The sequence below is a fragment of the Rhodamnia argentea genome, chromosome 11 (assembly GCF_020921035.1).
Source record: "Rhodamnia argentea isolate NSW1041297 chromosome 11, ASM2092103v1, whole genome shotgun sequence".
Taxonomy (NCBI): Eukaryota; Viridiplantae; Streptophyta; class Magnoliopsida; order Myrtales; family Myrtaceae; genus Rhodamnia; species Rhodamnia argentea.
This window is the reverse complement of record NC_063160.1, coordinates 19,244,968-19,384,980: the sequence shown is the minus strand read 5'-3', so window position 1 is coordinate 19,384,980 and position 140,013 is coordinate 19,244,968. Positions and strand designations below refer to the sequence as shown.

Here is a 140,013-nt window from a genome sequence, read left to right as displayed (position 1 = left end):
AAAGCTGTGTATTTGCAGCAAGCAGAACGTATGGAAAGGAAAAAGCGCTTCTCTTCATTCGAAAAACTGAAAAATACTTAAGTACTGGACTAAAACTTTGTTTGTTGCCCACTAAACACACGTTACCCACTAAGCAACAGATTACTTGATCCATAAAAATCTGCAACAAACTAACAAAATAAATCCGCAACAAACTAATAGAATAAATCCGCAACAAACTAACGGAATAGATAACATGCAACTAAGGGTGCGTATGGTAACGCTCCAGAAAAAGTGTTTTTGTTCCCAAAGTGTTCCCAGAATACTTTGGGAACGAAAACGCGTATGGTAAAAAAGTGTTCTCAAAGTGTTCCGGGAACACTTTTCAGAAACGGGAACACTTTTGGAGCGAAAACGAGAAACAAAAAATACTTGTTTCTTTGTTCCCGGAACACTTTTTATCAAAGCTTTTGAACACATTTTATAACGCAAGAGGAACACTTTTTGCAACCCTCTGTTCCTGGACTATTCCTTCACACTCTCAAAGACGACGACTTTTTATCAAAGCTTTTGAACACATTTTTTTTTTTTTAGTTACCAAACGCGTTTACGTTCCCAAAAATCGTGGCCGGGAACAGAAATAGAAAAAAGTGTTTCTGTTCCAAAAGTTGTTCCGGGAACGTAAACGTTACCATACGCACCCTAAACAACCCTACAAAATAGGACTCTAACAAACCGACTCAACAGAAAATAGATCGTGCAGCCTTGATGCATCAACACTCTTCCTCACGCAGATCCACGCTCGAGCTCGAGCGCCTACCTCCATGACGACCCCATGTTCCTCGCCAAGATCCTCCGCTTTGTTGCTCTATCGCCCTCCGGCGACTTGCGGTACGTGCACCACCCGTTCGACCAAATTCCTCAACCAAACATATCCTTCCACAACCCCCTCATTCGCGGGTACTCCGGTAGCTCGCCGCCTCATGTCTCCATGGACATCTTCAATCAGATGAGGCGAAACGGGGTCCACCCAGATGAGAGTGTTCTCGTCTGGTGCAGCGTATAATCTTAACCGGCATCCCTTTGTGCAATCGGTGGCTTGCCAAGTTTCTGTGAAAAACTGTCAGTTTTGAGGATTGTTCGTATTAGAGTTGGAGGCTAGAAAAGTCGCAAAATCGAGATCCTGGCAAACCTTCTGTTATTTAAGATTTAACACACTGTATTTGTTCGTCAAGAATGCTTTGATATCCACATGTACGCGATGAGAGAGATATGCAACATGATGAGGTTGATGACGTTTTTCTCGGTTTAAGACCAGAGTTTGAAGATCCTAGTTTTCCTTAAGTTCATCCACACTAAACTAAACAACGGTCTGTCACGTAGGATGACCGGCGATTGCCTAGATGGACCATATTAGATTTTCATGCTAAGGTTTCCGACTACTTTGGTAAATGTAAAAAATTTAAAACTCAATTAAAATCCGTGCAATTGGTTAAGGAATGAATTGATAATTTTTCCTCCCCCATTTTTTGGGTTATTTTGATACTTGAAGATTATATTTTTAAGTTTTAAAATTCATAATTTCACTACATCAGATATAAATATGCTCAACAAACAATTTCACTACACCAAATCTAATACGAACAATATGTTCAACTACAAACTTGGTACTTTCAAGGCAAAAAAAAAAAAAAATCGATCGTCATAAGTAATTTTAAATCCAAGGGAAGATTTTTGGATCCCAGGTTTCTTTTTCTATTATTCCTATAAAATGCTGAAATGTTAACAGAGCTAAAAGGAAATTACGAAATATAAACTTTATTGGCTTTCGAAGTAACAAAATTGCACCAAGGGAAATTACAGCAACTGCTGGACAGGGCTAGAAGGACTTTTACTGCTCTAGCGAGAGAAGAAAAACTTCCTCGCGAGCTTTTAGGATTCGAGTTTGCTAAATATGATTACTGATGCAACTAACTCCAAGGCAAGCGTAATCTTGAACTACATATGTTCGCAGAGCTCTCCCAAAATGAACCGATTACACCAAATGAATTACAAGAAGGTATTATTTGAAATAAATCTCTGCGACTTAGATTCCCCTTATTCGCCGAAAGCATCCTCGACACGGCCGACCCGACTAGATGGGGTAACGAGCCATGTACCGGTCGAACATGGCGAGCGTTTCCTTGTGCTTGTACTCTGGAGCTGTGTGACCAGCGCCCTGTTTCACATAAGCCATGAAGTATTTTCAGTTCGGTTTCTTTTTTTTCGTGTCTGGTGAACTATGAAGAAGCGAAATGAAATTCGATTTCCTTCTCTCACCTTCACGGTCACGTAGGTCAGACGGAAGTGATCGTTCATGAACTTCACTTGGTACCTAGAAAACAGCCGAGGATCGCATGATGTTAGGATTGGACATTTAGCTCACTTCAAACTTCAACCGCAGTTCGCGTTTTGGCAACTTACCCTGCGATTTGTCCATCAACGTACCATGCCCTCCATTCGTCGAAGACGGGCACTTCCAAGGATTTTATCCAGCTCAGGGTTCCAATCCATGGAACTGAGATGTCGTGGTCTCCGCTGCAAGGCACAACATACACCGATCATGAGCATGGGAGTTTGATTATGAGCCTATCTATCACAGGTGCAACCCATTGTTAACTATGGCATTTGTTGTTTCAGGACACATTAACACCCTACTGGTTTACTCGAAATTAATCGAATTCAGATATATATATATATATATATATAAAAGGCACCCGTGCGGGGAGTATTCTGAATCATTCGTCTCTGCCAACCCATGACCAAGCAAGGATTTGATCCAGGTGAGCACAACAATTAAGGCAACAGAAATTATGTCTAAAGCTGCATATATTCTGTATGATCACAGGATTGAAATTTTCATTTTCTTTATCGAAGTTTGTTGGGCAGTCGGCTAACTATACTGTTCTGGTTAACTGTTTTTTGATATGAAGAGTAACGTTACCTATATATGAGAGCACGGAGACCGGTCTCTGAGAGATTTTTCTGGTAGGCAATGGCACTGGTGACCTCCTCGGTGTAGGTTGAGAAGTTTTTCGGGCATCTTTTCCATCCATCTGGAGGGACACTTTCCTGATTGAAAGTTTTCCATAATGTTAATGAACCTATGCAGGAAGTCAAGGTAAATCACTCTTGTTTGCAATTCGTCGACATACCGGTCTGACATACAAAGCCTTTTGCACTCTTTCATCATTCAACCACTTGTAGGCCATCACATACGTAAAACCCTGCACAAACCATCAAACAAGCTTATCAAAATCTGACTGAGAATAAGGAAAAAGGTCGAGGAAGAGGAGGAGTCTGTTTACTCTGCACGGCAATTCGGGAAGTCTGTCGTTGGAGAGGATGTGATCTATAGTTTCTGCTTCTTGAACTCTCAAATCCCATTCCAACTCCCTCCGTCTCTTTGATGAGAAGGCGCATTGTGGTTCCAAGATTTGGCAAAGATTGATTTGTAAAAGGCACTGCATACATGACGCAAACGATGGATCAGTATTGGCATCCCGGCACAACGACATTAAGGCACAAAATGGAAAAGCCAACGTGGCTAGTATGCTCGCTCGGGATGAGCAGGACCTCTTTGATCAATTGCAGTGTTGCTACGCAGGCAGTATTGTTTGCATCCACGTCGACGTAATTGCCTCCGCAATATACTTCAGCATTCTGAGAGAAATCGGAATTGATAAGTTCAATGTATTTGGTAAGTGGAGAAATTGTCACAAGTGAAGTGAAAGTGAAGTGATATAAACAAGAAAAGGTTACTGAATGATATAATATGAAGCAGCTCTTATCAATTCCTATGCCAGACTAAGAGACTTGAGTTCCTTTTGGTAATGATTTCCTTTTGGTTATCATGAGCTCAACATTATTTCAGAAAACTATAAAGCAGAAAGACAGCCCTCAAGCAAAAACTGTACTATTTTAAGCAGAACCGCGCCTACATACGTTGCACCAGGAAGACATGCTGTGCTTTTCATGTCTTTCTAATCAACAATGCATTCATATGAGAGAGCATTATGAAAATTTTACCTCATAGTATTCATCTGATATAAGGTTCACACGATGAACATACGGAACCCGCGAATTTGGATCAATGAAGTCATCAGTCACTGGGTTCCCAAGCAAATACCCCTAATTAAAGTAGAATCGAGACAAATAGTTTGTTAGGTTTCACTCTGTGCGTAGATATGTCCACAACATACTCAAAAAGATAAATAAATTTGGTCAAGGCTAAGCCAAGAAGAAGAAAACATACTTGGAGTTCCATCTTAGGCCTTAGTCCTGCCTCTATGCCTGCAATCCCACAAAAATCAGCTTAAAATTTCTGTAGCGAAAGTCGGTAAGATCGGCATAAAAAGTACAGTCGATCTGATCTGTGTGAAAAGAAGCTACCTTCTAGTATAGTTGTCACCAAAATAGGCACAATTAGGCCTGAGTATGAGTCACCGCCAATGTACAGTTCATTTCCTAGGAATTTCGGGTGAGAAAGGAGCCACTGAAACATAAAGCAAGCTTCAGTTTTATCATCAGTGATATCATCAGATGATAAATCTAGGCAATAGTAGCTCAATCTTGTGTACTAGCAAATCATGTCAATCGACATCTATTAGTACCTTCCTCAGGAAAGTATAAGTATCGTGCACGGATTTCATGTCAGAGCTGTATTTACCCTCTTCAGTTGTCGCATACGAGAATCCAGCTCCCACGGGCGCGTCGATGAATATTATGCTGGCAGCCTAAAGTCGATTTATGATTAACAAGACGACATAAGAGTCGGGTTAATCTCAGAATTTACTGAGAATTTCCATGAGGAAAGAGGGGGATTTTTTTGCACCTGGGTCCATGAGTATTTGTTGATTAGAAGAGAAGGCAAGCTTCCATTGTAAGCTCCATAATTGAAGGTCAAAGGACCTGCACAGAAGTTTCAAATTCAAAATGATTGAAACTTCTTCTCTTCGTTTGATTCTGTTCATTCGGCTCGGTTTTCTTATGATACAATATTACTTCTTAAGGTTCATTCCTAATGCAAGAGGCCTCAGAATAAGAAGGATCAGTGCATGTATCGGGAACACGCTCTCGCCTGACAAATGATCTTATATGTGTTGGCTAACATAACACACAAGGATGAGGATCCACTGCCGGTACGAGAAAAAAAATTTCTTGAGGTAAGATCCTTATTAGGCCATAATCCAGAGCTGAGTGATCTGGTTTTGCAGTAGTACAGTGATTTTCGTCTACCTTAACTTAATTTCAAGATGGAAGATCAAGTACACTACGACATGTCAAAGAACCAATTTATATGGTCCACATGAGGCTTGACATGTCTGTTCTTATATTGCTCGAACATTGTTGTTAGAAGTATTTGAATTCCACACATCCCGATTTCTAATTGGCTCAAATCACTGTCACTTGAAGGAACTAAAATGCGCATGTTTCCACTCTTTCTTTAATCAGATTAAAGAAGCCATAACCAGAAGCTTTGGATCCATGAAAGAAAGGCAGATTTCCCCAATACTTCAACTGCAGAGAGTTAAAATGAGCATGCCCGCTGTTTCATTGTCTCAAGCACTACTGTTTGGCATAGTGGAACCTCTTCACCCTCCCCACCACCTCCTCCTTCTCTATTTACAATAGAACATCACATTCACATTTATGCAGGCCCATGACCGATCCATATCGATTGTCTGGCTGATTTAGCTAAACACCATCACATCCTGGACTCAAATTCTGTCCCCGCAACCGCAAAACAGAAGTAATGTTCATTTCACCGGTCTTTCGAATGCTAAAGTTCCAACCATATCCGTACTTTGCAACTTTTAGGGAACATAAGGGAAAGGGAAAAGGGAACGCCGAGAAACACTGACCGATTTCAAAGGCAAGGGCAGAAAAGCCAGAGCAGCCAGGGCCACCGGTGAGCCACAGCACAAGAGGATCAATGGCAGGGTCTCTCTCCGACTCAATGAAGTAGTAGAACAACTGGACATCATCCATTTCACCCACCCCTATGTACCTGCATTTTCCATCAACTACCACACTTTAGAATTTTCCCAAACACAAAGGAGGGAAAAATTCGGTAAAGAACCCAACAAGAGCATGAATACAAGAACCGACCCGGTTTCCAGCGTGAAGGGGAGTTTCCCAGGAAACCCAGGAAGAGTCTCTACTATGTGCTGAGACGTTGCAGCTCCAGCAAGAAGCAACACCAGCAACAAGCTCATCCATTTCTTGCCAATTTGGCTTCTTGAATGGAACCCCATTGGCTTTTGCTTTTGCCTTTCCACTTCCAAATGCTCTTTTCTTTTGTTTTCCTCACGTGGTGGTGCCTTTCTCCTGGAAGAAACTAAAAGAAATGACTAGGTCATGTATATGGTCTGAGCTCTGGGGACTCTCTGGTAACTTATGGCTCGTGCAACGTTTCAATGAGTTTGAATTTGATGTTTTAAGTGTCCATGTATGGAGCAAAGAACTTCAAATGGAGCACGTGGACTGGGGGTTTAAGAGGGGGAGGTTCGAATGAAAGTTAGGTGCAATCTGGAATCTGGTCTAGCTCACCTTCAACTATCGCCATGGCGGTCTAGGACACTCTTCTCCAGCTGCTTGTTCAAAGCGTACGACTTGGTTTATGTACCATTCTAAGTCTGTGACTGCATGATCCAACAAACCTTCTAAGTTCAGTAATTAGCGGGCGCGAGTGAACAATTCGATCGATTAGGTCATTCAACTTTTCTTGTGCGATCGAGTTTCGAGTCGGGTGACTTTTTTCCGGCACATTCAAATGTGGTATGACATCACGAATCAAAGCGCTGCCCTCGGATTCTCGATCGGCGAGATTGCTTGCCCGAGTAACTAGCAAGTGCAACAGTGGCCAATCTGGTTGGGTTTCATGCCCAGAAAAGAAGCGAACCGTTTCCTCGGGTTTGCACGTGGTATTCCTACCAGTCTTTGCATGGGTTCGGTACAATGGAATAGACGGCCCACGGAAATATTTTAATCTGAAGACACATTATGGAATCCATGAATGCTGATAATTCTGATCCTAAGTCAACTCTAGCAATGAAGTTCATCATGAAGACGAGCAGATTTGAATGGTGGTAGGCATGAAATTGGAGTTGACAAGACATTGAGGGGAGCTGAATCATAAGACGGGTTTAGATGCTGCGGCAAGATAATTACAAGAGTAATAATTAACTTCCTATGCGATTAAATTGATGGCAAGGCGACGTTTAACATCAATCAAAGTTTTTATCTCATAGGGCCAAGCGAAGACCCCAATTGTTGGACTAGATCAGAAGTGTCCTCATAATGATCAGCAAAATTAAGAGGCGGATGTCTGGTGCGAGTAAATGTATGAGTCGGGTCATACTTAAATTTATTGGATAGCATGAGTGGAATGTCCGAGTTTATAAGCTTTCCCCCTTCGATGTAATCAGACTATATGCGCAAAATCATGAGCTATGGGATGACATCTTATGTACACATTCGAGAAATTCTAATCCAACGCGCAAATTTCCCACCGATTCTCATCGTTTCGCCGGATGAATGTCCTTTTTCCATAGAGCTGACTGATGTCGCCGCCACGCGGGCAAAGGACCACGTGATGATTAAGGAACTAAGGGAAGACGTGATTAAAATAAGGAGCGAACCCTGCACGGTTGCACCAACCGAAGGGATCACGAGCACGACCGGGTCCTTCCTTTCAAAACCTTTGAAGCAAAGGTGAAGCTAACCCTTTTGAGCAGCCGGTTCAACAGCTGCGGATGACGGGACAAGATAAGAGTTCCCAATCTTTCATCTCCTAGAAAATCGATTGAAGTTGGGTCCACCTGCTAACTAAGGAGTGCTTGACTTGCCTTTGCTCAAGACAAATCCTGCGTGGGATTATTCCTATTCCAATCTCCCCCTTTCTAACTTACATTGGCAAAGCAGCGAGGTATCGGTGAACTTGGAATTGGTTCGAGCAGCTATTCACAATTCAAGTCAGAACGGAAGTAATAGTATCGAAGGCGTTTAATGTGAATATATTTAGAATTTCTAATCTTATGTGTCTGGGAAAAAGAGAAAAAAACTACTTAGGAAATACAATACGATGATGATATAATTTATCGGTTACGCCATGTCAATTGTGCAACCTATGCAGTAAATGATGTTTCTTCTCTTTAATCTTTTTGCATTTAAAAGGTCAGGTGGTGTCCGGATCGGCTTTCACGTAACTCGACTGATCCACCGCTTCGAACATGTTAATGGCGCACTCTCCCTTACCGGCCTGATATATTCAGAACTTTTCTCTCGAAATGCTCTCCACAGACTTAAACCCAGAACCCCAAGAAAAATAGCAAGTTCTTCAAAATGATAAGGGAAATAGCAAATTCCCTTATCATCTGAGGAGAGGGATTGAAGGGTTATCCAGCTGAGATAGGCCGGGGCACTTTAAGGCCACTGATTTTCTTTTTTCAATTTATTGTATATTTTGGTTATTTTTGGAAAGTTTTTAGGGGTGGTTGGGTCGGGAATGTGAGGCAGGAGAGGACCATCACATGAGCATGATTGAGAATAGACACATACAAAATTGGGGAGAGGAGAAGAGCAGCTGCGTTGGACTTTGAATGTGATGCCGAGTCTTGTCTTTCAAAGATTTATCCTATGTCATGTCCAACTAGCAAATCCAAGACTTTCTTTCTTTCTGGAAGGAAGGAAACAAGCATCAAGAATGCCACCCCAACCCCCAGCCCCCTCCCCCCCCCCACACAAAGAAGGTTTGGTACGAATGTCAGCCTCTAACCCATCACACAAAGCGGGGAGAAAGGCAAATGATCAATGAAATTATACCTTGTTATCGAGTCTTGGCGAGGATCCTGAATTGAAGCAACCTCAGATCAAGTGTGATCCTTTTCAAGGGTTCATGGAGGTAATGCGTAGCATAAACCGATCCTCGTCAATAATAGTTAGCTGATGGTAAATAGGAAAACGACACGATAATATTCCCTAGATTTTGGTCCGATGTATGATGTCATGCTCAAACTTTTAATTCGTTCGATGTGATCTTTGAACCATTCTTAATTGTTCAATATGCTCCCTCAAATTTTTGTAACAAAGTCGAATCGATCCTTTCCTAATATTCAGAAGTTTTCGTAGCGACATTATTGCCTAGATTATAGATGATCTTTTATTTTAGTCCATTTCCTAAATTGACAGAAAGATATGCTATCTTTTTATTTATCTTTCTACCTATTTGGTCTTACAAATGTAATTTTAGTTTCATTTGAGTATATTTTAAGTTATGATCTCTACAGTAGTAGAAATATGACATTATACAGAGTTTTATAGGATTCATATTCCTCTTATTTTTAAAATAAGTATTTTCATTATAATAGTTAGTATTGATATCAATAAATCAGTAGAGAATAACAGGAATATCAATCCGATATAACTCTAACTGAGATTCTACTTTTACTATTCTAGAGATGATATGCCGAAATATACTTAAATGGAAGCATAGTAATATTTAATTTTTCATGGAAAGTTGACGGACTAGATTGAACAAATTGAAAGTTCGGTATGAATAGTTCAAGAACCATATCAAACGAATTAAACATTCTAGAACGACATTACATATTGAGTAGATATTACATCTCGAAAGGATTGTATTCCAAAGTCAATCAGCAAGGTTGAGCCGTTGCTCATAAATCATGCAGGAAAAATTATCCAAAAAATCATAAACATATTGCATTTTTGTCAATTCAATTCTAAATCTTTTAATTTTGTTAATTGAGTCTTAAATTTTTTCATGTTTTGTCAATTGCGTCCATTAGACCAATTTTGACCGAAGATAGCCAACGTAGACGTTAGCCGTCCTACATGACATGCCAGCTAACATGGTAATTTTTAATAAGATTTTACTATTTTTTTAATGTTTTATTTTTTCTTTTCCTTCTCTACTTTTTCTTTTTTCTTTTTCCCTCCGTTGGCCACCGCCGGGCCTCGTTGATGAACGGCAGCGATCGTAGATTTGAATTGTGGATGGAGATTTGATTTCTTGATAATGAACTTCAAGGTTAAGTATTTAATTTTGCTTTTGAAGTTCACAAAAAAAGAAAAGAGGATATAACTGGCTTTTTGATAATGACTCATGATTTTCTATTATAGTTTATAGTGGGATATTTAAGTGTCCCACAACAACAACTAAGTTCAGAAATGAAAAGAAAATCAAACCGCAGACCACAGAGCGTGGCTCTCTTGGTTCTGTTGAGGAAGATTAGGAGAATATTAAGCACTATTTATTCCATGAAAAATGAACAATTAGAAAAATAAAATTTTAAAAGTAAACATTTAACGGTTGAAATATTTAGCTAATGAAAAATATTTTCATCATTGATAGCAATTCATATCTAAATATTATCGTGGGTGATGAAAATATTCTTTATTCATTCATTTTTGTGTGCGATGAAAGCAAACATTTTTAGGAAAAATATATTCTAGATCATTTATTTTTCACGAAACAAACGAAGCCTAATGCTTCATAAGTAAGAACTCCCAACATTAATATTGTATCTAACAGTAGCTTTAATCCGGTCATTCTGCGCCAAGTCGGTTAATTGGAAGTGTGCGAGTGATTAAGCGTCTAATTGCTTGCCGTATGAACATGTATATGGCTATTGCATTGGCATACATACGCCCATGTTGCAACCGGATGTCCCTGGAAACCATACTCAGTGGAAAGATTCGTGGAGCTATCTGCCAACCGGTTTGTATTCGCTGCTTGAAGAGTTTGTCTTGTGAAATAGTCTTTGGTTTTGTTAAAACCGCAGCGACAATTTCCCAAAGCAAGCGCTGCGGTGGCTGCACAAGGCGCTCAGCATTCGTTTAGTATGTGTGCAATGAGAATACACAGTGAGAAATTTCCGATGCTAACAATCTTTTTACATTTCGGCCAACAGTCTAGTTCATATTGCTTTTATTTGCGACAGTCGGGGCGACCGGATTGCTGACATGAAAGGAAACATGTTTATTCATAAAGAAGGGCTTGACAAATGCATTACTCATCCGTACACCGAAGGATTATGGTACGAATATGCACACCTCGTCCTCAATAGTTGAACGATACAGATTACCGGCTCTGATGATACTAGAGGAGAGAGCACATTCCGATACTGTCCATAATCCTAACTGACTACTAGAGAGGATAATAATGGACCCATCTCATAAACATTTCGTAGCATTCTCTTCTATAATACTCTGGAGCTGTGTGTCCAGCACCCTACAAAGGACGCAAAACCACCTTGCTTGAATTACTCCTTTCGCTTGCGCGAGTAAATGATAGACATATAAACAGCAAAATGAGAAAGCAACGTAAAAGATGCATACCTTGACTGTAGCATAAGTTAATCGATATCCATGTTCTGAGTATTTCTTCGTGTATCTGCAGTTCAGTGATCTAGGGCTTCAGCTCCAAACACGTTAAAAGCGGCAAAGACTACATTGAAAGAGAGAACTCACCCTGCAACTTGACCATCCACAAACCACGGTCGCCAGTCATTTACAACCGTCAAATTGAGACGTTTTATCCATTCAACCGTACCCACAAACGGAACAACCATGTCGCGATCACCACTGCATCCAAAGGAGTATAAAGTGGTGAGAAGCTACAGGTACCTCCTTGTCGAACAAAATGTTTGTTAAGCTGTAACCTATGCATTGTGATCAACAACGTTTTTGCTTCCACTTAGTCACGCCGATATTTGGGACAAAGGCCAATTTCCTCGGTACAAGATGAAAGTGATAAATGACGCCAGTATAATGGTCCTTGATGCTTAGCCAGCGTACCAGACAATATTTATCAGTAGATTGGGAACTCAAAAGGGATGCCGGTAATTACCACTCCACCAAGACCTCTAAACCCAGTGTGCTGAGGTTTTTATGAACTTCAACAACGCTCTGAATGTCTTTTGTGTATGCTAAGCTTTTGTTGCACCTCTTCCAGTCCATTACTGTCTCCTGTGTTCATTATCACAGAGATGTATCGATAATTTTGCAAGAATCAAATTGTCACTACCCTTAAAAGTAATCACCCAACCGACTATTTTGACTTACCGGTCGAACATGTAAAGCTTTCTGGACCCTAAGATCATTTGACCACGTATAGGACAAAGCATAGTTAAAGGTCTGCAAAAAGAATCATTGTTATAGCTAAGCGCACTCGTGATTTGCGAACAGAAAGAGAAAGTCATTTCCCGTAACATGCAATTAACTAATAAACAGAACGGCGATCTTACCCGGCACCAATATTCAGGAATTCTCGGGGGAGAAAGAAGAAACTCTGTCGTATCCTCTTGTACAGATCGACGACCAATGTCAGGGTTCATCTTAGGGGATGCGAAGACACACTTTGGTTCCAAAATGTCATTGCTCCAAATATCTTTAACACACTGCAATTCGAGAATACGATTCAGTCTGATGCCTGATTAACCTTGAGCATATTGAAGGTCTTGATTCGTCTTACCCTTTTAATTGCCCCAAGAGCAGTCCAGCAATCTGTGTTTGATGGATCCACATTAACATAGGTCTCATTACAACTTGTTTTTGCTGCCTGGAAAGCATAGAAAACAGAATAGCTTAGATAAGCTAACAGATGACTTCACTGTCAACAAGATAACTATAGTCCATACCGTGTGGCAAAGAAGGGAACATATGTGGGAATAAGACATCCTGGTAACTGAATTAATAAAAACCAAGCTACGATATGTAGCTTTTGAGAATGTTCATAGAAATTCGAACCAAAGAGTCACTTTAAGACTGCATCGATCTAGGAGAAAAAGAAAGCGACTTAAAGGAGAGAAGGTTAAATCACCTCATAGAGTTCATCAGAGATAAGTGCCAATCTGTGAGCAAATACAATCTTCGAGTTTTCATCAACAACTGAATCTGTTCTTGGACTTCCAACTAAATAACCCTGGAGATCAACATTCCATCAACAGCTTAAGACCTCAATGCCATATTGAAACTGGATCATGCAGAAGTGAACACTGGAACTCCAAAATTAAATTTTACCTTGAGATTCAGGCGCGGCACTACAAGATCCTTGTTAGCTGAAGTCCATAGAAAAAAGCCAAAAATATTTAGACTGAATCTTGCATGGACAAAGGAAGATATCAACTTAGGTGAAAGATATACCGTCCACCACATATTTGGTGACAAGGGGAACCATCATGCCAGAGTAAGAATCACCGCCAATGAATAGTTGAAGAGCGAGATATTGCGGGTGCTCGACCATCCACTTTGTGCATAAGCATTGCATTTCTTAAGTCAGTTGATGATTAGAGAGTAAATTTAACTCAATTCAATTTAATTTGACAGAAGCATTATATTGTTGCAGATCCTTTATTACCAACCTTTCTGAGAAACTCATATGCTTGCTCTGCTGAACTTGAGTCCGAAGAATACCAACCTTCATCTGTCGTTGAGTAAGAAAAACCAGTACCAACTGGCGAATCTACAAATATGATGCTAGCCGTCTGAAGTGAAAAAAAAAAATAGATTTATGGCATTGTTCACAAAAATGCAAGGGAAAACGAATAGCTTGTGTGAGTGACGAGACCTTTGTCCATGCATATTCATAAGGTCGCAATTTCGGCAATCCTCCTTTATAATTCTCGATATCAAACTCCATTGGACCTGCATTTATGGATAAGGTAATTAAGGCTATTTCCAGAGAGGAAGCCAGTGTAGTGCATATGCTGTTGTGCATCCATCATGAGAATGCAATGTCCTTGAAAACCTGTTTCATATCTAGCTGATTCTTCTTTGCAAATAGTTCGTAAAGAATCCAGTGAAAGCTAAATAATGTTTTTGTCCAATAAGTTCTTGAGCATAAAACGGACATTGGGCAGCCCACAATCCGTACTTTGCCAATACATTTTGCTAAAGATCTCACTCAAATGTTTGCAGATAATGAATGCTCAAGTGTGTCATTACCATGTTAGCAAGATACATGCTGCTTAAAAATCAGATTAGAACCACATCAGCCATGTCTCAGATCCAAACTGTTGAATTTTAGAAATTCGCTTCTTCCACAGAGTTTAGTACAAAAGCATAGTGAAGATCTGACAGCTTAGCTAATCCAATCATTGTATCCTAGCTAATATTTTCTAGGCCCTGTAGCACAAGAATAATCGAAATGGAGCTAAAACCTGCTTGATGATGTCTACGTGCTATTGAAACTTCTTAAAGACCACAAACATGATCTAGTCCATCTAACACCTCGATTGCTACTCTCTCTTTTTTCCCTTTAACTTCACTTTATTTTGTCACTAGTCAGGTATTTCACAAACAGTTGTATATTTGCTTCAGCAGTCTAAAGCTGTTACAAACCTTCTTGATATCATGTCAGGTTTCACACTTCTCACCATTCATGAAAAACAAAATACTAGATCAGCTTCAAGTATCAAGTCCGGACAACATCCCTTCTTATAGACTTGGTCATGGGCTCAGTAGCTTGCAGGCCATAGCTACGCCCTTGGAAAGTATTCTACATGTAAAAATCCAACCCAAAATCAACATCTTTCTTTTTTGTGATGGAGTGGGATTGTGTGACAAGTTTGGTCCTCAGTCAAGGCTACTTCACTGAGCTCTACAGACTAGATACAGCAATCACTACTGGCAATTAAAATCCCAAGAATGTATTTCCTAATTAGCGCTCTGTTACATTCTAAAGTGCGAATAAATTAAGGAACTGTGATATTCTGTCAACTATCTCATGATATATCCACACAAGCAAGGGGAATTGCAATTCATTTCTCTTCACTTGCTTCGATTATCTCTCTTACTCTATTTCCTTCATTTCCCTCCTAGTTTGGATGGTTAACTGTAGCTTCACTCAAAACTGCTTACTTACTCCAAGAAGTCTTATCGGAAAAACAAATAGATAGGTTGTTCTGTAATATAATGACCGAGAGAGCCAGTCCAAATTAAAAGTATAATGGCAGAGATGTCACTAGGAAATTGCGCTCATCTACAGCCGTCTTATTGTCCATAACCAAACATCGATCCTGAACCTAACTCAAGTTAAGGAAAAAAAAGAAAAGAAAATGTCTGAATTACAAATTTCGAGCGGAACTTCTCTCTAACTTACGAGGATTTAAATAGGTCAGTCTACCAACTAATCTTTGGGCAAGGATGAACGGTCTTCTTCTATGAATTGGAGTTTTTTCCAATTCTCAACATAAAGACAAAAGTATCTAGTATCCTGTGATCCGACCTCACCTAACTGCAAGTCCAACCATACTTAACATTCTTTACGCTCCTCCTAACTAGGAAGGTGCTACCTAAACTTAGACATGTGTGTATATATATGACGCCCATCTACTTTCAACTTCGAAACTGAACAGTCATCCAATCAGGCAAAATGGATCATTTCCATGAGAAAGTGGGTGTAAACGGAAAAGACAGATTAATTTGCAGAATGGATAGTGTTAACGAGTATTCGCACTCGCAAAGCACACTTAAAATTTGCAAGTTCCAAAAGATCTCACTGTACATGACACAAGAAAATGCGGCTTCCTCTGGAACCTGAAGGGCGCTCGTCAAAACGAAAAAGAAAAAAAGCGTTAACGATGAGGAAAGAGACGGAATATGAAGACGTGCCTATCTCGTAGATGAGGCCATTGAAGGAGGAGCAACCAGGGCCTCCAGTGAGCCACAGGAAAATAGGATCCTCTTCTGGGTTCCCTTGCGATTCTATGAAGTAGTAGAACATCTCCGAACTGCCCACAGTCACGTACCTGACAGATCACGACGGCACGATCACCAGCAATTCAAGAAAGGCAAAATGCTGACACGACGCACGGCTACAAAATTCAAGAACCCACCAGAAGGAAGCATCTAGTAGCTCAAGAATTTTACCCGGTTTCGAGCTTGAACGGAAGCTCTCCTCCTTCATACCCAGGAAGATACTTCACAATGGAACCAGAAAGGACCGAACTTGCACCCAACAGCAGCATCACAAGCGAAAGCAAGAGCACCCTCGAAAATGGCTTCGCGGAAAGCGATGATTTTGAGTTCACAGCCCTCGCCATGTTCGACATCACTGAGCAGAGCACGGGCTCTTTCTTCGCTTCTTCGGGTTTCTGCAAAGCTGGGAGGGAGTTTATATGGAGCTCAGTGGCGCTTCAGTTTAAACAAAATGATAGTTAAATTATTGCCGCACTGGAAAATTGGATTTAAATCCCCATATTTTAATTTATCAAATCAACTACTTTTACTTTTAAAAATTTTCTAATCAAGTCCCCTTGAGCACCAAATTTAACCAAAAATTAAACTGATCTGATCGTGGACGACTTTAAAACATGATGTCGATAGAACATACAAACGCTCGATTGGATATGTGTGGAAAAATTTAAACACCTTAAACAAGGTTACGTGACATCTACATTAGAAAAATTTATCGGCATCACATCATAATGTTAGCTAGCAATCTCGTCACATTACTTTGTGGAATTATCGTGAATCGAGTTAACGTATTATCTAATGTACTCTCTATAAAAAAAAAATTCATAACAGGGTTTTTACTTTGAAAAACTATTCTTATTTTGGTATCTTGCCTAAAGTGAAGATTAGTATTCGGAAAGCATGAGTAATTAATCAGTACAAAGCATCTAAGAGTACGTTTTAATCAACTCATGAACTTCAATTAATTATTTCATCAGCTAAAGTAATTCAAAGCTAAATAAATCTATTTTTGTAAGTTGAGAATTCTTATCACCGATCCAACATTATTCGTGGAAAGAAAGAAAGAGTTTTCATTAACCAGATGGCTTTAGTAAGAGCTCGAACAATTTTAGGGTGTGTTTGATCGGGCGGGTTATATGATAAACCAATCGAGGAAGCTATAATGCCGAGTAAATTAGTAAAGATCAAATAAAAACATGAGTAGAGAATGAGGATGACAGTCTTTGGTCCTCATGTTACCTCTTCTAGTTACATTCTCCCTCGGAAGAAAGAACAAAATTCAAATTCGTCTTCCCCACCTACCCCTAAAGAAGCAGGTACAGGAGCTTGGTAAGCAACCCTCGCATCATTCCCCACCTTATTCCAATTTATCCAATGAATGATAACCTTAATTACCTCGAAGGTGCATCTAACCATTTCTTGGGACGAAGGCCAAATGACTGATAATTATATATGTAGAACGGGCCCTCACCTTGCACTTGTTTATTTAAATTTAATCCTCAAAAGTTTTTCAAATCGTAATCGGAAAAAAAAAAAAGTCACCAACAATCCGAAACCTTATCATTCGTGACTATGACACTCTATCTTAAACTTTTATTTGTGACGTCAAATGCTTCAAACTATACTCGATGTAACACATTACTCCAAATTTTTTTCTCGTGACATCAAAAACTTCAAACTTGTACCATGTGTGAGTCAAAACGACGTCACCTCTATTTCACTTGAGCCACGCGGACGCTATGTCAACACCGTTTGCTTTCCGTCGTCAATGTAAACAGATTTTTAACAATGCCCATTGAGGAAAAAAAAAAATCTTGACAGAAGATAAATATATCATGCGGGTACAAGTTTAGGATTTTTCGTATCACGAAAAAGCTTTAGGCTAAATGTGTCACGATAGATATAATTTGAAGATTATGGTGGCCTTTTCTCCTTGTAAGTGTAACTGTGGGGTGCTTCAACAAGGGTGTCCAAAGGGGCGTCCCGTTAAAAGCGCGAGAGCGTATCCGAATGTCGACTTCGGTCTTTCTGTCTTCGTGGGCCGTACCGCCGGTCGTGTCCGGATCACGTTGGTAGGTTTTTTTCACGTGGTCGTTCCACCAGATCCTTTGGGGCTCATGCCATAACTGGTAGATACAGCGACGTTCTCGGGAATCGAAGCTTCGCTGGTCATCACGTGCTTGGACTTGGAGAGCTTGCGGTTTGGTAGGCGTTTAGTACACTGTATACATAAACGAATATAAAGAATGCATGATCAGAAATCACCGTCCACAAGCCGTCGCGTCAGAGTGACGTAACTGTCAACCGTTTACATCAGTCAAAATCGAATTTGGCATCCTGCTGGATTTTATTTTATTTTTTTACTTTAGTCCGGACAAATGAGTGGAAGAGGGTAGTGTACCTGTATAAAAATCTGTTCCTGCCATCACGTTTTTCGAAAAACTTTCACTTTGGTACTGATGGCTAAGTAAAGTGGAAGGAACCTTGGGATGCAACTGCCGATTCTGCAGAAGGAAAGATTCCACTCCTTCATGCAATTCAGCGCATTTTTGGCTGATCTGAGTCGATTAAGTGATAGGAAATGGACATGATCGAAACTTCTCTTTAATTCGACAGGCGCACATGCTAATTGGTCCGCGATAGACGTGATCGGTTCCAGGGTGAATCAAATTCTCACATTGAAACCGGCGTCCGAATCAAATAAAGTCGACTCCCAATTTGTGGATTTGGGAACCGGATGTATCCACCCCGAAACCGGACCAGACAGGATCGGCCAATCCCGGCCCAATTCTCGGGCTGTCATTGAAACTGGCTTTAAGATATATTTCATATGCCATTTATTTTATAAATGTTTTATTTTCTTTCTCCAAAAGTTCCTAAATATATCGAAAAGACTAAAAAATTAATATGCTGTGGGCCGGTTCTACCAATTCGGTCCGATCGGCCAGTTCTCAGAGAAATCGGGAACATGATGACGGAGGCACCCTAATTGTCAAGAAATGCAATGAGCCTGCACACGTACTATACTCAAGAATTGAGCAAGAACCAATTAGGGAAGCATCAAGATTTCAAGAGTTTACCCAGTCTCAAGCTTGGAAGGGAGTTCTCCATCATACCCCGGAAGTTACTTAGAAGGGACTGAACTTGCAGAAGAGAGCAGGGATCAAAAGCAAATGCGAGAACACCCACGGTAATAACCTCCTTGTGAATATATGATTTTGCCATGTTTGATGTCGTTCAGCTTGGAGACTGAATTTTTGGATTTTCAGAAAGCTGGAACCTTAGCATGATTCATATCTTGGCATCATTGAAAACAATGTCTTAACAGCTTTCCTTTTCTCCATGTCTCCATGTATTGTCGAAAATTACCAAAAAAATCATAAATTTATTGTGTTCGTATCAATTCAATCCTAAACATTTTCACACTTTACCAATATAATTCATCCGACAAATCTTTGGCTAAAAAGCGCTGGCGTGGAAAAAATTTACTAAGTTTTTTTTTTTATATTTTTGAATTTTTATATTTTAGTTTCTTTTTTCTGTTCTTTTCCCTTCTTCCCTTGCCAATCGCCGGGCTCGAGCAATGGTCGGTGACTAGCCACCGGCTACAATTAGAGAGGGCAACCCCCGCCAGGATTTGGCAAGAGGGATGACCGCATTAGAGGCTAGCCCTCACCGGCCTTCGGCGAGGGTGACCCTTGTTGGCCTTCGACAAGGCTCGCCCTTGCGAGCTCAAGGCGAGGGTTGGTCTTGTTGGCCTTCGGCTAGGATCACCCTTGCCGGTAGTTACCTTTGGCCAATCGCCAGCCACCGTTGAGGCTTGGCGACCGGCGGAGGAAGAAGGAAAATAAAATGAAATTATAAAAAACTTCGATAAAATATAAAAGGAAAATTAGTAAATTTTGTTCCGATTAGCCGTAGCCGTGCTACGTAGAATGTTTGGCGTACACGTCAGCAATTTCCGGCCACAATTAGCCGAATGGACTACATTATCAAGGTTTAGAATTAAATTGGCATAATTGAAATATTTATGACTAAATCGGCACAAATACAATAAATTCAAAGCTTTTTGGTCATTTTTCCCAACGTATCGTCCTTATAACATACAACTAGAATGTGAGACACGTGTCATGTAACCTGTCAGTCTAACTATACGGTTTGAAAATGCAATGGTTGGTCACATAGTTAACATTTTGGGAAATTTTCTTTTTTATGGGTACTTGTATTATGAATTCGCATGTGTCAACTTGTCCAAAAAATGTGGGGGGGAAAAACTTGGGAAGGAGGAACTAGTCTTGCATATCTCCATAGATCTTACCATGATATCTATGAAATCAACGAACGAACTTTGCACCATGCGAATCCACTAACGGCGAAAAGTGAGAGAATTGGCCTTTTCATGTCGACTATTGCATTGGCATGTAAGCCCATGTTGCAACCGGATGTCCCCTGCTTGAAGGGCTCGGCCTCCTAACAGCCTGGCCGCGCCCGAAAAGCAGATAGAGGAGATAACAATTTTAGCTCAAAACGAACGGGTTCCTAAACTCTCCCATTGACGGTGTTAAATGAAACCGGCGGAGCTGTCAAAACTGCGGTGACAACTTCGCGAAACAGTGCTGCGGCGGCTGCACAAGGCGCTCGTTATGTGTACAATGAGAAGACAGTCAGAAATTCCGGATGCTAACAGTCTTTTTAGATTTCGGCAGACTGTCGCGACGGTTGGAGCGACCGGATCACTAAAAATGAAAGGAAGCTTGTGTGCTCAATGACAAAGGGCTTCATAAAATGTGCTACTCGTTATTACAGCTCCTTAATGTTTGTCATTGCGATAGTTTAAACGATACAGATTGCTAGCTCTGATGAGACAAGGAGAGAGAGCACATTACGATAATGATACCGTCCAAAATCCCGACAGTCAACTAGAGAGGATAATAATGGATCCATCTCGTGAACATTTCGTAGCATTCTCTTCGACGGTATTCTGGAGCTACGTGTCCAGCACCCTACAAAGGACGCGAAAAACCACCTTGCTTCAAATTACTCCATTCGCTTGTGAAAGTAAATGACAGGCATCTGAACGGCAAAATGAGAAAGCAACATAAAATTTGCATACCTTGACTGTAGCATAAGTCAATCGATATCCATGTTCTGAGTATTTCTTCGTGTATCTGCAGTTCAGTGATCTAGGAATTCAGCTTCAAACACGTTAAGGCGGCAAAGACTACATTGACAGAGAGAACTCACCCGGCAACTTGGCCATCCACAAACCACGGCCGCCAGTCATTTACAACCGTCAAATTGAGACGTTTTATCCATTCAACCGTGCCCACAAACGGAACAACCATGTCCCGATCACCGCTGCATCAAAAGGGTGTATAAGGAGGTGAGAAGCCACAGGTACCTCCTTGTCAAGCCAAATGTTCGTTAAGCTGTAAACTATGCATTGTGACGAAGGCCGGTTTCCTCATTACACGACGAAAGTGATAGATAACTTCGGTATGGTATAGTGGTGCCTCGATACTTAGCAAGCGTACCAGACAAAATTTATCAGTAGATTGGCAACTCAAACGGATGCTAGTAATTACCACTCCACCAAGACCTCCAAACCAAGTGTGCTGAGGTTTCTATGAACTTCAACAACGCTCTGAACGTCTTTTGTGTATGCTAAGCTTTTGTTGCACCTCTTCCAGTCCATTACTGTCTCCTGTGCTCATTATTAGAGAGACGTGTTGATAATTTGCAAGAATCGCATTGTCAATACCCTTAAAGAGTAATCACCCAACGAATTATTTCAACTTACCGGTCGGACATGTAAAGCTTTCTGGACGGTAAGATCATTTGACCACGTATATGACAAAGCGTAGTTAAAGTTCTGCAAAAAGAATGAAAAGTAATAGATAAGGCACTCGTGATTTGTAAACAGAAAGAAAGAGTCGTTTCCCATAACATGTAGTTAACTAATAACGAAAAAAGGCCATCTTACGCGACACCAATATTCAGGAATTCTCGGGGGTGAAAGAATGAACTCTGTCGTATCCTCTTGTACTGATCGACGACCAATTTCTGGGTTCATTTTAGGGGATGCGTAGACACACTTTGGCTCCAAAACGTCGTTGGCGTATAGATCTTTAACACACTGCAATTTGAGAATATGATTCAGTCTGAGGCCTTATTAAACCTTGAGAAAGTCTCCATACTGAAGGTCTTGATTGGTATTACCCTTTTGATTGCCCCAAGAGCAGTCCAGCACTCTGTATTTGATGGATCCACATTAACATAGGTCTCATTACAACTTGTTTTTGCTGCCTGGAAAGCATACATAACCGAATAGTTTAGATCAGATAACAGGTGGCAAAGAAGGGGAGAACATATGTAGGAATAAGACATCCTGAGAACTGAATTAATAACTAAAAGCCAAGCTATGTTTTGAAGCTTTTGAGAATGCACATAGAAATTTTGAACCAAAGTGTCACTTCAAGACTGCATCAATCTAGGAGAAAATGAAAGCGACTTCAAGGAGAGAAGGTTAAATCACCTCATAGAGTTCATCAGAGATAAGTGCCATCCTGTGAGCGAATACAATCTTCGAGTTTTCATCAAGGACCGAATCTGTTCTTGGACTTCCAACTAGATAGCCCTGAAGATCAACATGCCATCAGCAGCTTAAGACCTCAATGCCACATTGAAGCTGGATCATGCAGATGTGAGCACTGGAGCTCCAAAATTAGGATTTTACCTTGAGATTCAGGCGTGGCACGACACCATCCTTGTTAGCTGAAAGTCCATAGGAAAAAAGCCAAACTTACTTAGACCGAATCTTGCATGGACACAAAAAAAGATATAAATTCAGGTGAAAGATATACCATCCGCTACATATTTGGTGACAACGGGAACCACCATGCCAGAGTAAGAATCGCCGCCAATGACTAGTTGAAGAGCGAGATATTGCGGGTGCTCGACCAGCCACTGTGCACGGGAGCATTGCATTTTTTAAGCGAGTTGATGATTCGAAGAGTTAATTCAACTCAATTCAATTCAATGTGACGGAATCCTTCATAAGAACAGATAACAAATTTTGTATTCACTTGGTCGGAAGCATCATATTGTTGCTGATCCTGTATCACTAACCTTCCTGAGAAACTCATATGCTTGCTCTGCTGAACTTGAGTCTGAAGTATACCATCCTTCTTCTGTCGTGGAATATGAAAAACCAGTACCAACCGGCGAATCCACAAATAGGACGCTGGCTGTCTGAAGAGCACAAAACTCGATTTATCACGTTATTCGGATAAAAATGCAAGCAGAAATTGACGGCATGCGTGAGTGATGAGACCTTCGTCCATGAGTACTCATAAGGTCGCAATTTCGGTAATCCTCCAACGTAATTGTCAATATCAAACTCCAATGGACCTGCATTGATGGATAAGGTAATTATGGTTATTTTCCAGGTAGGGAAGCCAGTGTACAAATAGTGCAGATCCTCTTGTGCATCCAGCGAGAGAACGCAATAACAGCCTTTGGAAACCAGTTCCGTACTATGCTGGTTTTTTCTTATGGACTTGGTCATGGGCTCAGCTCAGTAGCCTGCTGAGCATAGCTAGGCTCTCGGATGAATGGGCGGAGGGGCAAACCGGCAAAGTACTTTGGCGGTCACTTTGTTTTCCCAAAAAACAAATGAAATGTAATACATTTTCCTAAAAAAAAATCGCTTGTATCAGCCAAAATAACTAGTTAACAAAAAATATTTTCATTATCGATAACAATTTATGTGTAAACGTTTTCGTGAATGGTGAAAATATTTTTTATTTATCTATTTGTGTAAACGATACAAACGGTTGTTTTTAGGAAAATGTTTTTTTAAATTATTCATTTATTGCAAAATAACCCGAGTCGAAATTAACATTCGGCTTGGCCTTCAAGAACGCATTTCATTATTACCGCGCACTTATATACTAAATTGCAAACGAAATAAGTAAATGTTGTCAAACTATCAAAGTGGGTCGTTTCCACAAAAAAAAAAAAAAAAGTGGGTCAAAATGGAAAGAGCAATTTTTGTTTTATATAGTGGATCGTGTTAGCAAGTATTTACATTTGTGAAGCACACTTAAAACATTATAATTGACACGAGAAACATATTCCGTTTATAATATAGAAAGAGATAGAATGTGAAGACGTGCCTATCTCGTAGATGACGCCATTGAAGGAGGAGCAACCAGGGCCTCCAGTGAGCCACAGGAAAATAGGATCCTCTTCTGGGTTCCCTTGCGATTCTATGAAGTAGTAGAACAGCTCCAAACTGCCCACAGTCACGTACCTGACAGATCACGACGGCACGACCACCAGCAATTCAAGAAAGGCAAAAGGCCGACACGACGCACGGCTACAAATTCAAGAACCCACCAGAAGGAACCATCTAGTGGCTCAAGAATTTTACCCGGTTTCGAGCTTGAACGGAAGCTCTCCTCCTTCATAGCCAGGAAGATACTTCACAATGGAACCAGAAAGGACCGAACTTGCACCCAACAGCAGCATCACAAGCGAAAACAAGAGCACCCTCGAAAATGGCTTCGTGGAAAGCGATGATTTTGAGTGCACAGCCCTCGCCATGTTCGACATCACTGAGCAGAGCACGGGCTCTTTCGTCCCTTCTTTGCAAAGTTGGGGGGACTTGAAGTGAGTTCATATGGAGTGCAGAAGATCATGAAGAGAAGAGAAGAGAAGAGGGGGTTGACTGTTGAGTGGCCCCTCGAGTTTGCAAAAAAGCGTGGAGTTGCCTTGAACAGTCCGTAGGGGATTCGGGCCCAAGGGAACATCACTTCCTCCATTTTAAGTCAAATATCTACTTTTCCTCCGTGTGCTTCGACGGTGTTTCAATTAAAAGCCCCTATGTTTTGAGCGAATATTCACGGATGGCAAAGCTCCCCGCGACAATACACACACACAAATATATATAGAGGATGGCAAAGCTCCTCGCGACTCTACACACACACATATATATATACACGCGCGTGCACCTAAAGGTTTGAGTGTGCTCCAAAGATTAGATTTGGAGCCATGTCTGCGACCAACCACGACTCCTTTGGCACCAGCAGCGATGAATGACCAGTTCTGAAGAGCCAGCCAGCCCAAAAGATGCCTCTGTTGGAATATATAAATATTAAATCACGCCTTCTTCTATCGGCTTAAGCTTTTAGAGCAGTTGGCTGTGATTTCATAAAATCTTTCATGGTATCGGAGCGGGAAGTCATGAGTTCAAATCTTTACAGGCCTCTATTTGCCTTCCCAATGAATATTTCAACGCTTAGTTATAGGCAAAAAGACTAGATTAAGCGTGAGAGGGAGTGTTGGAATATATAAATATTAAACCATGTCGCACCGACGCCTTGAACAACAACCAGATCTTGAGAGAAAAGTGGGTGGAGGAGGATAAACTTAGAATTTCCCTTTTTATTCCAACACAACTGACACGTTTCGATTTGTTATTGGACATGAGGTAAAAAAATATTTAAAAAAAATGCGCTCCACAGCAGCGATTGACATGGCTCTTTTTAATATTGAACATTTTTTTCTTATCTATAATATTTTATTATACCGAAATAAATTTTTTTATTTTTGCAAATTTTCTAATTAAGTCTCCCGAACAACAAATTCGACCAAAATTTAAACTGGCGTGATCGTCAACAATCGAAAGTATGATGTTGGTAAAACATATAGTTGCCTAGCTGGATATATGTGGAAAAATTTAGACATACTAGACAAGTTCGGATTATCGTTTGATGTCTACATTAGAAAAAAAATTATCCATGTCACCCACAATTTCACGTTACGGCATTGTCAGCTAAATTTTTATCAAATTCAGTGTCAAAGGAGCTTGATTAGAGAATTTATAAAAGTAAAAGACTTGACTAGACAAATTGAAAGTACATGGAATTAATTAGAAAATGCGTGAAATTGTAACTACAAAAGGCAAAATTTTGCCTTTTCTGGAAGGATAAAAATTGCCAATGTATTGTAATGCAATTTCATTTTATTGTTATCTTTAACAGTGTCCCCCATGATTGCATATTTTTACAATATCTCTCCCCCCCCTCCCCCTCTTTACAAGAAAAGCTATATTATTTCAACTAAAGTATACTTTAACAAGTACTCCAAAAACATTGGTTAAGAGGATCTGTTTAGAGAGAGAATGTATATGAGAAAGATATATAATGGAGTTTTTATTTTGAAAAACTATTCTTATTATGGTATCTTCCCCGATGTAAAGACAACGTTCGGAAAGCAAAAGTAATGATTCGTATAACGTTGGGAAAATTCCCCCCCCCCCACCAAAAAAAAGGTTTTAAACCCATTGTGGCCAAAATCTATTGACGATTTACCAATTTAGTCATTCCAATCAATTTTGGGTGAAAATCAATACGTGAATGTCGGCAGTGCTACATAAGACTCTTGACGCCGATGTGAACACTTTTTATGAAGTATTTATTTTATTTATTGTCATTTTGTTTCTTTCTTTTTCATTTTTTATCTTCTAATTCCAATGAAGGCTGCGAAGCCCTATCTAGCAACGAGGAGGGTTGGTCAGGCGACCCTCATCGAGCTTACAAAAAAAGTAGAAGAAAAAAAGTTAGAAAGGCTTCAAAATTTGTCCAAAGAAATTGCAGACATTGTCTATGTAAGCGCTAACAATGCTACGTAGAACAGCTTTATGGTCAAAATTGGTATGAATAACTAAATAAGCAAATTACAAAAGATTTTAGGATTTTTTTAATAATTTCCCCCTATAATGTATCTAAGAGTACTTCTTGACCAAATATGTTGAATTTCAAGGATAAAACAGATAAAAAGTAATTATGTTACCGTCTCAAATGATTCAGAGCTACATTCATCTATTTCTATAAGTTGAGAATTCTTTGGAATTCTTTCACCAACTGGATATCATTTTGAGAGAAGAAATAGTTTTCACTGTTGAAATGATTTTAGTCAAGGGTGTCAATGGTTATCAATTTTTCAAAATAACGAATTGAACTGAACCTTTATGGAATATGCTTGAACTGAATCAAAACTCCCCTTGAGCTAACCGAGCTATTCAGTTTCGTTCAATTTGGTTTGGTTCGATTTTAAGATTTTTATTTTTATTTTTCTTTTTTTTTCTTTTGTTTGAGATCTCTGCTTCTTTGTTGTGCGTATATTGGTTCGAGTTCTCCAATAAAGAATGTTAGTGATGGTTAAGATGAAAGCCAGCCTTTCCTTCATCAGCCACCACGAGCCCAACCTCGGCGCTTTGTTCTGCCATTGCCACCTGACCCGTCGGCATCGCATCTCTCCAGCTCGACCGTCTCCTCCGCCCAATGCCTCACTTCTAGGTCTGCCGCTAAGGGACTGGATTTGGTCAGAACTCATCCATGGCCGAAGTTGGTCTCTTCTTCCACCACTCAACAGAATATCCATGGATTGAAAGTGTGGGGTTTTGCTGTGTCACGAGATGCGACCGAGACAGAAAACAATCATGTAGAAGACGAGAGAGAAGCAGAGATGAAAGGGGGGAGAGAGAAAGCCGTCTACTGCTATGATGACAGACAATACGATGAAGAGGAGGAGAGAGAAAATGAGGAGAAAATTCGTTTGCTGCTCTGATGAGAGATAGCACCAAGAGGAAAAGGGGGAGAGAAGAAAGAGCAAAGCAGGAGAGAGAGAGAGAGAATTCAGCAGAAAAAGAAAGACAGAGAGAGCACGAAGATAGGAGAAGAGAGAGAATAAGAGAGCGCGCATAGAAGTGAACAAGGAGAGAGGAGAGAAAGCACGCGGGAAGGAAATAGACAAATTTAAATCCATCGAACCGAAAACTGAACTTCATTGAAAATACACGAAAATTTCAATTCGGTTCAGCTCAATTCAATTCAAGATTCGGTTCAATTTTCAGTTTAGTTCTGACACCCCAAGTTTTAGTAATAGTCCGAACATTTTTAGGTATATTTAACCAAAAAGATTATATGATAAATCAATCTGGAAACAAGAACACGTTAGTTAGAAAAATATGATAAAATAATGAAGATAAAAGTCTTCGCCTTCACGTTACCTCTTCTGTTTATGTTCTCCCTTGAAAAAAAAGAGCAATTTCAAATCTAGAAATCAACTAATGTGATGATTAGAACTGAATTCTGACCGGTTTAATTATATATTCATGTTCCCCACCTAGCCCTATAGAAGCAGGTACAAAATTGTAGTAAGCAACACCCAAATCGTTCCGCACCCTATTCTAAAGTACTCAATAAGCGATAACCTTAATTCCCTCGTAGGTGTATCTAACTATTTTTTGGGCCGAATGTCAAATGGGTCAGATGTGATCGATTAGGGAGAAATTACTTAAAAAAAGTCTTAAACCTTTCAATTTGACTAATTTAATCTTAAAATTTTTAATAATTTCCTAATCTAGTCCTACACCTTTCGATTGAGCCAATTTAGTCTTAAATTTGTTAATTTGGCTAATTTAGTGTTAAATATCTTAATTAATTTTTAATTTAGCTATAAACTTTCAATTGTACCAATTAGCCATAAACCTTTTGACGATTTATCAATTTAGTAATTTCGGTTAATTTTGGGTATAAATTGATAACATGATAGCCTAGTTAGCATCTACCGTCGTCCTATATGGCAAAACCAGTGATCCGGACAAATTTGTAATTTTTTTAAATTTTTTTCTGAATTTTCATATTTATTTACTTTTTTCCTTGTTTTAGTTTCTTTTTTTCCAACCCCGACCAGGTGAGGTTGCCAAACGACCCACGTTAGCTACAGGCGAGAGCCAACAATCCTCGCTTGATTTGTGAGAAGGCGTCATGATCCTCACCCGGATCCAAGTGAGGGCTCGAAGGCCCTCTCCCGTGGCCAGCAAGGGCCTGATCCCCTCGTTGGCCCAAAGTTGGAAAAATGAAAAAGAAAAATGAAAAGAGTAAAGAACAAAAAATTCAAAATTTTATGTATAAAAACTATCAACGTCAGCTCTAATCGTATTACGTAACATTGTCGACGCTAACTAGATTGTCATGTCAACAATTTTTAGTACTTAAAATTTGCGAAATTGTAACTGTGAGCTGATTTGACGAGGTGTCATTCAAAGGGGCGTCATTAAGGATGGTATCAATTTACTCTCAATGAAATGATAAAATATTAAAAAAGGTGAAAAAGAGTTTTGAATGAATTTTTTTTTTTTTTGGTCCAAGTTTGTAATGAATTTAAATGGCCGTAATAAATAATAATGTCGAAATCAGTCCTTTGCGCCGTTTCGAACTGTCAAATCGGGGCCCTCCAAAAAACAAAGTGTCAACCTGGAGAAAATATTGGGTACCCACGGGGTGCCACCTCATTTTTACTCACATCCATTCAGCGAAGGACACGTGTCTAATGGGCCCACAATTCAGATTTTTCAGCATACTCTTCCCAACTCACTTTCCTTTTTCCATAAACACCCCTCCCTCTTTCTTCTTCCCTTCTTCCTCACCCACGGGCCACGACCCCCCTCTCCCCTCTTTCTTCTTCCTTGGTCTTGCTCGCCCACGACCCTGCCGACGAGCTGGTCCTCATCCATGCCGAGTAAGACAAGCTTCACGGCGAGATGCTCAATCTCCAGCACGTCGCCGCTTTGCTCCCCCGCACCAACATCTCCGCGTCCGTGGACCAATCCATCGCCGGCTCGTCGCTGAGGCCAAGATCCTGGAGTGAAGCAAACACCAACTTCCATCGCCCGTATAAACCCAAAATTGAATCGCGGCGGAAATATGAACAAGGGCAGCAACAATCAAAGAAAAGATCTCTGAATTAGCACAGTTTCTTCTTTCATGAACCATTTAGAAGCAAATAAAAGAAAAAATTGCTGGCCTCTCTTTGTCTCTCTCTATCTCTAAGGTGTATATGCGACAATGATCTTAAAAGACACTATTTCCCAGTTCTTTTAGGGCTTCTTCTTCGCCCTCGCTTGGTGATTCGCAGGAGGCGACGGCGGAGGGGCAGCGTGGTTCGCCGACGAGAGAGCAGGGCGGGGTCGCAGGCGACGGCCTTTCTCTTTCTGAAAGAAAGAGAAAGGGGTGTTTATGGAAAAAGGAAAGTGAGTTGGGGAGAGTGTGCTGAAAAAATCTGAGTTGTGGGCCATGAGACACGTGTCCTTCACTGAATGGATGGGGGTAAAAATGCGCTGGCACCCCGTGGGTACCCAATATTTTCTCGTCAACCTGGGTGTCTGTTCTTTCCAGGTCGTACCACGTCGGTAGGTTTTCACGTGGTTCGACCAACCAATTCCTGCGCTGCTTGTAGTTTGGTAAAAGAGCACCTCTGGTATGTATCACTCGTCCCGTAAATTGGTGAATGGAAGGACGAGTCGAGGACAAGGGGGAGGGCCCGGGGTGAACGAGGGAGAGGATGAGAGGGTGAAAAGCATTATTGCAGAAGAAGCGGTGAAAAGGTACAAGAGGAGAGAAGGAGGGAGAGAGAAAGAGGGCAGGCAATAAATGATTTGCCTGTGCTCAACTACATTTGAAATTGAAAAATTCGACTACATTTCACCATCAAATATTACATGAAGTCAATTGACGCAAATGCTTTCGGTAAATGTCTTTGTATCCGCTCCTTTTGTATCGAGCTCATCAATGAAAATATAGGAGCCAGTGTTCAACATGCTTACTGTATTCTCCCGCCCTATCCTCTCCCTCTTCTCTGCCTCCACCCCGTGGTTAAACCACTGCGAGGAACCCTCACTTCTTGCACGCCTCCCCTATCTCCGCCACGAGCACTTTTGACGGCGGCGGAGTCAGCGACCGCACCATCGGCTTGAGTGGCTGCAAGCTCGGGCCTGTGCTCGACGTCTTGTATGAAGGCCGGATCGACCTCTCTCATTTTCTTTTTGTTGATAAAGATCGTGAATGTGATCTTGGGTCAATGTGAGTAAGACTGATCAGGAAAACATTTGATCTTATCTTTTTCTTGTGCCGTGGGCGACATTGAAGCTGTTATAGGGGGAGCACAATTATATTGGAAATGGTGGCGGCTGATGCACGATTGAACCTGGACGCTACTGAGTGGATGATTCGGAGGTAACTAAGGAGTGACAAGGATGGTGTCAGGAGATATAAAAAATTATGCGGAGAAAGGCAAAATGAGGACATAGAGTTCGTGATTCTTGGCGTAAGAGCTTGCATTGGTTTGGGCGGCGGCCAGCGGTCGCAGTGGGCAGTGGTGGTGGAGGAGCGGCGGGCTGCGCGCAACGGCGGCGGAGGCAGGTGGGGAGGTTCCAAAACAAATATAAAAAATAAAAAAAATATAAAGTAATATAATTAAGGCTTGTTTACAAGTGATGCTTGGGAAGCTAGAAGCCATGAGTATAATATGGGTTGAGTTAAAAATCCATATTTAAAAAGGCTTTATAAGTCTAAACACATATTTGACTCATTTTTAAAACTACTCAATCTATATGCGACCCAAGTGAATAAAAGTGGGTCAAAGACCCATATTGACACCTCTAAGATTGAATTAACATAATTACAATAGGTTTAAGACCTTTTTTTAGTAGTAAATTAAATATTTACTCAAGCTTTTAATCGCCAAATCAGGTCATATCTGAAGAGTGAGTAGTATACAACCTTTCTTTTAGTAGGATAACTTCTGCTTTTAGTATACAAGAAATCACCTTTATCGTCTTCGAAGGAGCAACACTCATCTTTATCAACTCTTCCTATCACACCTACCCTAACGCTGTAACTCCTCATCCCCCTTGCATAATTAGATTGCATATAGTTTGCCCGCCGAATCTTGCTCGGGATTCCCGATTTCTCAGCTTCACTCCTCGAATCGGTCCTCGAAACCAATTGAGACGAACTCATACTTTGCGCGTCATGATCATTCATGGAAGAGTAGACATAGAAATTTGTGGGCAATAGAGTCGGCACTTGAGCAACCGGACCCCCGACAATTGTTCCCCTGTAATCAATCCCAGTCGCGCGATCCATCAAGCTGTTCATATAGAGATTTCTAGCCTCGCTTAAAACCCTAATGAGTGCTCCTATTACGTGCTTGAACTTGCTTTGCTTAGACGTCGCCATTTTTGCTCACCCAAGGGCACGCTGAATATGGAAATTATAATTTGGAGAGGGAATAACCTGAGCATAAGATGAGGGAATTTTTGGTTCAAGCTATGAGAGGTTGAAGAGAGAATCCAATATGATGATGGTACAAATCAAAGTGTGTTGGGTTTTTTGATCTATATAGCCTCATGATGTTAACATGAATGCAGCTCAGATAAAACAGCAAGGAATAGGAACATTTGACGGGGCCTATGCATGACTATTTCACAATTTGCAACGTATAAAACGTCAAATGCGATTTCAAGAATGCTATTGATAGAAGAATATAAAGCTGGCAGAAACGAAAAGAACACGAGAGATCGCACAAAAATGCTTTGGAATAGCATCAATTTTTGTCCAACTATGTCATTTTTTTCCTCACAAACGTTCACGAACTTTCAATAGTACCAAATCCGACCCAGAAAATTTTCGTCGAATGATACCGTTAAAAGTACGATGTAATCATTACAGGCACACATTACCTACACGTCGCTTGTTAACGTGATTTAAGGCACCAAACCACACCTCCTCTCACGTGCAAACCGATTTGGAGCAGCACGTAGAAATTGACTAATGGAGAGTGGGCCAACATACGCGGAAAGAAATAACACCTGGCTCGATACCATGTTAGAAAGTCCAATCCAAAAATTTAAGCTTAATGGAGGGAGACTACATGAATATAAAGACCATACATGACCCATTCACAATCGATGTTGGACAACAACAACAACTCCAACAACAGCGAAGCACAGAGACCGCATCTGCAGTGTGGAAGACAAATTGAGGTGTGAGAGAGGGGAAAACAATCTATAATGAGGCCTCGTTGAATCCGAGAAATGGATAGAAGACTCCTTTGGATCGTTCCTCTCTACAGCTGCACAGTTGATACCACTACGGTGATTCCTGCGTAATATGCTGTGCTTCGATCCTTTGATGGTACTGACTTTGATGGGCTGTCACTCATTGATCTGATAATCAAGATCAAAGCCTGTGGGTATGGCCGATCTGGGGCAGCGTTTGGCAATGAAGAAAAGTTCCAAATCTTTGTATCATGACGATGAGGCTACAGAAGATGCGCCCAGAGAGATGGCCCTAATTTCCTTAATTTCCCCTCGGTTCAAGAAGATCAAGATGACGTCGTTTCAGTGCCATAAATCCATAGCGACCTAGAGATTGTGTGCATTTGGAATGGTACGTTGGACTTATAATCGGGACCGAAACCTAATGAGGGCTATATTTGATTACCGACCGAAAGTTTGTGATTTCTTTCAAGACAAAAAAAATGATATTTGCGCTAGAATTGAGACCCGATAAAGAAAAATATAGTTCTTTTTTAAGAGGACCACGTCTAATGTATACATTTTTCCTGGATTTTATAAATTTATGAAGGTCAATACTATAGAAAGAATTTTGTTATTATTATAGAGAACTATTTTGGCCTTTAACTCATTTTTTATTTATTTATTAAAGATCGTTAAGAAAGAATGGCTGAATTAGCATAAATGTAAAAGATATAAGACTAAATTGGCTAAAAAAAGAGAATTAAGACTAAATTGATATGATTACAATATGTTCATCACTTTTCTGGCAATTTTTCCCATAATGAGGTTTGACTGATGATTACTTGGATGTGAGTGGGCCACATAAATCAAATCTATACCAGCAACTATTGAATCAGAACTTCTTTCGCATTTCAAATGTGAATGCTCAGAATTGACTCAATCAAAGATCGCTTTCGAGAAATATGAAAAACACAACATTGCTTTCATTCCTTATCATTATTGCTGTAGGACACTTATTTTGCTCAAAGAGAATTGGAAAAGATGGCCTTGTGTGTATGATTAGACTTGGAAAGCTCCTCAAGAGCTAACTCGGTTACACCTTTTAAACATGACTATTTGCCCTCCAACATCGGGAGATAAAAAGAGCTATCTCGAACGACCGTCACTGTTTTGCTAATCATATTCCAACCCACAAGAAGGTAAAAATAGATAGTATAGCGCAATCCCAATTCGCAATTACAAAATCGCTCGAGCTTTAAACCGCCAAATCGTGTCATATATATCATCGACACATTGTATGCATGTTGAGCCATGCATATGTGTATGTTAGTAGGACACAAACTTTCTCTTAGGAGCATAACTTCTGCATTTGGGGTACAAGACATCCCCCTTATCCTCTTCAAAAGAACAAGAGTTATCTTCATCAATCCTTCCTATCAAACCGACCGCAACACTGTAACTCCTCATTCCCATTGCACAATTAGATTGCATAGCATTTGCTGGCCGAACCTTGCTCGTGATTCTCGATTTCTCGACTTCCCTCCGTGGATTGGTCCTAGAAACCGATTGAGATAAACTCATGCATTGTAATTCATGATCATTCACCGAAGAGTCGACGCTAAAACTTTTGGGCGACCGAGTCGACACTGGAGGGATTGGACCTCCGACAACAGGTCCACTGCAATCAACCCTAGTTGTGCAATCCATCAAACTATTCATGTAGAGACTCCTAACCTTGTTTAAAACTCTAATGGGTGCTCCTATCACGTGCTTGAACTTACTTTGCTTAGACGCCGCCATTTCTGCTCGCTCGCACTCAAGCATAGAGAAACTATAACTTAGAGACGGAGTGAGATTGGAGCACGAGATTAGGGTTTTATTGTTCAAGCTATGAGAGCGTAGCTTGAAGAGAAAGTTCAATATGAAGGCGTTTTGGGTCTTGGAGTATATGGCCTCACAAGGTTAATATCAACGTAGATTAGACATAACGGCAATGATTTCCATGACTAGTGGAATAGGAACGTTGACGTGGCGTGTCTATGACTTTTTCAAAAGTTTCAACATATGAAATGTCAAATGAGACTTCAAGAACGCTGTTCACAGAATAACGTAAAGCTGGCAAAATTGAAAAAAAAACACAAGAAAACAAACAGAACCAATCAGCGGTCTTATCCGAAATGTTTACTATTAATTTGGCGCAACAGAAAACCACGACTATTATATACGTGTTTTTTCTAATATGGTCAAAGGAGAATGTTTTTCTGGAAGTATGACAAGATTGTCGATTATTTCTGACTATAAATTCACACATCATCATCGCGTATTTTGCATAAAGCACTAATTAATTGAAATATCGTGGGGTTAGAAATAATGACAGATCTGTCGGACTGTCAGGCTAGCGCCTTCCATGTTGAAATATTATGAAGATGAAAACTATAGAGAGAGCTTTTCTATTATGGTAGGAAATTATTCCGGCCTTTAACTCCTTTGGAAGTTCCGTAACTTTTCAGGACGGCCGGTTGTCTAGGTTATAGACTTTACGTCCTTTTGCATTGGCTTTGACCAAGAGACCAATAGAATCTAAAAATTAAACTGACTAATTAATGATTAATTAGCAGCCACCCGCCAAAGAAAACTGGTGACGAAGTAGCGGAGCACACGCTCAATTGCAGGTTCGTGATACGTACTTTGGAATTTGGAAATAGAAAACTCTCGAGAAGCAAGAAATTCCGAATGATTTCAATCGCTCATAAGCTTAAGACATAGCTGCAGTAATAACAAGATTATTACTGTTCTTAATTGTGTGGCCCTTTTTCTTATTTTATTCTAGATGACGACGACAATGGCCATGATGATGGGGCAATCCCCAATCGAAGATCGCCTATTCGATGCAGAGCAATTTCATATAGTTCGTCGGAGCTGTACGTGTAATCGAATCCGCAATTAGAAGAGAGCAAATTGCTAAACTTGCCAATCTATAGTGAATAGTCGGTTGTTCATACATTGGGTATGAATATTCTGCCAATTATCAAGAGAAAAGTATTTTCAAGATGGCAAATCTTCTCTCTCAATACTTGCCTTATACACACCAAGAAAACCCTTGAATGCCATTGCGGAAGCTTCAAGCTCATCGGATTTAACGTGCCGACATTGTCATTTAGAAAGAAAGGGCTTACTATAATTCACATCGATTGACCACAACAAGATCAATGACCAGAATTTATCTGTGCAAGAATGAACAGAGCTTGACGGAAACATGTTACCAAATATTCTCTGAATTATCATCAAATACATGTTTGATTATTTTTGTGCAGTATGATCCAAGACACCATCGATCGAGTAGCATTTATAGCTACAACTCTCGAACGACAACCATAAAAAAAAAAAAAAAAACAAAAAAAAAAAAAAAAAAAAAAAAGAGAAGACCTGAACTAAACAATCACCAATTTGATACAATCCAAGAAGGTACATAAGTCGAAATGGACACGCCCTCAAACTCTTATTATTTACATCTTGATCTTCCCCAATTCAAACATCTTATAATCCACCAAAGTTTCTTTGCCTTTAGCATTTAATAGAGCCCAACGTTTCTCCGGCCAACAGCATGGCTTCTGCTCCTTGGATACGCCGAATCGGCCTTCAGATTCAACCTATCTTCCTCAAACTCATCAGCAGGGATGTTCTCATCAATCCTCCCTATCTTCCCCAACCCCACGCTTTGGCTCCTCCCCACGCCGTAAACATTATTGGTACCGCTACTGGAACCGTACCCGTTCCGCGACTCGAAACCGGTCATGTCCAAGCCTCTCCTCTTAGAAACGGCCCGCACGAGCTCCCGGAAGTCCTCGTCCTCGTCCCTCTCCTTGGATGAGTTCACGCTGAAGCTCTTGGGCAGCGTCGTGACCTGAGCAGCGGCAGGGCCGCCAACTCCGCCGTTCTGGCCCACCCTGCCGGCGAAGTCCTCCATGTTCCTCATGTAGAAGTTCTTCGCCTTGCTCATGATCCTCAGGGGCGCCGACATCAAGTGCTTGATCTTGCTTTGCTTGCTGGCCACTTTGGTGTTCCTCATGGCTTCTTCAAATTGCACAATTGTGAGCAATTGTTGGAAAGAGTGGTATGTAAACAAGAAACAAGGAGGAGGAGGAGGAGGAGGAGGAGGAACTTTTCTTTTTCTTCGGAACACGTTATGGGTGTGAGTTTCTCAAGAAAGATTTGATAAGTATATAAAGGGGTGGCTGGATGGGGTTTATAAATTAGGGTTTTGGCTTGTGGGGTTTCTTTCCTGGAATCAGGGTTAGCATGAGCGGTTTGAACACGAACAAGTTGAGAAGGAAGACGTCATTGAAAGTGTAATGTAATGCATGGAACGTGTGGACTTTTTCAAAACCGGCATTAAAATTAAGACCAAATTGATGACTTCCACGAATACGTGAAGAGGATGAGAGAGCGACGTCAGGAGGCCAAATTTGAACGGAAGAAATCAGAAACCAAGTGTAATAAGAGAGAGACAGAGAAAGCGATTCCTGCTTGACCCCTTTAATCATATGCTGCTTTGAAATGTTCTTAATCTCCAGGCATACTTTTGCGTATGCAGCGGAGGTTCAACAGTTGACCTCCTCTTGTGCTGTATATATAAACATTATGAAGCTGGCCAAATGAAATATACACGTATACGATGGATAGATACGACATAGTCAAACCATAGAAAATGGCGGCCAAGCTCGAGCTCGTCGTATCTGGCGCTTATTAGTAGGAATTGGATATATAGAATAACTTTTGGCATAAACAGACCGAATGACTTGACTCTTGCCTGCTTTCCTCGGTGGACATGGAAAAACCAACGATGGGGATACAGAAATTTTGATATATACAATGAAGTATGTCTTAGAGATGAGGGTTTTTGCCTTACTTATCTTTCGAATACCTAGACATATATATAAAATCCGATAAAAATAATCAAATGAACCACTATTTAATCTTCATATGCTTCCGCAGCTTTCCTCTTGATTGTACAAATTTTGAGATGCATATTGCAAACAAGGTCAATGAAACGGAGGTGGATCATTGGGTGGGCTCGGGCTGTGGCCCCGAGCGGAGCGTAACTCATTGCCAAAACCCATCATTGACAAGAAAGAAGAAGAATACATCATGTTTTGGACTGGATGGGGCTTGCTCAGGTCAATTAGACTGGACCTAGCCTTACAAGTAAAGTGTTTACACGAGCGAAAGCCGAATTCAAAAAGACACGACACCAAGTATTCCAAAGATTAGTTGCCAAACAATCCTTCATGTCGTTTATGTTTCAGCCCTGATCATTCGTTCTTCAAGTTGATCGGTGGAAATTCATGCTCGCGAATTGTATAAGACGTGTTTCGCCGGAATTGCCACGGCGACGAAGTACCTTTGACCGTAATTCTAGCTGTGAACAAGCTGCAATCTCAGCTTCGGCCTTCACCAGTCCAGCCTCTCCAATTTTCAAGAGTAACTTTAGGCTGATAATCTAATCCTTGTCCCAATTCTCGCAAAAAATAAGGATGTCTGAACTTTGAATTGAGGATGTTAGCTTTGACACTGGCAATCTCAAAGTCATCGTTTTATGTATTATTTGCCGTACACTCGACCCTTCGCTTTCCGAACGACATCATGTATCGATTGTTCCTCGGCTTTCATTGCGAGCTCGGTTTGCTAATGTAATCTCTGTTCAGGCTATCCTTCAAAACCCGATGGAAAGAAATCGATGAATCTTCGAACTTTTCCAGATTGTTCTCGTGGTCTGACCCAAAATTGCCAATTTAGACCTCCATATATTTAAGAATGGGCCAATCTTTTAAAAGACTCCCAACTTTAGCTTCAATCCCAACTCTGCTCCGCAATTTTTTTTTTCTTTTTTGCCTCATAAAAAATCCTTTGACTTTCCCTCTAGTCCTAAATTTACCCACGCGTCCAAAAATCGCCATCAATTTCTTCAAAATTACCAATATCGGGATGTTGTTATTGTTTTGTACGAAAGTAAGGGTGTTCATGAAGAAGTAGGTTCCGATAATGAACCTCTAATGGAAAAATTATCAAAAAAAGTCATAAACTTATTACCTTGTTGTCAATTCAGTCATAAATCTTTCAATTTGGCCAATCAAATCTCAAACAACCTTTTGACAATTTGTCAATATAGTATATCCGACAAAGTTTGATAAAAAAAAAATCGTTGACATGGGCGTTGACCGTTCTACGTGGCATGGTCGGTGCCGACATGGAAATTTTTTTTTTTTTTTCATTATTTTTATTTTTAATATTTTTTTAATTTTTTTATTGTTAAGCAGCGGGGGATTGCCTGCCATCGGCCGAGGCCTGCTGCCGGCTATTAGGCAAGGGCCTGCAGGCAAGGGTGACGGGCCCTCGCCCAGCTCTAAGCTAGTGCCGCTTATTTTCTGTCACCAACGGAAGAGATGAGAAGAACAAGAAAGGGCGACGTGTCTTTTTTTATGGATCTTTAGTGGGCTGTGGGCTTCGTGTATGGGCTTGTCTTCATGGGCTGAAAGTATCCAATTTTCTTATTTTCTGCAAAGCAAGGCCGGAAATGTGTATATTCTCTTCTTGTCTGTATTCTTCTTGTTCTATTTAAAAAAAAAGTTATAAAAATGCTTATGCAATTTGTCGACGAAAATACAGGTGTCATAATACAGCCTATTATGTCATTTTAATGCCATCCGACCAATCTGTATGGTTCATCATCAAAATGCAAACCTCGGGAGAGATTGGAAAGAGCGCTCGTGATGTCGGAGAATCTCTCCCTTCCTTATACATAAATAGTTACACACACGAAATATTGTAAAAAAAAAAAGTCATAGATCTTTTACACTTTTTTTTCCAATTCAATCCTAAACATTTTCAACTTTTGTCAATTTGGTCCTATTGGCCATAGATCGCTAAGACGGCTTCCATTCATCGAAATCGCAATTATATGAAATGTTTTGAGGTTAGATGGACGTATGTATATCCAAATAGAAAAGGAGATGATGATATCAAGAATTCCACAAATTATTAGTCAAACATCCTCAATGTTGCTTTCTGTTGTTAATACTCACGAGTTGTATGAGCTTGCATTACCTCAGCTTCGGCCTTCACCAGTCCAGCCTCCAAATTTGAGGGATTAACGTTTGGATAATTAGTCCAATCAAATCCGTGGGCCAGTCGTCGCATGAAATAAGGATGTCTGAATTGAGGATGTTAGCTCGACACCAGCAACCTCAAAGTCGTCGTTTTCGGATTATATCTTTGCTCACGCCATCCTTCAAAATCCGGTGGAAAAAAGCGATGGATCTTCACATTTGATTGACTTTTCCAAATTATTTGCATCGTACTTTTCCACCAAGTCGACGCTAAATACCGATACTTTCACACTCTAAAAAAGATTTAAAAAAAAAGGGAAAAAAGGAAACTCTCACTATAACAAAAGTCTCCAATATTGGATCTTAGAAAAAAAAAACTCTTCAATTTTGCCCCAAATTTTCTTTTTTTTTTTTGGTTGGCCTAACAAAATCTCCAACTTTCGCTTTAGTCCCAGATTTGCTCACGCGATTTTACCATAAGCAAGAGGTTGCTATTGTTATGTACAAAAGTGAGGGTATTCTCGAAGACCCGGGTTCTGATGATGAACCTCTAATTGACCTTAGTGTTGATAATTTCATATAAACTAATGGTGATTTTTGGGCCTGTAGACGGATATGAAACTAAATTAAAAGTTGGAGATTATTATATGACGAGAGAAAAATTCTCGGCACAAAATTGGAACTGAACCAAAAGCCGGAGATATTCTAGGAAATTAAGGCCATTGAAGGGGTGGCCATGAATTTGCATCCAAATAGTTCCTTCCATGCATTCCCGAGTCGCGTGGAGCTCAGTCCCAACTCAATGTGAATCTGCAAAATCCGCCATTCTCAGGTCTCGACCATGGGGACAAACTTGAGAGGATCACACCAGAAAAAATCTCTCTTCCTCATCCTTTGGCTTCGCCTCAAGACCAGATCATTCCCCTCCCTGGGCTTTCGAAAAAGAGGGCAGATCTATGTCGAGCAAAGTCATTTTGGAAATCGGCCGTCCAACCCCAACATCATCATCATCATCATCTTGTGATCTCCAAGCACTGTGGAAATTAATAAACGACCCATCATCATCCCACATGAACTTGTTTAATCTGACCAAGAAGAAGAATACTTAATGCCATTGAATTGAATTCACTCCACCGTCCGCATTACTTTGACTACAAAGCCCAGCTCTCCTTTCTCATTCCCCAGGAGCTCTCTCGTCACGTTACATCCCTCGGCTCATGAAAAAAAAAAAAAAAACCTATTTCCTACATGCGACGGAACGAGAAGATGGATGCTAAAGACCAGTTTCGTACGTAGGCACGGTGTTGTAGTTAGTGTTCAAAACAAACTTCTTTCGTTTCCTCTTCCTTCTGATGAATTTGTTTCCATTGAGTTTTTGCTTTGAACGATATACAGCAGATTGCTTTATGGGACGATATGTTTCGATGGAACCCTTTTCTCTGTACAATCCGAACTTTTGGAAAAACCACGTCTTTCTCAAGCCACAGACCGGAACGGTTCCATTCCTATGTCGCCCTAAAACCTAATCAGAAACCCAGAAACGGGTGGTACAACAGACTCGAAAAACGACGATAGCAATACGAAAACCAAAGAAAAGAGGCCAACTTCAAACGGAGCACGAACACATCATCTTCATCTCCATCTTCATCGTCTCCCTTTACCTGACAGATCTCTCTTCGATTTCTTTTATTGAGAGATTGGGCGAGGTCTAGAAGTGGCTGCGCTTGCCGGGGCGATCGGCGAGCTTGAGCGTCTTGTCGATGAGGTTGCGGGCCTTTCGGCTACGGATCTCCACCTTCACGCTCGAGCTCTTGTCCATCTTCACGTACGGCTTCTTCGTCTTCTTCAGCGCTCGCACCTTCGACTTTATCGTCTCCACCAAGCCCTCCAGATGGTTCGCCATCGCCAGGTTAATCGGCGTCCGATCTTCTTCTCGCTGCGCGATTCAGCTGGGTTGGGGGGAGTGCAATTTGCGGGTTGTGATCTCGGAGTCGTCACTCTCACCTCACAAATACGTGGGGCTCTCTCGAGTTTGCGTCTGGAGTGTGGCGTTCTTATAGCGAGCCAAACGTGTGAATGTCGACACGTATTTGGGTAAATATAACGATTTTGCCACTTGCCTCGCTTTGCATATCAAGAAAATTTGGTATAAGACTAACGGCCTGTTTTGTGTAAAACTAGGAGCATGCTTCTTTCCTTTCCTTTTCTTTTCTTTTCTTTTTTTTTTTTTTTGGGAGGGTGGGGGGTTGGTGGTTGAAAAACTAAGAGTATGTTTCATAACTCAATAAAGTGCCAAAAACTAAAAATTCAGCGCTTAATGAAATCGGCTAAGCTGATCGTTCCACCAAGTCAGACGGTGGGACGGTCAACTATTTACATTGTTTGCTGAAACCAGATCACTTGTTAATCCGATTTCACTTCACATTCTTTTTTTTTTTTATGTGTTTTTATTGCAAGCTAAAATTAGAAGACAAAAATATAAGATGGCCCACACAATCAAAGTTCTAATGAAACATATCCAATTGACAAGCATATCACGCGAATATGTGGTGCGTACATGTTAGACGTGAATTTTTAGCCGACAAACATATCACGTGAATATGTGATGCATTTGTGTCAGACGTGGACTTTTGGATGACAAGCATATCATGCGGATATGTGATGCATACATGTCAGACATAGACTTTTAGCCGACAAGCATATCATCCGAATATTTGGTACGTTCATGTCAGACGTGAACTTTTGATTTACAAGAATATCACGCGGATATGTGGTGCGTATATGTCGGACGTAGACTTTTGGCCGACAAACATGTCACGTAGATACGTGGTGCATTCATACAGATAGAATGTGAAGTAAAAACACATAAAAGTAAAAAAAAAAAAAAAAAAAGATTTGGCATTAAGACTTCATTTGTTTCGCAACAAAACAAAAATTTTGGAAAATACATTTTCTAAAAAACGATCGCTTGTATCGTTCGAACGAACGAGAGAAAATTATAAACGAGTTGAGGAACAAGACAAACGGATAGAGGGACAATAAATGTGGCGACAATTGCATGGAAGACTTTAGAATGGTAAGTGCACTCGACTAATTTGCTTGTAATGGTGATTGGAATTAATTAAAAAAAAAACACGAATAGTTTAAGGACACATCGCAATCGAAAAAATTATACTTTGTGCAATCATCATGTCAATTCCTTTTGCCATTTTCCGATTGCTGCGTTTAACTGGATAGGTAAACAAGCCAGACTTACATACTTAGTAGTAAGAGTAAATGGTGCAAATGATACGGGCAGTGAAAGAACAATTTCCTATCCCTTGAATATGAACGCCCCCACATCCTGGAAATTAGAGATTAAGAAGAGGCTTACGTTAATTGGTCAAAGTGTCTATGTGTGGTAGCAGTACCATTCAACTTGCAACCGAGAGTGAACGGCAGCAATGACACTGGTTTGAACATATCCAAAGTCGCTCTCGACGGAAAACGAGGGATGATGCTGACCAAACGACCTTATCTACACCCGCTCGGTTCATCAAAACCACCGTCGACCAACATCATGCGCCAATATGAATGACCCTTGGACCGCATAATGCTGCTGCTCTCATAATTCTCCACAAAAAGCACCAACATTCACACTCTCCGCCTGCAAAACGTGAGTCAAACACTTTGAATTCCCCATCCCCAAACAATCCCCAAACAAAAGCAACATCGACGACAATACTGGCCTGAGCTTTGACCCGGGTTTTTGCTTCTTTTTGTTTTTTTATTTGTTGTTCTGGACTTCTAGTTCTAGATCAGTGCCCCATCAAATGGGCTTCCTTCTTCCAGAAAAAAAAGAAGAGAAAGAAAAAAAGAAGAGCTAATTATCTCTTATTAAACCGACAACGCTGTCTTTCTTTCGTGTCCACTGAACGGTAAGCTGAGTTCTAATCACCTCAGCAGTGCAGCTGCAGTTGGGATGCTGCATCTCCGAGTAAGTCTTCTTTTACACCAATTGCCAGTACAAGTTGAAAATGCGATTCGATAAGTGGAGCATTGCCTGCAACATGCACCCTCCGTGCTTACGTGATATAAGCACCAGGCTGGAGGAAGATGCTGCAAGTCACAAATAATTAATATGGTTAATTTATTAAAACAAGAGCAGCTGAATTTTAATGCAAATATTGCAATCTGCAGCAGGTACCCCGATATTTGGTTTCATAATGCTGTTCAAGTCAAGTCAACTTTTAATCAATTTCATAAGGAAGACCAAGAAGAGAAGTCGCATGTCAGTTCTCGAAACCAATAGGGCCGTGCTCGACCTTCCCCAGTAAAGTGCATCTTTCGATTCTAAAGCCCATTTCGGAGCATGTGTGAATCTGTCTCTCACGTGCAGACAAGCACAGATCTTGAAGGGAAAAAAGTCAAACTCAGAACATCAGCCTCATCTTGGTTATAATGATAAGAGAAGAGAAATGGGCATCTGTGCCCAGCGGTTATATTTGTTATATTAATCTATACATAACTCATTCTAATGTATGACCCACCCAATTTAACGTGAAGAGAAAATAAAAAACATATGCTATTAAGTTAATAATACCAATAAGATATATTTGCAATATATGATTTTAAAAATTAATGAGATTTCCTCACATGGGGGACGGTGCCCCTCGAGGATGAGCCCAGCCCTGCCTCGCCATGTGCCCATTCCCGAGAAAAGAATATATGGAGCACAATTGCTGATTATAATAGCATAAGCCAAAGCACTAAGACAACTTACCGGCCATGAAAAATCAATCAATTTTTGGTCACTTGATGATCAGACCATAACATGAGTGTTGCCAGAAGGGCAATTGTGGCAGTTTCTACCCGTAAGCGATGTGGCCCTAGGCCAACAGCAGTAGCACCTGCTTCCATCAGTATACTCACTTCTTTCTCAGTAAAATCTGACATACAACGAACAGAAGCATAAAAACATGTGATTGTTAGTCACAAGGGAAATGGAGATGAGCATTGCACGCTGAAGATGTTAGGAGAAACGGAATTAAATCAGAAGACAAGAATCTCGAAGAACAAAAGAAATGCCAGCCAAGACGGCAAGCAGCTGTACTTATTTGTGGAAAGTAGAACCATCCAAATTCACATTATTATCAAGTACTACCCGAGCCCTGTATAGCTTATCATCCAATATGACAAGTTAGATTTTGAAGAGTTCCATGGTTTCCCTTTTCTATTAGCTTAAAAATAGGGATGTGCACAAGAGGGTGGGGGTTGCCTTCCTAGAGGAAGGACGTACCATTAACCTGGATAAAAACTAAAGTGGCCACTCAAGTTCACCTGCACACTCTCCCACCAGTCCACACATCTGCACAAGTGCCAAACCCACCCACCCACCCTACCCCACAAACATAAAGGATCGGCATTTTCTCAATTATATGCCGGAAAATCAGCAATAGAAAACCAGGACTAACCTCCTTCAGGTCCAATAATCATAATCCCATCAGGTTCCATTCTGCATGAAGTCAATGCACTCATGAGAGAAGGAGCTTCTGCAACAGCGAGTAAAGATAGCTTTGACTTTCGAACCTATAAAATCCAATCACAATACCAAACATAAGCACATAATCGAGAATGAAAATGTGAAATTTTTCGAACGTGCTGGCTCGCAGTCAAGGAATATTAACTCACACAAGGTAGAATGTCACCGATCTTTTGTGGAGGATTAAGTACCATTTCATGAAGCCGCTGACCTGAAGAGCAATACAAGATGGTAAGTTGAAACAACTACTCAACCAAGTCAAAGGAACCTCCTATGTCATTTTATCTAGAAAAATACAAACTATATTAGTCCCATGAAAGGAAAAGAATAACTGTTATGAACGAAGACTTCTATGAATGAAGACTACTCATGCGGCGATGAACAACTGACATTGCTTTGATGCAGCTAAGATGAGCCGTTGCAGCCTGTCGAACCTATTTTCTGAGACTGAAGGAGATCGGTCCGTCAACAGAGGAGTTACACTGCTAGCCCCCAGCTCCTATGGGAATCAAAGAACGAATCAGTAGTAACAAGCATAGCACAAACAGACAATTCAATTATCAGATGTGGAAAGCAGAAGACATAATTGCATGGACACATACCGTACATTTCTCAACAAGCCAATCAGCTCGGCCACCCTTTAGAGTTCCTAAGCAAAGTTGGAAAAAAATTATGGGCTAAAAAAGGGATTATGTCCTGAGCCTTAAAGGACAAACTACTTGTGAATAATTGCTTAGATCTGTAATAACTCACCAAAAGCAGCAAATACATGCCACAGCGGCCTCTGAGGAGGGACCAATTTCGGGTCTTCCAGAGAGACAAAGTCCAATCCAGCACGGTCAACACTCTGAATGTTCCCCCTAACTAATCCTCCCTTCCCATTGAAGAGCTCTACCCTTGCAGGAATATTAAAACAAGTACATAAACGCCATTGTCAATCCAAGTGTGCAAAGCTAGACAACAAAATTACTTAGGGAGATTTTGTCGAACACTTGGTGTGCAAGTAATGTTTCGCAGGATACGTAGAGAGACCAAAAGTTCAGCAGATCATAGCCCAAGCAGGCAATGCAAGTAACTCATTTCGAACTGCTTAAAATCACCGCGAGTCCTCACACCCCAATTGCGAAGTCAACCGTACAAAGTACAACAAAATCAAGCAACGATACGTGAGAAAAGAGGAAGGTCGAAGATACCTGTCGTTTGTGCTCAACCTCAACACTTTGGTCATATGCCAGAATTCATCTCCCTGCACCCGAATAACCCCACCCTGGAGTTCCACAGTAAGTAGACGAGAGAAAACCCATTAACACCAGAAGACACGATACGAGCCGTCCACCACCCGCACGGGCAGGGCACATGGCGAGAGAGTTTAACCTTGGAAGGAGGGAGGACGTCGGAGAAGAACCGAGGGAGTCCACCGCGAGACTGGTTGGAGTAATCCGAAGAAGGTGAGGAGCTGCAAAAAGCTCGAAACTTGCATGATGTTCGGCGCCACCACCGGTTCGAGAGGGCGACAAAATGGTGGAACGTTGGTTGATGAGCTTGCATTCGGAGCTTCTTTCGTTTCACACAGTTCTCAAGCTCCAATGCAGTTCTGCTTCTATCTGGGAGTGGGCGACTCACTCCAATGCTCCGCCCAATTCATCTTCATTGCTCTTTTAACTCTTCACATCATTTATTACTTCAAAATTAATGAAATCCCTTTATTTGATTAAACACCTCCTCATTAATAAATCGACAGTGACATCAGAACACGTTCGCGTGGATTTACCCCCGAATCAATCGAACCTTTCATCTTCGACCGAAAAAAAGAAAAAAATCAACCGCGCTTACTTTTGTTCGTTCCATTTTTGTGTGCTTTTTGCTGGAATTTGCTTGATGGTCGACTCGTTGTTTTTGTCAAGAACTTTGGTGAAACGTGGCTCATTCAAAACAAAGGACAACAGGGAGGAATTCTTAACGAAGGCAGACAGCATTTCATCTTCTCCATGGAAGTCTGCTGCATATCGAGCGACGATTTACAGGATTACCAAAAGGAAGGGGACGACGACTTTCACAACTAAACATCCCCTGATATTTACAATCAACAAAAAAAGGGGACATATCCCACCACAACCTCAAAAACCACTTCCCACTGCCACATTTCCGCAAACACCTACAAGGCAACACTTGCCCTCACTCCTCAGCCCTCACCATCGCCGTCGTCCGCATCTTTGCCATCCCCTTCGTACCCACCGCCCAGCTCGCAGATCCTATCCCAGACATCCGCCGCCACCGGCACCACCGACAGCCTCGGCTGCCTCAGCAGGGCGAACCCCTTGAGCGCGCCGTCCCCCTTAAGCTCCGCCAGCTCCACGTGCCTCCTCATCTCCCCCACCGCCCTCACGTCCACCGCCCCGTCGCCGCCGTCCCCGTCGTCGTACCACTGGCGCGCCACCTCGACGACGCCGACGACGCGGCGGGCCTTGGCCCCGGAGTGGTAGAAGAGGCAGAGGTCGCGGAGGCGCATGGACTTGAGGTTCTTCTGGGCCTGCTTGTTCTTGACGCCGTCCCACTTGGCGACGCCGCCGTCAGAGGCCGCCTGCTCGTCCCAGGACCACTCGCCCGGCTCGGTTTTCAGGAGCCAGTACTGTTTGGGCTTGCCCATCTCTTCGGTGGTGAAAGAGCGAGGTTCGCTGTTTCTGACGGCGAAGTGGACTGAAGGGTTTGAGTGCGGCAGGCTTTGGAGTCGGAAAGTTGTGGCTTTTATGGCGGGAATTGCAAGATTCTGGCGCCAAGGATGGCGGCCAAGGAGCATTCTGGTCAACGAAACTGAAAGTACGGAATGTAAAGATTCGCCATGAAAACTCGATGGAGTCTCGGAATGCACCGCCCCTAGCTAGTGAGGTGAAAAGTCATGAGAGATTTTTCCTTTGTTTTTTACAATCAAAGAAAAACAAACCTTTTACTTAAAAAAATCCATAATAATTCGAATTTTTGTTGTTGTTTTATATTAAGATATACTCAAGGAAATTGAAGTTTCTAGAAGGGTTTTATATTTTAGTGGCATAGCAATTTTTGAGCGACCGTGAGGACAATAATATATTGATAAATTTTAAAAGAATGGACTTCACAATAAATTTTAATCAATTAATATTTATTTTTTATGGTCCAAAATGGACCGTTACATAATCAATTTTCTTTTTTTAATACAACAAAAATTCAAAAGATTATTAGAAAGGTTAGGGACCTTAATACGGGTCTTGAGCATGATTACGAACGAGCCATTACAACCGCCTTAAAAGAGAAGTTGAAAGTTCCATTACGATATTCCCTCATAGCATAATTCGATGGCAGAAGTTTAGGTTACATTATTTATAACCCCGTGTTATTGGTGCCTGAGAAGAGTTTCTATTCCTTTCTTCCCATCTATTCAACTTAATTTCTAATCCAAGCTCCGTTTGTTTCGCGAAAAATAAATGACATGAAAAATATTTTTTTTAAAACTAATTGTTTACGTCGCCCAAAATAATCAATTAATATAAAAGGATTTCGTTGCCAACAACAATGCAGATCTATATAATTCTGCGAATAATGCAAACATTTTTCGTTCATTTGTTTCGTTCATTGTTATGAACGATAAAAGCGATCATTTTTAATAAAATATCTTCTAAATCATTATGTTCGTTCGATTCGGTGACCCTGGATCGAGAAATCCGTTATTTTTTTGCAACAAAAAATGCCTCTTTTAAGTTGGTCAAAGATTTCGACCAAACAAAAAAGTTGGTCAGAGAGAAAAAAAGAGAGAGACACTTAAATTTCGAATACGGTGATCGAGGTCAAACCAACTTAAATCTCCTAATTGCATCCAAGGTTTTACACAGTTTTCTTGATGATGACTCGATAACACTGGCAATCCCCAATTGCTTCCTTATCAATCAATCTCTCTCTGCGGATTAAATCATTCATCTTAGGTTCGGACCTATGCATAGAATGTGAAAATCCGAGGGCTAGCTTCCTTATGACTCTACGAACGAAACTTGCAGTAACCTCGCTATTACAAAATTCAGGGGGCTTATGTTAATGTTGGATATTGAGAAAAATTCCAAACAAAAAATTAATGAATTCATTATATATGTACCAATTCAGTCATAAACCTTTTAATTTGGATAATTTAATCATAAACATTTTAACGATTTGCTAATTTAGTCTTTCGTGTCAATTTTGATCGAAAACACCTAATGTGGATATTGGCAATGTCACATAGGACCCAGCGTTGACATGATTTTTTTATATATAATTTGTGATTTTTTTTTTTTTTTTTTTTTTTTCTTTTCCTTGCGGCCCTCACCGGACTTGGTAGAAAAAAAAAAGGAAAAGAAAAAAAAAGCAATAGAAATATTCAAAATTTATTTTAAAAAATATATATATATAAATTGTCCATGTCGGTGTCGTCCATACCATGTAAAACGGCCAACATCCACATTAGCGCTTTCCTATCAAAATTGACTAAAAGAATTAAATAGGCAAGTTATCAAAAAAGTTTACAACTGAATTGACACGTGTAATAAGTTTAGGACTTTTTTGATAATTTTGTCTTGGATATTGGATGACCATATCAAGTTGTATACGAGTTTAGAGAGGGAAAAAAGGAGGTTCTATTCACCCATTTCACTCACTGGGAATAAGGCGCTTCGTGGGGGAGCATAGTGAATCATTAACTTGTGAGAGCACCAGTGGCAATAATCACACATAAAACTACAGAAAGAGGCACGTAATGAGAGGCACATGATGATAATGATCAAAGGACTTCCGGCGTGCGCCGACCGGCATCATGGTACGTGCGCCTATAATGTTTAGCTATCGTATCATGGTTTGTGATCTCAATAATAAGCTTGAGGCGTAACATGTGATGGACATGGGTTCCTCTCTTTTCTTGATGGGTCTCACTTCTTGTCAATGCGTGCAGAATTCGAATGCATGTCTTCTTTGCCTGCATCCTTTCAATGATTCGCGATGCGGGTCTTTTTACGGTGTCGAGACACATTGAGGGGAACACGGGATCTTTCATCCAAATGTGTGAGGATATACAGGCAGGATCAGGAGCTGCACGCTAGTTTGATTTTGTTCAAACGAGGAACCGGATGTCGCGAGATAAACGTTTTACATGCTTTGGAAAAGGAATATACACACCGAGAGTTTGTTCGCGAAAAGATTGTCTCCGAGCTTATGACAAGGTTCTGTTGCTGCAAACCTTAAGGGCACATTAAGCTGAACATTGAGATTGGCAAGGGTATGTGTGGATCAGCATCCGTGATGCAGTCCTGAGGAAAGGGCAATACTATCGCAATATTTCTTGCTGGGCTGTTACTCAGACCTCTGGTCTCCAGATGAAGAAAGCAAGCACCTGAGACCTGGAGGTTTGAACTTTAACCGACTTGGGTTCTCATTTACTTGATCTGCGGACAAATTGACGTGGGAACTGGGATTTGTGGGAAGATAACAACTACATCTTGTAAATGGATATTGACCGGCCGCAGAGAAACAGAAAGCAAGGAGGAGTCAACCACGAAAAGGACAGGGTTTGACAGAGTCAACCAAAGTGTGGTCGAGGTTAAGACAGGGCGAGAGAAAGGAGCACGCACGCAATTCGCCTTTCTGGTCAACCCTGGCAGCCGCCCCTCGTTCCCCGAAGACCAAGGCACAGATCAGGACTTTGAATTTGATGACCTATCTGGAAGTGGGTTGGGCCATTTCTCTCCATTCAATGATTCGAGGACTCCAGATAACCACAAGACTTATAGAATGAGGCGAAAAATTGAGGAGGCTAAGGTAATGAATACATCATGTGGTGTGATATCAGTAATAGTTTACAAGATCCCCGCGAGAACTCAAGCTCTCTATCCAGGACCAGAACCTGACCAATGTTCCACCCAAAACAGAGCAAAGCAAGGACATTTGACAGAGCCTAGGCCATCCGTATTGAATCTAGATACAAAATCCTGCAGAATCACATCGAACGAAAGCACAAATGATGAACAAGAATAGGGAATGATCCAACTAAATGAGGGTGTTCTTTGTGTGTGTGTGTTCATCAGGGTTTTTGCTTCTGAGTGTAGATGTAATCGAGGTGAGCTTCGAGGGTTCTTCTCATCAGGCACTCATCTTCTCCAACTCCTTCACAGCTCTGCTCCGCCTCCACCTTCTCTGCTTCACGATCAACACCCTGCAAAAATTTTACCACCTTAAGCTTCTTACTTTTCAATCCAGAAACACATGACAAGAGGGGAAAGAAGGGTTTTTGTTTCCAAGAAACGTGAGATAACGCACCTCAGGTCGAGTTCCCGACGCATCGCCACCAGCCGGCGCCGGCCGAGCAGCTCGAGACACGTTGGAGATCAAGAGGAGGGTTAGCAAAGAAAAAACGATGACTACTCTAGAAGCCTTCATCATTCTCAGCTCTCTCCAGAATTTGCTTGGAATTGGAGACACGCCATAATTTATAGGAGAGACAGGGGAGGTTGCATGGAATGGGCAAAACGGGAATCTTCCTCTTGGTGCGTGAGGATAGAATCATAGGACCTCAGAGGCTCAGACCATCTTTGTCGTTGAATATTACAGAACGATGCAATGATTCTAGAACCATGATTATGTCATCTTGAAAATATAATTAAGTTCCAGATCCCTTGCGATTGGGGAGATCAAATTGAATAATTCAATAGGAAATTAACTTCCCTCCTGCATATCAAGTACATGTAATCTTCAAGTTAGATAGCGGAGTCCAAAATCATAATAGGGCAACAACCTAAATCATTTCGTTGATGAAAATAACCACACCATCTTATGTTAAAATAACACCTTCGCCACCTTAGTGATTGGCAAATGGATTTGTGCGGATTATGCGACGCAAGATCGATTCCCCCACAATATTGTGCATAAATTATTTCGAATTCAAGGCTGTCATAGGTTTTGTCCGATTTATGATATTATTGTGATATATATATATATATATATATATATATATATATATTGTTCTCTCTAGAAGAAAGTTCATTATTAGATAGAGCGCTTATTGAGGTACTTCTGGGCCTGAGCCGGTCTTTAAAAGGCTTAAGGGGAGACAGAAGAAGGAAATCCCCAGTATGATGGAGGGATCTACCTGTGAGTTCTCTCCGTATTCCCTTTTTTCAGGGAAGAAAATGATATAGATGGAGCTTAAGGGTCTTTAGCTGGGGTAAGTAGATCTCATGTCAACTTCGATTGACAACTGCTGGATAGGCAAGTACAGTAGCCTCCCATGCCTGGAGTTATAGAAGGGAAGTTTCGGCTTTCCATTAGGACAATTTGTGCTTTACACAGTGTCTATTAACCAATTTGTTGTCCTAGTATCCTGTTTAATAGACGGAGTCCATTATTAGTTAGAGCGCTTATCGAGGTACTTCTGTCGACGTGAATTTTTCGTATTAAGATGCGCTTCTTCGTGACAGATGGGGGACAAAATATTCAATTAATTTGATCACTGGAATTTGACAATTTGTCACAAGTCACAACCAACACAGAAGAAGCATTCCCACTTACTTGTCAACGCGTTTCGCAGTGGCCCCCCCGTGACAAAGCGGCGCCGTTTTATCGCCGGACATTCTCATCTTAACATTTATCTAGAAACAAATACGGTAGCAATTTGTTGAGCATAGTCAAACCATAGCACGCGGTTTTTTCTGCGTGTTTTATCTTACTTTATGTTGTTCTATATTTCAAAATAAAACATGCCATGAAGATCTTCCAATGCAAACATGTGACAATATTGGGTGGCCTGCAACATATATTAATTTTATTTTTTTGGTCAGATCATATGTTAGTTAAGTCGGTTGGATTTCTCCATGGTTTTCTCAGTCTTCATAAGATAATCCGGATTGTTAGTCACATTAAACCGCGGGGACAAATTATTTTTTTTTTTTGGGAAGTTAGGTATATTGCTAAAGTATTCAGACACAAATCGGGGGTAAACAAGTTCGCCGGTCCATCATTGCCCGTGTTATATAACATTATTCTTGGGAGAAGGACACCGCACGGTAAATGGAGACTTCGCATACATTTTTCTTAAAGATGATCGCTTGTATCGCTCACAAAAATGATTAAAGAAAAAAATAATAATTTTATCGTCCAAGAAAATATCCAGACACAAATTATCGTCGGCAATGAATACATTTGCGATTGAATGGTTATTTCGAGCGATATATGAGATCATTTTTAGGAAAATATTTTTCAAATCTAAACGGATCGGTGAAAAGCAAAACTCCAGTGGAGCGGTTCACGGACCACACGTACTTCTAGACAATGCTGAGTAGAAAATTGCGCGTAATCATAGGAATTCGCGAAAAGCATAATGGTCATAGAGACTCATGAGATACTGGCGCAGTAATGTCAACCTCTAGAAGGGGCGATAGGCACGGACCGTCATTTTCGTGGCACAAACTAACGAAACGCCAATTTTTTCTTTATGGCGGAGTTGGGTTGGCTTGAATTTATGCTCCAGCGGGAGATAAGCATGCGATGGCCACCGTGGTTTTTGGTTTTGACGAGAAGCTTCTTCTCGGTCAGATTTTTGGGTCGCGACTTTTGCGACAAGTTTAGGCCTGTTCCCCCTTTACTTTCTCGAACGATCATCACGAGATTCGATCTTTCGGACAGGGTTGGGAAGCCACTGACGCATGTGGGTGCTCCATTTTCAAGTTGGAAAATTACCTACTTGTTATGCTGAATTCCAATTCTAAGTCAAAAATCTTTTAATTCGGTCGATTTCGTTCTGAATTCATTTTATGGATTTTGATTCGGTCATGGACCTTTTAATTCAGCCGTTTTAGTTTTAGATATTTTGATGACTTGTCAATATAGTCATTCTGCCCAATTTTGACCGAAAATCTCCGTAATTGATGAATTTTGCATGCTTTAAGAAAATTCCTGAATTGTTTCTTTTTTTTTTTTCGATAGGCTGACGGGGCCATGATTCCCCCTCCCCCACCCCCCAAAAAAATATATATATAGTAAAATAAAAATTTAAGAATTTTTTTAAAAAAATTGTAAAAATTATATACATCATTGGTTATGTCACATAGGACAGTTGATATCCTACTATTTTCGATCAAAATTAGCTGAATTATTGTAAAAAATTTAGAACTAAATTGAAAGGTGTAGGTTTTAAAAGGCATCTGCCAATAATTTTAAGATTTTTTTTTTGGATAATTATCCTAGTTTAGAGAAGCCAGTTGACATGGTTCAATAACCTAATTCACAATCGAACTAAGGCTATATTTATTTCGCGGAAAATAAACGACTTGTAAGGACGGTCGCATCATATCCTTCCTTTGCAACGCAAATTCCGAACTTTAAGGAAGGTCAACAGTAAATAAATTGCCATACATGGGTGTCTCCTTTGGAAGGACGATCGCAACAGGTACTTGCCGATCCTCGAAATACTTCTTGTGTACAACCTGACGTTTAGCTTCCCAGCATCCGAGTGCTTGCTCGGCTAGCTCAAAGCGGTCCCCGTTGCAGGAAGAAAGTTTCATAGCGCAAAAACCAAAGAGAGAGAGAGAGAGAGAGAGAGAGAGAGAGAAGGCCGAGTGAGAAGGCAATTGAAATAGTTAAGAATAATAAGATGCAGAAGAAAGAAATGTGGAATTTTCTATATATTTCGATGTCTACATCAGTTAATAACACATAAGCTTATTTGTAGGCTTTATTAAATAACTATTATGTGATAATATCTCAATCAAGATATGTATAATCAAAATGAGATATACATGCAGTCTTGAGATATACGAATAATCAGCAGAAACATCATAACTATATCTAATGTAAGAAAATATCCCATGAAACCGTTTCAATGCGAGAAACGGAAGACGGAGATAAAAAGAAGGGAACTTGCCATTTCCACAAAAGACCTCATTTTCAAATCGTTCCTCGAATACCCACGATCCATCAATCTCAAAGGAAGTCATCAATTGTAGTAACTTTTCAAAGGAAGCCATCAATTCGAAACGCAATCTGCAGGGAAGCCATCAATTGTAGTAACTTTTCAGTAGTTCCGTGTTTAGATTATTTGCATCGGAGCAGGAAGAATTTCATGTTCGTATTCTAAGAACAGAAAACGAGTTGCGTAGAAGGAAGCAGCAAGCATAGGCCTTTTGCCCATTGCGGTTTTTTTTTATGGAATGTACATATCAATATTTATAGATTATCCCCTTCATTCTAATTCCATTCCTATTAGAAAAGGGCCCCGCTATGAACTGCTTCAAAAAGAAGGATGGTAATTGGATCATTTCGGGAACTAGGGCAAACCTTTTTCTTTCTTTTGTGGCTGTGGGAATGTGACTGCGCTTCAAGAGAGAGAGAGACGATGACGTGGAATCGGGAGTTTGCCTAAGGGAGAAGTTACGAAAGACCCAAGTTTTGCGGACCAATCATATTCCCGAGAGAAATCAATTAGGAGAATGTCATTCAGGAACGCCAAAATTGATTAGATTTATGAATTAGATGGACATGGACCTGTTGCTTAAGCAAGTAAGTCTCTCTTGGACAAAAATATTTTGCCTCTATAACCGCCAAAATTGATCAGGAGATTGATGGACATTGGGAAGAAGGGAACTTGTCATTTCCACAAAAGACCTCCTTTTCAAATTGTTCTGCGAATACCCATGATCCATCAATCTCTAAATCCTCCTTTCCAATTCCAATTCCAATTTCTTAAAACACCTCAAGCTCCCGCTAAATTTCGACCGAGGGTTAGAAGCTGAAGCGAACGCGGGTTTCACAATTTATAGGAAGCCATCAATTGCAGTAACATTTCGGTAGTTCCGTGTTTAGCCTATTTGCATCAGAGTAGGAAGAATTTCATGTTCGTATTAGAAGAATAGAAAACGAGTTGCGTAGAAGGAAGCAACAAGCATAGGGCTTTTGCCTATTGCGATTTTTTTTTATGGAATATACATATCAATATTCATGGATTATCCCCTTAATTCCAATTCCGTTCTTATTATAAAAGGGCCCCGCTATGAACCGCTCCGAAAGGAAGGATGGTAATTTGATCATTTGGGAAACCGGGGCAAACCATTTTCTTTCTTTTGTGGCTGTGGGGATGTGACAGCGCTCCGAGAGAGAGAGAGAGAGAGAGAGAGAGAGAGAGAGAGAGAGGGTGACGTGGAATCGGGAGTTTGCCAAAGGGAGAAGTTACGAGAGACCCAAGTTTTGTAGACTAATCACATTCCCGAGAGAAATCAATTAGGAGAATGTAATTCAGGAACGCCAAAATTGATTAGATTTATGAATTAGATGGACATTGACCTATTGCTTAAGCAAGTAAGTCCCTCTTGGACAAAAATGCTTTGCCTCTATTACCGCCAAAATTGATCAGGAGATTGATGGACATTGGCAAGAAGGGAACTTGTCATTTCCACAAAAGACCTCCTTTTCAAATTGTTCCTCGAATACCCACGATCCATCAATCTCAAAATCCTCCTTTCCGATTCCAATTTCTTAAACCACCTCAAGCTCCCACTAAATTTCAACCAGGGGTTAGAAGCTGAAGCGAAAGCGGGTTTCTCAATCTGCAGGAAGCCATCAATTGCAGTAATTTTCAATAGTTTTGTGTTTAGACTATTTGCATCAAAGTAGGAAGAATTTCATGTTCGTATTCGAAGAACAAAAAATGAGTTGCGTAGAAGGAAGCAAGAAGCGTAGGGCTTTTGCCCATTGCGATATTTTTTATGGAATATACATATCAATATTCATGAATTATCCCCTTCATTCCAATTCCATTCTCATTAGAAAAGGGGGCCCCGCTTGCTCGAAAGGAAGGATGGTAATTGGATCATTTGGGGAACTGGGGCAAACCTTTTTCTTTCTTTTGTGGTTGTGGGGAGGTGATTGCGATTCAAGAGAGAGAGAGAGACGGTGACTTGGAATCGGTAGTTCGCCTAAGAGAGAAGTTACGAGAGACCCAAGTTTCGCAAACCAATCAAATTCCCGAGAGAAATCAATCGGGAGAATGTAATTCAAAAACGCCAAAATTGATTAGATTTATGAATTAGATGGACATTGACCTGTTGCTTAAGCTAGTAAGTCTCTCTTGGACAAAAATGTTTTGCTTCTATAACCGCCAAAATTGATCGGGAGATCGATGGACATTGGCAAGAAGGGAACTTGTCATTTCCACAAAAGATCTCCTTTTCAAATTGTTCCTCGAATACCCACGATCCATCAATCTCAAAATCCTCCTTTCCGATTCCAATTTCTTAAACCACCTCGAGCTCCCACTAAATTTCAACCGAGGGTTAGAAGCTGAAGCAAAAGCGGGTTTCGCATTCTGCAGGAAGCCATCAATTGCAGTAACTTTTCGGTAGTTCCGTGTTTAGACTATTTGCATCAGAGTAGGAAGAATTTCATGTTTGTATTTGAAGAACAAAAAATGAGTTGCGTGGAAGGAAGCAGCAAGCGTAGAGCTTTTGCCCATTGCGATTTTTTTTTTATGGAATATATATATATATATATATATATATATATATATATCAATATTCATGGATTATCCCCTTAATTCCAATTCCATTCTTATTAGAAAAGGACCCCGCTATGAACTGCTCCGAAAGGAAGGATGGTAATTGGATCATTTGGGGAACTAGGGCAAACCTTTTTCTTTCTTTTGTGGCTGTGGGGATGTGACTGTGCTTTAAGAGAGAGAGAGACGGTGACGTGGAATCGGGAGTTTGCCTAAGGGAGAAGTTATGAGAGACCCAAGTTTTGCGGACCAATCACATTCCCGAGAGAAATCAATTAGGAGAATGTAATTCAGGAACGCCAAAATTGATTAGATTTATGAATTAGATGGACATTGACCTGTTGCTTAAGCAAGTAAGTCTCTCTTGGACAAAAATGTTTGCCTCTATTACCGCCAAAATTGATCAGGAGATTGATGGACATTGGCAAGAAGGGAACTTGTCATTTCCACAAAAGACCTCCTTTTCAAATTGTTCCTCGAATAACCACGATCCATCAATCTCAAAATCCTCCTTTCCGATTCCAATTTCTTAAACCACCTTGAGCTCCCGCTAAATTTCGACCGAGGGTTAGAAGCTGAAGCGAAAGCGGGTTTTACAATCTGCAGGAAGCCATCAATTGCAGTAACTTTTCAGTAGTTCCGTGTTTGGACTATTTGCATCGGAGTAGGAACCATTTCATGTTCGTATTTGAAGAATAGAAAATGAGTTGTGTAGAAGGAAGCAGCAAGCTTAGGGCTTTTGCCCATTGCAGGTATGTTTTTATTTATTTATTTATGGAATATACATATCAATATTCATGGATTATCCCCTTCATTCCAATTCCATTGTTATTAGAAAAGGGCCCCGCTATGAACTGCTTCGAAAGGAAGGATGGTAATTGGATCATTTTGGGAACCGGGGCAAACCCATTTTTTTTTTCTTTGTGCCGATGGGGACGTGGCTGCTTTGAGAGAGAGAGAGAGAGAGAGAGAGAGAGAGAGAGAGAGAGAGAGTAACGTGGAATCAGGAGCTTGCTTAAGGGAGAAGTTATTAGAGATCCAAATTTAGTAGACCGATCACATTTCTAAGAGAAATCAATCAGGAAAATGTAATTCAAAAACATCAAAATTGATTAGATTTATGAATTAGATGGACATTGACCTGTTGCTTAAGCAAGTAAGTCTCTTGGACAAAAATGTTTTGCCCCTATTACCTCCTAGTCCATGTTCGTAATTTTATGGCTTTATATTAATGGGACAGCGGAAAGAAAGAGGACAAGTGCACTACATCTGCACAGGACAGAGACAAAACTATGAGTTAAAAATCTGCTGACAACTAGATATGTCCTTCTCAGTGGATGTAACTGGCCTGTCTATATGACAAAACTCATTCCTTCTAGTAGCTCCTCGGCACGGGTTGGAGTAGGAAATTCGAACATGGGCTCCAGAAGTTGAGAAACTACAATCACAGGCTTATTCATTTGCCTGCAGACAACATAAGTTAGCGGAAATGAAGAAGAGAGAACCTATAACAGCTTGATAATCCACTCTTCTCCAGTAATACACCTCACAGCAGAAAAGACTCCCTTTTCATATCCATCCTCGAAAGTTAAAGCTCACTTCTCAGTTTTAGATTCGCCGCCGTCTCCATCATATATGATAGAATCGATTATTTAGATGATCATCAGCACGTCGCAATATAGCATGTGTAATGTCCGGATAAGTCTTCGACATACAATGTTGCAATCGCCTAAGGAAATGAGGGTCAGCAACAAAATTTCATAATGATGTAGTTCTGGCAAACCAATGAATGGTAATGCGTGAGAATGTGGGCGCTCTCTCATGGGTGAAACTATAAAAAAAATCTCTGGTTGTGATGATTATTGGGCCTAAAACTTGTAACGGGCCTGAAGGCTGACGGTGACTTGGTCTTCCTCTTAAAGATGGGAATGTCGACTCGTGTCCCTACCTTCGGCAGATTAACATCGGTGTTGATCATCATGAAGCTCAGGCTCCGATCTCTGGAATCCAACGATACCCTCAAGCTCGACGTCCCCAATCCCTGCTCACTCCCCCAGCTCCGCCAGATCCTCGCCGATCGCCTCTCTCCTGCTCCTGGCTCCTCCTTCCGCCTCTCTCTTAACCGCACGGACGAGCTTCAGTCGCCGAATCCCGCCGATTCTCTCCAATCTCTCGGCCTCGCATCTGGCGACCTCGTCTATTACACCCTCGACCCTGATGGTTTCGCTTCCCGGGGAGATAATAGCTCCTCGGACCCCAATTTCTCAGCAGGCGCATCGAATCAGGTTTCTCAAGGGCACGCGGACATGGATTCTGAAGATTTGCCCAATTTAGCAGGGCGGCCTCGGGAGGTCGCGGATTCGGAGATGGCCGATTTGGTTCCTGAAGATGTGCAGAAAGTCGAAGTTTCGGGAAACACTGAAGATCGAGGTAATTCTGTTCCTGAAAGTGATGATTTTGATGGCGATGGCTTTGTCGCTGTGGATGGGTCGGTTGTGGTTCGCAGTAAGTTCTCTGAGCCTTACTTTCTGAGGAGGGTTTTGAGGGAGGAATTGGGTGGTGACGGTGGTGACCATAGACTTCTAGTCATAGCGGTGCACGCGGTTATGCAGGAATCCGGTTTTGTCGCTGTTGATCCGGTGACTGGAATTCCTGCTGATCGTTTCCATCTGCCCGATCAATGGCCGTCGTCTGCATTCACCATGTCATTGCGGTACAGTCTGCCTGTCCTTGTGTCTAGGCAGAGCGTCAATATGCCTGAGAGTGTTGTTTTGAAATTTCAAAGCTTAGGTCACTTTATAACTATCTATGGATATCTCGCTAAAGTCAAGTCAGGACTGCGTAGAATCTGTTTGGATGAGCGAAGGTTTGCACCTACTATAGACGTGATGTTGGCAAAAGGCCATAATAATGTTGAAGTGAATGAGGATGGTGGTCCGATTTCATATTCTGAAAAAGATGTGTTTGAGTTTTGGAAGATTGTGAAAGATGGTTTGGCATTGCCGCTGTTAATAGACCTAACCGAAAGGGTTGGTTTGCCGCTCCCATCTTGTTTCACATGCCTTCCCACGGAACTGAAGCTCAAGATTTTTGAATTGCTTCCCGGAATTGACCTTGCGAGGGTAGGAGGTGTGTGTTCGGAACTTCGATATTTGACATCCAATAATGACTTATGGAAGCAAAAGTATGTGGAGGAGTTTGCAGAGCGGACAGAAAGGCGAGGGATGATCAATTGGAAGCAAAGTTTCGCATGGTCCTGGGAGGCGAAGAAGAAGACAAAGAGGGAGAGTAGTTGGTGGCAGACGCCTTCTCGTGTGGACAGGCCTTTCTACTTCAGGATCAGGAGGGATCCAAACCCGTTTGTTTTTCCAGCAATGATAGGTGGAGACTATGACCGCCTACCTGGGTTTGGGGTTCCTTCTCCTTTTGGCCAGCCATTTCGTCGAGTTCCATTCCGGCGTAACTTTACCCCCAACTGCAATCTGGGAGGATTGAATGGCTGAGGTGAGTTCGTTTTGTACGGATCAGGATGATGTCGGCCGATGGCTGCTGAGATATGATGGCTCTCGAGGCATCTGTAATGGCCACAATTGTGTACAGATCTAGGTTTTTGGCAAGATAAACGTGTGTTGTCAGTACAATAATGTAAAGGTTGAATATTTGACTGTTGCTTTTTTACTTTTTTGGTGTGCCGGAGTTCTCCCTAATCCACCATGCTGCTATCTCGCCCTTTCCTTGTCCAGTCTTTTGAGAACTTACAATGAAGTTGATGAAACCTGACCTGCATTTCTTACTATCACTAGTTGTTGGTTGCTATCGTTGGAGGTAATGTAATTATCCAGGCTTTTTACTGAGTTGGTGTTATTCTCACGTGAACATGATGTCCGCATGGATTCATGCCAGGTGAAGCAATGTCATCCGGTATGGAAATTTATTTGGATTTTGGACTAAGGCATAGAGAGAGATAGGATCATAATATTCTGGTATACCCTGGCGTATGCTTCTACAATCCCTTGATAAGTCAGATAAGTCATTCCTCGGGGACTGATAGTTGCTGGACCACAAAACTGAGAAGATCCTCTATGTATTTTAGATTTGTATCTGACAAGACTGAGAAGATCCTCTGACTTCTCATCTTCTTGCACACATCTTCACGTCGTGAAGTCAATAGAATCTTGCAAGAAATACCAGAAGGAATACCCATTGCCTCGAGATCAAGCTACCCCCCAGACGTCATCCAATACAACTAGTGTACTCTTTGCTCTTCAGCAGTCCTGCACATAGCTGACCGGCTCTTCCAAGTTCTCCTCTCTTACCCAGGTCAATACCTAGCATGTCTGCCATCTCATATTGTGTCTTTATAAAGTTTTGGTTCTGGGACACAACGTCATCACCACTTAATGGAAAAGGTTCTCTTTCTCCACTGTCTCGATCACTTCATTCATCATGTTCATGGTTGTTTTACATACACCCCATCCCGTAAACTCCAACTGTACAAATTTCTTCTTCCCTGATTGCATCCACTATCTGGTTCATGACCATAGTCCTTGTTCAAGACCCTTAGAACCATCTGCAAATGTTCCTCCCCAAATTTTCGCGGGGAAGCAGGATAAGCAACTTCATCACCCTTTCGAGCTTAGCAACAACAGCACTCTTCTTCTTAGTCCCTCCGGCTAAGTAAATAGCGCGTCTTCAGATCCGGACACCACCCTTCACAACACTTAGATTAGCAGTAACTTACATCTAAACTTTCGACCAAAAAGAAAGGACGGCGTTATTTCCACTCCCTAAATGACTAAATCCACCACATTTACACTAAATATGTAAAACTGCCCCCAATTTTTCAATTGCAATTCAAAATGATAGCTCTACTCCTCATTTTTCCTGTTTCTCTTTTTCTGATTAGGATAATTACAAGAATTTTATGCATTTTTTTTGGTAAAATTTTTTAAGCATTTCACTAGTTTTCACTAATTTTGTTTCCGGCATATTAAAGAAAAATACATACTCATATATCCTATAATGGTTTACATGCTCCGCATAAAAGTATCTCACCGATAATAAGGAAAAAGGACGTTCTTTAATGCAGTATAGAACTGAAAAATCTCTTTATCATCATTGATCTTATAATTTTTTTGTTTTTGGTTCCTCTTATCTTGAAAGCTCACTTTCTTTTTCTTTTTTAAAATTTCACTAGTCTAAAATATATCAAGTTTGTTTATTTACTATATCAAAAAATTTATATTTTCTCCATACTATATTGGCAAGATACTTTTATACAGAAAATGCAAGACGTTAGAGTAATATGTCGAAGTACATTAAAAACTTTATGCACAATGAGGTATATTGATTTCGACAAAAAAAAAAGAGGTATATTGATATTTTTTCGTAAACAGTTGACAGATCATATTAACTTTTGTCAATCTAAAGTAGTGATATTTTTTTCAGCATCTTTGAAATAATTAAATCCTTACTATGTGCAGCGTTTTAATTTAATTAAAGTTTACATAGTTAGCAATCTATCCATAAATTCGAACAACAACCAAGAAAAAGAACTAGATTTTTTTGGAAATTTCTCTTTTCAAGAAAATAATAGAAAAAAAATAATGCCTTTAATATACATGAAACTTTCACAAAAAATAAAAAAATGAATAAATTAAATTCTTAATTATGGTAAGTAGATCATACATAGATATCGAAAAAAAAAAAAAAGGAAATAAATTTGTGATCACAAATTTAAATTGTAATAATTGTCATACTATATATATATATATGAAAAATCGTCTCTCTCTTAAGTTATGTTCTTGACATCTGATTTCTTGTTTCAACAAAGTTAGATTAGAGGCTCTCTTGGCAGAACAAAAATTACTGAAGTAAGTTTAGGCATCAGAGACCAGTTGTTCTGCCTAGTGGCAAGACGTTGCATATTTTAAAGTGATTGAAAGTACGTATTTACAAGAAACCTGACTGAGCAGCCCGCTTCATCCGGGACATATAACCAATTGAACACAGCAGTACGAGTAGCAATTTACATCTTTCAAGCAATGGCATGAAGATAACAAGCCAACCGGCAACCAACACAAGAACAACGAAGGTTCTTTCTGATTAAGGATTTATGGGGGAGATAAACAGAAGTCAGCATAGCAAATTGCAATATAGATCTTCGCTGAATTGGCTTGAGCGATGACATTTTCTGCTTCAATTAACTCGAGGAGCTGTTTGGGATATCCTTTCGTCTTCGAGAAGCGCATACGGATCGACGTACTGGGGTGGTGACACTTGCACCTTGCTTGCATCGTGGACAAAAGTCGGTCCAAAATACTGTCAAAGAAACAAGGGTTTACCATTTAAATCATGAAATCTGCAAAGAGCTTCCACACCAACATGTAGTCAAGAGCACCGAAGAGACGGAACCAGATGAAAATCGAAAAGGAATATGCCTGAGGAAATGCTGTAGAATTTAAATGACGCTAAGACATTGTCGAGTCCTTACCTTTGTACAATCTACTTATACATGCAAAAAAAAAAAATTATTGAAAGGACAAAAAATGACCACAAATGATAGAATTTAAAGCAAGTAACAATTCATTTCACGCTGGAACGTGTTACATCATATTTCCCCGCAACTCGAACAAACAAAAGTCCACAGCGTTTTTAGACTCAGACCATGTCCTAGGCATTAAATCAAGGTGAAGTTTAAAATATTATACGCGAACTTCATTAGCGAACTTCATTACAGAACATCAAATGTGCTAAATTCCTCCAATGTTAGGCACTGACAAGTCGGCGAGAAAATGACATTCGACAAAATTGGTTCTCAAAAGCATAACAAGTGTCTGGCAAATTGCTATGTATTTGGCACTGACAAGTCAGTCAGAGAACAATATTCCACAAAAATGGTCCTCATAGTATAAGAAGTGTCTGGCCAGTGACAATCTAACAGAAGTTTCATGTACAGCAGGAAGGCCAAGGAAGGTAGCTTACGAGGTACAGAGCACAAAAGGATGCCACAGTTATAAGAATCAGTGGCCAAAACCCCAAGAAGAAAGTCCCTCCAAGTGTTAACAGAAGTTTGGCCCGTGGAATCAGACCCTGCCAAGAATAAATTTCTCTCAGTTTCTCGAATGTGCGTCGCATATGCCAGAGCAAAGGAAAGAAAAACAGTCAAAACTCGTTTATTAAGCCGCCTTCAGCTATAAAAGTTGGAACTTGACAACAAAAAGAAAAGAGCAAGTATTTGCCAACCTCAAGGCCCTCACTGTTCAATGCCATCGACTGCTCCCTTTGGTTGGTTAAACTATTTCCTGGTTCAGTAGAGACTGCATTTCTTTTTGAGAAACCCCTCTCTTCTTCTAATTCGTTGCCATAGGTGCTCTTTTTTGTGTCCTCAAGCAATGAAGTGGGAGTCATGCCCCTCCTCTTTAATTCTTTCATAAACAACGATTCGGGAGGTTCTTCACCTGCGGTAATTTGATAACGTCACTATTAAAAACTAGAACAGCTCAACTCTTATGTATTTTGTTGGGATATATAAATATTAAACCACGCCTTTTTCTATCAGCTTAAGCTTTTAGAATAGTTGGTTGTGGTCTTATAAAATCTTTCATGGTATCAAAGCAAGAAGTTCTGAGTTCAAACCTTTCCAAGGCCCTATTTGCCTTCCTAATGAATATGTTCACGCTTAGTACTAGGCAAAAAAATCAGACTATGCAGAGGATGGAGATTATACTAAATCTAAACCTAAGAAAAAGTAATGTGTAGAGGATTAGTACTGATCAGGGATCAACGCATCTCACTAAGGCATCACAAATAATCAGCCTTCACTAACAAGATTAAAGAAGGAAACCTTGGTCTCCAGCTGTCCTTTTTTAGCTTAAGAAAGTAAATGGAGCAAGGGAATTTTGGACAGGTAAATGAAAATTGAAAGGGAACCGACGGGCTTGGGGGAATCATCCGCAAGAAAAGCTATCAGTACAAGGGGAGACACTCGATAAATCCCAAGAGAGTTCCTTCGTGAGTAGTGGTGACAAGAAATCCTCCTTAATCTGGAGTACCCAAGACCCCCTTCGCCCCTAGTCTGTGGTTCTATAAGCAATTTTTTTTTAAGATCCACAAATGAGCCGCCAAAAGTGAACCATACCATTCAAACAAACTAATTCCAACAAATGAATCCGCTCGAGAATGAATTAACACTAGCACCATTCAATCCACCAGCACCGCTCGCATCCAGGTTCACGCATCCCCGTAGACTACAAGATTGACTTGGTTCACAATCATTAAGCGTCGCGGGACGTTGTATGAGTAGTGGCTCCTACCAACACACACAACATGGAGGTTTCAGGAGAGACTCTGCACTTGCAGAGCAAGAAAGCAAACAGAGCTTCTCACTGTAACGTTCAAATCGATTGAGAGGAACAAAGGAAAAAGAAACATGCAACAAAATATTCGTCCCATATAGTCTCAATTCATCCAACTGGGTAATCTCCGTTGCCCTTGAGATGCATGTCTCGTAAGTGTAGCTTGAAAGATGAAATTGCAAAGCATACCCACAAAAAGCAAAACATCAACCGTAGAAGAAAAGAAGCATTTGATCATCTAGGCAACCCACGAATCAATCCGCGCGAGGAAACCACCAAAAACAAAAGGACGTCTGTTTCAGTGCGAGAAGCAAAAGAGGAAGAGGAAGAGAAAAAGAAGGGAACTTGCCATTTCCATTGCCTTTCCCGTCGCGGTCCTGGACTTTACACGAAACAAAAGGCCTCCTTTCCAAATCATTCCTCGAGTACCCACAATTCCTCAATCTCAAAATCCTCCTCCTCGATTCCGATTCCTTAAACCACCTCGAGCTCCCGCTAAATTTCGATCGGGGGATAGAGGCCGAGGCGAAAGCGGGTTTCGCAATCTGCAGCGAAGCCATCAGTTGCAGACTCTTACAGTTCTGGGTTCCGACTATTTGCGTCAGCCAAGGAAGAATTTCATGTTAGTATGTGACAGAACGAAAAACGAGTTGCGTAGAAGGAAGCAGGAAGCGTGGGGCGATTCTCCTTCTCTCCAGAGGGACAAGGATCCAGTGGCGACAAAACGCGGGGGGTGGTGGCGCGCCTCAGTTCTCATTCAGGTGGGCGCACTTTAGCGAGGCGGCTGATGCAAGGGCTAACGTGCGCGGTCTTGTTTTGTGGCTGTGGGTATACGCGACTGCGCTTCGAGAGATCGACAGAGATGGCGACGTGGGAATAGGAGGCTGCCCAAGGTCGAAGCTTCCAGAGACGCAAGGTCTAGGGGGGCATGTCACATTTAGATGTTGGCATGAAATGAGAAAAATAATCGTTATTTGTCGTTATTATGGTTATTACAACAATCGTTAAGCTCGCAATCTCCGGGAGAAGGATTCGGTGGAAGATCACGTTGGAAATGTTGTTCGATGGGAAACAAAAAGTGTTTGTTTTTGCGCAATTGAATCGAAGGTGAGCAGAAAGTCCAAATTGGTTCATCAACATGCACCAAACCGGTTTCACAGGAAAACGTCATTCAAGAAACGTCAAAGCTGATTAGATTTAGAAAAGTCTCTCTCTCTCTCTCTCTCTCTCGGACAAGAGTGGCTTTGCCTCCATTACCTCCTGAGTCCACGTGACGACACGACACCCATGCACGTACAGAACTCTTCAACCTCTTCCCCGCACGCCTTTGGGGTTCAAATGGGACAAGCAGGATACAGATTTTACGAAGACCTTGACCTACCACCTGCATTGCATAACTTGGTATGTACGCATCAGTTTCTCCCTGTTTTTCATTTCCTCCTTGCCTTCTGCCTCTTGATCTCTTACATTGATTGCTTTTTCGTCACAAAATTTAGATGTGGCGTGCAGTGGAGCGTAAGTGTAAGCCTCGGAAATATGTAAATGTCGAATCTCCCTGCTCAAGATGCATAGCGTTTCCGGTACAAGTGATTTTGAACAGAGGCAAAAGCATGATTAGTGTTTGCATCTATGCTACTTAAGCGGTCCCTTTGCGTTCTTGTCTTGCCAACAGATGGAAGCGATCAAAACTTTGAAGTAGCCAACTTTGGAACAATTGTGATTATATATAATCACTACTAGCTAACAGTGCAAGATTGAGCTTGAGGGCATTGCATCACACCACAAAGTGAGGTTTTACGCATCCTCAAAAAGTTAAAAGCAATCGTGCATCACCCATTAAGGTTAATATATGACCTGTTTAGAATGTTCATTGTTGGGTCTTGACCCTGTAGCGACCGGTGATAGACGAGTGGCATCATGTGAAGAAGACTTCTGCTGCACTTGATATGAGGAGAATTCTGCGCATCTTCTGACTTATTTTGTGGTTCCTAAGTCCTTAAGAAATGGTCTTCACCTGGATTGACTGGAAAGCTACGGAGGTAGAGGGTGCGGCGGTGGGAGTGATGTCCGAGACCACCAGTACAGCGTCTTTCTCCCTCGCCAACCCTTTTACCTTCATCAGATCAACCGACTTCGCGATGTTGGCTTCCATGTCGTCTGTCAAGTCGACAAAGAGGGGAATAACTCCCCACTGCAAATTGAGAGCCATCCTGGTGCTTTTGTCGTTCGTGAACGCAAATATGGGAGAGCACGGGCGATTCCGTGAAAGAAGAGATGCCATGTGTCCATGCTTTGTGTACACAAAAATGGCATCGACCCCGAGGTTGTTAGCTGCGAAGTGAACAAATAAGCGCACAAAATCCATGTTAACTTCGACCAGGATAGACGTTTTGTCCAGCAATATATCATAACTCATCACAGTTTTCACGTAATATGTTAACAGAGGGTCCTTCATTCCTGGCTTCAAAAGCACAAAGCATATTATAGTGGAGTATCTAATGCGGGCTAGCAGTTTATGAGATATCTTGCATGATTAAAACTACATGTAAGAATATTAGGATGCTGAAGGGAAAAGGAATATTACCCATTTCAGCAGCACAATCACAGATTTGCTCAGCAATACGGTCAGGCAATGACGCTCCTAGTTTGCGATGACGGAGGATGCTCTGTTGGTTCTCCTGCCGGCTCCATGTTTCCATCCGACTGCTTGCCATTCGCAAGACAGACAGAGCTTTCTGTCCATGTGTTCCTATCGCAGATTCACCAGATAACATCAAAGCATCGGCATACTGTCTAACAGCTTCAGACACATCTGCAACCTTATGAACCGAGCATCTCGTCAATGACTTAGACCATTGGATGAAATAGGCAACTAATTATGCTCTGAGCCAATTCAGCTGAATATTTCATTCATTGTGCTATTACCAAGAAAAGTTATGGGTTTTTCTGAATGGACAGAGGATAAAGAAAGAGGACAAGCGCAGTAAATCTGCACAGGACAGACGTACGAAACTAACTGTAAAAATCTGCCAATCACTAGATGTATCCTTCTCAGTGAATGTAACTGGCCTGCCTATATGACAAAATTCATTCCTAGTAATAGTACCTCGGCACGGGTGGGAGTAGGAAATTCGACCATGGACTCAAGAAGTTGTGAAGCTACAATCACAGGCTTATTCATTTGCCTGCAGACGTAAGTTATTTCCTCTTGCACTGCCGGAATCTGCTCCAGTGGGATTTCCACACCAAGATCACCCCGAGCAATCATGATACCATCGGAAGCTTCGACAATCTCCCCCAGTTTCTGAAGAGACTCTAGGCTCTCTATCTTTGCCAATACTCTAATAGATCTGGTACAAAAGAAAGAACTTATGTTTTAGACTCCAGTAACTAGAGGTGATATTAGATTGCACAAATGGAAACTCCAGAACTTCCTTTCTTGTGAACTTTATGCACCACTTCAACTTACTTGGATGATTTGGTGGAAATGTAATCCTTAAGGTTGCGGACTGCATCAGCATCATTAACAAATGACATTGCAATGAGGTCTACACCTTCAGCAATTCCAAAGTCTATGTCAGCCCAATCCTGCAAATCAACCATATAATAAGGTGAAGTAACAAGCTTGAAAGCAATTCCAGGATTTTTAATTATTGAGATCATTTATTGTAGGTTTGCTGTGCAATTTCACCATCTAAGCAAACCAATCTGATTATGTAATGACAATGAGAGGATCCAGGAGCATCGAATTAGAATTCTGTTATATGTACTCTGTTACGTTTAATTAGCGGGAATCAAGAACAGAGAACCTAAACCAGCTTGATAATCCCCTCATCTCCAGTACTACACTTCCCAGCGGAAGAGTCGTTTTACATATCGATGGATAAAGCTCACTTCTCAGTTTTATGTTCACCACCGTTTCCATCAAAGGCGGAAGTATGAATGATTTAGATGGTAATGGTATCAGTACATTACAATGAAGTGCTGAGGTCATGGGGTAAATCCGATACTTACCCATCACCCAACTTAAAAAGAAAGGAAGGGGTCAGATTCGACATACAATATTACAAATCAGAAATCGCCTACTTCAGAAGAAAGGAAATAAGGGGCAGCCACGAAATTTTACGAATTGCCAGAACCAACTTTTGCCCCTTATTTCTTGCAAATGTTTAGCACAAATGGTAATGCATGAGAATCTAGGTTTCTCCTTTTCTCACGTTTCCTTGCTGTCCGCTATAAAATGCAACGACCCAGCAATGAATAAACACCACACAGAATTTCCACATCGAAGCAAAAATGACACACTTAAATCGTCAAAGAACTACTAAAAGCAGTAACGTCCCAAGCCTGAGGAAGAATAAGAACAAGACGCCAGAACTGTAAATTCCACCTTTCTTGACAAAGTAGGCAATTTGTAATTCCTCTCAACAAGCTTCCCATCTCTCCAAAAGCTGAACTTGGCGCAAGGAAGAAACAAACCAGAATCCGTGCACTTACACTTCAAATCATTCCCAATCTTTTCAATGACTTCAAAACTCGCCATGCCTCCATCAATAACGAGCTCATCACCAACCTTGATACCTGAGAAAGTTCCCGTTTAGCATACAGAGTGATGGTTAGACATCGAAACATATCAATTACATTAAAAGACTCCATTGTCTATGCAGTAACTCATACCTTCAGAAAAACCGGAGTGGTTTGCTTGGACAGTGAAAGGGCGGGAACCCTCAAACTTTTTTGTAGTAAATAACCAGATTGATCCTTCCTATTTTTCTCATATCAAATCAAAGCACCATGAGAATAGGATTAAGCAAATTAATGTATCTTCAATTAAGATGAAGTTTAAACATGAATGCAGACCAGACCAGACAAAATTTCACGAAAAAGTAAGTCCGGAATTATCGACCCTTCCTAATTTATGAACCATTAAGTGATCCCTCTGTGGTTCACTGACCTCTACTTTGACAGAGGAAGGAGCACCATGATCAACGACATGAATCTGACTGCCCTCGGTATCAATCATGACCGAAACACAAAATCCCTTTTCTTCATTCAGCTTCTTGATCTTCCTAATCACATCCCAATGCCACTCCCTCGAGTTGTGACACATGTTGAGCCTCACCACATTCATCCCTCCCAATGCCAATCTCTCCAAATCCTCCAAGGAGGAACAAGCAGGGCCAATAGTGCACACGAGCTTTGTCTTCCTCATCCCCAGAAACCCCTTCTCTCTCAACTCTTCCTCTGCCACCACATCAAACCCTAAAGCACCCCCAACCTTGCTCACACTCTCAGCTGCTTCCACTCCCACTTGCAATACAGCTCTAACTCCAGTAGAAATACTACTCTTCTTTCTCCCTCTAGAGCAAGAAATCATGGGCACACCGAAAATCTGGCTCTTGGAATTGAAAGTCGGGATCTTTGAACTGATCTGACCACGAGGAACAGTTAATTCCCCTGCGACTGCCATGTTTCTGGCGATCGATTATTATCGATTACTTGCAGATAATAATCTGGGGACCAAGTTCAAGAATCGGCTTTCGACGAAGTCTTGGACAAGCACCGGTGAAAAAAGTACTGAGTAGAGACAGATTTCGGCCTTGGACCGTAGAGTTCGTCAAGATGTGGAATTTTTAACGAAGAGTGAAGATTCCAACAAGGGTCCGATCTATTTGAGAGAGTACCAAATGTTTAAAGCAAGAAGGTGACCACAAAAGGTCAAAGAAACCAACTTTGTTGCAGACTCTGGAGCAACTGGTGCTGCTATTTGTTTAGGATTTTAACAAATGCATTATAAAAAACTGGAGATGAGTTCAAAGGACGGAGTAGTTAACTGGCGTTGGGAACTTTTAAAAGGTCTTCCAACATTAACGGTCAACCACTACCGTTCACTATCATTATTAGCTGGGCTAGTTGTACGCTTTGTCTTCAACCTCATGACTGCGCGGAAGCGAATAATCTCCATGATCTCTCTGAGTTGTTTCTCTCTTTTGCGTAACCAATAGCAATCACGGGTCGGCTCCCATTTTCTCCTGCGTTCTGTCGTACGGACTCGGACATGACAACAAAGACAGAGAACAGATCTCGAATCCGATGATTCTGTCGCGGTCTCATGTCAGATGGTCCCAAGTTGCCCCGACCCAAATGGACGGACAGCCTTTCTTCCCTCCCTACACAAAAATCGAACTTGGGTTGTCTGTGAACTGTGGTGTGATGTGAGACCGTCGTGTATTTTCGATGGAATAGATTCTTGCAAAGACGAATCTTTTGCCCCCTGTATCAAACCTTATCTTGACCCGAATAGCACGATGGAGGAACCCCATTCTGACAAGATGTTGGCGATGCTAGGAAATATGACATTTCGTGGAAGGCAAAGCAAGTCCTACTCGCATTCCTTAGAAGGCAACAATGTTTTGTCAAAAGTTGGATCGGAGAAGAAAATGGAGGGAGAGGATTTGAGAATATGCACGTGCATGGAAGGCATATTCTCTTCAGCACAGTAGGATTGGAGTTGGGACCAACCAGCAAAATTGCAGAGAAGGAAGGGTTTCCGCCAAATCTAGCCAGCTTGAGGTCACTATAGAGACAAGTAACAGACCAGATGGCATCTGTCCTGGAAATATTTTCGCAGTTCAGACGCGTTTCGGATCGAGCAACGTGGCATTTCTGCATAGTTATTCCATATCTGGTAGAGTTGGGCTGATGTTTTCCGACATATTATATTCCTCTTCATCCATGTCAACCTGTAATTTTCTTTTATTTATTTGTCCGAGCCCGAATTTTTTTTTTTTTTTTTGAGTTCATGTGTTTATTATCTTTTACATTCCTCCATTATGCATGGCTCTATACATGAACTAGCCCAGGACTTAGTCGTCTCGCACGTGTACTGCCAAGGCATTGCACTGGCCCTAGCCTGTCCATCTGTACTCCCCCTATGGCCTATGGCCAAGGCATTGCACTAGCCCTAGCCTGTCCATCTGTACTCCCCCTATGGCCTATGGCACTAGCCTGTCAATCGTACTTACGGGCATGGCGCCCTGGCTGACTCGGGAGGCTACTATTACGTAATATTGTCCACTTTGAACCTACTGGCCCTCACCGCTTTAAAATGCGTTATACAGAATAGAGAATTCCAAGCCTTATCAACTAGCTCAAGATTCCCCCCTAAGCGATGTGGGATAGAAGTAGACATGGCCGGGGGCCATTTGGGCCGGAACCGGCCCGGTGGAATAACCGGAATAGGCCCGTTGACCGAGATCGCCGGTTCCAAACCGAAACAAGCCCGGTCGGTGGAATAACTGGAAGAGCCCAAAATTGAGCCGAACCGGAATCGGAACCGATGGTTCACAACCCCCGATCATGTCTAGATAGAAGACATGCACTTAGCCTCGCTCGCGTCTTGCCAAGGCATTGCGGTGCTTTGTCCCTCCATACTTACCGAGTTTGAATCGTCCCATTCTCCCCCCTATGTGACTTTTTAATATGTCATTTCATGCGTTCTAGAATATTGCCCATTTGGAGAAATCTTACTGCGTGGTTAAGAATCGATGTAGCGCCACCAAGAAATACTGAATAAAGAAAAAAAAAAGATATACTTTCTTAATTTAATTTAAAAAAAATTAATTTTATTACTTAATTTGATATTCAACACTTTTGCTTTGGGGCAATGGAAATAGTAGGTTGTGGTAAATTTGGAAATCAAGACTTGAAAGTTAGTCGCTTTTGAAACATTGAAATGTCACCCACTAAATTGTATTAGGTAAAGAATTGGGGTACCATCTCGCTGAACGATGTTCTAATCTACGATGTGTGTAAAGAATTGGGGTACCATCTCGCTGAACGATGTTCTAATCTACGATGTGTGTAAATTGTCAACTCACGCGCATGCGCAATTGACGATAATTGAATGAAAAACATGTCAACTTCTATTCAAATCATCATAAAAACGAGAAACCCCGCGGATCACGTTTCGTCACGTTTCTTGCTTTCTCTCGTTTCACCCCGAGACAAAATTGCAGCTTCCGTTATCTTTTGTTGGACCGATAGAACTTGTCATGCTATTTGTCATATTCAAAGCTACTGACGTAAAATGACATGATTATATTCTTTTGTTAGAAGATTTTACGTTGCCTTAGGAGCGTTAAACTAATAAAAATGGTTAATTCGGCGGATTTCTGGTCGAGGTGGTTTAGGAAATGGGCATTAACCTACCAAAATGACCAGCCAAGAATCGATTGAGGCATGATTCCGGGCATATTCCCAAACAGAAAAGGCTAATAATTTTGGTATCCGAAGTTGCCGTCTGCTTCATATATTCAAATGGGCTAAAATCTGAAATGATTCAAGCTCTGATGTCTTGAATTTATGGAGCGACGAAAGGGACACAGTCCAAGTTCAGGATTTGGAGTCAAATGACAGATTTTTATGCAAGTAAATCATGTTGTTGTTATTTCTTTTCCTTCAGAAATTAAGTCAATGTTGGACTACAATTTAATCTTTGATGGAGTTGTCCTTTGCAAATACCTATTTGGCCTAATGAATAAGAACTTTTCTCAGAACAAAACAGATATGGATTAGATTAATTGGATAATATCGAGGATGTCATTAAGCTAGCCAGAAAGGAAGAAGATATAAACAATTAATAGAGTACCCGAAATGTAAGGACAAAATAGGAAGTTGGGCTTCCCAATTTTAATGATTTTTTTTTTTTTGGCCGGTCCGACTAATCTTTTTTATTGACTCTGGTTAGGACATAATACTCACACAAGATATAATAATTCTGTAATGAATAAGAAGTTTTTCTCAAAACAAGATTTGATTAATTGGATAATCTTGTGGATATCCTTAAACTAGCTAGAAAGGAAGAGGACATGTCCGGCAAAGAAACAATTGATAAAGTACCAGGAATGTAAGGGCAATATAGGAAATTGAGCTGCCTAATCTTATTAAATATTTTGGGCAGACCCACTAATCTTTTGATCGACCCTGGTTACAATTTTAACTTGCAAAGACTATGATGATTTCTCCTTTTTTTATTTTTCCTTAAAACCACAGTCAAAATCGAACCTTTCTCTTCTGGATTGTGAATATTCCCCCGGCACCGCAATTCACTCCGCTGTAGGAAAATGCCTCCTTTACCCCTCTCTCTCTCTCTCTCTCTCTTTATATACGACGAGCTTACATGCAAACGCTCTCTCTCTCTCTCTCTCTTTCTCTCTGTGATGCAATTCTTGCACATCTAGATAGATTGGAGAGCTTATTGGTAGAAACAGAGGGAATCCAGTAAAAACTCGAGAAAGAACAATCTGGGTGGGCCTCATTTTCTTTGTATTCGCGCGGGAGAGATCCAAGAAACTAGCACGAAGACCAAATCCTGGTCCTTCATTTGCATTTAGGATTCGGCGGCGATATTATATTCGACGGTGGGCATGAGGTTAAGTGGAGCGATCTCGAGCGAAGACGAGGAAGAGAAGGAGAAACAAGCAAATTCACACATCTGTCCGAGTTCACTCAACGTCGATTACAAGGTGGTAGTGGGCTACGCCCTGACTTCCAAGAAGAAGAAGAGTTTTCTGCAACCAAAACTCGAAGGACTTGCAAGGTGGGTATTCTTGCTATAGCCTGTAGGTTCCCTGTGTGCACATCATATGAAAAAAGTTTTCGTTTTTAGGTTTTTTGAGTGCTTTGATCGCTAGTTCTTGAGACGGGAAAGCCCAGAAATCTGGGAAAAGTTGATGGTTCTGGTTACCTGGCTTCCTATGGGGTTGCTAAGATTGGGGGAAATGTTTCCTGTTCGTTGCTTCTCTCTTGGCATTTCCTGCTACAGTCGGTGGTACTTATTGGTTAGACATAGTTCGCTTTCGCGGATTGATCCAACTGTTTTTCGCTTGACTTATTATCATATCAGTATCCCTCTGCTGGTATCAAGAATCTTGGGTTGTTTTTTTTCCTGCCAACTGTTTCCGAGGAATATGCTGAATTATATACCTTTTAGAAGAGTCCAACGCTAAGGCATTCAAAGTCAATATTTGGTTTTCGACCCCCCCGAGAAGAAACATATTTGATAATTTTTTGGCATGCTTTTCCTCGGAAACTTCCGACTCTGGTTTCGGGCCTCTCTAGGTGTTTATTTACCCATGTGTCCCTGGAGTAACTGTACTCATCTTATTGATTTCTTTATCCAAATCCCTGGCTTGATTGCTGGCTGACCGTCAGTTGCAGTTTCAGTGATTTTCATATATGTCCAGTTTAAAAGTAATGTCATGTTTGTTTATTAACGTGTCAGTGTCATGCTGTATGTAAAAGAAAATTACAGATTATCTGTAGGCTACGGCATGTAATCACTCCTGGTTCCTTCCCGGCCTGGCATCCCATGCTTGGATAGATCAGTTAGTTTAGCTTTCATTGGAAGGACGAAAAGACAAAGCAAGAAAAAACAATGGAAAGTATCAGCAGTTTCAATAAGATTTGGCTTTGTCTGCTGGAAAGATTGTACACCATATACTTTTCAAAGTTGCGAAAGTGAGTTTTATTAAGCGCATTTCAGTTAGAAAATGGAAAATGTTACAAATTTGAGTGTCTTTAAAATTCACTGTTTCTATGATGAGACATGTTGCATCTGAAACTATTATGGTGGACTGTTAGATAACATATTGTTTGATGCAGAAACAAGGGGATACTGTTTGTTGCCATCGATCTCAGCAAGCCCTTGGCAGACCAAGGCCCATTCAATGTCGTTTTGCACAAGGTCAGTCAATATTTCATGCACAGATCAACTTGCGGACTATCTGAAAAAGCTCTGTGCATTTTGTACTGCTGTTTAGCATCTGATTGGCCTGTGTTGCTCCCAGATATCAGGAAAGGAATGGTTCGAGATCATTGAGGTCCGTCCTTCTCTGCACTGTGCCATGTGTTTAATCTGCTTTTTTATATAAATTTTGAACAAAAATCGTAGAATTCAACCTCTGACAAGTGCCTCTCGAACTGCTTCATGCAATTACTCAAATATTGTATAAATCCATTGATGGGGATTAGAACCTGAAAACTTCAACCTTCGAGAAAAAATTTCTTTTGAGACAATTTGTAGAGTCCTTGCTCATCTCCTAATAACCATTATCAGATGGTTGAAATCTGTTCCTCAAGAATGCAATCTAGTGGAATTTCTCAGGTCAATGGGCCTAAATATTCACCACCTAAGTTTTTATGTTACTTTCTGTAGAAGCAGCAACTTTTGATTCAAAAAATCGTTATACTTGTATTAAAAGCCAAAAGCAGAGGAATGGGGACAAAAGTGCGATAAAAAGAACTTCTAAGTTTTAGTATCCACTGACCTTAGCACATGAACTGCTTTCTTTTCTTTTTAGGGAGAACAAATCTCCATCTATCTTATTTGCATGTTGGGAAATATCAGGGCTTCCAGAAAGCTCAATGCTTTTTGGCCCCTTCAAAGTATGTTTTGCACTGTACTTTGTTGCCTGCTATCTCAGAAACTAAGTATAACATTGCGAATGACGGAAGCCCTGCTCAAAAGATTTTGAGGCTTTTGCTTCTGCTATACTCATTTTGAGGAGTTTGTTCACTGTTGATTTTGAGAGGTATTTTTTGGATTATGTGGCCTAATCTTCTGAGGGATGAGAATGGTTCGAACATCAAACAATCAGGGAAGCTCTGTGCTTATATTTTCCATAGCTTAATTAACATCTGGTACAAATAGGTTTGACCCCGGTACAACAAATAAATGGACATTTATTCTCTTTCCTTTGCTTCTTAGTGTAAGCAAGTTCCTCTGATACTTTACTTAGCCTGCCAGAGTTGACATGGTTACCATCTATCCTTTTTGAAGGACTACCAGAGAAAACATCCAGAAGTAGCTGTAGTTGATCCTCCTGATGCCATTGAACATTTACTTGATCGCCAATCCATGCTCCAGGATGTTGCAGATCTGAACATGCATGGCTGCTATGGTAGTAATTTGTTCTTTAGTTCGTAGTATGTGGGTAGTGCATTAGCTTAAATAAAAATCTTCAGTTTTGGAACTAGATGACATAACGTAGAAAATAGTCGTTCATTGATGCTGACTGACTCTTTTTTCTAACTAAAACAATTAAATATTCCTGTAGGCACAGTGGGAGTTCCAAAGCAATTGGTCATAAGAGAAGATTCTCAATCCATCCCGTGTGAAGTTGCTGAAGCTGGACTAAGTTTGCCACTAGGTATGCTGTGGTGTTAAGTTCATTCTGACACCTGTTGGAATAGAAGTATTATTTCCTCCGACGCCTTATCTTCTCCGAATGTTGCATGAGTTCCAGATTAGGGAATTTCGCATTATAGCATTGACAATGTCTCAAAAGAACTCCCTCTAGATTCCTGGGGCCAATGACTCTAAGCACATTGTGTCATAGGTTGCACCACACAGAGAGCTGCATGTGAGCAAGCAAGGGTGCAAAGACGATTTTCATAGTTCCATGCACCGAGCGTGTGCACTGTGAATTCATCAGGATTAAACAATAAAATGACACTTGTGAGAGTCAAGTGAATTCTCTATTACTGAGGCTTAATTACTATGTTTTCTTGGTTGTTGCTGTTTCAGTTGCCAAACCCCTAGTGGTGGATGGGAGCCCCAAGTCCCATGAATTGTTTCTTGCTTATGATCGATACTCCCTTGTAGAGCTTGGGCCTCCCCTGGTTTTGCAAGAGTTTGTTAATCATGGTATAACTTCATTTTAGTTTTTGGGGTGTCTGTTGCTAGATAGCATACCCTCTGACAATCACATCGCGAAAATCTGTGTGACAACTTGTGCTTTGTTTGTTGAAGGTGGTGTTCTCTTCAAGGTATATATTATTGGCGATTCTATAAAGGTTGTTAGGCGTTTCTCTCTACCAAATATCAGCAGACGGGAACTTTCTAAAGTTACTGGAGTGTTTCCATTCCCAAGGGTTTCCTCCGCTGCGTCTTCAGCAGAAGATGCAGATCTTGACCCCGGTGTTGCTGGTAAGAGATATTGAACTGCTTTGTTTTATGTATATCTTGTTGAGTCATATATTCAAGTCAGTTTCTAGGTGATCGTTTGCTGTGGCAGAAAACTATGAGATTTGTCGGTTTGGTTGTTCTCTCAATATCCTTTATTGTATACGAGTCTGAGTGCTAGTATTTTATCCAGACTTATGCTGTTTATGTAATCCCCATCTACCAGTTCAGATTGGAGACTTCCTATTTAATAACAGCCTTTGAAGCTTTATTAGGTTAGTGAAAATTTGGGAAGGCACAATTTCCTTTTAGAGGAAGAAACATGAGAGGCATTGTAGAAAAGTTCCTTTTTCTCGCTCTTGCCTCATTCATCATCATAACTTCGCTAAATGTTGTCAACTTCATCTTGAAGCATCTGCAAGCACAAGAAATTGCAGGATGAATGAGTTCTTTTTGTTGTGGCTCATGATCCATTCAATGTTCCATGAACAATTTCTTACCCTGGTATCGCACTACATGGTCTGTCAAATTTATGAGCTCAAAGAAAAGTTGATCATTAGTTTTACTTCCCTAAACCTTTTCATAAGTTTGGCTTCCCGTGCAGAACTGCCTCCCAGACCCTTACTGGAGAAGCTTGCAAAAGAGCTCCGCCACCGGCTGGTAATGTGTTTTATGCTTCATCCTGTCTACTATGCCAACAGTGCCATCGGCACCTCTTTCATATCTGGTGTAGCCTTCTTTTTAACTTTATCATTTGTACCTCGTTACAGGGTCTCCAGCTGTTCAACATAGACTTGATAAGGGAGCAGGCGAATAGAGACATGTATTTCGTCATTGACATCAACTACTTTCCAGGCAAGTAAAAAGAAAAGACATCTTAATCATCTCACCTTATGGGTTTTTGGTGTACGAAAAGCTTGTGAAAATTTACTCATACAAATATGCATGCTTTCTCCAATGTCGTGGTTGGTTATAAAACAGCTTTTTAATGCCGATGCAGGTTACGGTAAATTGCCCGGCTACGAGCACATGTTTACCGATTTTTTATTGAGTGTGAGCAAAAGCGAGGGGAGAACAGGAACTATGGGAAGCAAGTTTCAATTATACATGCAGTATTAGATGGTCCTTGGAATCTGAACAGTTAACATAGATTTCTCTGACTGGTATAGAATGTCGTTTGCCCAGCTGCTAACCAGTACAAAGGGCTATCACCCCTAAAACATTACAAGATTTGATTTGTCTTTTTGTTTCCAGGTAACTTTGACCTAATACCTGGGTGCCTGCCAATCTGCTTGAGATTGCTTTCACGAGGAGTTAAAGCACCTTCTAACTCGAACGGAGCATCATTCTGTTGCAGAGGATTCACCTTCAATGAGAAGTCTTAAAAGTCATGTTAATATATGCACAATCCAATCTTTCGTAGTTCACGGTGGATGTAACATCTTAACTTAAAAGTTCTCTTAATTCGTTGCAATAAAAACGGGGATCTTACTCTTCTCGGTGTTTGACTTAGTAGTAACAACCCCACATTTCAATATTTTATGCAGTTCAAAGAGGGACGCAAAGGGACGTGACTATGACAGTTCGGTGTAAATGATCCTCAGATAATAATTTACACAAGAATTTAAGGCTGATTCTTGCACAAGGCCGGCGTGACTATCACAAGTAACCTTGCCTGAAACTATCATAACAAACTAGGAGTGATAAGCCTACCATAACATAGAAGCATACGCCAAGATTCCGACCTAGAATCTAACACCGATGAGGTTGCCTAGGTACCAACCAGTACCGACACCGTATAACTGAATGCCACTGACAGTAACGGTCATTCAACCCCATACTTCAGTCAAATTGAAAAGTCACGAGCACAGCGATGGAAGATAGGTTAAAAGATCATATCTGCGCAAGTGCCAGAGAGAACATGCTAGCTCAGCATGTGGACGAATGGAGTCACTCTCTTAAATAAGAACGCCAACATTGATGACACTACCACAACACTAACTGAAACCCAAAAGTAAAGCCACAATATCCAATGGTTCGCACTTAAGAAAACGTGGATTCAACTAGACTCTGTACTTATCACTAAAGCCAAGCAAGAATTTCCGCCACCCAAACTTGCGCTCTGTTCCTCTTAATTGTAAATGATATTAGTATATGTTTAAATCCCATAGACATATGAACTTGGAATTTTACTGATGGCTTCATTCCCTCCCCTATCGGAAAGCTCGACATCTAGACAATCAGTCTATAATCTAGGATAGTCCGTGTCTATCAACAAAGGCCTCGTCAGCCCATATAAGCAGTGGCCGTTGCCTTTGTGATCTCCCTTGTACAATGTCATCACATCAACGCTTTACAAGTTGCTTCTTGACAACAAATATTGCTGGTCCTATGCCCAACTATTCAGTTCTCTATTAATTCAGATTGCATCTATACACCATGAGTTTCTGTACAAAAGACAACAATAAACCATATACTACATTATGCTACCTCTGAGGTACCAAGACAATTCCCAGCTATGCACAATATATATAACATATGATTATCTTCAGCTCACCAGAAAGGACACCACCTGTAACAAGCAGATTTCAGATAATTAGACTAAATAACAGCTGTAACCAAAAAAAAAAAAAAAAAGCGGAAGAATATTTCACAGCCAAAGATGGATCGTGTGACAAGTGACAACTTATGATGGACCCATGAGTTCAGTGCTGCAAACAGTTTCAAGCAAGACAAGGCACTTAATCACATGGTCCAGAAAGAACCAACAGATTCATAACCTTAAGCATCAAATTGAGAAAAACAGCTGTTTACCCCAAAGATGTCATGCCAACTCCTAAAACATGACAACCAAACAAGCAGCCCCTCTAAGCCTCTGATCTGCATTTGGGGGTCATTTAGGACGCTTTTATTGGTACAAACCAAGAAAATATCACAGACGAGCATTCCTTGAGACCAACCAAGCATTGCTTCTCAAGTACAGCTATGGCAGAACTAAAGCATTGGAATAACTTTGCTCCTAGAACAGTTGAGAGACACAAGACATGGACTTTGGAATGAGATATAACGCACATGAATGTAAAAATATCTCTTACAGTTTAGCTACAATTCAGGTCAACAGGATAAGCAAGCGTGTGATTTTGGTCATCCCTTGATCGAAATCGAGATTAAGATAAGAGAAGGTCGTTTGAGATGGTTTGACCATGCTGAACAAAGACCTCTGAATTCCCAGTGACGAGACTTGAGCAAGGGATGGACACATGGGTTCGAAGGAAAAGACCTAGAAGAATGTGGACAAAGACCTCTGTATTTGGAACTTCCAGTAGATCTAATGAAGCATCGAGCTCAATGGAGTAATAGAATTCATTCAGCCGATCCCAATTAGTGGGATATGGCTTAGTTTGTGGCTGACAGATCTAAACTATTCTATATGCAAACCCTAGGAAACTTGATTTCCTGTTCTTTCGCCGAAGCAATAACCCTTGTAAACTCAACAACACATTTTAAAACGACAAGACATACAATGCCAAAATACAGGTAACTCAACCACCAAAACTAGAATTGGACTAGCTACCCCTTTTCCACATATCTTCAATTTGCTGAGGTATAATCTATACCTGGAATATGAGTATCGTTAGCAAATTAGCTTCAAGCAGTGCATGGAAGAATCTAAATACACTAGGAAAATTAGTCCAACATCCTCATCCAACCCAGCCATTTCGGCTCCAAATACCAATCAAGACAAGCCTCGAGACTTTTGGAAGCATAAAGCACATGCATGTAAGACAGCTACATTAGAGGCACAAACCAACAAAGTGAAATTATAGCACCATACCCAACGTAGTTCTGGCACAAATTTTCATGTGATGTAGCTTGAATAATCAACTTTTGAACTTGAAGTTTAACAGATAAACCATGATCTTCACGGGAATCCCCTGAAAATAAATTGCTGTGATCCACGGAATGTTGGTTAGAGCTGCTGGATATTGGAGAGCTGGAAAAGTCACGGCCAGTAAGCTTATTACTCATCCGAGCCATGACCATCACAGCACGTTCATTCAGCACCTCATTAGCATCACCAAGTTGATTAACAGCCTGTACAGAACGTATCAAACTGTAAGCCTCACATAGATCATGGTAGTTTCAAGCTCTTCCTCTTCTGAATTTGTGTACCTGAAGAAGCTCCCTCTCTCTGGCACCACGCTGTGGCTGAACAAGCTCTCTATTTTGAGAAGATTCTTCAGCATTCACAACAGGTGGGACATGAGTATTAGCAATCATTGATACTTGGGGAAAAAGGCGCCAATTAATAAGTGGATCATGTACAAAAGCCTGAAAACAGATGGAAACATGAATCAATTTCTTTCAATAGTCATATCATCTATGATCTTAGACGAAGTTCTATCTTATATGCATGAGCACAATTAGCAGCATTTTACATCAGTGCAATTGCAAACTTCAAGACACATGGCTATTAGTTGTAAAAATAGAAAGGAAGGGCATGAAAATGCCTAGTACTCAAATTATTATTATTCCTCTGTTCCTTCCACCATGCAAATATTTAGATACATAGTTCACTACATATAAACAACTATGCCTTAAATGATGCATTCCATCAATTCATGTCCAAAGTTAAGACGCAACAAAATAAAACAACCATTCTGAAAGATATACCTCCATCATTGCCATTACACTGTCCCTATTCGTTCGAAGCACTTGCATCACATTTTCGCAAGTTGAACGGAAGTTCCCCTCAATGCCACTGACCTCCATTGCTTTCACAAGCATTCTAGTCAAGCGGAAAGGTACCTGTATCACAGAATATACTTTAATGAAGAGCCCAATTGACTTAATTCATGTGGAGAGCCAACATCATCATGCTTTGTTTGTTAGCTTAGAGCGAGACACAGAGAAAGCATTCTGGGCGATACCTTCTCTGGGAATTTTTCTCGGTGCATCGAAGCTTCAAAGCAGTCCCCAAAATCAATGTGTAAGATCTTCCCACTGTGACACAAGAGACATACATGATACTTTGAAACCAAAGTGCAACCTTCTTTCTTGCTTCACATGATTTACCTGTAACGGTGCAACATAAGGTTGCTTGGATGGCGATCACCTAAGCCAAGAAGGTAGCCCACCTGAAATCAAATTACATATTAGTAAATCTAGCACAAAGTTGTACAAAATTCAAGTCCTATCAAGTTAAAAAAATGTAACCGTGTATTGTTTTTCCACTGACATGCTGAATCTGAAGATTTCATATACGATGCCATTCAAAATCAGTTGTTTTAATCCAGTCAGATATTCAAACCTTTTTATATACGCCGAAAATTGAGAACCCAATGATTCTTGTCCATGTAATCACATGTTATTCTCTCCTTATTAGACACCAATAATATGATGAGGGCCAGACAATTTGAACTAAGGAAGTTAAAAGGAAAAACAAGTATAAATGGATGAAATATTTATCACTCTTTGCACAGTAAGCGCATCTAATTAATCACACATGTCTAAGTGCTTAGCATGGATATTCTAACAAATAATATCATATTTTCTTTTGCAACTAATCACAGTTCTTGCAGAATCAGAAAAAAAGAGAGGAGAATCACACATGTCTAAGTGCTTAGCGTGGATAATCTAACAGAAAATATCATATTTTCTTTTGCAACTAATTACGGTTCTTGCAGAATCAGAAAAAAGAGAGGAGACATCTTTCTCTTTTCTACATATGAGATGCCAGAAAGCATATACCATGCTCATGACTGCCAAGCTCCGAGTGTAATTAGTCCGCCTCTCCAGCCAAACCTCAGAGGTGCGGCTCTTCAACCACAGAACCTACCAAAATCCAAAGAGGACATATGAGCTCATAATCATTGGTTACAGATTTCAGACCAAATATTCAAACCCTCCCCCTTTCCCTTCCTCTTTCCCGGAAAATGGTAACAATAGATTACCCTTGCAAGGTCATTTCCTTCTGTATTCTGTAGGGCGTACTCAAAAACTTCAACTTTGGCTATCAGGGGCAAATGATCATAATCTGGGGCAAAACTTAGCATATGTTTGTGCTCTTGATTGAGAGTAATCTGCTAACACGAATGGAACATTTCTGAATGAATGCAGCTTCTCATTGACCAAACAAAACTGCTCAGTCACAGAAAGTGAACAATAAAAAGTGTTGATTTTACAGACAAGAAGATGATATAGAAAAGAAGTCAACTGACCTTTCTGGCATCTCTATATTCTCGAATCAGTAGGTGTAAAGTGTCACAATTTGGGACCCATCCAATTAATCCACTATTTGGGGATAGTGGAATCACAGAATATCTTTGGATTGACCAATCCTTTTCAGCCGTTTTTCTATTATTTTCCAACAAAGTATTCACCAGACCAAAGAGCTGAGAGGAAGAAACTCGTTAGGATGTATAGATATTTACTTGACCAAGAGAACATGGTAACACAGAGTATGAGCAAAAACAATTGTCCTGACTGTGACTCAGCCACCAAATGTCTGATAATGGTCCAAAAAAAGGATAATGTGAAGAAAATCAAGATGAACCTGCATGACACGTTCATCCTGACGTAGATCTTCATGTCCCTTCAGCAGAAAAGTATGATCTTCGCCATCACTCCCATGAATAGTTAACTTTCGAGGCCTTTGTTTGGAAGTTATGACATCCAGTTGAGGAGCAAATGATGCAATTGTCACCACTGGTGCATCTGGAAAACAAATGCCCTGTTGGTATCGACTGAAGTAACTTATTTCCCCTTTAACAACAAATTATCAATTAGATCTCTTCTTCACCTGCACGGTACGTCCCAGGCACTGCAAGCTCCAAGTCACGACAATTCAACAACTCAGGAGAGACAGACTGATAATCCACAAAATAGGGGTCAGTGCATAATGGCAATGAAATTGAGTGAAAATTTTAACGATATAAATTCTTCGTCTTGCCTGGAGGTCCAGGGTGGTAAGACTCTGAAGCTGCTTGTCTATTCGCCTGAATACATGATAGTAAAGATCCCATGCCTGGTCAAGGTGTAGCACATGTTATAAGAATCATATGAAATACTGATATTTATAAAATCTTAATTGGCTGGAAGAACCCCGAATGAAGGAGGCTAAGGAAGTGGTTATATTCAATCAGCTGACCGAGTCCTGGTCTTGGCCAAGAATCCTATCAATCTGGAAAACTGCTTTAGGGGAGGTACATTATGTTCTGTGCAAGCAGACACCACACAAATTCACATGAACACACAAAATTTTTATTACATCCCAAAGGGTTAATAGTACCCGAGTTTTCTTTCTAATAGACTATTAAAAGCTATGGTCATCAACAACTGAAATGATTTGTTCAAAATTACGAACTGATGGTAAACAAAACTGCATTCAGAATAACAATTGCCGGAAGACTAGGAGCATAGCTGCAATTTATAATCAGGATAGTGTGGTTAAGCAACAAAAAAGGTAAAACAGATAAACCGAAGCCGTGTGCGTACTGACAGGATAAAAAGAAGCAATACCATCCCTCCACCCTTTGAGTGCTTGATGCGTAACACAAGTCTATCAGCATGAAAGAGTATAGGCATTCAACTCAATTATGTGGAAAGGCAACATGTTTCATCCAAGAAATAAACTCTTCTTTTAGTCCTTCTAGTAGTCTTTTCTTTTCTTTTCTTTTCTTTTTTTCTACTAATTTAGTAATCTTTTCAGCAAGCAGAACTTTACAACCAAAAAACAACCCAGAGAACAATCAGGCGATAACTGATGCAACAGATAACAAGCAGAACTTCATTAGGACAAATTCTCAGGATGTCACATGAAAAGCAAATAATCAGCAATATCTGTGATTACATACACTATCATGCACCAACAAATCCATTGTTAATATTCCTCCAAATCGTTGAGTAAATATAGTTAAAGAGATAGTATTATCTGACACAGGAGAATGCCCATTTTATGGACGAGGACTCATACCTGTGTAAGCTCAGCATCTTTACCAGTTCTCTTATATTTCATGCAGCATTCATATGCCTCCATCAACTCCGCATGGTAAGCCTTAATTGTAAAGGGAAGAAATGTCTAATTAGAATGTGACAGTCCAGATTAACTGGTAATCCACATAGGAGTTGAAATGAAGAATATTCAGGTCATGCGGATGCATAAAAGTACAAAGCTGTTAAAAGATTAGGAGTTCCACATGTGCATATGCAATAATCATGACCATATAAATATATAAAAACATCCTAGAGATCTAAACAGTATGTATCTATCTGTAGACAACATTCAGATGGCAACCTCAATGAATGCCCTCTCTTTGATGGTTGTATCGCTTTTCCTAGCCCCTTCCTCAAGCAATTCGTGCAACGGCTCCAGCGCCTTTAGCATTGCTTCAATATTGTGCTCCCCGAAATAGAGGCGACTAGCCTCTTCCAATGCTTCATGCCACATTTCATGCCAAAGAATTGCAACCCTGATGAGCTCCGTTGATACAAGTTGTGCCTGTCAAAAAGGTTTATCTTCAACATCAGCACAAGCAATTTGTAAATCAATAATCTACAGGGTTAAAGCACTTTTCACCTGCTCTACAAGCGCATCACTGTGCTTTCGTACTTTATCAACAACTTGCTGAGCAGCAGCTCTTCGTAAATTGCTTATCGATTTGCACGCCACTAGAAGAGGGTACATGAGGGCCTAGGTAGAAAACTAAAATAGTTCAACAGAAAGAACACCCACATGGCAGAAAACTATAACACATATAGAGATTGAAACAAGTGAGTGTTCAAGCCAGAGTGCATTAAACTGCACACATCACCTCTCACATCATTTTTTGGGGAAATATATGTTTCTTAGTCATATTAAAAGGAGAAATACAAGGCAACTTCATCCAGCATGGAGGGATTGATAAATGGGATTCTAGAAGGTTATTGATCCATTAAGCACAAACAGAAAAGAAATAGAGATGGAGTTTACAGCAGGCTTCGGGAGCCTCAATGCAAACCTGTGGATGACTTTGTCCAATGCGAACTAAAAGTGATTGGATAAGCTCCCTAACAGCACGGTTGTTTGAATGAATTCTGGCAATTATTTGTGGCAGCACGACCAGCCATGTGTTGATTTTTACAAGAGTGAGTCCTTTCTGCAGGGCCATTTGAACTTCTACAGTAGCTCCATGGTTGAACCATAGCGTGAGAAGACGAAGTATATCCTGAAGTAAAATGGAATTAGGCATCTACGGGTAGTAGTATGATGAGAAAACAATCGTGATTTGGTAATCTCTATGCCAACGAACAGGTATGATCTTTGACGAGTAAAACCATTCACGAGGTGCTTACGATTCCACAATTTTCGTTTACCTCCACCAAATTGAACACAGGAAGCCATCCTAGGAGGTACCCAGAGGTGGAGAGTCTCACAGGATACAAGAAGGCACCATCTTGTTACAAATCCCCGCATTACAGGACTCATTTAGACTAAAAAACCAATAATAGATATAATTACTTCTATATATCTATTTATTCACCTGTGCACACGCTCAGAAAAGAAAGCAAGGTAGTTTGCAGAAAGGGAATGTGTTTGGACATTCTTATAGTCGCTTTCAACAGGGAGTAAAGGACATAACCAGGCAACCACTTGAAAAATTATAAGCAAAGTTTCAGGGTGAAATTTCTGGTCATCATTTAATACTCGTCCATGCTGTAGGAACTTTTTCAGATATATGCATGGGGTGAAGTGAGGTTTCATTTGACTACTGCTATTGCACAATAAATTAAAGCTATCCTCTCCCCCTTCACCACAGAACTTTTCTGCTAGATAAAATGCATTTTGGTAGGACGTTTGAAAATAAAGCACATGAAGGACATCAATTCATACCATACCGCTACACAGAGCACATGAAAGCGCCCATCCACTTGAAAAATTATGAGCAAACTTTCAGGGTGAAAGTCTACCAATTAACACTTCTGGTCATCATTTAATCTCGTCCATGCTGTAGGAAGATTTTTTTTAGTTATATGCACGGGGGTGAGAAGTGAGGTTTCATTTGACTACTGCTATTGCACAATAAAGTAAAGCCATCCTCTTCCCCTTCACCACAGAACTTTTCTGCTAGATAAAATGCATTTTGGTAGGACGTTCCAAAATAAAGCACATGAAGGCCATCAATTCAAACCATACTGCTACATAGAGGACATGAAAGCGCCCAGCCACTTGAAAAATTATGAGCAAAGTTTCAGGGTGAAAGTCTACCAATTAACACTTCTGGTCATCATTTAATACTCTTCCATGCTGTAGGAAGATTTTTTTAGTTATACGCATGGGGGTGAGAAGTGAGGTTGTGTTTGACTACTGTTACTGCACAATAAAGTAAAGCTATTTCCCCAACCCTTCTCCTTCCCCACCCCCCCTCCCCCCGGCCCGCGGCCATTCTTCCTCCTCTTCTCTCTCTCTCAATAATAAGCACTCAGGCCACGGCTGAAAAGGAGAGTGGAATATTTATCTTCATCCTGACCACGAATGTCACAACTATGGTCATCCAAGATAATGACTTCAGCGCACAATACCAAGGAACTGAAAAAATCCAGACTTACAACTTCACAGTGTCCTACAGAGAAAAAGTGCATCAGATGATCATGAAATGTTTCTCTTGAACAGAAGTGAAGCCATTTGCATCACATCAGGACATAAAGACTATTGAAGGCAGCATCTGTAGAATACTTTAAAAGTCGTAGTGATTTTGTTACCTTCAAACTATCATCACCACCTTTTGTATTAGCCCCACATGCAATCGAATGAAAATATCCAGTTACTGCTTGCACGACGAATTGGGCGGCGACATTGGGATAACCTCTTAAAGTATAATGCGACATCACAGCAGTATTGAACAACGCCCATTTATGCCATGCTTTCGCCCACTTTGGTTCACATTGAGTGGCACTTCCAAATGCATTGAGAATTTCTGCAAACAAAGGAGCTTATTAAATAATGGCCCAAGAGATCTCCGCAGTATGGACCAACAAAAAAGTACTACCTTTTATAGTTTCTTCATCTAAACCTGGAGAAAGCGCCCACTGCCAGGAACCAAGTGTGAGATATACACGTGCGAGCAGTCGAGCACTTGGACTTTTACTGCTTAAACCTATTGGAGAAATGGCCTGAAGATTTGTTGCACTCGAGAGTTCTACAACCAAATTCTGAAAAAAGGATATTTTTGCCCCAGTAAAAAACACAGCAAGGAAATCAGAAGGGCACTTATGTGATACAACTGCACATGATTCCATAAATAAAGTAAGTCACTGGACCTGAAGCCTAAAAAACGCTTCTTTTCGCTTAATATCCTCGCCAAGAGACCACTGGTACTTCAAGTATGCCAGCATTACTTGTGGAGGACCACGGTATCCCACATTTTCAGATGTTTCAGGGTCAAACTGCTTGTTTACACCAAACATATCAGATTATGATAAACAAGTTAACATCTGCGTGCCTCTTTTCTTTCACTGCTGTAAAGATAACCCCACTCACCTGCAAGAGCTTAATTAAGGTAGATCTAGCCTGACTAATTCGTCCACTTTTTCTACAAAGAGAAGAAAATTTGAGCCACGTTTCAATATCTTCCGTCGGTGGTAGAACAAGTGCTCTAACGGCCAACAGGCCTTGCCAAACCTGTCAATTAACCGTCAGGAAGAAGTTAGAGATGAAAGAATTCACCAGAACAGAAGTAAAATAATTGATATAAATGTTGAACTCTACAATAAACAGAGAGCCATTTAACTACTGGCGACAAGAATATAAATTTTGCTATAATTTGCAAAGTAAACACAAATAATTTTAAAAAGTCAATCCCAGAGAGATGGATAATAATATTAAAATGTTACATTAAAAAAGTCGAATAAGTTAGAGCCTAAAGTTCATCCATTTTTTTGCCAATGAGGCGTTGGACGAGTTGGTTGAGCTTCCTCGGCCTTAGACAGTTAAACCGATGAGGTCCCAAGTTTCCCAATGACCACGTCTTGGGGACTTACCCGGTGGCATTGACATACCCCCACCACTCCGAGGAATAGTCCATTGCACATGGGAAACCTCGGTTACCAAAAAAAAATTCCATCCATTTGGAGATATGATCCTATCAGATATTAATATGTGGAAATACGGGAAAATTTTACTCCGTTCGATTTTGACTCTTTTTAGTACAACTTTTTTCGTTTTACCCCCTATAAGGCAAAAGGATTGTTTAAATGGTTAAAGATGCATGAATGAATATGGTAGAATCATAAACCTGGTGAGATGTCCCATAGCCTACCTCAACATTTCTTTTCACTCCTTTAATGCGCTCAGTCCACATATTCCGAATAAGGGCTCGCCGTCCTTCTGCGACAGTGTTTCCCAAAGGAAGAGTAGAGTAATCGATGACCTGTCAAGATTATTGAACATGTAAGAAAAGCAATAACTTCCTTGATCAAACATACCAACCTCAACGGTTGTAGATGACGAGATGAGGTTAACACCTCTTCCAGTTCCAGAAGCTGCTGAACACGGACCATGTTGGTGTAAGCACGATCGTAGCTCTCCAAGACCTAAGCAGGTATCAACAAATAACAAATTATTTCAAACTGAAACCACTTTATATGAACATACAACCAGAAAAAGATCCTATGGTCTGGATTCAGGTAGATTTTACCAAAGTTAACAAAGAGACTACAGATATTGAGCAAGAAGCAAGATATAAGTTCTGTCACCAATGTGTTCAAAAACTCTCTTCCTCATTACCAGTCACAACAAGTACCGCCTCCTGGCACAAGGAGAGATTTAGACCCATGATCACCCAAGGCGACAAAGGACGTCAAGTCCATTAACAAATTTCGCTTACATACTCAATGTTTCATTTATCATCTAATACAAGTGCCATGAGTTGCCATGAGTCCTGACAAACTGATTCTAACCAGGAGCTCCCAAAGCCATCAAAAAATTGCAAATACAAAGTGCAGATCCAAATGCTATAGTGAGCAGTTACAACCAAGAAATTACAAATCAGTCCATAAAGGCCGTTATGTAACTGGAATTTTGGCCCTGGTGACCGTTACAAACTGCTGTTATGGTACTAATGAATATCATGCATTGTGCTGACTTTTGTTATTTTTGTAAATTTCTTGGATGTATTCTTTTAAAGATGTAGGAAACATAATGCCTATTCGTAAAATGTAAGTAACTCATTTCATTTCCAGCATAGTCTTTATATTGATTAAAATCACAAAACAGATTAGTTTTACTTCTGTTAACCGGAGTATGCAAGAGAAAAACAGGTGGCCAGCATTTTGGAAAATAAGCATGAGAAAGAACTGCAGCAGCAATTGTTTGTACAAACTTTGATTGAGGAGATTTCCCCAAAAAGGATCGAGCTCCTAAGACGGAGGAAACTTACCAAAGCAGCAAGCTCAGTTGCCAAGCACTTTCTGGCCCTTTCAACATATTCACGTGCCTCATCATACTGCGAGGTACAAGAGGAGGTAAATACTGAATACATCTAAACAATTGAGACAGAAGTGCACAGCAAACTACCTTCCCTCTGCGCACAAGTAAAACAGCCCTAAAGAATGTGCCATTGCTACTGCCATCACCATTAGCAGCAGCATTTCCTAAACCTCGAAGCTTAGTTTCATCACCATCATCCAGTCTAGAGACATACTCCGCCATCTGATCCCATTCTCCCATGTTCCAAGCAGCACTAGCAGCCTATGAGTAACAGAACAAAATTAAAAGTACGTAACAAGGAAGAAGAGAAGCAGTTATATAAAGAACATCCTAACCATTGGTGCCATTTCTAGCCGGGGGGCTGCCTCAGCTGGGGTCCAATATTCCTTACATAAATTGTTGAGTTCTTCCCATCTAGCTAAAGCCGCAAGACATCGCATCCGGCCTGAAATATGCACATGTGGATAGAGCTAGGAATGACGGACAGAAAAGTTCTGACAAATTCACGTTCTAAATATCTATACACTTCTAGCAAAAAAGAAAACCCAAATCAAGCACCTGCTGAGATAGGGCACATTCAATTCGATTCAAATTGTCAATCAACGAAGTACCATTCTACTCAGGGAAAGGTCACTGCGACATTATACATGTTGCACTAACCAGAGATTACATGCAACAGGGTAAACTCCAAGTGAGACTGGAGAAAGCAAAGCAACTAATAGTTAAAGTTATAAATCGACTCTCCTAAGCAGCAAGCATTTCAACATCTCTTATGAGCATAACATTTGCAAGTGCTATTCAATTTGTTCCCACAGTTCATCAGTGTAAAACCTTTCCTGCTACATCACTTGCATAACCACATTTGTGCAGGGTCAATCATTCTGATCTCAAAGAAGTGAGTAGACACAATCTAGTCCATCCAAAGACTGGTGTACATATACACGTCTCATGCAAGCTCTTGAAGTTCATCCCGAAAGCATGACTCTATAGTGAGGAAATGGTTCATTTCCAGGAAGAACTATGGTAAGATGGACTATGAAACAATCTCCGCAACGTCAAAACCAGTCTATCTCAACAATAACCAATTCTTCCAAAGATCCTAGCTATAATAAGTTAGACTTGTTACCACAACAACTAAATGGACACGCAGAGTCACTAACCTAATGTAGCATCTAAAACCAGATGTGCACTAGATGCCTTGAGAGTATATGCCTTCAGAGCATCATCCCATCGCTGCAATTTCTCATACCTGAAAAGACAGGCCTATATAAGCATTCACATCAATGGATTGGATAAGATCTACTTTTTGTCTTATTGACATAGAAAGTACATGCATCATGCAGAAAAGGAATTGAGTTAGTATTATACATCATGTCATCAATCTATGTGGTGTAAACTACCAATTACAGCTAGCCATCCAAGTGTGTAGTGGTCAAACTTCAAAATCCTAAAGAAAGTGGAGGAAGTTGCAAAAGTAGTTGCACGTGGAAGGCACACTATGACTGATAACTGGACACTGCATTATTTGATGACTTGGGCTTATGATGCTTGTACAATATCTTCTCAAACCTAAGAACTTTGGCTTGGAAGCCAGAAGTCGGTTAACACTTGCTAGCTTTTCACTTATGCGGTTTAGTCAGAAGCATATTTAAGAAAACTTAAATGGCTATAACTGAATTAGTTATATATATTTCCAATATTCAAGATGTTCAATACCGTAATTTTTTAAATAAAGCAATTTTTACGCTTAAAAGAGATGTTACATGCCACACACCAAATGCCATGGCCAGAGTCAAAAGCTAAAACCATGATTAAAAGCTAGACATACACACACCCCCACTAAAATCCCAAATCCAATTGAACAGTCAAGCTCAATATTACCATGACTCCTTCAGTTGCACATCCAGGTTTTGCTGGGCATAGGTTAGTATTCCAACTGCCGCCTAATAGCATGAATCATTTATCATTAGAACAATGATTGTGTGATGAAAATCTGATGGCAGACATAATCAATTTCAAGAAGCGCTATGTAGGTTGTCAAGCATAAATAATGAAAAGCAGACCTCATGTTGGTGTAGCTGATTATTTATATGTATTAGAGCTTCAACTACAGCAACAGGGTTAGCATCCATCTTCTGGGAGCGTGCACCTTCAAACTCCATTTCTTTATAATGCAGTGCCTTTGCAAAAGCACGAAACTGCAACAATACATCGACAAAAAAAAAAGAAGTGATTCAATCAAGTAAAACCAGAATTGATGCTGCAACACTAACAGCAAGGTGTCAGAAGCAATCAGAAGATAGAAATTAGGATTTCCGAATCTGCCTACCCACAACATTTACAAAGTTTCAATCCTCTTCAAATAACATATGGGCCTGTGGCTAATTCATTACCTATATACTAAATCCAAAATACGCCCCAAACCATGGTCCCGGATTGCTCAAGTTAAAATAAAGAAAGCTTTCTCAACAGGAATGCATCAACAATACCTTCTCTGCAAGAGCACCAAGGAGTCGGATGTCAATAGGAAGGGGCTTCTCATCATGCTCCATGAACTCAGCCTGCAGATATTGCCTTATAAAATTAAAATTGCATTGAAATGAACCAATAAAAAGAAGAAACTACACTATCAGCTTTCATTAAATAGTCTATTACCATTGCTGAAAGGAAAATGATAGACATTTTCTGAAAGAATACAACTCAAATCATAAACTAGATTAAAAGTTAGATTGACAAGAGCACGCAGCTCATAATTAAAGACATACCAAGTTAAGAAGTGTTGCAAGAATTTCAGGAGGGATATTTGGAGCAGAAAATGCCATCTCTAAATTCCGAACCAAGTGTTTCTGACTAGATTCACTCAGTTGCGTCCAACAGCTCACAAAACCAGCAGCGAATAACTCCCTTCCAACAAAGGGCTGAAGATCATTTGGTTAGATCCTCATGCCGAAACCATAAAGTATGAGACGAGAAATGTTAACCCCACCTGCAACTGTGCCAACCTTGCACATGTTCGCAGAGCTGGAGATGGAGATTGTTTCAAGAGCTCAATGCTAAAGTGCCGCATCCATTCAGCCCAATCTTCTCTAGTACTGCGTTGAGAAGCCTCCCCAGCAGCAAGTAGACGACCAACATTGACCTTTCATAAAGATTTTAAGTTGTTAACTAAAAACTCCTCATGTCCTTGAAAAATGATAGAAAATGGAAGCATTGTGTGAAGGTGGATTCAAGTTATGCATGCTCCAGAACCACAAAAAAAGCTCAAATAAGCAAAAGGCAAAAGTGGAATGCCAAAATTAGAACAACGACCTAAAGGCTGAAATTGATAAAAGATGGAAGTCTTCTATCAAAACCTAAGTACCGAAAATAAGCAAGCCTAGACAAGTAAAACATAGCAATAGATAAAAACACATCATACAAAACAAGGAGGACCACACACTGACCATAGATAAAAAGTTCAACTGCTTTTAAGTTTCTTCAGATACCAAATCTTATATTCAGCAGAAATGAACAAAACCAAATTATAATCATTGCTCCTAATTGATGCCACAAATACCTGCCAAGGTAAGAGATTTCTCTCACCAAAAAAGCTGCAATACCAACCTATCCTAGCGCAGCTTCTACACATCTAGGGTAGCTTAAAAGGATCACACAGAGAATGCACACTAACATCAACAAGCCCACTACTCCCACAGACAATGATCCACTTCGAGTCAGAACTGGAACAGAGAGACAGGGAGAAACTGCAATTCTGTATTTAAGAAATAACCTTCCAGAAATCATTATTTATCTGGCTTTGAAAAAAAAAAATCAGTATATCAATTGTACAATTCCAAAACTTTCAGTCAAAAAAGAGTTTCACGAGTATGGCTAGCAAAATAAAATGAAAGGTATACAGGCATGAGTCCACGCATGAGAAAGAGAATATACTTTGTAAGGGTACTTTTTTATGCATGAAGGAACAAAGCTCTCAGCACAGTTATGCTAAGAGCCTAGGAGTTTCGTATTGATTAAGCACCAAGCTAGGCTGCAACTTTATATAGAAAAATAGTATTGGAGAAAGCTCCCAATTAGATAAAAAGGACATGTCTTTAGATGGTGTCGCATGATTTGCCCACTACCAACATTTAATTATGAAAGAACAATTCCAGATGATTTCATAACTTGGTAGTGTAACCATATAACGTTGTACTATTTGCGGGTAAAAAAGCACCTTACCCCAATTCCATATTTCAGATTTCCTCAATCTAACACTCCATCTAAAATTACGTCCGTCAAACATAAATAGCCCATGCGTCTCACATGAAAGACGCAAGAGTACTCTCAAAGAAACCATACTTACCTGGCCTGCCTCTTACTGTCAAGGTGAAGCCCCAAAAACACCTTTTGACTAATGGTGAGAGTAAAGTATACCTGACGAGCTCTATGCTCTTTTTGCACATCAGACCCATCTTCATATGGATTATTCTCCATATCATTCAATGGGTCACTGATTACTTCTACAGCAAGCCGTCGGCTTAGCTTTTGAGCAGTCGTGCTTCCTGAGATCAGCGGTTCACGTCTATGGACACGACCTTCAATCTCCTCAAATTCCTTATGCTGCAAATAGATAGAGCCACTGCCATGTAATAATAAATAAAAAAGCAACATGAAGGATGCAATCTGTAAGGAATTTATTAGTAAGAAAGAGGACCCTTAATCGATGTTTTAAAAGAAGTTTGTGTATCGATGGTATGAAGATGGTGAAATCCTCCCCAAGGGCATAAGCAAGACAACAAAGTGCATCTACAGCATCCTTCCTGAGCTCATCAATTTTTCTGCAAGTTGAACATAAACAGATAAGGGCAGTTTCTAAGAATCAACAAAGAGAAACACACAGGCATACTTCATATTCTGTTTTCTTTTTAAAATAGAAGGTGGTCAACAGAAAAGATTTAACTTTCAGCTTGAACCCAAACAAAAAGAATTGAAAAATGAAAGCCAGGAATACAATAGAAAGATATAATGAAAAAAATATGTGCTTCATAAACAATACAACATTCAGGCACCAAGCAAGAAGACAATCTACTACTCCTTTTAGAGATAATATCAAAACTTAGGAACGAACTAACCCATCCAAAACCAGCTTCAAATGATGGACTAGTGAAGATATATGACCAGTAACCTGACAACAGGAAAGAGTGTATATAAGAGTCAAAACAGATTCACCCAACACAATCGATTGGTGAAAAATAGAACAAAGAACTGATATTGGAAAGAATAGAAAGAAAGATGACGGTTGCGTGTTCCCAAAATCTGATCATCTATATCTATTTCATAGATTTAAATGCATACAATTAACAGACATCACAAGTGGCACACCCCCCTCCCCTCCCAAAAAAAAAAAAACTCCTCCCCCTTCCAAAATACTCTCTTTTCCATTCTCAGACACTTATCTTCAACTATACTTCCATAAATTCTACACGCCAATGAGTAAAAAGAAACATAAGATTTTTCATTTTCATTTGCCAGAATGAAGTACTCAAGTCGCAGAACAACCCCCTTTCCTGACATAGTAGCAATGTCACTATAACAACTTCAGACAGAGATTCAGAGATAGGATAAGAATGCTCTCCTTTTTGGTGTGAAGTGACATCATAAATTTTACCCGTTCAACAGCTTGCGATGTCATTTTGGACCAATGAAGAGTTTAAAGCTAATTAAGTCTGTCACTGAGAAAAATTACCAGGATTGAAGACTGAAAATGTCATGACGCTATGTTTTTAGGTGGAAAGTTCATATCCACTAGATTTGCTAACACAGTGGCAAATAGCGGCAACTATCAAGGATGTCCATTTTTACCATAAGCAAAGAGGATCCAAATCAAAGGAGCTGAAACCTATTATCTGATCTGTACATTAAAGAGGATGTAATTTTCAGTCAATATGCTTGAGTGAGAGATTTACATATCACCAACAAAGATAGCTTCCTCTTCCCATGATTGATTCCCATCAAAAGTAAAACCAACAATATGCATAACAGATAGTTTCCATCGAAAGTTAGTTCCACAATTTTAGTCCTTAAATAACAGGAACTCATCTTTATTTTAAAACAGTATTGTCCTATACTCGACATGTGCTGTGGCATTAAAAGGGTCCCACATATTACCAGCTTAAATCATCAGAAATTGAACTGCCTACCTGAACTCGAGGGATTAATCTGGTTAAAGTTTTAATGGCAGCACGCCGTTTGTCTACTGGAGCATCTTCCTTAAACAATCGAATGAGTGCTGGGAGAAGGAGATGCATGTGCTCATCCAAGGTCCCTGCATTTGTTTAAGAGTATGAGTTTGTCCCTCTTATGGGCGATAATGCTTCAATACATCTAAATGGCGAAAGGATCTTCACTCAAAGAGTCAAATAAGTGGATACTTGCTATTACTTATGACTTAATGCGAGAACAGTCCCACCACCCCAAAGTTCCAAACGATAAAGGTTTTCAATTTTCAAATCATATCTATACAATTTAATACAAATTCCTGCACTAACTCATTAGTTCTAGTACCACTGATCTCCTCAAGACCACTCCCTGTTCATCATGCAAGCATTCCAATATCCTTCCATCCATCCATCCTTCCTTCTCTCTACTTTCTTGAACATGCTAGTTCAATGACAACATAAATATACGAAATAAACTTATTCTATAGCAGTTCTGGAAATAGAGCAGATAAAATGGGACAAAAGATTACACTGCAAACTGCTTTAATCAAATGGGATTCTCATTTGATTCTCTCAATTTTACCCAAACTTAACATCAGAAGAGTGTAATAGTACGAACCACCGAAGACTTCAAGGGTATGAAGGATATCAAGAACATATGTGTAGTCGTTGCACCGTTCTGCATCGCTAAGGACTTGAATACAACATGGAAGTATATCGGGAAGATATGTTCTGAATTCATCATTGAGAGCCAAGCACAGCTGTTCGACCAGATGCAGAACCTAAGAATATTTTGGCAGAAAATCAGTCCACACATACGGCATGTTGCAAGACTTTGTGTAAATATGAATGTACGTACGTACATACGTACATTCATACATACATACATATTTATATAGGAGAGAAGCTCACTGGATAGCCAAGTGGAGGACGATTGGCAGTTGGCAAGCTCAGAGATGACCACAGTTCGGAGATTATCGAAAGCAATTCTTGCCGATATTTGCGTATGTGCTGCATAAGCCACATTATCTTCTCCATAAAAACCTTCATAGGAGCCCAATACAATGACACCATGAAAGTTTTCACATAAAACACACCTGTCGGACAATGGATACAAGAGTTCCAAGCTTCCATGTTATGAAGTCCTTCAGTGTATCATCACACATACGGACTATGTGAAAGAGATCAGGTAAAACCTGCAGTTAAAGACGACAATCAACAAGAAGTGTAAAATGTATATAGCAAAATTCACCTTCCCCCCTCCCCCTTCTTTCTGATGACTTACCTTTGGCAAGTATGGAACACAACCAAGACCCATTGACTGATCTTGCAAGAAAAGGAGTCAATAAAGTTTCAGAGACAGAGAGATTATATATCAAAAACAGTTGAAGATTAATGAAGATTCCAAATAAATCACATACCTTAAAAATGAACATAAGTGAACCAACCACTTTATGGTGGTGACTAGCAAGGGAGGGGTCTCTAAGAATCCGCATCAGAGAATTTATCGCCACCTGGAGGCATTTATGGAAAGAGATGAGCATACATGAAACCATACATGAACATTGCATCGTTAATGACGATAAGTGAAATCTCTAATCCCCATATATAACGAATCTGATGCTTGGCACAACAGAGTGACTTTTCTGAGGTCATTATCCTACCGTAGAATAATAATCCTCTGATGTAGCAAAAGATGGCCAAAGATCCATAGGTACTTCATCCATGGTCTGAATGTGCTGGCCTGAATCAACAGCAGCACGAGCAACTTCCCCATGTGGACCAGGCAACATGAGCTGATTTCGTTTATGCATGTGGGGATCCAAAGCACCCATAATCCCAAGAACCTGATGAAAGCAAAGGATAAATTTCAATTGCATTAATACTTAAACATCGCAGTAAATAAGTAGGCATAAATGTACAAGAAAGTTTTCACTCGTATACCTTAAGAACTTCACGCCTGGTAGACCATGCTAACTCACCATTCAGCAATTTCAAGAGTAAGCCAAGTAGAGGAGGATACTCATTGTAAGGAGTTATCACATACCTGCAAAGAACAAATATCAAAGCATTCTGAAGGTTTTACAGGTATTACGGTTAATCTCAGAAAACACAAACTAATTTTCTTTGAAAGTAGCCATTAAATCCCCATATGGAAAGAATTGAACAAAAGAAGAGACATACACGATTAAAGCATGATCCAGATTAACAAAATGAAGTGAACAAGGATAGTGGCACGAAATTTTATCATAATAGATTACACAACTACATCTTCCGTTATGTTCCCAAATGCAAATTGCAAAGAACTTATTTCCATGTTTACCACGGGACGGAACAATCTCTAGATAAATTAACATGGAGCAACTTTTTACAGCTCCGTGAACCCATAAATACAAATATATCTAAGTAATCAGGGAAAGCACAACAATAAATTTATTTTAATTTCTAGAATTGAACAAAAGAAGAGACAAATATATCTAAAATTTGCAAGTCTACAATATCGTATATATAGGATCTGGATTATTAATTTACCTTCATCATCTCCTTATTTTATACTAAGTAAATATGAACAAGTATCCTATTTCACCGAAAAGTGTTGCTCAAAGAAAAACAAAAACAATACTTTTGAAATTTCCGGTTCAGAGCTAAAGATGGAGATTAGGCTAATATTTCTCCGAAACCAAACAAGAGCCTTGGATGGTGTACTGATTCAGTATACATCGTAAGACAAATCAATATCACATTATTTGACAATCCCATGAAAACAATGCTAAAATTGGGACATACATTTCTCTATAAGCCATTTTAGAACTTGTGATGATTCACATTCATAAAATGGACCCATTTCCTAAAATACAAAGAGAACTTAATTGGTACAGCACCAAGGCAGAGCTAACACAGACAAGGAATAAAGGCACTCAAGGTCAATGAAATGTTGTAAAACGTTCAATTAAATACCTGAATTTACTTTTTTTAGCTGGGTCCCTAAGCTACTAACCTTCTCTGTTTTTTATGGTCCTTTCAAGTAAAATATGAAAAAGAATGCTAACAAGGACTATCGGTTAGCATTGACTGGACAAAAAAGGGGAGAAAATGAATGTTAATTTGCTTTATAAAGTTTTTAACAGCCTGGATTGTCAAAAGAAAACAGAATCAAAATGCATCCATCATGTCATAGGAAAATGACATAAAGAACTTTATGCCATAAACTGCCAGTGTAGCATTTTCTTCACACAAGCACTCTTGAGATCATGATACGAGTACTCATAGTCACAGGTTAACATGGTAGTGGACACATGTCTTGATCTCAACAAAGCTTGTGTAAAAATTAAAGTTTCACTGGCAATGATTCTTAAGCACATCCTCAAAGAAATTGCATAACATAAGAAACATACACTTACCCAGTGCTCTGTACAACCTGACCCAGAGTGGACACCGCCACTTCTCTTTTTGTGACTGCAGCTCCATCCAATAGAGCATCCACAATTAAAGGCATTAGATCTGGGATATATTGTCGCATTGCAAAACCGCCCTGAACAAACACCATGACCAAGATTTTAATATTTGAAGAAAACAGAACATTTGTTAGTGCTGCCAGTGCTACACTACAAATAAAGTTTAAAAGCATAAAAGAGCATTAAAGTTCCCTCATGGCACCACAAAATAAATAACTTAGACAACACAGCACTCATAAAATAAGACATCCTTGAGGTTTTTAAATGATAGAGATGCAAATACACAGCCATCAGAGCTTGTTAAAGGTCCAGCAATGGAGTTTTCCTACTTAATTGGATCTCCCAAGTGTATGGGTTCTATTCCTGAAATTGAATTGTGTGTCCAAGAAAAATTGTTGTGACAAAAAAGTCTTCCAACATCTCATCCGCCTATGAGCCATTCTATATGGAACTATTCTGCCAACCACGTAAAAAAGGGATGTCAGCAGACTCGGTAGAAAATGCAAATAATCACATTGGAAACCAAGGAAATTTACCTCTATAATGAATCATCATATTTCCTACCATGAGTAAACAACAAACCTCATTGTTGAAATCAACAAAGACCATGGTGAAAAGAAATCTTTTTAAAAGAGGGAGAGCGAGCGGACGCGAAATTGCTGTTAACTAAACCAAAAAGGAAATCTCAATAGCCTCTAAAAAAAAAAATCAGGCACTCAAGACAACAATATTTCCATCTTCAGATCTTGTGAAATAAAAGGAACCCCAAGAAGTGGCAGAGCAAAGAAGTGACTGTAGATTGAACCAAGCCAATGACAAGCTTGCATCCAGGCCCAAAACTATCATAGTTGGTCATAAATGATCCTCAGTCTTACATTCCATTATCAAAAACCTAACAGATGGTCTGGACCAAGCAGAATCAGGTTTCACAGGACTTCTGAGGGATTTTAATCCTACTTGATAGCAACTTAAGATCAGTACAACCTTATCAATATTGACAATTCAATTTCCATATATGCCGAATCAACTTTTTTTGTGTTGAAATTTGAGAATCATAAATATAAACATAAAGTTCTCTATTGAGAGATGATAACTTAGTTTTGACATTGGAAGTTGAGATTTACAGATACACTTAACTTAAAATTCTATGCTTATCTTTTTGAGAGTATATTAGAATTGCCAAACAGTGTCGGAATAATTAAATAATATTTAACTCACCACTCTAGCAAGATCCCCCACAGTTACAAGAACTCCGCTTACAATGCCTGTATTAGCATTGCCCATGGAGCTATCCACAAGCCTTGCGACAAGGGCCTGGAATTTGGAATTCACTCAATAAATACAGGAAATAAACACTTGAATATGGCTACAATTGTCAAATTATCTGTAAAACCTTGTGAATTGGAGCCACATATGGGAGTATAAGTCGTTCACAATTTCGTATTAAGCAACCAAGTAACTTTGCGCTTTCTTCTCTGCATTTGCTATCTGCACTGCTGACAAAGAAGGGGCATCTTAGCAAATAGCTTGCCTTAAAAGCACCTGAATTCTATTTCTAGCATCAGTGAAATAAGACTTGTCAAGAAAGTGTATTCAAACAACCAACAGATTAACAGTTACTTGTTTGTTAAACCCACGCCAGTGTTTAAATACAAACTTTAAAAAAAAACATTTCACATGACCTTTGCTCTAGATAGGTCAGCAACTGTATAAGATGGCGACGAAGAGCTGGAAGGACATAGGCAGGGTTCTTCTCAGATAACCTCCCAGCTACTGAGATAGCATATTCCCGAACATCAAAATCCTTCCAAAAGGTGTTCAATACATCAGTAAAAGGTAATGAATACCCAAAATTGGAGGGCAAAAAAAAAAGCAAAAACGGACTTAGTTTCAAAATATAAGCTAAGAGTAATGACACAGAGGAATCAGCAAAAAGAAAATGCAGGATTTTACTATACAAGATTGAGAGTGTGATAAGATCTACATCCTTAATCTGTAATTTCATTAACTGGCAAGAGCAGCATTAATTTGAGACATACAAACAGGCACCAGTAACTAACAGAGAGAAAACAAAAGAAGTCATAATACAGCCATATTTGGGAGACACCTCTGTCATTCCCATTCTCCATCAAGGTGCATTGATTTTACTTTTAATAAACTCGGACAACTTTGCCACTGTAAAGGTCGCAGATAGTACTATCTATGTTAGTACAACTTCCACTTGCAAAAAAACAATGTAACTGTACTATTTCCAGCTAATCTATGCTACAACATTCCAGGACATCGGCCTGTCAATCCTTGCAAATAGAAGGGTCGGCATTAGGGAAAAGATTATTTGATTATAGAGGACAAAACTATTGAATTCAATCAGGTGATAGGTGTAGACTAATTAACATCACGATAAACGTAAGGCTTCTTCAAATTTTCATCCTCCCTTATGACAAAAAATTCTAATGATTTTGGAAAAGTGCAAAATTCTAGGACGATTCGCTTCTCATAAATTAAACACCCAAACAGCTCCGGAGAGGCAAATCACAAACGATAAACAGTTCATTATACAGAAGTTCATGATCTCTTGAGGCTTATCTATTTTCTTAGTCCATAAACGCTTAACAATTGGGACCTTGTCAAACAAATGAATCGTTCTATCTTCTCTATTGGTCCTTTACCAAATTTTTTCAGTCCTCAAAATAATTATATCAATCCCTGGCAAGGGTTGAGGATGGGACAGTAATCATGATCAAAGTTACTAACCTAGTTTGTTACGCACAAAAAGTATCTGGGCTTTGGAGGTGTATACACACGTGCGCCTGTGTTTGCATGACTGAATGTCTGCTTGTGTGCATGCAGGTATACATTACTTTTTCCAAATTCACAACATCCTTCGGAGAGAAGAAACAAATGAAGAAATAAGAGAGAGTACCTCATCATTCAAAGCAGCAAAAACTGCACTGAGACTATCTGCCTGTGCTAAATATTCATCAAATCCCCTATTCACATGCAAGGAGTAGAAGATGGACCGCCTTACAGTGACATCAGCATCCGCAACAGCAGCGATGAGGAGTTTCTCAACAAGCTGCCAAAAAAATCAGTCATTGTAGTGGGTCCATGCAACACAGATTCCTTGATTAGCCATCTTAAAAACTTAGATTTCATAGAAGAGTCCCAACTGAGAGCTGTAAAGAGGAAGGGTATTTTCGAGCAGAAGACTGCAAATGATTCCTCTTACTACTTTTTGGTCAGTGTAGAGGTAGAGGAACAAGAAAGTTTTTGAGGGCGTGGAAGATGATTTTGCAAATATAAAGGACTCATGACTCTTTTGCATCAACTTTAATTACCAGACTAGATTGGAAGAGGCTCATAAATTAGATAGGTTGAACACCATCACTTGTAAATGATTTATGTAAAGGGGTTGACACTCCCTTAACAGAGGAAAAAAGGGTAGAAGTATGATCACAAGTTTCATACCAATCACATAATATCATAAATATATAGGGTAATTTCTGAAAACCACAATTGAAAAGCATGATAGTGTGTGCACAAAAGATACGCTTTCCCCTCGTTCCAACACAATGCAAAAAGCCTATTATATCCCATAGGCTATATTTGGGAACCGAATAGGCTACTTTTTATCCTATCAAAGCTTTTGGTTTTGTCATTGAATGGGTATAAACTAATACATCCTTGGAAAAAAAAAAATAAGCCACCTAGAGGAGGAATAACTGTGTCGTACTTCCCCTATTTAGTAAATAATAAATAACAAAATTAAGAAAAAACATGGCTACTAAGCTTTGAAGAGAGAGGCAAGGAGAAAGAGCAGCGGCAGTCCATGGCCATGGTGACAGGCAACCATACTACTGCAGTCACCATTCTGAGGTGCACCACCACAGCAGTGATCACCTGCACATATATATCTCTCTCCGTCCTCCAGACACTGATCCAAGATCAGCAACTGATCACAGTGAGGCAGTCCAAAAGGCCATCACCTCAATGAGGTAACTTTTCAGCCAAGAGTTTTTTTTCTTTTTTTCCCAATGTATATAAAAAAATTTATTATTGTGCATACCCAATCTTATATCCATTCCTCTACCAAACGGAAGAGAGGATATGAGATATCCTATCATATCTTACATTGAGACCTTAGAATGATATAAGATTAAATTCTTCAGGGAAGGAACCAAATAGTCCTAATGATCAAATGCAGCAACAATGTGCATATAGCCCAATTCAGAATTTCAAATGAACCACAAAATAAAACCTTGCAGATCAAAATATACAAAAAGGACGTTTCAGTGTGGATGGTTCTTCAGCATTGAAGAGACATGTTTCTTGGGGAAACCACAGTTTCAGTTTGAGTAGCCAATGACAAAGTGATCTGAATGTGAATCCGAAAAGGAGATTGATGATGATACAACACGCCTTAGAAAATGGACAAGAACACCAAACGAACTACCTCGAGAAGACTTAAAACACTGCACATAGCTACAATGTACTTTTTTTTCACCCATAATGTACACAAGCTACATGCATGTAATTCACATGTAAACTGATAAAAGAAGATTGACACACAAAAATTACAAGAAATCACCTCCTCAATCAGTCGCCTTCGCTTTCCTCCAGTTCGATTTGATCTAGTTGCACCAAATTGTGTGGATGCCACATCAGAGAAAGAACTTGCAACCAGTCTGCAACAGCATAGTGCTGCATCTTTTCGTGTTGCTCCATCTTCATCGTCCAAGTACCCAACAACCGATTCTTTGACAAATTCAAGAAGCTCGTGACCCTAAAGATAATAGCGTCAGCATCAAGCCATGATGGATATAACACGTGTCTTTCGAATGAGACAGTCACCATTTAGCACCTTAAAATTGAAACGGGCAAGAGTTTGCAGAGCAAGTTGCACAAGTGCTGAACCACTGAACTCAGAGAATTGTTGGGAAGTATTCATCATGCTCCCTCGAACCATGGCTACAGCCGGCTTTGCCTGTGGAGGATGAGACTTGGAAAGAACATTTGAAATGCAGCTGAGCAACCGAACTTGTATTGTCGGTAGCATAGATGGAATACTGAAATCAAATTGAACAGAAAGTAAATTCTTCATATTTAATCGCCACAATAACCCGGGACAAGAGATATACCACTGTATCATACCTGATTGTTATTTTCTCAAGAGCCTCTACAAGCATCGGAGAGAGACCAGCTGCAAACATAACATCCAATAGTCCACGAACGTGAGATTCCATCCTCGGCCCCATGGCTTTGGCAATGTTTCCAACACATGCCAAAGCCTCAAGTGAAGGCCTACCTCTACGTGGAGCAATCTATGAATCAGAACACCAGATATTAAGATGTTTTCACCAACATTTATAAGACCACTCCCTCACTATGGACAAGTTGGTCAGAACCAAAAAAAAAAAAATGGAATAACTATTCTAAAATATCTTTTGTAGGTAAAGAATAACTATGCTAACATATCAATCCTTCCACCAACATGGCAGTACATTGTTGCAGACATATTGGCTTTCAGCCTCTAACCAGTATTCATCCTTCCATGTTATTATACAGTGAGCATGTATCTCTTAATTATGCAGATCCTGCATGATCAAAGTCTCTTTTTTTTCTTGAGAAAGCAAAGAAGAACGAAATTTAACGCAAGAAAAGCATATAGAAAACTACAGACAAACAGAGTCTTGCTCGATAATCTGGTTTGGCTTTGTCATCCAGACAATCAGATAGAGGACCCATTTGTTACATTATTAGGGTAATGATAACTGAGTATGACAACCTACCCAAATTGGAAAGTGGTTCTTTATAACCTGCATACCCAAAAACATATCCACGTTCACACTCTCTTAAATTAAAAAAAAGTTGTTGCAGCCAGAATGTTTAATTTATAAGCAACAAGGAACGGGTGAGAGACAATACATACTGCATCACGTATGTGAGACATAATTGTCGGCAAATAATCAACAAGCTCCCCATCTAGAGCACCTGCCATCTCGCCAAGGGCTATAAACCCACTGGCTCGTTCAGCTGGTGTCTGTAAAACTGCAAGTATATGCTTCATGCATATCTGTAGGAAAAGTAATTTTGAAACCATATAAGGAGCTGGCAAACTGCCCGCATAGACAAAACAAACAAGACGAGATGCTGCAAACCGTTAAATAGTGTGTGACAAATCGATCACGAAGGAAATGTGCAATCCGAGGTAACAATGACGTTATGCTGCGTCGAACAAGCCGATCCTTGTGGTCTAAATATCTAAAAACAATGTCAGCAACTTCTCTATACCTCGACATCATGAATTCACCTGTATTTCTGCATTACGAAGGAACAAGTAACTTTTACCACAAGAGAAAAAACCTTTAAACGTTTTACACTGCAAGTGACAGTTCCATGCATTATAACCATAGTTGGGGCTTTTCTACTTGGCCAGAAACTTCTTGCTCTGTTGATTGCATTATTTTCACAAACTAGCATAACCCATAGGGAGCAAAATAGTTCCTCTGAAATTATGTTCTGTTTGTACAAACATCAGATATGTATCATGTTCCCAGAATGGGCACGGATTTGTAATTTTTTAAACATCTAGAGTACCTGGCACAGAAGTGCTTTCAACTTTTCTAAGAAAAGGCAATCCATCTGTAAACCTTCCCATTTGCAGATCATTTATAAGATAAAAAACTTCAACCCGACCGACTCGGCCATAAAATCAATCCGCCACAAAGATCGCAATAATAACAGCAGAGAGGACCATCATTACGAACCTCAAAAGCTCCCCGACAGCAAGCAATGACCCATGTATGCTATGAACAGAAGCATTTCTACCCAAGCCATCTTGTGTGGCCTCAAACATTCGATAGTACCTGTCAAAAATAAAAAGTCGGAAAGTCGTATCAAAGTTCAATGCTACGGAGGACCAAAAAAAATAGCATGAAAAATATAAGAGAGCAGCATTTGATTTTTTCAAGCTAAGGATACCGAGGATCCTCTAATACTGATCTATCACTATTATATGGACTGCATCAAGACATCAGTATCTTCATTGAATTGTTAGAATGATTGTTTCATTAGCCAAGATGGAGCATCAGGCTCCTTTACATCTGAATTAGTGATTTGATGGGTTCAATTCCCCATTAGAGTCTCAAATCTGGAAGTTCAAAATCATCAGGAGTTTACTCTGCTAGAACAGGGAACTCGTTGAATATATAGCCAGATAATAGGCAAGATGAGCAATTTTGTTAAAGTTCGCAGATCTTCTGTCAATCTGCTTTACAAAGCTAACTATGTTCAGAATAAGGTGCAATTTGACAGGAAAGACAAGCTATTCCTCATATTGAAGTGAATTATAAACTAACAACAGTAATAAACTGATGTCTGATACAGTTAACTTCCTAAACATATAGTACAAAAACCCAAAAAGTATGGCAGATTTGCACATTTATCATGTGACAACAGCAATCCTCTCTTGATTTCACAGTCAAAACTTCTTAAGTACTCCGTGATAACTGAAGTACCACAAATAATGACAACAACAAATGCATTTGCCCACTCTGTCATGAACAAAATGAAAATCATATGAATGAACTCACCATTGCACACGCCAACGCGTTTCTCTCTTCTCAATAACACGAAGGCAGGCACGTAATGCCTCCACAGCCTGTTCTCGTATTTTCTCATCCGGATCCCTCAATGCAACCCAGATAGCATCAACAAATTCAGGAACATGGACATTGAAAACAGTTGAAGCATTCTCAGCCATTTCCTACACCAGACCAGAGAGTATACATGCTTAAAATTTGAGAACAGTCAAATATCAAGCCATGCAGTTGTTATGTTCCAGAAGACGGGCAGATAATTCGTGAACAAGTAGTTCCTCCACAATGAAATTCGACAAATCTGGAAGATGCAACTGGGCAACCTCTGCTTGAAAAACAACTTGCTTAGCATGAACTTAGATAAAGAAGCACTTACCTTCAAGATCAGAACAGCTGCCAGAAGACGATGCTCCACTCTGTCTCCACGAAGCCAATCTAAAGCAATTTTTAACTACAAGAATAAAAGCTCCATGTTACATACAATGCTAAACGGCATACAACTAACAGATAGAAAAGCAACGCACCTGGCACTCCATCTCATCAGCAATCATTGCTCCGCCAGCCCTTGCTAGATGGCCCAGAACACCACTAGCAAGGACCAAAATTCTCTTATCACGTTTTCCGTCGAATACCGTTCGCATGTAATTTGAGAATCTCGAAACCTTCAAAGCATTCTCACCAAGAGAAACATCTATAAGCTCATCAATGACTCTCAAAGCACCCAAGTTCTCATCAGGATCATTGCTTTCTAGAAGAGCTGATATACGTTCATACAACTGATCCATAAACCGAACAAAAGCCTCCCCAATAAGCTCGCGAGCTTCTTCCTCCACATACTTTCTTAAAGCTGATGATGCTCCCTCCTATTGCAGTTATCAAGGAATCAAAGTGCGTTAAAGGAGGAGCGATAACATGGGAAGTGATTACAAGAGCAACATGGTATCAAGGAATTAAAGAAGAATATTTCTTGATTATTCCCATCAATCGGGACAAAAAGGAGCAGTTCGCTTGCAAAATATCAAATCTCCCATAAAAATGATCTCAACCCTTTTGGTACAAGATATAGGATAACTTCACCCACCTTGAGGTGACGAACAGATGTTTAAGCTTTTGCTTTACCTTTAAAAATGTTAATGATAGAATGCCAACCTTGCTTATAAAACGCCGCCATCACCTCTGCCAACACCACATTACACGGCCAACTGTTCCACCGCCATATTCAACTCATTCGACATCACAGCCACCAACACCACCACTTCCATTCAAGGAGAGGGTAACACAACAGCCATATATAATATTTTTTGTTATAGGAAACTTTGAATGAACTTTCAATGATTCCAACTTCTTATATTTCAAATCAGGGCAAGTTCAAGTGGTATTGATAAATTCACCTTTTCTTAAGACTTACTTACTGTTGGTTAGTTATCTGCTCTCATTTTCAATTTAACGCAAATTTTAGTCGCTGATATTTTCTCAAGGTCTCGCAACAATTACACTATTCTTCCTCTCACACAACACATGTTATGCAGCGATTTTTTGTTACATTTATCAAAGCAATCTCTAGAGAACACTTTTCCAAGGGTAAGCTGTTTCCATATCGAGGGAGATTTGGTGGCATCCTTTGATACAGTTGCTATTAGGAATTTGAAATCAGGAATGTACGCTGGTCAACCCAAGCTGAAGCTCTATTTGATCATTTTAGTTTTGGGTCAAGGCCAAGAATTTTTATCAAACTAGTTTGCTAACCCAATCATGTTAAGGAGGAGTATGTTTTATGGAGTAGAAGGGGGGTGGCTCAGCCCTACCACATGTCCAAACCCACATATGACATCGGACCACCTTCATCGCTCGTTTTGTTGCATATGATAGAGTACTTGTCAGCTGTCAACTACTGTACACTCTTTAATGAGGATATACTCGTTCATGAGTGTAAAAACGTGATGAGATCGGTTCATACATCCCATTTCCACCAAAGAGGTGACAAGACGTATAAAGCTACATTCTGCTCTATTTTCCTGTGGTTCTCCTGACAATAAACCGAACGATCTCCTACCCTGTCCAGCGTTTCATCCATCTCCCACCTAGAACTCAGAAAGAAAGAAGAGGGCACGTACAAAACTCGAAAACTCAATTTCACCATCTTCTCCAGAAGAATTGGAATTGGACCCACAACACAGACTGCTCCAAAATTCAATCTCACAGAAACACAACTAATACTTAAAGAGAGAAAAATATCGGTACCTTGGGGTTACCGGAGGTGCAGAGGTCAGCGACAATCCGATTTAAGGCGTCGAAGCTGCCCCCACCGGCGGCCGATCCGGGGACGAGGAAGCGAAGTGCCTGGGCCGCAGCTGCCATCGGCCCCGATTCCACCACCCGCAACCAAACCCTAAACCCTAGCAATCTCTCCGGTTACCTCGCTCGAGACATGGCGATGAGGAAGAGGAGGGTTTTGCCGAGATTTATCCGGCGAAGAAGGTACTACAGACGCGAGCCGCCACGCGACGCGAGGGCAGGCTTTTCCTGGTTGATGCTGCGTTTGAGAGTTCGTTTCTTGTCTGTGCTTTGGGCATCACTGTCCTTTGCTTCTTTCTTTATTAACCGGCCACCCTCTTTATCTTTTGGTGATCGGGGGGGGCCCGCGTGGAATTGATTCTATTCTCCGATTCTATTTCTCAAAACAAAACAAAAAATGAAAAACATATTTAATAACGTAAATAATTTTCATTCGGTTCTCGAGAATAGTTTTAAAGCAAAAATAAAAATAAAAAAAATTGATTCCAGGAAAAAAAATCACTTTTCAGAAATAACTTTTTTTTGCTTTTTATAAAAACACATATAATCAACATCCCTATTTAAGTTTTTATACTGTAATTGACCTTTTTGATTGACTCCCCGCGAAAGAATCAGAATATCCCTACTTTCCCTTACCGTCCAAAGCGGGGGAGAAGAATTTGTAGCCATATTCAATGACAGATCATTATACCACATTAAAATTACTTATAAGCCCGAAATCTATTTGGACAAGTGAGAATTAAAAGATAACTAACTAAACTAATTTGAAATCACAGACAAATCCAACACGATCTCTCCTTTTTTAAGCTTAAAATGACTTGTTATGATAGAAAAATTAGATGGAATAGTACGAAAAAATGTTATATGCAATATGTAATATGTTATATAAGAGAATCAATATGAATTAATCTTCAATTAATTTGAATTATAAGATGAAATATCATAAAGTAACTATGAAATTATTTGACTTAAATGACAAAAATTGAGAAGAGAAATTATTCCCGAAAACAGAAATTTTTTGTAGCTACCAAGAGTGTTTGTGTTTCAAGAACAGAAATTTTATGCATTTACCAAATATGTTGTGATACTCTAAAACTCATTCAGGAAACATAATAAAAATAAATAAATCCTAAAATAAATAAAATTTTCATATTAAAATAGTTGCCATGTAGGCTCTAATCTTTTTTCGAGCCTTGGCAATCTCTCTTTTTTTATCGTTTAAAATGTAGATGAAAGTAAATATTCATTTTTTTCAATACTTAAAATGCCATCGCGTCACAATAGTTGTAGACTTTATTTGACCATGTGACTCAATAACCTTTAAGTAGGACAGGTAATAGTTCTAGCATTTTAGGCCATGTATGACAATATATTTGGAGTAAAAGTTTTGCTCCAGAAAAAATGCTTTCATAGCAAAAATCCATTTGGTAACGTAATTTCTGAATCAGAAATCCATTTGTTACGAAACTTCATTTTTCTATTTTTTGGAGCATTTTTTTGCTTGCTTTTGAAGCCACTCGAAGAAATATTTACTTCAGTCAAGTTAATTTATGGAGCAGAAGTATTGTCATATGTGCCCTTAAAATTATGTTGTGTCTTCATCCATTCTTGGTTGAGAGAAACATCATCTAATTAAATTTAGGATTGATTGGTCATAGATATCAACATTACTCACGTCCTCACTTAACCAAAAAGAAATAAGATAATATCCATACCCATAGATATATCAATCAAACATAGGGAAAATTACCCAAAAAATCCTAAATTTATTACAATTGTGCCAATTTAGTCCTATTTTTTTTTGTCGATTCGAGTCATAAACATTTTACAATTGTGCCAATTTAGTTCATCCGACGAATTTTGACCATGATGGGCAACCTAATATTTTAATAATTTCTTTTGATTTTTTTGTTTACTTTTTTTCTTCCTTTTTCCTTTCACCTTCCCCTTCCCTGTTCTACCTCCGGTCGGTCATCGGATCTCGATGATCGGCCGGATGACGATCAACGAGGCTCTTGTCGACCTCGCCATAGCTGGGTGAGGCCTTGTTAGCCCAAATTTGGAGAGGTCAAGCCTTGTTGGCGGCGGTCATTGAACCTCGACGTCCGGCTCGAGGTAGAAAAAGGATGACAAAAAAAAAAAAAATAAAATAAAATAAAAAATAAAAAAATTAAAAAAAATTAAAATATTATGTCGTCGGATGGTCTAAATTGACACGATTGTAAAATTTTTTGGATTGAATTGACACAATTACAATAGGCTTAAGACTTTTTCGATAATTTTTCCATCAAACATATCACGGCTTTTTCTTTAAATTTCTTCTAAGGTCGTGTAAACTATCATACCAGCATCAGATCATGAACGATGCAATTTTTCCACGTACATAAAAGTAAGTCATTGGTTTATTGCCCAAGTTGGAAATAATATTACTCATTTCATCTTTAGCTCTTTAATTTAATATAGTTTTTTTTTAAATCAAAATACTTCCTTGAATTTGTAAAATGCCAAGACATTCAACGCCGCAAGAGTTCAAGCAATATAGGAGGCGACCCAACCTTGTAGCGTCTGCGTTGCGGGTGATAAAAGAGAAGTCTTTTGCGGGAAGACAACGGATAGAGAGATTCAAAGCCTCTCTCTTCTCTCTTCTTCTAGCTCGAGGCAATCCAACCATGTCACTTCTTCGCGCCATCCCTCTCGTATCCCTCCGACTAAGACCCTACGCTCTTGTCCCCAGTGTTTTCAGACTCAATCTCCAGCCGCTGCGGAAGAACGATGGCCTTCCCTCCGTTCGTGTTGCCACTAATTGTTCTTCTTCTTTGCCAACTTCACCAGAAGCCCCGGCCGCCAATTCTCAAGCTCCGGTAGCTCCCAAGGACGGCGGGCTCGTCTGGGTGTCAAGGACCGGGCTTTGCGGCGAGCTGTCGCCTGATGACGTGGGCAAGAGGGTCCGGATTTGTGGGTGGGTTGCGCTTCATCGGGTCCATGGCGGTCTCACGTTTCTCAATCTCAGAGACCACTCTGGCATTGTGCAGGTCAAAGTTCAGGCTCGGGTGCTTTTGCTTTGTTCATGTTCTTGTTATTATGCTTCTGCGCTGTCTGTGCTAGAAGACGCTGCTATTCGTAATTGATCGAAACGATTGGATTTTGAGGGGAAATTCATGGTTTTACCCACCTTCTTTTGTGATTACTGGACAGAATTTAGCTTTAAGGACATGATTAGGAGTATAGTTTTCATCCAAGCTTTTCAGTTTTGGCATATTTTGGCGTTGCTTTGTTTGTGTTGGTTTGCGTCCTGGGTTTATTCAATAGTGGAGCAAAAATGCTTTTGAGGAGTTTTCATGTGTATTGGCATGTGGGCTGGCATTTGCATATATTTTTATGCTGATAGATATTTCCAAAGTAAAGTTGGTTGAAGCAGATTTATCTCCAGTGGATTTTGATGTTATTTTGCTCTAATGAACTTTTTCGACCAAATTGGCTTAATTTCGAAGTTGCGTGCTTTTTAAATTCTATGCATAGGTCACAACCCTGCCCAATGAGTTCCCGGAGGCTCATGCTGCCATAAATCAACTGAGGCTTGAATATGTGGTTTCCGTTGAAGGAATCGTGCGGCAACGGCCAGCTGAGTCAATCAACAAGAAAATAAAAACTGGGATGATAGAGGTACATATGCAACTTTTGGGCACCATACTTGCCCTTTATGCCTTTATGGCTCAAAAGAAGAAGAATCTCTTCTAAACGTTAGCAGGCATGGTAATATGCTCCTCCAGCCTTTTGTGCTTAGGGTGGATCATGTTTCTAGTTCCCTATGATTGGTAGTGTCCACAGAAATCAACCTGCCTCGTGCTTTTAGAACTGTCTTAATTCCTTACTGACATTACCACGTTTTACACAACCTGGTTCCTGGATTTCAGGTTACTGCTGAGCATGTCCAAATATTGAATGCTGTCAGGTCTAAGTTGCCATTTTTGGTCACTACTGGAGATGACGGAAAGGATGCAGTGAAGGAGGAGATTCGTCTGAGGTATCTGTGATGTGATTGCTAAGTGACTATCTAATACTCTTTTAGCATATGTTTTGGTGGTTCTATTTGTAAGGGATTCTGTTAAATGTCCTTAGATACCGATATCTTGATTTGCGCCGTCAACAAATGAACTCCAATATCGTATTGCGACATAGAGTGGTCAAACTCATTCGGCAGTACCTGGAGGATATGCATGGTTTTGTGGAGGTACTGTTTTGTGATGGATGAGCAACTTTGAATATCATATTTTTGTGTTTGTTCATCAATATTTTGTTTGTTTGATCTTGAGTTCTCAACATCCTCATGGATATAAGGTAGATTGAGACTCCAATTCTTTCAAGATCAACCCCGGAAGGTGCTCGAGATTATTTGGTGCCATCAAGAGTTCAGGTAATCCGTTTCTTTGCACATTTCGCTTGGATTATCTATGTTCTTAGCTTTTAGAAGGATGATTTTGGACAAAATGTTTACCCCGCAACAGCAACCTTGTTGAACAATGAAGTTTTGCAAGAAGTTTGTATTATAACTCAAGGATACTGTGTCTTAAAAACGATTCTGATCTTGCAAATAACATGCCATGAGACATGAGGAGTTGTCTGCATTGGAAAATGGACTGGTATAAATGGAGTACCGAATCTAGTGGTTGAGCCCCAGGAAGTCCTTGTTAGACTAGTGAATCTATGAAATGGAGACAGCCTTGAATTGGCTAAACAGGAAGTGTTTAGTTTGCTAGAGTAGATAACTTTCACTGGTTGATTAGTTGTTCAAGCTACTTCGATATTTCGGTAAGATGAATGTGTAGAAACTTGGATATTCTGTTGTACATTAACTAAACGAATTACCTTGATAGAGATTGTGAATCATTCAGTATGGAGTTAGATTAAACTCTCAAGCCAAATCAAGCCACAGTGAGAATCGTTTGTTTCACCAGTGAATCATCTCCTGACATGATTGGCATGAGCTTGCAGTGTAAATTACAAAAGCCGATCTAACGTGTTCCGGAAATTATTGTTGGGAAGGCTTGGAGTTCTCTGATACTTTATCCTTCTTTTTCTGAGATGCATGCAACACTGCTTATGCACTTGCGTATGCACACAATCAATTTGGAGTTCTATATCGTTTCTTATTTACTGTTGGCATCAGATGCATAAAGCCTGAGGGTTACCACTTTTGATGAGCAAATCACATGAGAAGCATACGAGGAGATAATGCAAAGGATGTTTTCTAATGGTCTGGTTCATGGATATACTCCAACTAATGTGAGAGGAGAATGATAAGCTCCATATTAATCTATTTGTCTGCTTCTTACAATTGGGGACCTCTGATTTGCATATCTTATATTAGAGTGTTATCTTTTAGCAAGGAAGGACAGTAGTTTTTGAGTAATTATTTACTAAACATACCTTATTATTGAGTTGTTGATCTAATTATTTAGTTACTTATTTTGAAGCCAGGAACATTTTATGCTTTGCCGCAGAGTCCACAGCTGTTTAAGCAAATGTTGATGGTCTCCGGTTTTGATAGATATTATCAGATAGCAAGGTAAAGTGGTGTCGATATGTCCTTTTGTTGTCATTGGTGCATACAGTCATCCAAATTCTCACCATTAGCCATATCTTGCACATGCATATGACTCAAACTGATTAATATCACTTTTACCTTGCGGCTTAAAGACAAAACTTTTGGATTCTTGGCAAGACAGTGTCTACAGTAATTGTGTTTCTGGCAATTAAGGTTCCTGTTCATGTTTATGAACTTTCTCTTGAGGGATGTGTCCTTGGGTTGAACCTGTCCAACCAAAATGAGAAAAATACAGCTTTAGCTGGCCTAATGCTTGCTCTTATATGCTTAGTATCATAGTATTTGAGGAGGTATAAGGGGTACTTTACTAGAATGTAGGGGATGAAGTGAATGGGTCAATGACGAAACATGTTTATGTGGGTCTACGAGATATACCAGTGCTTCTTTTTTCAGCTAATTGCTGGGTCCAACGCGAATTTAATTATGATGAATGTACTTTTAACTGAAAAATGTTGATGATGATTTAGCTCTTTTTTGTTGCAGATGTTTCAGAGATGAAGATCTAAGGGCTGATAGGCAACCTGAATTTACTCAACTTGATATGGAAATGGCTTTCATGCCTTTGGAAGATGTGCTTAAACTCAATGAGGATTTAATTAGAAAGGTTGCTACGTCCCAGATGGAGTGGTTAATGCTACTTTTTGGTTGGAACAGTCTGTCAGAAAGTATACTTTGCACATGCAAGTCATTAGAGTTACTTTTGTTTGCATTAATTGTTGGCATGGTTCCCATAAGGGAAACGCTTGCGGGGAGCAGGAATGCCAAAGGTGAATGGTGAGCACACGTAGACAAAGGGTGGACTATGAGCGCAGACTCCCAGTAGCTTTCATTAGGCGGAAATTATGAACTTTGGGGTCAAGCACTTCAAAACATTCAAATAGACTTAAGCATCTGACTATGGTCCCATGTGGGGTTGTGTAGTGTAGTGCAGCAGTCAATGGACTTATCAAAATGGGTCAATTCAACTCCTCACTACTATGCTTCTTGCAATCTCACCAGGCATTTGGGAGTGGGTGATTTGCCTTTCTGGGAAATAATCCCAATTGCCAACGGGTTAAGGAGAAAAAGGATGAAGCATCTGTGACATTTTTATAGATACACTTTCTCCTGTGGTTGAAATGTTCTTTCTAAAGATACCATATTCTGCTCTTTTGATCCTGAGTACCTGGTAAATCTTTAATTAATTAGGAAGTCTGATTCCACCTTTATAATAAACCTGTGTTACAGCCGGCAGCAACTGCGCTCAGTTCCATGCTTGTAGGTTTACTTCAAATATGTTTGGCTTGGTCAGGATGACAAAGAAAGATTTTTCGTCAAACTTTGTTCTCCAAGCATTTTTCTGGATGGATTTGACCTGAAATTCGCTGTGTCCTGCTATGTATATTTCTATTCTGCGTATATATGCGCAGTTAAATTCACCTGTGGTTGGAGAGCAATTTGACTAATATTTACGTCTTTCATCTGCATAAGCCAATACATGCTCATGAGTAATCTGATTTACAGGTATTTCTGGAGATAAAAGGCATTGAGCTACCTGACCCTTTTCCAAGGCTCACTTACGCCGAAGCAATGAGCAGATATGGTTCAGACAGACCAGATACTCGATACGAGCTAGAGTTGAAAGATGTAATTCTCGATTTTCCTTTTCTTAGAACATTACTGCCAAATTTATAATGCGAAGCATTGTTAAAGAGGATACTCCTTCTTCCACTCATATGATTAGACAGCTCCTTTTCTTAAAGATGAAATGATGTTGCAATGTCTGTCTAATTTTTTAGAGTCTATTATAGGACCAGGACCAGCTTCATATGAACTTTATCTGTGCCATTGTCCTATTATTACTCCCTTTTTTCTTCTTATTTTAACTCATCTGATGGTATTTTGCTTGATGTTTTCTGGTTCTTTTGTGCATGAATTGGTAGTATATGAGTGTGATCCCTGTGATGGGGATAAAGATAAGTTAAAATATGGGAATTAAGGTAAGTAAATATAGTGGAAATCTTTTCTCTTATCTTTCCTCTGTTGTGTTTGAGGACCAAATCATTGTTTGCTCGTCACATCCACTTAAATTGTGAATGTAGATGAACGAAAACATTTTGATGGGGATGGCCGTTTTTTATTTTTCTAAATGCATGTGCATGCAGAACAAAGCCACATTTCATGCCATTGTTATGAGATTTTTTGCCTAAATAAGACATTGAACAGATACTAAATGAACCGCACATGGATCTTGCTTTGTAGTTTTGTGGCCATGATCTTTGTTTTGAGTTTGCGCTGCTTATACTACAAGGGCGTGGTTTTGACACATCAGGAGATAGCAAATTTACAAGTAATCTGAAAATATCGTAGTGGACCCATATATGGGTTCTTGTATGTCATATTGGAAGCAGATTCGCTTGAAACTCTATCATGGTCTTCTACAGGTGTCTGATATATTTGTGGAGGCATCCTTTAAGGTTTTCTCTGACGCCTTGAGAGATGGTGGGATTGTTAAAGCATTATGTGTTCCTTCAGGTGCAAAGGTTTACTCAAACACAGCTCTCAAAAAAGGTGGACTTTACACCGAAGCAATTAGATCTGGGGCAAAAGGCCTGCCTTTCCTGAAAGTCTTGGAAAATGGTAGAATTAGACTTGTGTTGCCTTCACTCTTTTCATATGTCTGACCTTATTTGACTATTTACTCAATCGAAATCTTTCAGGGGAAATTGAGGGCATTCCTGCATTGGTATCAAGTTTGGCCCCTATGACAAAGGATTTGCTACTGAAAAGATGTGCTGCGGCCTCTGGTGACCTCATTTTGTTTGCAGTTGGAGATCCTGGTTCTGTCAGTAGATCTCTGGACCGACTTAGGTTATTTATCGCGCAGGAACTAGGCTTGGTTGATCATGTAAGGTTTTGAATTGTCTTTTCTGATTTTGCCTAATGACATGACTTATCTTTGTAGTCTGCCTGACAAATATTTCTCCCTCAATCTGTAGTCCAGGCATTCAATTCTGTGGGTGACTGACTTTCCAATGTTTGAGTGGAATGATTCCGAGCAGAGACTTGAGGTATGGCTACTGTCTTCATTTTTTCATCTGTAATTGAAGTCAGATGAGGTCAAATTTCTGTCCAGATGGCTTCTGTAGTCAGTTTCCTGCATGTGGTCTGCATAGTCATTTTCTATCATTGCTCTTCAGTTTTCTTTTTCTTGAATTATCGACTCTGTAACTCAACAACTAGGAAATCTGCTAGATTCCACATATGGTGGATAAGTTTTGCTAATTTTCATGGTTGGGGCAATAGTATTGGGTCAGTCACTTAGCTTTGTTTGGGAAGAGGTGGTCGAGGAAAATTATTGAGGGGAGAAAATTTTTTGGAACTTTAAATTTTCTCTTCACAAAGATTCAAAGTCTTACCATTTTCCTCCCTCATCTCTTATTTTCCGCACCTTCTCTTCTTCCCAAATAAAGCATTAATAAACACACTCAGTGAAACCAGTCATCTCCTGTGTCCTTGAGATGCGTCGTCAGAAAATGGAGCGAGATATTACAAGACATTGATAAATTTTACTTCTTTGCAGATCCAAGGATTTTTTTTTTTTCAGTTTTTGGTGAAGAATGTAAGGAGTTGATTGCGGAATGGCAATTATTTCATATATATTTAAGGGAAATTCATAGTGTTTCTAACGTGAAGGGAAGAAATCTTTTTTACTTTAATTTAGATGTGATAAGCACCTGGTTTCTGCTTTTTTTTTTCTCTACAACTAAGTATGTGCATTGGGATAATCTGGCTTTGGATCGCAAATAGCAAATACTCCGATGATGAGTTTATATATACAAATCCTTTATGTCCAAAATCCAGATGAATTTACATTTATGTTTGTCGGACACGAGTGCTTGAGCGTGAGTGTGAACATGATCAAAATTTGGTCTACCAATGTCATGTTACCTCATACGTTAAACTTATCCCCGCTTTGACCATGGTATGATGCACTTTCTTGTCCGTTCCAACCATTTTGGTCCTCAACTTCTACTAGTTAGGCAGCCTTTTCTTTTCCAAGTGGATGTCAATGTTTAAAAATAACAACATTTGCATTAAAACGAATCTGAGTTTCCTCACATTGGTGTATTTCTCATTACTCATGAGGGAACCTGTAATTTCAAATAAACTGGTAACTATTAGCTGTTTGGTTTATGTTCTATCATGTCCTCATTGTCTTGTTCTTTTGCAGGCCTTGCATCATCCTTTTACTGCCCCAAATCCTAAAGACATGGAAAATCTTTCTTCTGCTCGTGCCTTGGCTTATGACATGGTGTACAATGGAGTAGAGGCATGTCTTTCGCTTTCAGCACCTTCTATTGGTAAATTATGTTAAATCTTATGATATAGACAATCTAAATTTGTCTTGGCCATCCATCTGTTCCTTCAGATTGGTGGTGGGAGCCTGAGAATCTACAAGCGCGAAGTTCAACAAAAGGTTCTGGAAATTGTTGGAATCTCTCCAGAAGAGGTGAGGACGGATATGTTCAATGTCTAACTACTGTTATAAACATGGTTGCTAAAATTGCTTCAGCTTCATCTCACACTATATCTGCCGATAAGTTAAACCTTTGCCTTGATGGTTTCTGTCTGCAATGAAAATGGACCTACATAATGTCTATAGTCATCAGAATTTCTGCTAATTTCAGGTTTTTTTGTGATTATTAGCTGCATACTGGTAGATATGAAGGTCATCTGATTACTATTGTGCTATAATATAATGTGAGATGTTGCTCAAAACCATATATTCCACTAATAATGCCTGGTTTTCCCCTTTTTCCTTCTTTCCTATTTTGATTTTGCCCCCAGCTTTAAGTTTGTTTATTTGGACCTCAGGACCTGTCATTTGACGTCTGTAGTGGGTCAAATGAAGGCGCTGCTCAAATGACGTCAGTTGTCCTTTAGGCTCATTATGTTTTTTTTCTGACTAACAGGCTGAAGTAAAGTTTGGGTACCTTCTGGAGGCTTTGGATGCGGGTGCTCCTCCCCATGGTAAGGAATTTCTTTACCTCATGAGATTTCCTTTGTGTGTGCATCTCTACACATAATCTTCTGATTCTCTTTGCAGTTGTAAGCTCCTAGAGTATTGGAAATGTTCTTGCAATGACAGACCATGCTGTAATTGCTGTTGCAATATAGATTAAAATGACTTTTTTGGTGGAATTATGGGGAAAGTCGGATTCCATACCATGACTTACTGCCTCATGCAGATTCCTTGTTTCCATGCCAATTGCATTGCACGTGTCTTAAATAGTGGGCATACTGTATGTAATTGTTTCTGATCCTCAATGTTTTTGGTGCAGGTGGAATCGCGTATGGCCTCGACAGACTGGTGATGTTATTGGCTGGCTCTAATTCAATAAGGGACGTCATAGCTTTTCCAAAAACGACTACTGCTCAGTGTGTCCTGACTCGTGCACCCTCAGAGGTTGATCCTCAGCAGCTAAAAGATCTATCCTTGCAGGCCCAGTAACTTATTACAGGAGTGTTGAGCTAGCTCTTCTCTTTATAACTATCATTTTTGAAGATCCGATATCTTTTTTATCATTTAATCTTGTTAATGTCTCAAGAACAATTTAGCAGGAAAAGAATAAAATGATTAATTACATTAGAGGCTGGAATGTACTTCCTCAAGAGCTTGTCTCCATCGATGTATCTATTGGAATGTCAAAAGTTTTAGTTGATCAGCAAAGCAGCTTTTCTTTTTGTTCTTTTATTATTCCAAGTCCTTTTGGTCAGTCCAGGGCTTGAAAGAGCTACACCTAATGAGCCTATTGTCAATGTTACGTCAAACGTGCCTGGGAATCAGGACAGAAACTTCACTGTTAAGTATCTTATATCCGATATTTTGATCGGTGATGAATTGCAATCTGGATTGTCTCTATGGCTGCATCTCTTAAAAGGGAAGTAGTTGATATGAATAATTGGTTCTGTCGGCCCTTCATTTGCCAGTCGACAATTCTGACAAGTGAACTCTGAAATTTTTGTGACTTGTCCTTTAGACACCTAGAAGCGTATTGTGTTACAAGCAGTGAACTGTATGTCGCTGATCCGATCACATTCACCACTAGAGAATTTCTTTAACCTATGGGTGTGCAGGGCAGCGTCTTTTTTATACAAGCTCATGCATTCATCAGTTGTTCGTGTTGAATGTTGAACAGATGGTCTTACTGCAACAGGTTATGCCGGTTTGGTAGTGGGAACTTGGTCAGTAGTCGTGTCCCCTTCTATTCTTGTCTGGTGTTGCTCTGTGTTGGACATCGACACTACAGAACTATGGCTCAACCGTCAGTTTTTGCGCTGCAATAGTATGCTCCATATGATCTAGAGAGCCGGGAGATGAGAACACTTTCGGCGAGTACCCAAACTCCTCTGTTCTCGGATCTTACCTTTTATGGGATTCACGGATTGGTCAAGTAAAGAAACTTATAACGCACTCGGCTTCTCTCTCTTCATTTTAAACTTCACATCTGGATTCAAATATGGAATCTCCTTATTCTGTAAATTGCTCGAATTTAAGTAACATTGGAATTACTCCGTGAGTAACAAAATCTCCAAGTTCTCAGTACCCATTAGAATGTAACAAGTCATTGAGAAAATTGAAGAAAAGCTTAGAAGGAAGAAAATTGAGGGGGAGTAACTTGCCAGGTTTAAAGATGTCTAGGCCAAGAGAACTTACCTTAATATTCCTTCATTATCATTCCACAATCTTGCTTTCCTTCTCTCTCTCTGCGAATGGATTACTCTGCTGCTGCTACCTTGCAAAATCTAAGTCCCAAGGCTCTAAAAATGCTTCACACAGACGTCCTTGTCACGACCAGGATAATTTTCGTGCTTCTTACGGCATAAGTAAACTGAATGCCTGATAATATGAACCGTGGCTGCAAGTTGATTTTACTAAGCCAATATTTCCTAGAGGGTCTTTCTCTTTCTTATCGAAAGTTGCAGGACCTAATGCTTGACAAAAACCATCGCCGACTTATTTTGTCCGACTTACTCATACCTGCGCGATTTGCTTTCTTTTGATCCATAGACCGAACAACTTCTGGCTGACTTTGCCCAAATAACTCGTCTTCCTAAGATTCTAGAACTTCGGAAGGCTTCCCAAGGTCCCAATGTAACCATGCAAAATGGTTACGTCTTAATCCGAATGGTAGCAATTGACAACTGTTGACATAGTAGACACAATGATGCATGTAACTGGTAATAACGCCAGGATACCTTATAATGCTCACAAAACTGATATAGTAACAACGAAAATGCGGTCGACTTCATTGTCTGCATCAATCTTCGATGGTCATAAGTGGCTTATTTGTCCCCCCATTATACATGTATCTGCCTATTCATGGATTTGTTTCCAAAACCTACAACATCAGTTATTGAATCCTGTTAATCTGTCAAAATGACATACATTCTAAACTACAAATATGAAAATACATGACGACTGTTGAAAATAATGGAAATAATGCTGCAAGAACGCCAAGACTCGATATAGGAAAAGTGAAGTGGTCAACTTCGATTTTGTTATGTCTGTCTTCCACATAATTATGTGGCTTATTTTGCATCCACATGATACATGAATCTACCCAATGATGGATATGTTTCCAAAAGCCTGCAACACGCCGGTTATTAATACCATCGACAATGCTTGAACCAAATCCAAAATCACATGAGATTTCCTTAGTCGGAATAGGATCGATATTTTTCCAGTTGGGAATAACTGATGAGAAAACACAATACAAATGTGGAGAATAATGGCAGTTTTATGGCGGACCTAATTGCTTAAGTTGCTGCATCATAGCTGATTGTGGACTCTTAGGATTCACAAATTTACACAGAATGAGGAATGTCTCAGTTATCGTATGGACCGGAAAAGCGAAATCATATGGGGAGGATATATTTCTTATCCTATCTCGACAGGTATATACTTGTCCTTGTCCAGGAAAAACTGCCACAGATATCAGGGAGCCTTTTCCAGTAATGAAGCTGTGTGCGCACCGCACCAGGAAGCAGGATAAACAGTACTTTCCCAACTTAAAATTTCCTGGAGATATCATAATTACAGTAAGCGCAAATGCCGTTAGCATAGCATTAATATGGCGACGACAAGGGAACATTGAATGGTCCAACTAAGAATTTTGAAGCGTCCTAATCCTTCTCTTTGCCAGATATACACTAGTGCACCTAAGGATGAGATGTGGCTAGGATTTCATTTGTCTGTATACACACATGGTTGGCTTGTATCACCTACTACTAGGTGGTATTATACATACCGATAATCACTAATTTACATGCCATATACACGAGACTGAAGGAGATTCTAGGCTGTCTTTAGGCGGTAAGAGATTAATTACTTGAAAGACAGGAAAAATTTTGACAACCAAAGATCTTAAATCCTGGCAAAAACGCTCCTATAAAGCCCCTCCTATCTGAGCCCTTCACAGTCACACATCTCCGTTCTCTTTTCTGGTCTCTCACAAGAAGTTTCTTTGCCCTTTTTCTGTGCTTTCGCCATGGCGAGAATGACCAGGGGTCGCCAAAAGATTCAAATGGCCAAGATGGACAACGAGAGTAACCTTCAAGTTACCTTCTCGAAGCGCCGATCTGGCCTTTTCAAGAAGGCGAGCGAGCTCAGCACTCTCTGTGGTGCAGATGTCGCACTGATCGTCTTCTCGCCAGGTGAGAAGGCCTTCTCCTTTGGTCACCCTAATGTCGACACCGTGCTCAATCGCTTCCTCAATGGCAACGAGCCACCCCAACAGACCCTGGGCACGGCGCAGCTCATTGAGGCTCATCGCAACGCCACTATTTGCGAGCTCAACATGCAGCTGACCGAGGTGCTTGGCCAGCTTGAAATGGAGAAGAAGCGTGGCGAGGAGCTCAAGAAGGCAATGAGGGCTAACCAGCATAAGCATTGGTGGGAGAAACCAGTCGATGAGCTGAGCGTGCCAGAGCTTGAGCAGATGAAGGTCTCGCTGTTTGACCTCCGGAAGAAGGTGTGCAAGGAGACAGAGCAGGTGGTGATCCAGGCGACCAATGCTCAGCCATTCTTTGGAGCGAGCTCAAGCCATGGACCGCCTATTCCTTTCCATGCGCAGAATGGAATCAGCGCCCCGGTGATACCGCCCAACCCTCATCCATACAACTTTGGATATGGACCAGGATTTCTTTAAGGCTCTCTATCGGCTCTATGGATATATGATTATATGCTCATTCAGTGTTGTAGTTTGAAGTTATATATGTTTCTGAACTTTTATCTGCCTTTGTGATCGTATGCGTGCAGTCATTTAGCGAATGCATAAAAAAACATGGAGTTAAATGGTCTGTTCAAGGATTTTATGGGGGTGATATGGATTATGCGTTCCATGCTCTATCCATATTAGATCAGTGTGAATGGTGTGCTTGACCTTTTGCTCCTGTTGCTTGATTATGTTGTAGCTCCAGATAGATCGATCATCGGTTGATCGTCGCCTACTGTAATTAGACATCTGGGCAGGTCAGTTGACCTTCACATAAACTGATTGTTTTTTGAGGTTTATCCTCATTGAACTTGAAGCATGTTGCTTTGGTTAATTGAATCTAGGGACAAGATCTACTAATCTTTGAAGGATGGACGATTAATTACAAAAAAAAGATCTCCGGATGGAGGCGACGGTTTCAACAATCAGCAGGTGTCGGATTGATCACCGTAATCTGGCGGATCTTCGTTCGTATAAGCTGCGATCGGTAATTACCATATAAGAAGGATACATTTTTCGGCATTTCAAATCCAAGACGCATGAAGTGGGCAGGTGACTGTCACTCTCCTCGAGCCGTTTCGGATATTCAAAAGAATGTAATGGATATCGAATATGTTAAAGATATTTTTCATCCATTCTTCCATCCATCTCGGCATGTTAAAGATGATAAAAACTAGTAGGAATCCAAGGTATGCAACGAGCAGAAAGTCATGATAAAAAGTCCTGGTCTCATAAGAGATCCTAGCTTTAGCGAAAAAAGCGAGATTGCAGCACACGGAGGTATGTAAATTTTGAATATGGTTGAAGGTGCTTGGCAGAAAGGAATTAAGAATATCGTGTTCGGAAATAGAAGTAACCTATTAAAGTTCCAGGATAAGGCCGGTTCTGATGAGGCGAAAGAGTATTCGTTTTTTTGTGTGTTTTTGATTTGTATTGAATCCTAATTAAGTAAATCAAAACAGTTTCGCAGATATATGTTTCCTTCCAGCTATCCATATGTTCATTACCCGGGAAGATGCAGAATACGCCTCACGCGATCTCACTGGACATATATGCTTGAACATCATGATTTATATGTTGCTAATGAAGATCGTTGGAGTTGGCAAATACTTCGGGGACCCTTGTTTCTCACACCGGGTACGCCCACGTGAGCTTAGGGAAACCGAAGTGTTACCCAACGACATATGACCCCTACGCGCGGATGCGGGGGTTCGGGGCGAGCGCCCCGACACGGGTGTCCCGTTGCCGGTCGTGAGCGGGGGTTCGGGGCGGCGCCCCAAACCTCTACGGGTTTGGGCTTTTATTTAAGCTGGCCCGTATGGTGGAATTAAGAGATTTAGGTTTTTTAGCCCGTTTTTTGGGCATATATATTTTGCTCGGTTTTATTATTGTAATATGTGAATTGGTTGTAAACCGAAAAATATAGTGAAAATCTCTTTGCGGGACGTAGCCCTAATCTTGGGGTGAACCCGGGTAATCTCGTGCGTCTTTCAATTTTTCTCGATTCTCCGTGTGATCGTCCGATTCGGCTTCGATAAATCCCTTCAATTGGTATCAGAGCCTTGTGTTCGAGAGATTAGGGTTTATCGGAGATGTCGGGAGGGTCACGGATTGAGATCGAAAAATTCGATGGGACGCGGTTCGATCTGTGGAAGATGAAGATGGAGGATCTACTTTGCGATCGAGATCTTTGGTCGGCAATCGAAACGGAAAGGCCTGTTGCTGCGAAGCCCGGTGTCGTGATAAGGGAATCGGGCAAGGAAGCGGGGAAGGATGACGAGACGTCTTCCAAAAGGGCGGATCCAAAGGAGATTGAAGATTGGGATCGGATTGATCGGAAAGCGAAGGGCTTGATTCGGCTTTGTCTCACGGATTCGATTCCGACGAACGTGATGAGCGAACCTACAGCCAAGGACTTGTGGCAGAAACTGGAGTCGCCGTATCAAAGTAAGTCGTTGGTTAATAAGCTATTTTTGAGGAAAAAGCTGTATAATCTTCGGATGCATGAGGGCGACTCGTTTTCTGCACATCTGTATAGCTTTAACACGTTGATTAGTCAACTCGTATCAATCGGTGTTAAGTTTGAGGATGATGATAAGGCGATAACACTGCTTTGTTCACTGCCGGATTCATGGGATAACTTGATTGTTGTGATCGGTGGTGGGGATAAAGAATTATCATATGAAAGTGTGTGTTACGCTTTGTTATCCGAGGAGACACGAAGAAAGGGATCGGGAAATTCCGGTAAAGAGGCATTAGCGGCTAGGGGAAGGCCAGCAGAGAAGACTCTGAATCGGAAAGGGTCCAGGTCCAAATCTCGTGGGCGATCGAAGAGTAGGGAGAGGAGGGTACAATCTTGGAGATGTGAAGAATGGGGCCATGTGAAGCGAGACCGTAAAAACAAGCCGCTTTTTAAGAAGGAAGGCTGAATCATCCTCGGGTAAAAGGGAGGTCGATGCGGGAGATATGTATTTGGGCTGCTGCATGTATGGCGCAATGATCGACAAGGATATCTCGGTTGATCGATACCGGTGCTTCATACCACATGACGCCTCATAGACACTGGTTTTGTGAATATGAGCAATATAATGGTGGGGATGTCATGCTCGGAGATGATACTGCAGTTCGGATTGTCGGGCGTGGCGGGGTGAAGGCGAGGATGAGTAATGGCACCGTGAAGACTATTCCGGACGTGATGCACATACCCTTGATGAGTAGAAATCATTATCGGTCGGTACGATGGCTGATTCGGGGGGTTACTTTTAGGCGTGATAAGGATTCGTGCAAGATGACTCGTGGTTCTATTGTGATTGCACGAGGAGTCCGTTACGGGACATTATACAAGCTGCTCGGGGAAACAATGACCGTTGGTAGTGGGTTTGTTTCTGAAAAGGCCAAGGAAGATGGACATGATATGTCCATGTTGTGGCATCGAGGTTAGGGCACATTGGTGAAAAGGGGCCGTCTACCTTAGCTTCGAGTCGATGGTAGAAGGAGTTCCAAAATGCTCTATGGGTTTCGGGTTACGTGAACACTGTCTCCATGGAAAACGGAACCGAGTTAGCTTCCAACACACCGGTACGAGAGCAGCAGAGGTTCTTGAGCCGATTCATAGCGACGTTTTTGGACCTACTCCGACTCCATCTATTGGAGGATCCAGGTACTATGTATCATTCATAGATGATTTTTCGAGATATAGCTGGATTTATTTTATTAAGAGTAAATCAGATGTATTCGAGAAATTTCGTGAATTTAAGGCCTTGGTTGAAAATCAATTGGGCGGGAAGATCAAGGTCCTTCGTACGGATAACGGAGGTGAATTCTGTTCGGATAAGTTTGAGCAATTTTGTGTGGATAATGGTATTGCAAGGCGTAAGACGACACCATATACGCCCCAACAGAATGGGGTGGCCGAAAGGTTAAATCGGTCACTCATAGAAAAGGCGAGATGCATCTTGAGTTGGGCGGGTTTGGAGCCAGAATTTTGGGCAGAAGCCGTAGCCACGGCCTGTTATTTGAAGAACCGATCACCGACCTCATCGGTGAAGGATCGTACACCATATGAGGCAGCGTTTGGGAAGAAGCCGAATCATCTACATGTTCGGGTGTTCGGGTGTGATGCATATGTTCATGTACCCAAGGAGAAACGGGGTAAGCTTGACAATAAGTCTGAGAAGAACATATTTGTCGGATACAAGGAAGGGGTCAAGGGCTATAAGCTGTGGAATCCAGAATCAAAGACCATTGTATACAGCGGAGATGTCGTCTTTCGTGAATCACGGTCCCAGGTTGGCACACGAAAAGGAGAGGAGCCCAAGAAAGTGGTAGTGCTTGAAGAAAGTCCTAAAACTGAAACTATGGAGATGGTTCCACAAGACTCGCCAGTAGAATCCGATTCTGAATCGGAGCAAGGGGACTCGGTTAATGAAGTCGAGGATGTAGATTCGGATGAAGACTCGGATACAGATAGCATGCCGGCTCTCGGGAGATCGACGCGGGAAAGAAAGGTACCACTTCGATACTCCCTTAGTGCTTTGAGTACATTTCATGCTTTGAGCATTACCGGAGATGATCCTAGTTCCGTAAAAGAGGCGAGATCCATGGATGATGCGAATCGGTGGGAGCTCGCGATGATAGATGAGATGCGATCGCTTGATCATAACGAGACATGGAGCACGTGTAAATTGCCTAAGGATAGAAAGGCAATTGGGTGTAAATGGGTGTTCAAGCGAAAGCTGAAACCGGATGGGACCGTAGAGAAGTACAAGGCTAGGCTTGTAGCCAAGGGGTATTCTCGGATCGAGGGTGTTGACTATGACGAGATTTTCTCTCCCGTGGCGAAGCCGATCTCGATACGGTTTGTTACGTGTCAGTAGCTGTGCATACGATCTTGAGGTGGAACAGATGGATGTAAAAACAGCTTTCCTTCATGGGGACTTAGAGGAGGAGATATATATGAAGCAACCGGAAGGCTTTGAAGTAAAAGGAAAGGAGAATCTGGTGTGCAAACTAAAAAAGTCCTTATATGGGCTGAAGCAATCACCGAGGATGTGGTACCAGAAGTTTGATACGTACATGCTCCAGCTTGATTTTGTGCGTTCAAATTCGACCATTGTGTTTATGTGAAGAGGACGGGCAATCGGTTTGTCATTCTCACGCTATATGTGGATGATATGTTGTTGATCGGGAATAGCGTGAAGATGGTGAAGTCCGTGAAGAGTTTGCTGGCTAAAAAGTTCGAAATGAAAGACTTGGGGCCTGCAAATTTTATTTTGGGCATGCAGATTAGGAGGGACCGTGAGAAACGGAAGTCGTGGCTAGGGCGGGAGAAATACATCAAAGAAATTTTGAAGAAATTTAATATGATAGACTGCAAGCCTGTTGGTACCCCTATACCTTTAGGGACCAAGCTATCTCAGGAGCAATGTCCTAAAACGGATGAAGAAGTCGAAGAGATGGCCCGAGTTCCATACGCGAGTGCAGTGGGTAGCTTGATGTATGCTATGGTGTGCACGCGTCCGGATATAGCCCAAGCAGTGGGAGTCTTGAGCCGATACATGTCTAACCCGGGTAGAGAACATTGGAATGCGATCAAAAGAGTTTTCAGGTATCTTCGTGGAACTTCAAATTTTTCTTTGTGTTATGAAGGTACAGGGAATGGAAATATGCTTGATATCGTAGGCCATGTAGATGCTGATTGGGGTGGAGATATTGATAGTAGACGGTCCACTAGCGGATATGTTTTCACATTGTTTGGTGCTGCGTTGAGTTGGATGAGTAGGAGGCAAAGCGTGGTAGCGCTTTCTTCTACGTAGGCCGAGTATATGGCTCTTACTCATGCTGGAAAAGAGGCCGTATGGTTACGGCGGTTGTGCTCGGAGCTCGGTTTTGAGCAAGGTGCTGTAGATGTGAGATGTGATAATCAAGGGGCTATTTATTTAGCCAAGAATCCGGCGTTTCACTCACGCACAAAGCACATTGATATTCAATATCATTTCATCGGAGAAAAAGTGGAGAATAATGAGGTTCGACTTGTAAAGGTCGACACGGTAGAAAATAGTTCAGACTTCCTTACTAAAGCCGTCACAGGTGCGAAGTTTGAATGGTGCTCTGCTGCGATTGGATTGAAGAAGAATGATATTGGAAGGGCTCTCATTTGCGCGAAGTATCCACCAAGTGGGAGAATGTTGGAGTTGGCAAATACTTCGGGGACCCTTGTTTCTCACACGGGGTACGCCCACGTGAGCTTAGGGAAACCGAAGTGTTACCCAACGACATATGACCCCTACGCGCGGATGCGGGGGTTCGGGGCGGCGCCCGACACGGGTGTCCCGCGCCTTGCCGTCGAAGGGCGGGGTTCGGGGGCGCGCGCCCAAACCTCTACGGGTTTGGGCTTTTATTTAAGCTGGCCCGTATGGTGGAATTAAGAGATTTAGGTTTTTTAGCCCGTTTTTTGGGCATATATATTTTGCTCGGTTTTATTATTGTAATATGTGAATTGGCAGTAAACCGAAAAATATAGTGAAAATCTCTTTGCGGGACGTAGCCCTAATCTTGGGGTGAACCCGGGTAATCTCGTGCGTCTTTCAATTTTTCTCGATTCTCTGTGTGATCGTCCGATTCGGCTTCGATAAATCCCTTCAAAGACAGGCTTGGCTAGAATAAGCCTTTCGAAGCCTGCTTTTGCAGAAGTAATTGAAACATGGAGCATTTACGGGTCGGATCGCACGTCCATACTTCGTAGCATCGTATGTAGTTTGGCGAAAGTGATGACCAATACAAATTCGTTCTTCGGTTTTCCTCGTTCTCTTCTCTCTTTTTCCACTGAAAGACTAGGGTTTTTATCGTTACACGCCTACCGGTTTCTCCGACCATCATGGTACATGAACATCTCGTTCCATTGTTACCGCTGTTCTTTTACTGACTCGGTTATGCAGCTTTGCTGAAAACTAGAACGTTTAGTCTTGCATCGGGCTATCAAACTGATTCGACAAATCATTTGCACGTTCGGTTCTTGACTATTAGATAAAAGTAGACTTTGAGCTTAACACTAAGCCGTGACTTGATATCCTAGAGCTCTTCGGAAACCTCGATCCCCACCCCCCCCCCCCGGCGGGAGAATATACTCGTTTGTTCATGCCGTTGAAGGCCCTTTCAAATATCAAAGTCGCCCCGACATTAAAATGTTTGACATCGGGCTCTTTCACCAAGGGATCATTTGGAGAAAAAGAGCAAGACTTTAGTGATTTGCTTTGATGACGAACTCGTCACCTCTGGTTTGCGCTTTGAAAAGCAGAGTAAGAGGAGAGATTAATGAGAGAGTGGCGGGCAAATGAGGGACTGCAACATGCGTGGACTTCTGATCTAACGTCAGCAAACTTCTTACAGGATAAAACGTAAATGTTCCTCACGTTTTCTACTTTTTGACTCCACTTTTGTTTGTTGCTGATCTTTGGCAGAAGTTGGGATAGAGATTAAAGGATGCTAAGCAGGCACATCTATAAAGCGAAGTCTTATTCAAAATTTTGACCCAAAAAAAAAAAGGGTCTTGTTCAAAATAACGATAAAGATTATTTACGAGAGTTATTTATTATCCCATAATTTTCTCTGATTTAGAAACCGAACACATGTTTATGGTCAACTTTCTGAAAAATGGGTTGAAGACCAATATATTAATCCGTACGTGATGAGTCGGGTCATATAGGAGTTAGAGTTTTTAACGAGCCCAACACACCTGCAGTCTCTTTTCACTTGTCTTCACATTTAGGTCGGGGTGTTTTATGGTACGTGGGTCAACTTATTTTCTAGTTTTATCTTCTACTTATGGTCTTCTTCTTTCTTTCTTTTTTTAAATTGAAAAGCAGTGAAAAATTCATGTTCTAATCATGGAAATCAATGTATGGTTATTAATATTTATTAACTTATTGATTTTAAGAGGTCTTGAGAACTTTCGTCGTAAAAATTGAAAATTTTGCACTAAAGAAAATGTAGCACACTTAATTGGAACCTTATCAAATTACCAAAAATTTTATCCATCGCACGCACCACGCATAGCATAAAGTCTAAATATGGGCGATCTAATTAGCCGCAAAATAAGTCGAAGTTAGTTATGTGGTGTACAACTTATTTGCTTCACCCTCCCATTCTCTTTCAAATTTCAAATTAAAAGAAGGGTAATCGTGGACCCCCGGAGAGAACCGCCTGTCGTCGGGCCTATAAAGCAATTCGAAATCCGAATTGCAAATATTCGTCTTCTTAATTAACTATTGCCTAAATTATACAACAGATTTTGCGATAATCTTAATTAGGTTCCGTTCGTTTCACGGAAAACAACTTCCAGAAAAAATATTTTTCCGAATTTTTCGGTATGCAATTCACGAAAAACAAATGAGTCGAGAAAAATATTTCCACTCGTGGAAAAAAAAAAACACATTCAAAAGTAGGGAAAACGATTCTCTTTTCCTGTGGAGAGGTAAATATTTTCCCTCATCTTTCCTTCATCCACTCTTTCACATTCTTTTTCTTTTATTTATTTTTCTCTTCTTTTTCTTTTTTTATATTTTTTTAGAAATCCTAAATTTTAATTATTTTAACTTTAAACTTTTTACATATTTTTCTTCTCTTTTTTTTTTTCCTTTTCCCTTCTTATTTGGCCAGGGGGCGAGGTCGCGGGCGACCGGCCGAAGAATAAGGAAAAGGAAAAAAATTAAAAAGAAAAGAGGAAATTTCTTTTTGAAGTTTTAAAAAAAAGAAAAAGGAAATAAAAATAAACATAATTAAAAGGAGTGCATGGAAGAAAATCAAATCCGATTCTTCATACCGAATAGCGAAAAATATTTTCTAGTTCATTTCGGGTTTTGACCAAATACAGAAAAATATTGTCGTTTTCCCGAAAAATGACTTACTGAAAGATATTTTCCAAAAACGCCTCGTTTTTTTGCGAAACGAATAGAGCCTTGAAAAATGACTTCCCGGAAAACATTTTCCAGAAACACCTCAATGAATAGTTTACTGCCGAATCAAAGTTCATACGTGTCCTTTGACTTGATTATCAAAGGCCCCGCCGTTCCCACCCCGTTTCATTTGAAAAAAGTCATGCTATTGCTCTGTCGATTGAGAAGAGAATTCAAAACATCCTAAGCTAAGTGTCCACGAGAAGCGAATGAGTTGGAATCCTCAATCAAAAGCGACTCCTGTCCGCATTTGTCCGAATACATTGCAACGGCCGCCTCGAGAAGTTGACCTAGCTAACCATTACTTTAATCACTAACATTCCAACATTCTAATGTTGGTTTAAGCATTTAGATTAGGGGTCAAACAATGGCAAAGTGGAATTGAAAGAGCAATTTATAAAGACTAAAATTGTGGAATTGGATGCTTCAATTCCACTACCGTTCTTTTTTTTTTTTTCGTTCAAGTAATGCCCTTGTTGTACCTGGTTTTTGTTCGTTAAAACTTATGTTGCGGACACTAAACAATCGAAAATATAATATCCGCGAATTCGAGTTACTCGTCAGATAACAAAATTAAAAATAAATGAAATTTGCAACGTTAATGTGATCTCGGTTAATTAGATGATAGCTTTCAAATATCGAGCCACTCTCGACTTAAATCGAAAGCCACACAATTCGTATAGAATTCTCTAGTCTCGATCGATCGTAATGTGCGCAAGAGGATGGGGGATCGAGATACGACCGGATTGTAACTAGAAAAATCGAGAACATAATTGAGATATCAGATACATATACAATTTAAAAAAAAAAAAAAGAAGGCGGGATTTGGATGATTTTGCCAGGTAAACTGTAAATGGGTCCCGATGGAGGAATTGAGCCCGTTAAGGAAGAGTCCAAAGAAAAAAACAGCTAGAGAAATGGCTGTGTCTATGAGGCTGCGGCTGCGGCTGAGGCTGAGGTGGCAGATCGATTGATAGGCGGGGCCCGTGGACGCAATCAACGGAAGAGATTGAAAGATGACATCATGGTTCGTTAGGGGGGTTGGGGCCCGCACTTTGATGTGGGGTCAGACGCCTGACCCAACTCCATCCCAGCCGTTAAAACTATAAATAATTTTTTCAAAACGAAACAAAGCTGTAAAACAAAAAAAAATCAAAATAAGAAAAGAGGAAAACTTCGAGGGGGAGTTGCTGGCCAATAGTTGTAGCGCACCGACCGAACGACGAGTCGTTTCCGTACGTGTTGGGTTTGCGGTAAAAGACAAAAAAGAGTCGGGAAAAATATTATATATTTTTCTCTTTTTAATATATTTTACTCTAATTTAGTGAGGGGTGATGTGCTGGCATCTGCAAATCCCGAACGTACGTGCGCCAGCTCAGATCTTCAGCCTCACGCATGGCCATGCGCGGTCGCACTTTCTGGAACTTCCGGACTCCATGATCCCCTGTGCCCGTTCTCATGTGAGGCGCTCGTGAGCTCTCCCTTCCCACTCGCATGATCCCCTACCCCACCCCGCGCTTTTGCGCTCGACGCATCATCATCATCTCCCGCCACGTGCAGTGGGTCCGGCATGGTTAATGAATGTGATTGAGCTGATGTATTGAATTTTAATAGTTAATGTCATAAAAAATTCTAAATTGATACATCTATGATAAATTTGTTTTAAATTATTTTTTTATCACGAAAAATTTCAAATTGGTAAACCTATAACAATTTTACCCCAAAACTTTTTTTTAACCACTAAGAATCCTAAATTAGTATATCTGCGACAAATTTACCATAAATTAATTCTTTTGACCACGAAATACCCCAAATTGGTATACTTATGAAAAATTTATTCTCCATTAAATTAATTTAATATTACGAAAAATCTCAAATTGATAAACCTGTGACATTTTCTCATTTCTCATTTTAATTTTTTAATTTTCTCTATTTTTCCTTTTTTCTGGTTTTTAAAAATGAAAAAAATAAAAAAGGGAAAAACAGCCACACCGGCGGGAGGGCTGCCCCTCTCTTCTATGACGACTGGGCCCAAGAATGAATCCAGTGTACTCTTGTCGGGTGTTCAGAAGCCGAAGGAAATAGTGATCCGCATCCCCGCTGTTAGATAGCTTGTCGAAGCGATCAATGAACTAACGTGGGGTGAACTTAGAAATCTCAATCGCCATAGGAGGGAAACTCAAGAAAACAGGAAGGGTTTAGGGTTTAAGGAAAACCGCGTAAGGAAGAAGACGACGACGTAAACCTTTACCCGGAAGGCCGGAAAGAGTCAAAGCGCCGTATAAAGATATGATTGCACTTCGGGAAGTTAAATCGAGGAGAAAAGGCACAAATCACAACCGGTAGTTGTCAAATCGAAAAGATCTTTTAAAATAAATAAATCTTCGATTTATATCATTTAAATGGGGCATTTGTTAACACCTAAAGTTACCCCTAGGGCCACGTGACGAGCACGAGCGGGAGCTTTGATCACCCGCTGGTAGAAATAGCGAAGACGGACTCGGGAGAACCTCGGAAATGCTACGTGTCAAAGAAAGTTTTGACCGCATTTTCCTTAAGAGACGAAAGGAGAAGCGCGCGAATAGAGCCACGATCGGGGCGGTTAACGAAAGATTGACGGTAATCCGTACGAGGTGAAAAAAAAAAAAGGCGCGGAAATCGAGAAACCGTCAAAAGGCTATACACACAACTTATCGAAAAAGGTTAAAACGTGGAGCCAAAGGAAATAACCACTCGACGGTTACCAGAGCTAGTCTATAAATACCCCGCATCCACAACACAACAAAACACAAATACTCATCTTTACAATTAACTTTTAGCCTTTAGCTTAATCGTAGCTTTCAGATTCCCATCGTCGATTCAATTTCGGTGAGTCTCATATTCAAAGTTAGGTGTCGTCGATTAAATTTCGGCGTCTGCTCATTAGATTCAGCACCGTCGATTCAATTCCGGTGTTGTACCCATCGCCCATCTCATCCAATACCGTCGATTAAATTCCAATATTGTATCATACATCTCCCTTCCAGTGTCATCGATTAGATTCCGGCATTGTGTCCTACAATTTGGTTCGGCCTCGTAGATTAAATTCCGGAGTCGCAACCTAAGTCTTAGTTTGTTGAAGTTCGTCTCACTGTTGAATGTGTGGGCTGTCGAATTGTCAAGAGTTTGTATCTCGCCTTTGGTGTCAATGTAATTATTCTTCGCATTTGACACTTTCTGTCCAAAACCGACCCAAAATTTCTTATTGGAAAACGAACGAATTAAGTTCGATAAAAGATTATCGCATTCGCAACCCTTCCGGGCTCCAACCCTTTCCTTTGGGCCAAGACCCATCCGCTTGGGTCTCGTCGAAGGATTTCGAAACGACCAACACTTTCGAGAATTGATTGATCTCAAAATTAAAAGACGCTTGCGTAGCTCGAAATCTAAAAAGATCAAACGCAAGGTGACCCATTTGTTGAATCTCTCCGATTGACTCAAAACACGATTAACCATGCCTGGTATATATTCTTCATCAAAACCATCCTTTAATTACTCAAAAAGAGCGGTGCGAAGTTCATTTTTTTCCTCCCTTTATCCAGGGCAAAAAAGAAGCAATGTCCTCTTTTAATCCGTGGAAATGTAGAAACCTTTTATGTTTGTTTGATTCTTTTCGGTAAAATAGGAATCCGTTGTACATTTGTCCTGTCCTTTTTTTTTTTTCCTTGTTCGGACCGACTTAATAGTTAATACGGTGTCCTACTTCGAACTTCTATTCATTTTTCGAAAGGACTTACATGATCGTGTAAATCATGTCTCGATTTGAGATTTGGTTATTGGGATGTGACGAGTACATGTCCAAAAGCAAGAAGGGGATGGCCAGAACAGACCAGACCAGACCCCCAATGATGCATCGAAAGGCGAGAAAACGACAGTTTAAAAGCCTTGGACTTCAAGTTCCAACCACGAGAACTCATAGTGCTCGCCAGCCGATGTTCCGCTAATCCACCAAACGCTAGCACCATTCTTCGGTAACACGTGTCGCATCGCAATTGTTTTATTATAGAGATGATCACGCAGGAGGGCCCTTAAACTTCTTCGATTTATCATTTATATAAAGTAATTCCTAAACTTTTGTTTATTCAATCGAGCTCTTAAACTAAATATTTATTTGTTCATGACGGTCCTTCGGATCAAAATATTTTATTTGGGAGCGCTGACGTGGCCTTCGATGCTGGCTCTTGCCACAGCGAGACTCGGCTCTCTTTGCTTATTCGAGTTGAAAACGGTCGCGGCTTATTCTACATCAAAGACCATCACATATTTCAACGGCATTCTTAGATTCCTCTATGTTTGCTTAGCTTGTTTGATGAACGTAGGGAAGGGGAAAATGCAACGGAGTAGAAGCTTGTCGGAATGATTTAGCTCAAGGACCCGATTGAGTAAGAAAAAATGTCGGGACTATATTGCACAAATTGAAAGAAACGTAAGGGCGGCGTCCCTTGCCATTATATCTTTTTTTTGTACGGTGAAGTGGTCAAGAAAAATCCACGAGTGATGTTCTTTCTCTTTCCATTGATTCGACTTTTGACGA

General features: G+C 40.4%; 14 protein-coding genes across 27 annotated transcripts; 4 read left to right on the top strand and 10 right to left on the bottom strand.

The window, feature by feature from the left end:
- Positions 1–1,781: 1,781 nt before the first annotated feature.
- Positions 1,782–6,484, bottom strand: LOC115735648 (serine carboxypeptidase-like 13). The gene is made up of 14 exons (XM_030667005.2): positions 6,130–6,484; positions 5,883–6,028; positions 4,853–4,929; positions 4,632–4,754; positions 4,411–4,513; positions 4,274–4,311; positions 4,048–4,149; positions 3,595–3,681; positions 3,327–3,482; positions 3,174–3,245; positions 2,963–3,090; positions 2,443–2,556; positions 2,299–2,353; positions 1,782–2,197 (listed from the first exon to the last, which is right to left on the bottom strand). Exons 1-14 carry the CDS (start codon positions 6,273–6,275, stop codon positions 2,114–2,116), a joined length of 1,431 nt encoding a protein of 476 aa, XP_030522865.1. The 5' UTR covers positions 6,276–6,484; the 3' UTR covers positions 1,782–2,113.
- Positions 6,485–10,996: 4,512 nt separating this feature from the next.
- On the bottom strand, positions 10,997–24,393 carry LOC115735647 (serine carboxypeptidase-like 18). Of its 5 annotated transcripts, none has more exons than XM_048272782.1 (14): positions 24,173–24,393; positions 23,915–24,052; positions 23,072–23,150; positions 22,867–22,989; positions 13,186–13,288; positions 13,063–13,100; positions 12,863–12,964; positions 12,515–12,601; positions 12,288–12,440; positions 12,106–12,177; positions 11,891–12,009; positions 11,512–11,625; positions 11,380–11,434; positions 10,997–11,272 (listed from the first exon to the last, which is right to left on the bottom strand). In XM_048272782.1, the coding sequence occupies exons 1-14, from the start codon at positions 24,352–24,354 to the stop codon at positions 11,189–11,191; spliced, it is 1,449 nt and encodes a 482-aa protein (XP_048128739.1). In that variant the 5' UTR covers positions 24,355–24,393; the 3' UTR covers positions 10,997–11,188. The 5 variants fall into 5 exon arrangements, with proteins under 5 accessions (XP_048128739.1, XP_048128743.1, XP_048128741.1 ...); XM_048272786.1 differs by lacking the exons at positions 11,891–12,009; positions 12,106–12,177; positions 12,288–12,440; ... (2 more) ...; positions 13,063–13,100; positions 13,186–13,288 and adding exons at positions 21,324–21,442; positions 21,539–21,610; positions 21,722–21,874; ... (2 more) ...; positions 22,475–22,512; positions 22,602–22,704 and having other exon boundaries at positions 23,072–23,148; positions 23,916–24,052; XM_048272784.1 differs by lacking the exons at positions 12,863–12,964; positions 13,063–13,100; positions 13,186–13,288 and adding exons at positions 22,274–22,375; positions 22,475–22,512; positions 22,602–22,704 and having other exon boundaries at positions 23,072–23,148; positions 23,916–24,052.
- An 11,669-nt stretch (positions 24,394–36,062) lies between these two features.
- Positions 36,063–36,837, bottom strand: LOC115735770. The gene has a single exon (XM_030667164.2). It carries the CDS (start codon positions 36,696–36,698, stop codon positions 36,201–36,203), a length of 498 nt encoding a protein of 165 aa, XP_030523024.1. The 5' UTR covers positions 36,699–36,837; the 3' UTR covers positions 36,063–36,200.
- Positions 36,838–41,082: 4,245 nt separating this feature from the next.
- On the bottom strand, positions 41,083–41,773 carry LOC115735637. Its single transcript, XM_030666995.2, has one exon. It carries the CDS (start codon positions 41,636–41,638, stop codon positions 41,444–41,446), a length of 195 nt encoding a protein of 64 aa, XP_030522855.1. The 5' UTR covers positions 41,639–41,773; the 3' UTR covers positions 41,083–41,443.
- Positions 41,774–43,538: 1,765 nt separating this feature from the next.
- Positions 43,539–46,900, bottom strand: LOC115735633 (ribosomal RNA small subunit methyltransferase E). Of its 3 annotated transcripts, none has more exons than XM_048272284.1 (9): positions 46,631–46,900; positions 46,450–46,523; positions 46,010–46,152; positions 45,859–45,905; positions 45,647–45,755; positions 45,448–45,467; positions 45,189–45,303; positions 44,498–44,663; positions 43,539–43,833 (listed from the first exon to the last, which is right to left on the bottom strand). In XM_048272284.1, exons 1-8 carry the CDS (start codon positions 46,802–46,804, stop codon positions 44,515–44,517), a joined length of 831 nt encoding a protein of 276 aa, XP_048128241.1. In that variant the 5' UTR covers positions 46,805–46,900; the 3' UTR covers positions 43,539–43,833; positions 44,498–44,514. The 3 variants fall into 3 exon arrangements, with proteins under 3 accessions (XP_048128241.1, XP_030522850.1, XP_048128240.1); XM_030666990.2 differs by having other exon boundaries at positions 43,616–43,833; positions 45,406–45,467; positions 46,631–46,896; XM_048272283.1 differs by lacking the exon at positions 43,539–43,833 and having other exon boundaries at positions 45,406–45,467; positions 46,631–46,897.
- A 282-nt stretch (positions 46,901–47,182) lies between these two features.
- On the bottom strand, positions 47,183–48,129 carry LOC115735635 (thymocyte nuclear protein 1). The gene has a single exon (XM_030666992.1). The coding sequence runs from the start codon at positions 48,051–48,053 to the stop codon at positions 47,439–47,441; it is 615 nt and encodes a 204-aa protein (XP_030522852.1). The 5' UTR covers positions 48,054–48,129; the 3' UTR covers positions 47,183–47,438.
- Positions 48,130–51,053: 2,924 nt separating this feature from the next.
- LOC115735636 (phytosulfokines-like) lies at positions 51,054–51,725 on the bottom strand. The gene is made up of 2 exons (XM_030666994.2): positions 51,566–51,725; positions 51,054–51,461 (listed from the first exon to the last, which is right to left on the bottom strand). Exons 1-2 carry the CDS (start codon positions 51,686–51,688, stop codon positions 51,330–51,332), a joined length of 255 nt encoding a protein of 84 aa, XP_030522854.1. The 5' UTR covers positions 51,689–51,725; the 3' UTR covers positions 51,054–51,329.
- A 7,993-nt stretch (positions 51,726–59,718) lies between these two features.
- Positions 59,719–61,655, top strand: LOC115735632 (F-box protein SKIP22-like). The gene has a single exon (XM_030666989.2). It carries the CDS (start codon positions 59,768–59,770, stop codon positions 61,289–61,291), a length of 1,524 nt encoding a protein of 507 aa, XP_030522849.1. The 5' UTR covers positions 59,719–59,767; the 3' UTR covers positions 61,292–61,655.
- A 2,061-nt stretch (positions 61,656–63,716) lies between these two features.
- Positions 63,717–66,964, bottom strand: LOC115735634. Of its 2 annotated transcripts, none has more exons than XM_030666991.2 (4): positions 66,495–66,964; positions 65,034–65,248; positions 64,773–64,880; positions 63,717–64,109 (listed from the first exon to the last, which is right to left on the bottom strand). In XM_030666991.2, exons 1-4 carry the CDS (start codon positions 66,703–66,705, stop codon positions 63,987–63,989), a joined length of 657 nt encoding a protein of 218 aa, XP_030522851.1. In that variant the 5' UTR covers positions 66,706–66,964; the 3' UTR covers positions 63,717–63,986. The 2 variants fall into 2 exon arrangements, with proteins under 2 accessions (XP_030522851.1, XP_048128360.1); XM_048272403.1 differs by lacking the exon at positions 66,495–66,964 and adding an exon at positions 66,335–66,442.
- A 935-nt stretch (positions 66,965–67,899) lies between these two features.
- LOC115735914 (pyruvate kinase isozyme A, chloroplastic-like) lies at positions 67,900–72,072 on the bottom strand. The gene is made up of 7 exons (XM_030667353.2): positions 71,100–72,072; positions 70,823–70,910; positions 70,536–70,726; positions 69,615–69,733; positions 69,252–69,495; positions 68,730–68,964; positions 67,900–68,476 (listed from the first exon to the last, which is right to left on the bottom strand). Exons 1-7 carry the CDS (start codon positions 71,613–71,615, stop codon positions 68,142–68,144), a joined length of 1,728 nt encoding a protein of 575 aa, XP_030523213.1. The 5' UTR covers positions 71,616–72,072; the 3' UTR covers positions 67,900–68,141.
- A 3,191-nt stretch (positions 72,073–75,263) lies between these two features.
- LOC115735990 (inositol-tetrakisphosphate 1-kinase 3-like) lies at positions 75,264–80,610 on the top strand. 3 transcript variants are annotated; one of them, XM_030667484.2, is made up of 11 exons: positions 75,269–75,746; positions 76,811–76,892; positions 76,996–77,028; positions 77,988–78,108; positions 78,265–78,357; positions 78,735–78,854; positions 78,960–79,136; positions 79,717–79,772; positions 79,883–79,967; positions 80,113–80,275; positions 80,367–80,610. In XM_030667484.2, exons 1-10 carry the CDS (start codon positions 75,574–75,576, stop codon positions 80,229–80,231), a joined length of 1,059 nt encoding a protein of 352 aa, XP_030523344.1. In that variant the 5' UTR covers positions 75,269–75,573; the 3' UTR covers positions 80,232–80,275; positions 80,367–80,610. The 3 variants fall into 3 exon arrangements, with proteins under 3 accessions (XP_030523346.1, XP_030523344.1, XP_030523347.1); XM_030667487.2 differs by having other exon boundaries at positions 75,643–75,746; positions 76,790–76,892; XM_030667486.2 differs by lacking the exon at positions 76,996–77,028 and having other exon boundaries at positions 75,264–75,746.
- A 601-nt stretch (positions 80,611–81,211) lies between these two features.
- On the bottom strand, positions 81,212–112,419 carry LOC115735988 (serine/threonine-protein kinase TOR). 3 transcript variants are annotated; one of them, XR_004014832.2, is made up of 58 exons: positions 112,069–112,419; positions 110,352–110,690; positions 110,204–110,278; positions 109,822–109,994; positions 108,997–109,095; positions 108,388–108,547; positions 108,159–108,302; positions 107,381–107,550; positions 107,091–107,295; positions 106,818–107,012; positions 105,153–105,305; positions 103,912–104,033; positions 103,623–103,722; positions 103,448–103,543; positions 102,176–102,306; positions 100,719–100,821; positions 100,439–100,621; positions 100,196–100,288; positions 100,060–100,095; positions 99,872–99,970; positions 99,687–99,785; positions 99,394–99,556; positions 98,757–98,881; positions 97,689–97,741; positions 97,271–97,394; positions 96,991–97,176; positions 95,564–95,716; positions 95,343–95,495; positions 95,067–95,138; positions 94,641–94,775; positions 94,459–94,520; positions 93,738–93,826; positions 92,913–93,022; positions 92,665–92,838; positions 92,528–92,593; positions 91,614–91,682; positions 91,409–91,519; positions 90,631–90,771; positions 90,411–90,536; positions 90,140–90,302; positions 89,853–90,067; positions 88,112–88,318; positions 87,691–87,804; positions 87,409–87,612; positions 87,088–87,168; positions 86,065–86,139; positions 85,915–85,981; positions 85,669–85,829; positions 85,334–85,507; positions 85,067–85,195; positions 84,864–84,947; positions 84,189–84,250; positions 84,044–84,116; positions 83,787–83,921; positions 83,286–83,444; positions 82,948–83,207; positions 81,603–81,684; positions 81,212–81,501 (listed from the first exon to the last, which is right to left on the bottom strand). XR_004014832.2 is itself a non-coding variant. In XM_048272402.1 (58 exons), exons 1-58 carry the CDS (start codon positions 112,183–112,185, stop codon positions 81,666–81,668), a joined length of 7,353 nt encoding a protein of 2,450 aa, XP_048128359.1. In that variant the 5' UTR covers positions 112,186–112,419; the 3' UTR covers positions 81,212–81,665. The 3 variants fall into 3 exon arrangements, 2 of the variants coding, with proteins under 2 accessions (XP_048128359.1, XP_030523340.1); XM_048272402.1 differs by having other exon boundaries at positions 81,212–81,684; positions 107,091–107,160; positions 107,194–107,295; XM_030667480.2 differs by having other exon boundaries at positions 81,212–81,684.
- A 2,227-nt stretch (positions 112,420–114,646) lies between these two features.
- Positions 114,647–123,603, top strand: LOC115735966 (aspartate--tRNA ligase, chloroplastic/mitochondrial). Of its 3 annotated transcripts, XR_007196909.1 has the most exons (16): positions 114,647–115,154; positions 115,642–115,785; positions 116,037–116,146; positions 116,242–116,353; positions 116,465–116,536; positions 117,597–117,688; positions 118,211–118,331; positions 119,231–119,353; positions 120,151–120,346; positions 120,427–120,614; positions 120,706–120,777; positions 121,941–122,039; positions 122,139–122,219; positions 122,680–122,740; positions 123,052–123,303; positions 123,368–123,603. XR_007196909.1 is itself a non-coding variant. In XM_048272510.1 (15 exons), the coding sequence occupies exons 1-15, from the start codon at positions 114,792–114,794 to the stop codon at positions 123,219–123,221; spliced, it is 2,004 nt and encodes a 667-aa protein (XP_048128467.1). In that variant the 5' UTR covers positions 114,647–114,791; the 3' UTR covers positions 123,222–123,603. The 3 variants fall into 3 exon arrangements, 2 of the variants coding, with proteins under 2 accessions (XP_048128467.1, XP_030523306.1); XM_048272510.1 differs by having other exon boundaries at positions 123,052–123,603; XM_030667446.2 differs by having other exon boundaries at positions 114,648–115,154; positions 122,683–122,740; positions 123,052–123,603.
- A 2,469-nt stretch (positions 123,604–126,072) lies between these two features.
- Positions 126,073–127,172, top strand: LOC115735970 (agamous-like MADS-box protein AGL62). Its single transcript, XM_030667456.2, has one exon. It carries the CDS (start codon positions 126,262–126,264, stop codon positions 126,919–126,921), a length of 660 nt encoding a protein of 219 aa, XP_030523316.1. The 5' UTR covers positions 126,073–126,261; the 3' UTR covers positions 126,922–127,172.
- The last annotated feature ends 12,841 nt before the right edge of the window (positions 127,173–140,013 follow it).

Bases quoted from the DNA above. Each gene is read 5' to 3' on its own strand.
- LOC115735632 (XM_030666989.2), top strand. From the start codon at position 59,768: ATGAAGCTCAGGCTCCGATCTCTGGAATCCAACGATACCCTCAAGCTC.
- LOC115735647 (XM_048272782.1), bottom strand. From the start codon at position 24,354: ATGTCGAACATGGCGAGGGCTGTGCACTCAAAATCATCGCTTTCCACG. The intron at 12,441-12,514 runs GTAAGACGAATC...CTCGAATTGCAG, and splicing joins CTCTTGGGGCAATTAAAAGG to TGTGTTAAAGATATTTGGAG. The intron at 12,010-12,105 runs GTAAGTCAAAAT...TAATGAACACAG, and splicing joins AAGCTTTACATGTTCGACCG to GAGACAGTAATGGACTGGAA.
- LOC115735966 (XM_048272510.1), top strand. From the start codon at position 114,792: ATGTCACTTCTTCGCGCCATCCCTCTCGTATCCCTCCGACTAAGACCC. The intron at 115,786-116,036 runs GTACATATGCAA...CCTGGATTTCAG, and splicing joins TAAAAACTGGGATGATAGAG to GTTACTGCTGAGCATGTCCA. The intron at 116,147-116,241 runs GTATCTGTGATG...AAATGTCCTTAG, and splicing joins AAGGAGGAGATTCGTCTGAG to ATACCGATATCTTGATTTGC.
- LOC115735990 (XM_030667484.2), top strand. From the start codon at position 75,574: ATGAGGTTAAGTGGAGCGATCTCGAGCGAAGACGAGGAAGAGAAGGAG. The intron at 78,358-78,734 runs GTATGCTGTGGT...TTGCTGTTTCAG, and splicing joins TGGACTAAGTTTGCCACTAG to TTGCCAAACCCCTAGTGGTG. The intron at 78,855-78,959 runs GTATAACTTCAT...TGTTTGTTGAAG, and splicing joins GCAAGAGTTTGTTAATCATG to GTGGTGTTCTCTTCAAGGTA.
- LOC115735648 (XM_030667005.2), bottom strand. From the start codon at position 6,275: ATGGGGTTCCATTCAAGAAGCCAAATTGGCAAGAAATGGATGAGCTTG. The intron at 6,029-6,129 runs GTCGGTTCTTGT...TGGAAAATGCAG, and splicing joins CCCTTCACGCTGGAAACCGG to GTACATAGGGGTGGGTGAAA. The intron at 4,514-4,631 runs GTACTAATAGAT...TTTATGTTTCAG, and splicing joins CTTATACTTTCCTGAGGAAG to TGGCTCCTTTCTCACCCGAA.
- LOC115735914 (XM_030667353.2), bottom strand. From the start codon at position 71,615: ATGGCAGTCGCAGGGGAATTAACTGTTCCTCGTGGTCAGATCAGTTCA. The intron at 70,727-70,822 runs GTATGAGTTACT...GAACTTTCTCAG, and splicing joins CCACTCCGGTTTTTCTGAAG to GTATCAAGGTTGGTGATGAG. The intron at 68,965-69,251 runs GTACTATTACTA...TCGGTTCATAAG, and splicing joins CTACTCCCACCCGTGCCGAG to GTTGCAGATGTGTCTGAAGC.
- LOC115735634 (XM_030666991.2), bottom strand. From the start codon at position 66,705: ATGGCTTCGCTGCAGATTGCGAAACCCGCTTTCGCCTCGGCCTCTATC. The intron at 65,249-66,494 runs GCAAGTTCCCTT...AAATTACCGCAG, and splicing joins CGGGAAAGGCAATGGAAATG to GTGAAGAACCTCCCGAATCG. The intron at 64,881-65,033 runs GTTGGCAAATAC...TATTCTTGGCAG, and splicing joins TGAACAGTGAGGGCCTTGAG to GGTCTGATTCCACGGGCCAA.
- LOC115735970 (XM_030667456.2), top strand. From the start codon at position 126,262: ATGGCGAGAATGACCAGGGGTCGCCAAAAGATTCAAATGGCCAAGATG.
- LOC115735635 (XM_030666992.1), bottom strand. From the start codon at position 48,053: ATGCTCCTTGGCCGCCATCCTTGGCGCCAGAATCTTGCAATTCCCGCC.
- LOC115735636 (XM_030666994.2), bottom strand. From the start codon at position 51,688: ATGATGAAGGCTTCTAGAGTAGTCATCGTTTTTTCTTTGCTAACCCTC. The intron at 51,462-51,565 runs GTGCGTTATCTC...AAATTTTTGCAG, and splicing joins CGTCGGGAACTCGACCTGAG to GGTGTTGATCGTGAAGCAGA.
- LOC115735633 (XM_048272283.1), bottom strand. From the start codon at position 46,804: ATGCAAGCTCATCAACCAACGTTCCACCATTTTGTCGCCCTCTCGAAC. The intron at 46,524-46,630 runs GTTAAACTCTCT...GTGGAACTCCAG, and splicing joins ACGTCCTCCCTCCTTCCAAG to GGTGGGGTTATTCGGGTGCA. The intron at 45,756-45,858 runs GTATGTGTCCAT...TGATTCCCATAG, and splicing joins GGCTTGTTGAGAAATGTACG to GAGCTGGGGGCTAGCAGTGT.
- LOC115735637 (XM_030666995.2), bottom strand. From the start codon at position 41,638: ATGGCGAACCATCTGGAGGGCTTGGTGGAGACGATAAAGTCGAAGGTG.
- LOC115735770 (XM_030667164.2), bottom strand. From the start codon at position 36,698: ATGAGGAACACCAAAGTGGCCAGCAAGCAAAGCAAGATCAAGCACTTG.
- LOC115735988 (XM_030667480.2), bottom strand. From the start codon at position 112,185: ATGGCAGCTGCGGCCCAGGCACTTCGCTTCCTCGTCCCCGGATCGGCC. The intron at 100,289-100,438 runs GTAGGATAATGA...AAATGCCTCCAG, and splicing joins CAGAGGATTATTATTCTACG to GTGGCGATAAATTCTCTGAT. The intron at 94,521-94,640 runs GTCTGCTTTTCA...TCATGCTATTAG, and splicing joins ATCAGCTACACCAACATGAG to GCGGCAGTTGGAATACTAAC.